Here is a 144,179-nt window from a genome sequence, read left to right on the forward strand (position 1 = left end):
AAGTCGGACAAAATTACTAACCGGAATGCACTGCTTCAAGTCAGCCGCCGATCAATCTGCGCAGCGCCGCATGAAGTCGAACACACCTATAGACGTTGTTTAGTAGACACGCCCCTTACTGCTGATTGGCTACATGTTTTAGTAGTCGGGCCGACTCACTTTTCCAAAATGTTTTTCAGAAATTGTGCACTCCACCTTTAACATGAACTAAGATTAAAAAAATGTAAAGTATAGTTCATTAATAGTTAATCTTAGCTAATTAACTAATTATTAACATATCAAAGTACAACCTAATTGTAAAGTGTTACCAATAAATGTACAATTTATCCAAAAACGGGATTCGGATGACATGAAGGTGATAAATTGATGAAATAAGCTTATTGTTTGGGTGAATATAAATATGAGCCATAGGCAAACCCTAAACAAAATTCTCTCATTTGTTGTCGTTGACCTGTCTATAGACATGCAGGAAGAGAAGAAACAAAATTAGCTTTAAAAATCAATCCCTTATGATACAGAAAAGCACAAAGCTCATAAAATTCTTGTGTCTCCAAACTCTCCATCAACAATTTTAGTATTGGCCTGTCATGGTGATCACACAGATGTATGTAGTTCATACAAATAAGTATGAATGAATACAGAAAAAGACAAAGGGATGGTCATATTATAGTCTGGAGTCCGTCCTTATGCTCTATATTCTATTAGTTGATGATGTATGCTGAACCAGGAGAATACTAAAGGAGAAAATGTTGAATTGCATTGCATTGTTATGAAGAACAACATTCCTGAGTACATATGGTGGAGTGATACAGATTTTCACGCAGTACACAATCCCAGCTGTATGCACAGGTCTAAATGATTTACATTTAGTGTCCGTACAAAACCATTTCCTCCTCTCTCTTTCCAATATACACATCACAAAATCCATACATTGTATGCATAACACATAGAAAAACATCTCTTTAAAGGGTTATGCATGCACTCTTTATTTTTCAAGTGGGGTGAAGAATTTATTCACAAAATAATTTCCCCTCTGAGATTCAGAAACAATCGGTCGATACGCCCCATAAGCAATCAAATACCAAATTAAAGAGAACCACTAAAAATCCATGAGAAAGAAAAGTGAAAACAGACTACAATGCTCAGAGCTACCTCTAGTGGCTTGATAACATAAAACAATTACAAAATGAGTGTATTGTTCCAAAAGCAACCTTTGAAAAAGATTAATGTTTATAAAACTAGGTGCTTAAGGTAATTCTCATAACCTGATCGGAGCAACTGCATTATACGACTTTCCAATTGTGATTGACGAGGTGTGGAATGCTGGGAAAAGAGATTCCAGATCATGTGACGTAAGGCTATTAACAGGTGTCAGGAATGGAGTAGAACGAGAACGACCTTCTCGTCGCACGCTCGTTCTGCACGACCGTGAACTCCTCGGTTACACCATTAAAACCTACGAGCTCCTAAAACAGTCCCGTCCTGCACACGCACGGGTGAACCCTCAGGTCCTGATTGCTTCCATGTTGCTTGAGTAAACATCTGAGACGAATTAGGCCCTTGTTATTGTTGTTTAACTTTAACCGCATGCTGCTGCTGCTCTGTAGAAATAACAGTTCCACAACGCGAGGGCTAGTACGCGACAGGCCGCGGATGACGATGGGGGACGACGTAACACTTCATTACTGCACTGCACACACAGGTTCCATTATCTACATACTTAGACCCTTCCCAGGCTCCCCTTAACACCACCAAAACACGTGCGTCTCCCACCGCAGCATGCAAGACTGCGGCTCTGTTCGTGTTGAACATGGGGCCCTTTCTTTAAATGTTGGTTTTAGATTAGCAATCTAAAACATGTTTTCAACACAAGCGGTGATACGGTTTGCGCTAATGACTTCTTTACTGCAACTGTACGACCATATTATTCCATATCAAAAGCCCATTGAGTGGAAAAATGAGGGACAGGGTCACGCTTGTTTGTAGTTAATGATTTATTCAATCTGATTATGATTTACGGCTAAATAAATTAGGCCTTGTGGAACAAAAACCAAGTACAAAAAATACAAACGTTGTGAAAAAATACAACTTGCGGAAAATCATGAAAGTAAAATCATGGACCCGGTGGTGGAAGGACCACGGCATTCTTGGTGACAAGGGCAAAACATGGAGTACATGACTAACAGCAACAGAGAAAACCTTCATCATTGTAAACTCCAGACAGCTTTCTGATTTCCACGTTTTATTGTATTGTAAGAATGGTGGGTTTAAATGCTATTGTTCCTTTAAACACAATGGTTTTTGGTTCCCACCCCAAGTCTATTAGGTTGATGAGTCCAATGTCTCTTAGCTTAACCACCTCATTCATCCCCAGCTGGCAGGTTCTCCTCGATCCTTTTGATGAACTTCATGCGAATTTCTGTCACATTGTCACCTCTCAAAGTATCCTGCGCGAATCGCACATCCACCGCCATTTGTACCTGCAACAGTCAAAAGAATGAGGTTGAACCGCGACTGAGGATCACACACTTTATCTTACAACCTCTCAAAAAATACTTCTCACCATTTCAAGAGCTCCTCTTAGCACTCCGCACAGAAGGCTGGAGTACACCAGGTTACTGTGGTTATCAGGAAGCTCTACAAAGTCCACTAGAGGGTTGCTTTCAAGAATAAGAGAAAACTCATCTCCAGCAGGACTCCAGTTGGTTACGCTTGGGGTGACACCCAGGTACATCTTGAAGGCTACCTGTTAAGACAAAAAGGTTTGTGTGAATTTGCCAACCCTTGATATCAAGGTCACATTAAGTGATTTTGCAGAGTTGGGAGGTTGTTTTTAAAAGGCTGTATTTACATCTCAGAGCAACTTTTTGACACTGAAATGAAATCAGAGCACAGTTTCAAGGCTTTCTGAAGACTTTTTAAACAGCCAAGGATTCTAATCAGGAACTAGGTGCTGTCATCTGTCATCATTTATTCACCGTCATGTCCTTCCAAATCTGTTTTACTTTATTTCTTATGTGGGACACAAATGGAGAAATTCCGTGCGGATCACCTTTCAAACAGTTTCAGTGAACTGATCTCAAAACCGAAGTTTGATAAATGAACAAATCACTTTAACTGGTTTTGTGAAAATATTTGGTTTAATCACAAATTGGACATCTGCGCTATGAAGATGCTGAGGAAAGCTATGGTGGATGTAGGACTGGCGCACATGTTATTAGTAAAGCTGGTTCAGTGATTAGTAGTAAATCCCCATCACTAACAAGCAGTGTTGGGCAAGTTACTGAAAATAAGTAATTAGTTACAGTTACTAGTTACTTCTTTTAAAAGTAATTGAGTTACTTTACCAGTTACTGTATATCAAAAGTAATTAGTTACTAGGGAAAGTAAATGTAAATATGAACAGTACTAAACAGTCAAACAATAAAATGATATGGATGGGGTATTTTACACATAAGACTCTAATATATCACATACTGTAGGAGTCTATTTTGCTTTAGATTCAGCCGTTGAATATTTTTGTTAGAAATTATCTTAATATGTAAGCTTAGTTTTATTATGTATACCATTTAGACAAATATTCTGTGTGTTTACATTGAAAATATATAGTGTGTTAAAAAATTTTATTGTCTCTTTAAGAATTTGTGTCAACCTGTCATATTTTCTAAAATAAATTATAATTTTTCTGATTCCATATTTATTTTAATAAGAAACGTCTCTGATGTGTCCTGCTGACAGGCGCGGTGTGCGCGTGCAGCAGCTGAGGCAAATTATGGGTCCTCCGAAGGTTAGACCGTTTCATTTCAGTTCTCTTCGCGAACTTCTGAGGCTTCCAGCTTGAAAGACCAAGTGCCCAATTTTTTAGGTTGCATGCTTAGCAGAGCGCGGCCATGGAATTGGAACACAGCTTGTGAACCTTGCGGCGGTAGTGCGCTCTTTGGTCATATATTGTTTGTATATGTTTTCTGTTGGATTTAAATGATACACAGGATTAAAGGAAGATATTTAATCAGGAAACGGAGTACGTGAATTGTTTTGTCCGACGGACACAGAGCGAGTGGATCGTTTTGTGGGATACGGAGCGAGTGAAACTGTGCACATTTTAACAGTTGTACAGCGCATATTTTTCTGGAAACAACAATCACGGATCGTTCTCTTCCATAAAGGCCGATGTAAACATCTAAGATATATATTAACATTTCTCAGATTTATTGCTTTTGTGGACTACACATGCAAGTTGATGTCATATTGGGATTGCTTGGCAAAGATAATTTACAAACATGAGACTGGATGGATTATGACTTGCGCACGATTTTTAAACAAAGGTATGTTGTCCCGTTTAGATTTTTCACGTTCATTCTATATGCACTGTTAGCCATGATGAAGTTTAATTCATTGCGCCGCCCACCACGGTCATGCGACGTTAAATCAGAAATGTCTTGTCTGTAAGTGTTATTTTTTTTACAATATAGAGTAACGCGAGTAACGAACTCATTTAATTTTCAGTAATTGTAATTGCGTTTCTTGATTTAAAAAAATACTTTGTTACATACTCGTTACTGATAAAAGTAGTGGAATTACAGTAACGCGTTACTTTGTAACGCATTACTCCCATCACTGCTAACAAGCTAGGCAATATCGCATTCATTATCCCAGGTGATTCGTCCATGATTATGAATGCAATATTGCCTAGCTTGTCAGTGAACTACGGTTCTGTGTACTGTAGTTTGTGTATGCGCATAACAATCTCATCCGATATCACACTGCAAAAAATGAATTTCTTACTTAGTATTTTTGTCTTGTTTTCAGTAGAAATATCTAAAAATCCTTAAATCAAGATGTAATTTCTTGATGAGCAAAATGACCTAGGAAAATAAGTCTAGTTTTAGACAAAAAATATACAATCTAAGTAAAATTGTGACTAAAAAAAGCAAAACTATCTGCCAATGGTGTGAGAAAATTGTTCTTGAATAAAAAGTTAAAGAAAAAAAATTATCTTGCCCCATTGGCAGGTAGTTTTGCTTGTTTTAACCACAATTTCACTTAAATTTTATATATTTTTGTCCAAAAACTAGATTTATGTCTGAGCCGATGGTGTAGTGGGCAGCACTCTGACATGTGGTGCTTTCGCACTTTCGGCGACCCGAGTTCGATTCCTGGCTCATGGTCATTTGCCGATCCATAACCCTCTGTCTTCCCTGTACTTTCCTGTGCTCTCCTCATTCACTGTTAATAAAGGCAAACATGGCAAAAAAAAAAAAAAAAATTCTTAGGTTATTTTTCTCATCAAGAAAATTAATCTTAATTTAATAATTTTTAAATATTTGTACTGAAAACAAGACAAAATACTAATTAAAAACGTCATTTTTTGTAGTATAAGTGGATGTTAAGATTTTCAGATAAGAACTTACATTTCACATTACGCTATGCTTACAATTACGTTATGTTACAAAAAATCTGCCAATGGGTAAGCAAAAAAATCTTGAACATTTTTCTCAAACACTTAATTCAAGAAAAATTAGCTTACCCCATTGGCAGATTTTTTTTGCTTGTTTTATGCACAAAATCACTTAAGTTTGATATTTTTTGTCTAAAAACTAGACTTATCTTGGGTCGTTTTGCTCATCAAGAAAAAGGATCTTATTTTAAGCTAGGGCTGTCAATAGATTAAAAAAATTAATCTAGATTAATCGCATGATTTCATGAGTTAACTGCGATTAATCGCAAATTAATCGCACATTTTTATCCATTCTAAATTTACCCTAATTTAACACTTTTCAGGTTTTTAATATTCTAATCATATATACATATATAGATGTTTTATGCAAATGTATGTAAACAACAGCCTGTTTACATTTTAACAGAATCACCAGCCATTGTTTTGTATATGAATTTTCCTTTCAGAAGATTTTTCTTTCTCCATTTTTGTTTGCTGCTGCATCATTTGTGACCTGTGCTGGCAAGTTGAGTCGGAATTAGCAAATTTAAAAAAAATTGTTGTTCATATTTTGACATTCTCTATTAAAACATAGAACAATGCATGATTTGTTGAAATATAACAAAATATGAATAACTACACGTGTTTGAAGTTGAAAGAGTCAAATTACCACAAACATTTCCACATCCATACAGTATATTACCACATCAATACCTTAAAATCACTGGTAAAACTAATAGATTTAGCACACACAAAGCAAAAACATCATCAATGTATGTTCAACTTTTTTTCCTTTTGTTTGATTGACATTGAGACAGACTGCTTAAAATCTAAGTGATCTAATATAATGTTACACATCAGATAGTTTTACCCAACAGTTAACCAAACATTTACTTAAAACATAACAGATTATAGAGCCTACCTGCGTGAATTCTTATCAAAACAGATATTTGTAAAACTGTAATTTTGTGTAGATGTCTATATATCCGGGTCGCGCACTCGCGCGTCTGTGTGCACGCGCTTCAGATATCAGTCAGTCAGCGTGAGGGGATCGCTTTTGAGTCTTGTCGCTCTTAATAACTCTTTAACATTAATCAGGTAACTAACTTTATCTCTCTTAATGTCTCTTTTAACATCAAGCAAGTCCTGCAGTCTATTTTCTAAGTCATGCATAAAAGCGAAACCAAAATGAATTGAGACGCATCTTTGTATTAGATTAAGCATTAGGAGGACGGTAGCGTTACACCTCTCAGACGTATAAATAAAGATCATATCAGATGTCCAACGAGCATTTAGAGCATTGGATTTGGTAGACGATTTGCTTAATGTTCTTATTTCTATGAAAACCTTTTACTCATTTAGAGAGAGTCACATTTGTCTGCGTCTCTGTTCATTCAACTATGGGCTGGACCAAGGGTCAAACAGAAATTGCGCGTTGCGTTAATCTCCGTTAATAAAATTAGTGGCGTTAAAATGAATTTGCGTTAACGCGTTATTAACGCGTTAATTTTGACAGCCCTAATTTTTAGATATTTTTATTGAAAACAAGACAAACATACTAAGAATTTTTTTCTTGAAAACCATTTTTTGCAGTGTAGCAACTGTGGAAAGACACAATTCTGTTCATCTCAATGGAAGCATGGAGACTTTCGGCATCACAAGCGACCTTTGGCGACCTAAAGTGGGCATGTCCAGCTATGTGACAAAGTTGAGAACAGTTCAACTTTATGCAAATGACGAGTGACTTTTGGGAGCGACTATCAATAAGAGTGAAGCAGTGGAGTTCACGTCATCCGTCTTTCGTCATTTACTGAGGACGGTTGCTCATTTGTTCATAGTTGTTAATAGGACAACCAGGATTAGGAATGCCTTCTAACGACCTCATTGAAAGAAACTTTTACTAGTGACACACAGCAACAAAGTTGCTGCATGCACATTAACAAGTGACATGGATCACTTGAATGGTGCTGTTGAAACCTTTTTGAAGCTTTAAAGCTCCAGTGTGAATCATTTTACATGGCATGACATCTATACATTTTTTGGCAGCATTTGTGGATTACACCCATGATCTTTGTGTTGCTACCGCAATGCTCTTCCAATTAAACTAATCATGATTGCATGATAAAGATGAATCAACATAGCCCTTTTTGTTCCCTAAAAAGAAGGCAAGTCATTTAAGTTTGAAAAGATTTAAGAATGAGTAAATGCAATCAGTTTAGTTCCTTTAACTTCAGACAATGTGACGCACATGTTGGAAAGCGAGGAATGACAGAATGAGAAAACAGAGGAACACACAGACAGAGAAAGAAAAAGAGACCATGCAGACGAGTACAGGTAACAGACAGAGAGAAAAAGGCCAATTCTGCCAATTCTGTCTGTGTGAACGCTACGCTCAGGATGAGATGCAGTGTTTCGTAAAAAGCACAGTCTGTTTCTCTACTAGACCAAAGAAAACAACCACAGATGAACACTTTGTGTCTGTGAGCCAACTGGCGTTGCGTAGCATAGCGTGCACGTTTCTAAAGCTGAGGGGCTCTGGTGGAAAGATCTCAAAATCTTAAAGCAAGTGGGCTTCTGCAGGCTAAAGATTAACATTGCGCATTAACATGCTTGCCCACTTCCCAAATTTCTTTCTTGGCCTGAGGGAGGTCTCTGCACACATTTCGATAAGTACTCATGTTACCTTTGCAATGACATCGGCTGTTTCTCGGAAATCGTGACATCTCCCCACGGTTGACCGAGCCAGGAAGTCTTCAATCAGGCGAACTCCGATATTATATCCCCTTTGAAGGACAGAAGAACACAGAAAAAAAAAACATCACTGACCAACCAATTTCTCATCAAAGTGCGAGTCTTTTCTTCACCCCTATTTCATCCATCGGCAAACCCAATAGCACTATAATCTCTTTTACTTTCAAGGTCTTAGCTTAAACTTCAAAATTCAGCTTTCATGCCGAAATTGCAAAAGAGAAACGAAGTGGACTTGTTTGGCTTGAGAGAATCAAATCTTGTTTTTTCTCGCATCATTTTTGATTCAATCTTTGAAAAGATTGTATTTCAGCAGTGTTGCCAAACCCAGTGTCAGTGAGACTACTGGATTAGTTCAAGGCATGGTTAAAATGATAAGACCACTCAGCCAAAGATTACATGCTGCACACTGATTTTCTAAACCACAAACAACCGACATATCAGTTTTCCAGCATCCACACACTGCCTTTCCTACCATGTATTGAGTATTAGAACACCTCAGTTATCGTCTTCATCTGAATCTACTATAAGAGGGCAAAAGGACTTGAGAACTGTGAAACATAATCATGTTCGTGAAAAAATAGGGGTGTAACCTACAGCTACACTGTTCATTTAGGAAAGCAGGGTGGGGAGGGAGGCCATTTATAAAAAAATACAGAATGGCACATTTTATTCTCAATACCACACAATCCAAACTCTGCAAACTGGATGACGCAGTGCAATCACCACACCTACTATACTAACAGCCCGAATATAGAAAAACTAAAGTTGGTGATTAATGGAAAACCTGGACAAAATCACCACTAGACTTTTCAAGAGAAAAACATAGCCATTGAAATAAGCTAAACAAGAATCAAAGAAATTAAAAATAGCATTTTAGTGTCGATTAGCCTATTTTACCTTGCTTTACAATATGCATTTAAAAAATAAATGCTAAACTTCCATCTGTAGGTATTTTAACCGTACTTTTCTAATGTGTTAATAATATGCTTCAATTTTTATGACCTCATATTAATTGACTACATTAAAATGGCCATTTCGTACTAAGAAAAATGAATTTGTCACAGAATGTGAGTACTTATGTGAACTTCACAAATAATTTGAGCATGAGAGGGGACTTACATTTTATCCAGTTGTTTGTTCACCTCTTCATCATTTTCATAGTCCTTACACAGTTGAGTGACCAGGGCTCCATATGTCAAAGTGAATAACTCTGAATTCTGTTTAAGAGACAGACAAGCATGACATTTGTTACATAGCAAGTTCATATGATCTGATTAACCTGATAAAGACTGATATTGAATTATTAAAAAAAAAAAAAATGTAGGTCAATAGCAATAAAAAAACTTCTGTAATCTAGGAACATGATCTTGGCAGCTACGTTACTGATAACATTTAAAAGGAAAGTTGTGTTACCTATAGATTTCTTAATTCGTAACCTTTATTTGTAAATGAAATGTTATGCATAGAAATGTAGCTTGAGAAAATAACAGTACACAGATATGTTTACATGTTCGTATAGCTGCAAAACAAACAAGACATTTGGGATGCTCAGTTTCGGCCGATAACGGCATTAAATGACTCAATCGGTACTCGCTAAGTTTGACGATCTCATGAACTGATTTTTCTGTTTACATTTGTCATCGGGTTCCTGAATGCAGCTGCAATTAGAGATTATTATTTTATTATAACACATTTTTATAACCCGTTGCTCATGTGCGACGTGCAGATTTGGATTTCTCTCTTTGCTTTTACAAAGATATGTGTATTTTCTATGAGGACGTGCTCTGGTCCTAACACCGCATTGTGCGCAACGTGTCGTCACATCCCCATCAAACAGCGTACAACACACATCTATTGTGGACAACTTCATCCTCATGCCGAAAGTTTATTATTTGCATGGTTTTCAAACTGGGGGGCCACAAGATGGTGTCAGGGGGGCCCCAGTTTTATGACATTTTATGAAATACACTAATTTAAAATGAATTCTGTGTAATTAAACCTAAAAAAAATAAGGCTACTAACAAAAGCACTACTTTTTTGTATAATTTAATGTTTTTTTTAAATAAAATGTTGAGTTTTAGAAAGTTTTTTTTGTCACAAATTTTCTTTGGGTAGGGCCGCGAAGGAATGCACCGTACACAAGGGGGGCCACACGCTGAAAAAGTTTGGGAACCACTCCGTTATAAAGTTTTGACAGTTTAAACTTTAATTTTCCTCACAGCCGCTCTTGTCTGCATACACCCGATGTGCGGGGACACAGCTGCCTGTTATCAGTGCATGTGAACAGAGCGATCTTTCTCACGTCTTAAAGCTACAGTAACCTAATTCATCTCCTAATGAAATCACTCTCTGCTCTTCACTGAAGAACTGTTGTACTTTATACGAATTAAAGACTGTGAAGTGTTTTATTTTCATTACTTTTAAAAGACTTAAGCCTTTTTAAAGGCATAGTAAATTTCTCTTTGCAGAAGAAGAAATATTTGTTGTACTAATTTAATTAATTCTCTATTAAAACAATAATATACACTGCAAAAAAAAAAAAAATGAATTCAATTTACTCAAATTTTTTAAGGTAAGTGGTTGCAATCCATTTATTTAAGCTACATTTAAAGAATTTTTTTTTGTTTTGTTTTGTATTCCTAATTTTTTGTTTAAATGTAGCTTAAATACATTGATTGCAATCACTTACCTTAATAACTTGAGTAAATTGAATGAATAATTTTTCAGTGTACCTAAATACTGCAAGAAATATAACAAAGGCAACATCTCTGGTACAACTTTATCTAGAAAAATGTTAACAATTACAGCTTGCATATCAGCTTGAAGAATCGGTATCGGCATTGGCCGATCACGAAGACAACAAATCGGTAATCGGTATCGGCTGAAAAACTCCTGATCGGAGCATCCCTACAAGACATCTGTTATTCATAAACTGTGGTAGAAAGATTCACTGTTGCTTTAAACTTCCCATTTCTTTAGACAAGTAAACAGGAACAACTGGAATCCAGCATATTTATAAATTAGCATAAACTGTGAGGTCCAAAAGTCTGAGAGCAGTGAGTACACAGGAAATCTGGGATTCAGCTAGTTTACAAAATTAAATTTAACATTGGAAACAAACAAAAAGTTTTGGAATTTTAATATGTTAGGATGTTCCCCAGCTTGGGCGGGCCGCCCAAACTGCAAAGTGCTGCAGGAAACCCTGATGTGACATTGCCTGTGTCAGTGCTATTGTAGAAAAGGTCAGAAGATGTTTTCAAACCACATTTTGAACACTCAATTTTAAAATTAATAAAAACTAGGGATGCTCCGATCGAACGGCCGCCGATCGTAATCTGCCGATAACGGCATTAAATGACGCGATCGGCACTCGCTAAATTTGCCGATCTCATGAGCCAATCTTTCTGTTTACTTTTCTTCATAGTGTTCCTGATGCGGCTGCAATTAGAGACCATTTTACACAGTGCGAGCATTTTGTAATTTGTTGCTCATGCCTTTACAGAGATATGCGTATTTTCTATGAGGACGCGCTCCGGTCCTCAGCGCGATGCGTCTTCACATCCCTATCAAACAGCGTATATAACACATATCTATCGCGGACAATTGCATCCTCATGCCGAAAGTTTATTACTTGCATTCGTTTAAAAGTTTTAAACTTCCATTTTTCTCACAGCTGCTCTTGTTTGTGGACACCCGCCGCACGCATACACAGCAGCGGGTCATCAGTGCACGTGAAGAAAATGATCTCTCCCACGTCTTAAAGCTACAGTATCCTAATTCATCTCTCAATAAAATTACTCTCTGCTCATCATGTGAAGAACTTTTGTACTTCATACGAATACGTGTATATTTAATTCATACAGTAAAGACTGTGAAGTGTTTTATTTTAATTACTTTTAACAGACATAAACCTTTTTAAAGGCATATTACATTTCTCTTTGCAAGAAGAAATATTTGTTGTGCTTATTTATTCGATTCTCTATTAAAACAATAATATACCTAATTTATAGTTAGTTTCATTTCTACAAATGGTTCAAACTCTGCTAGATTATAGATAAAAGATTCCCATTCCACTGCCATTCTGTGATCGGCACTGATCGGCGGATCATGATCTTGGTGATCGGTAATCGGCCCCAAAAATGCTGATCGGAGCATCTCTAATAAAAACCCATTTGTGTATGCATAATTTGGGAATCTAAAAATAAGTGCAGAAAGATATCATAAAAATTTTTATAATTTTTATGTTAAGTGAAAGACTATACATTTTTGTCTATGTTTTGGCACACTAGTTTATAGATAGGGTTATTCGTAGGGCTAACATACTAATACTAAAGGCTATAAAACTTTTATTTGATTTCATGTGACTGTAAAAGAAAAGGGTGCATAGCAAATTGTTCTGCTTCCTCTTAATATAGTTTGTAATTATTTTTTTTTATGATTAAATATTTATTTAAATGCTTGTTATTTATTTTTAGTTTCATTTGTGATATCAGACTTAGGATTTCCATTGTATAATATGATGTACAGCACAGTACAGTATAATCATGGGTCTGAGTGACAGCATACAGTGTACTTCAGCGTCCTCTGGCGGTACAACATCGAGTTAAAATACAGTCAAATTGAACATAAATGGTATTTAAAAAAACAACAACAATGCATCACCTAAATCAACGTTTTGTTTTGCGTTTAAATTTTACTCTCAGTACTGTATTAAGTTGATACAGTAAAGGCTAATATGCAACTTTCTAAACGCGATATAGCACTACTATAACGAAAGCCATTGCAAAATATTATAAATAATATTATGCTTGAAAAACCAATGAAGCTAAATACTGCAATTATGCACATGCTACCTAATCTACTAAAAAGAATATTTATTCAACAATTCTTTATAATTTCTCATCAACACCAGGATAATTCAATATTTGACTTGCTGTCATACAATACTTTTTTGTCCACATCATGGCCTAGATAAAAATACGAACACACAACTACGCAACACATATGCTACGCTACACTAGCTATACTATACTTAGTAAAAAAAAAGCTTGCTCAGTTGGAAAAGCACTAACAATCTACCAAATAAAAACAATAGCTTGTTAGCTAACGTTAGCTAAACAGCATTCAGTTGAGATCTACTGAAATACGACACAGTACTCACCATCTTCTTGCTGTCTGTGGTTCTGTTCGATTGCCTGGACATTTTGTCTTATATTACAACTGTGTACGGATAGATTACAGGCAATATTTTATTTATTTGCTTCGTAGAATGAGAGTCCCGTGATGCTGTTCCTGTCACAGTACTGGATTCACGTCCGGAATCACGTCAGGCATGTTCAACGTCATGTCACACTGCGCAGACAAATCGACGAATGATATCATAGTATCGCGACAGCAATCCATTAGCACTATCGATTTCCAGTTAGACTCGCTCTCGCGGAACTGAGGTGTCATAATTTCAGTCTGCGCAAAACGAACACAGGTCTGTGTACTTGCCGGAAGTTGCGTGCGAAGTGGAGTAGTGGGCTTTGTAGTTCTTAATAGTTATTCAATGCTTTTCAATCATTAAAATGCAATGTAGTTATTTACGAGAGACTGTAACCAGGATTTAGTGTGGTATGATTCTCATTTAATAAAGCCCTGACAACATAAACAAGATAAACTGTTCTACAGGCTGATTTAAATGCAAAACTGGTACATTTATTCCACTAGATGGCTGTGCAACGACGTTTATATGGTAAGAGGAAAGCTGTGTTTACAATCTATGAAGGTTGAATAGTTTATAAATGTACAGAAATGATGTTGCAGTGGAATAAGGCAGTCATGCTTGTAAATTCTTCTGAAAATGCAACACATGTTCGCTCAATTTGTAACAACTCGTAGTCAGTGATGACAAATGCCATCCCACAGGACAATTTTATATCTTTTTGCTCAGATGTTGCTCTTTAAAGGGGACATTTCATAAGACTTTTTTATGATGTCAAATAAATCTTTGGTGTCCCCAGAGTACATATGTGAAGTTCTAGCTCAAAATACCATATAGATAATTTATTATATTAAAATTGCCACTGTAGGTGTGAGCAAAAATGGGCCGTTTCTGGCTGTGTCCTTTTAAATGCAAATGAGCTGATCTCTGCACTAAATGGCAGTGTGGTGGTTGGATAGTGCAGATTAAAGGGTGATATTATCTCTTTCTGACATCACAAGGGGAGCCAAATTTCAATTACCTATTTTTCACATGCTGATAATGGTTTACTAAAACTAAGTTACTGGTTTTTTTTTACATTTTCTAGGTTGATAGAAGCCCAATTATAGCACTTGAACATGAAAAAAGTCAGATTTTCGTGATATGTCCCCTTATAGCTTAGGATATTTAATAGAGTTTAACCATCAACCTGGATGATTCTCCTGTTTTTATTATTAAGAGAAATGGATATAGATGTACTGTACAGTAAACAAGGTATTTGTTGACATATGCCTAGTTTAAGAGTAGGCTATGCAGCTGAATTTATACCAAAATATCCAATAAGCTTGACTTTTGATTTTCGAAGTACAGTAAGTATTTTGGCAAATCCAAGGCCAGTTTGCATATTTTTCTCAGGTAAAAGATCTTCCTTTTGATCCATTTAAGCTTATGACTGTCAGTGAGAAACAACTGAGATATTATTAGAGATCTCAGTTGTATTTTTCTTTCTTATGGGAAATGTTAGAACAGTGCAAGGATATTTTGGCCCTAAATTGATCAGAAAGTAGCATTAACTTTGTGATCTGGATTTCATTAATTCCATAATCTGAATTTCATAATCTGTTACATGTTTTTAGCACATTTCATCACAAAATATTATTTTGGAAAGCAATGGAGCTATCATAAATTTCTTTAGTTGTTTTTATGTCGCCAGGAAGGAGATGTGAGGTGTTTTCTTCAAAAGATTATTTGCAGAGGCACTGAAATTGAGATTTGGACAACAACATTTAATGTCACGCTGTGCTGACTTAGTTGAATTGGCCTGGGGAGAAAAATTCTGTTTCTGGCTGTTTAATAGCAGCTGTCTTATATACCCTCATGATGTTTTCTTTCTCACGCTGTTCATGCTGGAAATTATGGATAAACTATTCGGAATGGATTGAATGTAGAATAAACATACTTATACATGAGAGAAAATACTAGTAGCTACATATAGCAACATTATATTAAAACCCACTAGTGATGTTGTCTAGGTGATGTCTTCTCTATCACATCATAGACATGACATGACATCACATCACAGTGGCTGTTTCTCAATATGCGTTCTTCAGCGATCTTGCGTCCTCGTGTCCTCGCTCTACGTCATCATTAACGGTCGAAGTTCAATTCCAATTCTCAAGAACGCAAGGACAGAGGACGCATGAAAATACCCGGATGTGTTCTTAATATCGAGGATGCATCAAGTGCAGACTTGCTGAAATCGCTTTACGCCCCAGAAGTCATTGCGGCAAAACTTCCGAGTTCGTTCTTCCAAGGTCGCCTGGCAAGACCGATCTCCACGAGGACGCAAGTCCGTTCTTTGCGTTCTTGGAATTGAGAAACAGCCAGTATCTGTCTATCTATCTATCTATCTATCTATCTATCTATCTATCTATCTATCTATCTATCTATCTATCTATCTATCTATCTATCTATCTATCTATCTATCTATCTATCTATCTATCTATCTATCTATCAACAGTCAGATTGTTAGTCTTTGTGGATTATTTGTATTTGTTTAAGGAAGGAATATATTTTTAGTAGTGATTATTTACTTTGCCCTAACCTTAGTTGGTCTATCCCTCAGTTTTCCAGTGTATATCAGTGGTCTTTGGAATGTTGCTTAGCAAAGAAGCAACAAAGAACTGACTCCCGTCCAAAATTGTTCACAAAAGCCTCTGGGAAGATACTGGCTCTATTTCTCAGGATATATTACAACGATCTTTAAAAATTGCAGCTGTAAAGTAAAGCAGTGGCTATAGGCTAAAATTTGATCTGGAATAGTTTCAGGGCAGCCAGTGGCATTTGGAAAATCAATGAGCTGTCAGTTTTGTTTTTAGTTTTATAATACTCTATGAACATTTCAAAATGTAGAAATGTAATCACAAGGCAAGACATTAAATATAAAGATTTTTTTACCTGAGGGAAGGGTTCTAGCAGACCAATTACAGTGCTTGCGGTCCACGTAGATTTGATGCATTGTTATATTTTTGCGGAGCTGCATTTCAGGCTATGGTGACTATGTATTCGACACAAAAGTATAAACTGGCCTTTATAATGCTCAATAACACTGTAAAAAGTTCCACTTGTATTTTAAAGATCAAAAGTAAAGCATTAAATTTGTTTTAAAACATGTTAATGTATTGTTTAATACATACAGGACACTCAGTAGTGTTAGTTTCTCTGTCTTGACTTATTGCATTATCTACAAACTGGGTGAGCCAGAATTCTAGCTTATTCTCATGTGCTATCATTTAGCCTTTTTGGGCAGAGTAATGAATCCAGGTTTCCTATCTGCAAATGTCAGCAGAAAACTAAACAACCGGTTCTTATTCTATGCAGGAGACCTGCCCTGTCAGATAAATATATAGTATGCAAACTTACAAGGTCTTAAATTTTGTTTAAATTTATGGTTAGATCTTATAATGCTTCCAAACATCTTAAATTAAAAACATAAAATTTCAGAAATATTAATTGTGTGTATTTACGTACCTATTTTGTAAAATAAATGAATACTGATTCCAGATACTCAAAGTGGAATAGCGTAAACACTTCTGGCGTTCATACAGGTTTCTGCTGGTCTAGATTAGACCGACAGTCCATTGGCTGAACTGGATGTCTCAGATTGGTCCATTGGTAGAGAATTGCATTAGGGAGCGCAACAGTTGATCCCCAAGGAATACATACAGTATACTGATCAAATGTATAGCCTGAATGGACTGAATGTAAGTTGTTTTGATAAAAGCATCTGCCAAATGCATGAATGTAGTTTCGTGGGGGAGAAGGTAGTTTAACATCTGCACAAGGCTCTGCAAAGATTATTTGTTACAAGTTTGAGTTCAATCCTGAAGACTCTTATCTTAGAGAGCCAGATCTAAAACACACAACTCTATGCGAAGACCAGCTTCTTAAAGTTTGAATCAGAAACAATGTATTTCCTTAAAACAAGACCATCTGTTTGCAAATGGACTCTAAGACTGGTTGATTTTTGAATAACAACACATAACTAAACTGTATGTTTAGTTGCCGCCTCAACCCAAATCAATGTTCAAACCCTGTCCAAAACAAATCTATTGCTATAGCCGAAGCTCCATGACAGCCAGTGTTTTGAGTGGGAGTCCTATAAGACCTGAGTTAGGTTTTCCTAGAGATTTGGATAGAGAATGCTTTGACAGTCAGTCACTGTCTGAATCTTTTCACAGTCAATCTGTATGTTATATTGAGAGCACAGTTCATAAGGGCAGAGTGAGTATAAGTGAAGAGAGTATGAAGTTGAAAAATATGAGATTTTGAATATGAGAAATTGCTTTGTGAGAAAGTGATTTTATGTTGCAGCTGACTTCTTGCCTCTCTGTCTCATGAGGCAATGACTTCGGCGGCATCAAGGCAGCTCTGGGAAACACATTCGGACAGCCTTCATAGGCAGCATAATGGAATTCTTTTTAAACCATTTACTCCTAAAACGCCTAAAACCTATGTTATTCTAGGATAAATACCATTATCTCCTGAGGGTTTTCAGAAAAAATACTAAGAATTGTCAATGTGTACCAAAAACGCAATATCTAAGCCTCTGTAGCACTTTAGAAACATGAAATAAAAGTAACCGGCAGTATATGTAATGTTTCTTAATGCAGCATCAGGCGCAAATGGGTTAAATATAAACTGAGAGCACCTTTGTGATAACTAATCATATATTTGTAAACTGCAATACTAATTTCTTGCTAGAAATGCAATCAAAATGTAAAAAGTGAAAATATTACTTTATTTACACTAGGGATGCTCCGATCGATCGGCCGATAATGCTAAGCTATGTTTCTCAACGAATTACGGTGAAATGCCTCTACATCCAAAAGCCAGGGGGCACTCTCGTGCAGAAACTTAAAATGCGCTGTAGACGAAGAACAATACACACGCAGCTGTGATGACACGCAGCTCCATGAAATGGCTGAATGATATATTTATATTGCTGTTCTTCAAACCTTTTCATGTATTTTCATGATAATAAAGAATATGTTTAATAATTATGTTTGACGAGTGTTGCTTTTCAAATGCATGTTATAAACGACTCAAACTAACAGTGATTTTAGATCGATAAGGACTTACTAATCAAAAGCCGCAGTACATGAAATAGCTGTAATAAGATCGGCTGTCCCGATTCAGAATAGTGATCGGCCACGTATTATTAGTGGAGATCGGCACTGACCGGAGCATCCCTAATTTACACAAAATTTGTGATCCAGACGCTTTTTTGGCCGCCATTATATTTTTCCAAACTCGACCAGGCTTAACCAATCACACCCCCCACACACGCATAGAATTGTGGGACAAGACATTGGATTCGGATGTGCCTTGATGCTTTCATGCCCTGTTATGCTGCCTCCGAAGGCAGCATTTAAGAGATTTTGGACGCAGCCAAAGTCATGATGCGTACATTGTAAAAAAGATTTGTTGGTTCAACCTAAAAATCTGGTTGCCTTAAAGGCACACTACAGAACTTTTTGGCCACTAGGGGGCGCTAGACATGTATTTTTTCACGTCTAGCGCCCCTAGAGGCCACAAGCGCCGCAGCACTGTTGCAAAGGAAAAGAAGACAACTCTTTAGGTCACAAAGTCCGCGGTGTGCCTTCCAGCATGTCATATGAATATAATTTCAAGGGTTTTAAAGCCAAAAGATCGCATAGCTCACATTTACAAGCCAGTTGTAACGGTGGTTGCTTGGTTAAAGTTTACATTAAGAAAAAATATTGCCTTAAAGGGGAATCGAACCCGGGTAACCCATGTCATAGGTCCGTGACACTACCACAGTGCAAGGACAAGCAATATAACGTTACTTACTAGTCCAAAAGCATGACGGCCAAGTCAGCATCGGTCAGGAACCCCTCCTCCTCCTTTAGTTCAAGCCAGTGAGCGAACGCTGGCCCAATATTGATCCTCGTCCTTACATTTATTCTGTCACTCTCCCGTTTTTCTGGTCTCCTCCGACAAAACCTTGGGTTTCTTTTTATTAGTTGCTGCTTTGGCCATGACAAAACACCAGGAAAATAAATAGCTGCCCTCTCACGGACGAATTTGAGGAAGTAGAGGAAGTGATGTACGCCGTAAAGCAGTAGAATTTTGTAGTTCTTTTTTTGCTCGGGTTACTACCCGAATCGTTTAAAAGTACGAGTAAAACCGATACAGACCCTGTCAGGCTATGGTAGACATGCAATCTTGAAAATATATAATAAAGGTTGAAAAACTACAAAGTGACCCTTAAATTTAAAAAAATATTAGGTAACGCAAAAAAGTGCAAAAAAGTTGGATTTATTAAAAATGTTAAAGTGGACTCAGAACTCAAAAGAATTTCTTACTCTATATTTTTCTATGGATTGAGATGCTGATTTACCAAAGAAAATAAGGAGTGCAACGGATGATGGAAAGTTTATGTTTGCAAACCCGCTTGTGTGGATATTTATACCTCAATTGGAGGTCGAGTCCACTCGAGGTCACATTTATGGTCTATTGCAGTCTCATTTAAGTGATAACGTGATAACGTTCATGTGTCCGCCGTGAAATTGATAATCCCTTATAGAAACTAGACACACAGAAGATGTTATGCACATTTGCACAGAGGTAAATCAAAGTATATACAAAGTTTCAAACCGCATCCCACTGCATCAGGGCTTTGATCTAATCGAATGCAATTCTAAATGTCAGAGTCTTATGCTTTTGCCCTCTGATGTAGTTCATCTTGAACCAGCAGCCAAAGCAGACTAGCTGAAATTTAGGGTGAGAAATTGCAGAATAAACACAATGTATTCCAGAGGGAAGCTCGAAGAAAGTGTTAGACCTTGTTTGGACAACTGGATAAGTGATACAGCGCCATGACCGAAGCCTACATGATCTCTGTGATGTGGGAGTTACTGAACAAAATGTTCTTTTTAAAAAACAGTTTATCATGTATAATATGAAAAGCACAGATGCAAAATTCTCTAAGTGCATCTTACAAGTTTTCTTGTAAATCAGCATTTTTTTTTTTTTTAATAAACTCTTATTGGATTCTGCTGACATTTCCGTTTCTGGTACAGCAAGCTCAAACTAGTGGAGTTGAAGCAGAAATCACATTTGTTTATCACCTGATTCTGGTTTGAAATCTAATGTAATTTCAGAGTTTTCTTTGTAATGCATCTCTGATCAAATTGTGAGTACTTTTGTTGTGATTCGGACATCCACACGGAAAGCAACTCTCATTTTCTGTTTGCGAAACATAAAGGTGGCATTGAGCGACTTTTCTATCCAAATAAGATGGAAAATGTCTAACTTCTAAACAACTGGATCAGATTTCATCACTCAGAATCATCTCCTAATGATGAGACTCGAAAACAAAATCAGATTTGTGTGCCGTGTGAAGCCACTAATGCAACTGAATAGTTGAATAGTGCAAAATTTATTCAGCTATATTTGTTGGGTGATTGCTGAAGACAATGCTCCGTGAGCACTGCTGTCTGTGACAGCACCCCGCTGTTAAATATATTATCAGCCTGTCTTGATGCCTACCAGGTAGTCTCCAAAACATGATTACAGACTTTGACTGCACTATCAGATACATCATAAACCCAGATAAATCACTTCACAAAGGCATGCTATGCGTTTGATAAAAATCTTAGCCTATAGGTGGTGTTAAACTTTGATTACAACCTTTGATTGCAACCTACCTTGCGAATACTTTCTTTCAGTTGTCAAATCTCTATCAAAATAAAATTAAAATGATCTAACAAAACCAGAAGCAACTGTTTTGTGAAAGGTAATTCCCCGAGATTTGTTTTGAGATGTTTGACGGTTTGTACAACCCCAAACTGCTTACGACAGAGGCATATTTACCTCCAGTTGCTCTGAAATTATCAGAAAAGTTTCTACTACTAATATGGCGGCGCCACTGACCCAAGATCAAGCAGCTAACGTGAGGCCTAGTTATTTCTTTAATGTCTATGCTCTTTGCCTCAACAGTGCGATTGTGCCGTTGTGATTTATTGTACTGCATGATGTCGCTTTTTCCACCTTGTCCGATACTAAAACCAGTGTGACATACTTTGCAAAAAGCGTGGGAATTGTCGATGCTGCTTCGCGATAAAAAATTTAATTCCTTTACGCAGCTGTTGTTAAATTTGCAGCTATATTTTGTTTGTTTTTCACCGTAGCACCACCTGCCCTACTGGAAAATCCAGCTAAGCCCAGCATAAGCTGGTGAGCTGGTTTTAGCTGGTCTCCCAGCTTGGTTTTAGCTGGTATCACTGGTGTAGCAAGCTCGTCTAGCTGTGATTTGGTCACTTTTTAAGCTGATCTAGACGGACTTAGCTGGTCAGGCTGGAAGACCAGCTGCCCCACCAGCTTGACCAGCTTTGCCAGGCTAAGAGGACCAGCTTAGACCAGCTACTGCCACCTTAAACAAGCTACCAGCTTATGCTGGTCTTTGGTGGATTTTTCAGTAGGGTGAGCTTTCTGATTCTATTTTTAATAGTGATGCTTGACTCAACTTCCCCATCTACCTCCACAAATATTAACAGTGCAACCGAGTTCAAAAATAAGGTCAAAAATAAGTTTAAAATTGTGTGATGTGTCTATTGTGTATGTAGGATGCGTTTCATACAAGATCTGGCAACTTGGCAACCTTGGAATAATATATTGATGTGATTATTTATATAACGAGGTAGGGCCCATGCAAATTATGAGAGTTTCCTGGGAGAAATAACAAAACGGGAAGGGGGCGGGAGATAGTTGTGAAATACGGGAGACTCCCGGTAAAAACAGGAGTGTTTTGACGGGTATGCTTTAACCCAGTGGTCACAACCTTTTTACGCCCAAGATCCCCAACCTCGGAATTGATGAAAGATGAATGATTTTTCTATTGAATGCCGAATTTGGAAAATTTGACTTTGGTTCATAAAAGCAATAAAATGGCTAACTTGCAGCAGAGCAAATTTGTCGGCAGGCAGTTGGGAATTGTCACGGTGATCCCGATGATCCAAGCCTGGAACAGCTTATTTTTTCTCTTGCGGGATCTACAGGGGAAGTGTCAAAGATCCACCAGTCGATTGCGATTGATGTGTTGGCGACCACTGCCACAACGGCTGGGTTTGACCCTTGACCCAGTGCCAGTTTGAAAATAACCCAACTTATAGTATTGTATTTGTCCCCTTTCAACTCTCTAGATTTGAACTCTTTAGTTGAATGCACTTCCACCTAAAACTGTGTATTGGTTGTTTAATGTTCTTAGCTAGAACTTTATATTTAGATTTATTTACTTTAAGGCAAAATATGAGATCAAAATTTCCCATCCTACATCAATTGTGTCCCTGTTGGTAGGAGACAAACATCTAATCAGTTTCAGGTTTTTGACCTGTGAATCAAGTTCCTGACTAGGTAGCATAGGAAAAACAACAAAAATGTTGAGTGTGTAGTGACCTATGACCTTTATATATGTTTATGAAAGACCCTAATGAATGCCACAGGGACAAGTATTTATGTTGAATGCATAGGAACGAAAATTGGTCTTGTCACTTCTGAATTGGGTCATTAGCATTATTTTGTAGAGTATTTCAAGCTGAAACTTGACTGAAACTTACAAAGCTACAAATAATAATAATAATAATTTGAACAGATGAAGGAAATGTGAGAGTTTCAATTTGTTGACCATTTCTGATATCTGCATAACTCACATAATTTGATTTTTTGTTATACAGAAAAGATGACTATTATTGTAAAATATGTAAACTAATAAAAATAAATCATAAAAAGGCATGTCCAAATTGTCTGATAGGTAGGTTATATCTGACTATAGTTTCTATTACTGTACTTTCATAACATTTGCTTTTAAACAGAAGCAAGCATAATATTGAATTAGGTTGTCCATTATCATGCTACAGTAAACCAATAACATTTTCAATTTTGCACGCTACACGATTCATTCGATATAAAAACCCACATGTATTTTCACAGCTATCAACAACACGTCGATTAAACCAGCTGTTGAAATAAACAGACTCATTTTGAGCACATTAAAATCATGGCTTTGTCTATTTCTGCTCAGTATTCCTTCTAATGTCCTATCATAAAACATGCTCTCACATTTGGCAAGAAATACCCAAATTAATTGGCTTTAAGGTGTATGATTTTCGACGCTGTACAAGCTGATGATAATGAACAGCACTTGAATGAGTTTCTGTATTATTGGCATCCATTGTACCGCAGCTTAGCGAAAAGATATCTTTTGTTTCCTGATCCCTGGTCCACACCATTAAAACAGCAGGGCATGTTTCCTTGGGATGTGCTAACGCCCACGTATTACAATTAGAGAGATCTGCTCCTCTTTCATCATCATCAATCTGTCTAAATGATTTCTCGCTCATTTTCTCCCCCTCTCTCTTTGCCAGATAAAATCGTCCTGCGAGGTTCCACAGCCTACTTGAGGAATGGGCTTTTTGCTCCAAAAGGTACATTAAAACGATTATTCACTGGAAACATCACGTTCCCCAGAATGCACAACAGTCTAACAGATATGGTATGTGTGATTATTACATCATTGTTCTTATAATGACATAACAAAACAATCTTAGAGAGCGTAAAATGGTTAAATTGTAGTTTTAATGATTTCTAAATGGTATAACCTTTCAGTTTGAAATTATTTATGCTACAGTTTTGTAGGTATTTGTAACATTTTGAGCAGCTTGGTATAATGTATGCTACGAATGTATACTGTACATTTTTATAAGTAGCTAAGAACTTATTGACAGTATAAAGACAATTATTCTGCATGTATACAGTATATACACCAGCACTGTACATTTAACACTGGTAATTTTACTGTGTATGCAGTGGCTTTGGATTATTCCTGGCAGCTGTGTTTGGGGCTCTTTTAGTTTATTTAAAAGTGATATAAGAGCATATAATTCTTATTTTACTGCTTTCATTTTGTCTCTGAACACCTGTTTCTCCATTTTCTCAAAAAGACGCCAATGCTTAAGAGCTATTCTGCTAATTGACTGTACTAAAAAAAAAAAATAATCTAGGGGATGCAATTGATTACAATTTATAGAGTCTCTTGTGCAGTTGGAAATTTTTTATTACTTGATGCATTGGTTTTCCAAAAACACTTTTTGCACCAGGCATTTTTAACATGGTGGTCTATGGGAATTGACTCCCTTTTGGAGCCAGCCTCAAGCGGCCAGTCGATGAACTGCAGTTTAAGTCGCTTTCGTATTGGCTTCATCAGAGAGATCGGAAGGTTGCTTTAATAATATTTTTCATGGGTTAATTTCTGTCTATTCTCCAGAGCAAAAGTGGACACACTTCTCACCATGCCAGATTTTGTCCATTTTAAATTCTTGCTAAAACAAAGTATGACTAAGAAAAGTATGACTAAAACATTTTAATGGGTTTCAAAGCTTTTCTGTCTTTATTGCCATTTAAATGCCATATTAAATCATGTTCTTGTTAAGTAAGGAAAATTGGTTTGTTACCCTGAAGCAACATTGTGCAGTAGAGGGTAAAGATTTGACCATTTATGAAAGGCTTTCCATAGTCTAAATTATCAATGAATGCATGCATTATAGAGGATATTGTTGTCATATGTCATGTTCGTGTCTTATTATTCACATACCTTTACATGTATATTCAGATTTAATTAGCACATTCTAAAGAAAGGCTGCATGATTGGGATGACATGACTTTTTTAAGAATTCTGTGGGCTTTCATACACATTTTTTGTGATGCTTGTAGTGTGCTTGGAAAGATTGCGGTTCAAGCCAAGCATTGGAATTGAGCTATTACTTAGTTTACTGTACTGTACTGTGCAATAATAAGTAAAAAAAAAATGTTCCCTAGCTGTCACTGGGGCTGTACCGTTTCAAAAAATACACCTTTGCACCTAACACGTTCATACAGTATTAGTACCACTAAGGAACATATTGGTACAAAATGTATACATATCTGTAGCTACACTCACCTAAAGGATTATTAGGAACACCATACTAATACTGTGTTTGACCCTCTTTCGCCTTCAGAACTGCCTTAATTCTATGTGGCATTGATTCAACAAGGTGCTGAAAGCATTCTTTAGAAATGTTGGCCTGTATTGATAGGATAGCATCTTGCAGTTGATGGAGATTTGTGGGATGCACATCCAGGGCACGAAGCTCCCGTTCCACCACGTCCCAAAGATCACTAAGGGGCCTATAGTGTGCCAAGAAAAAAACACCACACCATTACACCACCACCAGCAGCTTGAACAGTGGTAACAAGGCATGATGGATCCATGTTCTCATTCGGTTTACGCCAAATTCTGACTCTACCATCTGAATGTGCCAACAGAAATTGAGACTCATCAGACCAGGCAACATTTTTCCAGTCTTTTACTGTCCAATTTTGGTGAGCTCGTGCAAATTGCAGCCTCTTTTTCTTATTTGTAGGGGAGATGAGTGGTACCCGGTGGGGTCTTCTGCTGTTGTAGCCCATCCGCCTCAAGGTTGTGCGTGTTGTGGCTTCACAAATGTTTGCTGCATACCTCAGTTGTAACGAGTGGTTATTTCAGTCAAAGATGCTCTTCTATCGGCTTGAATCAGTAGGCCCATTCTCCTCTTAAGCATCAACAAGGCATTTTCGCCCACAGGACTGCCGCATACTGGATGTTTTTCCCTTTTCACACCATTTTTTTAAACTCTAGAAATGGTTATGCGTGCAAATCCCAGTAACTGAGCAGATTGTGTGTTGGCCCATCTGGCACCAACAACCTTGCCATGCTCAAAATTGCTTAAATCACCTTCTGACATTCAGTTTGGAGTTCAGGAGATTGTCTTGACCAGGACCACACCCCTAAATGCATTGAAGCAACTGCCATGTGATTGGTTGATTAGATAATTGCATTAATGAGAAATTGAACAGGTGTTCATAATAATACTTTAGGTGAGTGTATATGGTACATATTAGGACCCCCACTGGGGGTACTGCCCCAGTGACAGCTAGGGAATTTTTTTTTGACCATTTATTCTGACAGCGTACTGCTTACTTGTGGTGGTTCAAACAAAATGACTACTTGAAGTCATTCTGAATGTCCTAATGTATGGCCTATTACTTATGGGATAATCTGGCAAGAAAATCTGTACACTTCATGTTTTTGACAGCATTGACTGATATCTATTTGCCACTGTCTACTGTCTACTTTGAATGTAAAGTGTTTAACAGAGCATTAGGGTTCAGTTATAATGTGCTTAATGATCATTCTTATATTTGTAGTGCAAGCCTACGTGTAATTACACACATGCAAGGTCCTTTAGTAAATAATGGAAGCTTGAAGGACAAATTGTTCCCTATCTAGAGCAGCATCTGAGCCTGTAAAGAGACCTAATACTCATACTCATTTTTAGAGCAGTCAAACAACATTTCAACACATCTAGGCTAGATATTTGGGTTTGAGAGAAAGCTCCCATGCTTTTGCACTCATGTCCAGGGCAGGTGTTACAAACTACAGCCAGCCGCTTTGCTTAGCCAGGAACTGATTAAAACGATGAGGGGTCAAAATGCCAAAAAAGTAATGAAATACTAGTACAGAATGTATTCGAAAACATTAGAAAAATGCAACTTACAACACACATGCAAAGTTGTAAACATTATTCATGAGTAACTGCTTTCCAAAAAAACCTCTGGGAAAGTTGATCCTGCAGGAATGCTATGCCTAATCCAAAACTATTTTTAGCAGCATTTCTCTATCGAGAAACTACTGAACATGAAATGTTAATACTTTTTAAAGGCAAACAGGTGATCAACAATAGCAAAAATATACAAAGTATTAAAATAATGACCCATTATAGGACATACAGTATGTACATTTTAGTCTAAAATACTCAAGTTGATGAAGTCCATATCCATCTACCCACTTGGATAACTGTAAATTTAAAGTGTAAAACCAGGAAACCAAATAAAATACCCAAAATCTTATCAAGATGTTTGGTTGTTATTGAGTCTTTTATGACTTAAACCCAGACGGATCGTTTAAGCTTGTATTTTAGAAGACATACAAAACCATTATTGATCGCACACACAAAAATCCGTTCACTTTGACACAATGGCAGGCTGGAAGACTGTGAGTGATGTAATTCATGGTGTTTTGTTTTTATATGATCAAAATAAGTGGGTAAGACTGCTGACTGATGTTTCAAGAAATGCAAAAATGATGTAAATTGTGTCTTTATTGTTTTGTAATTTAAAGCTAAAGTCAGTGTCACTTGGAAACTTAATGGGGTTTTACTTGTTTTACAACCAGTAAATGTGTGAATGTAAAGATATAAACCTTTAGCTTTAACCTCTGGTGCCACATGTATGCCATGCCCTACAGACACAAACATCAAAACGGACTGCATCTTTTGAACACACTCCAGGATGTTGTGAATGAAGGGTAAAGGCTACCAAGGTGGGGGGCTACAACTTCCTGATTCACACACGGCAAAAAGAGTAAGACAGCTGTCTCTAATAAGATCTTTATCCATAAAATCCTATGCAGTACCCAACCACCACTGAACAAACTGCATGATTTGTACAACATGTGACTCACATTACGGTTCATTACAGCTAAAACATGACACAAATGTTCAAGGCCACAGCAGGAGAAATTAATTCAAGATCAACATGCTAGATAGCTTAGCTTGACATGAATTGTGATTGTGTTTAAATGCCTACCTTCTTATGCATAACAGTAATAATCTAATCAAAATAATTTGCAGAGATTTGCAACAGCATTGACAATTTTATTTGACATTCAAAGTGATCTGACAATGTGAATGAAGAACAACAACACATCATTTACTCTGAGAGTCATTAACATTGAGATCATTCAGCCAGAACATATTAACATGCAAACATTAAACCGCATTTTGCTTATTGCTTTAATTGCTTAGGAATCAAGAGAGAGAGAGAGAGAGATTGTAAATATCTTAAAAAATGTGGATCCACTTTCAGGACAATCTGTTTTATGAATGCTTTTAAACCTATCTATTTGCCATTAGGTGATCTAATCTTCCAGAAAATTGGCACAGTTATCATTTTTATTTCACGAATTCATTGAGTTTTTGCATAACCTTACTATACTAAAGGAAATGCAGTTGTTGATAAAAATTGAAAGTTAAAGTATGTGTTTCAAGATTTTTATACCTTGTAAAGCTGTAATTTACACAATTGGTATAGAGCAGAGAAATTTAAAAAAAAAACAGAGATTTTTCTTGCTAAGACTTGTCAGAGGTAAAATTTTCTTGGCTTTGTCACATATGTTTGTTACGTCCCTTTAGAAGTAAGAGCTTGTTTGGGTAAAACTGCATTGGGGTCAAAGGTGAAAGGCATCAATGACATCACAGTGTAGGTATACTTTCTTGTTTTTTCCGAGGGGCAACCTTCCAGTCTCTCTGATGAAGCCAATACTGAAGTGACTTAAACTGCAATTCATCGTCTGGCCACTAGAGGTTGGCTCTAAAAGGGAGTCAATTTCCATAGACCCCCATGTTAAAATGTCCAAATTTACATTAAAATAATGTTTACAGCCTGGTATAAAAAGTGTTTTTGATCTATATAGCTAATTTTGCCCTTCATGACAACTGTGAGCGGGGGAATTTTTTGTAACTCATCCGTTTAATTATATTAAAGTTCTGCATAATTAAAGGCGTGGCCACTTGAGTGACGGGTGAACTGCCACTGCTGTCACTAATGTCGAGCTAGGCGGGTGTGGTTTCAGCAACCAACCACCTCAGCTACACCCATGTCCTGCCTCTTTACCCACTTTCGGTTATCCGCGAGTGATGCGCAGAGAAACGCGGCCAAGATTGCGACGGTAGACACCACCTACTTTAAGCTTTAAAGTCGCCATGAAACGGAAGTAGCGATTGCCTTATTTTCCCCGTGGTGACGTATATTCGAATGAAACGGCTTTTGAGATGAAGTAAGGCAGGGCTGGATTTGAATTTGTCCATCGATATCTGATTGGATCGTTTGAAGTTGGGTCGTGTTGCTAATTGCTAATCGCTGAAATCTTCTCCCGGACACCTGCCATACTTTTGACCGGAAGTAAAGGAGGAGGGAATAAGATTTGCATTTTTGATTAAAGATTATGAGCACACACAATTTTTTTTAAAATAATGAAGCTCACAGATAAGTTATTTGTTAATAATACCACAATATTAAAAAAAAAAATATATATATAGTTTTTCATTTCAATTTCATTGCGACTTTAAAAAAGCTCTTCACAAACCTATTGGTGACGTCACGGACACTACGTTCAAATTTTTTACATTCTATGTTTTTTCCTGTAAATTTAAAGCTGCCATCTTAAGCCGGGTACACACCAAAATATTTTTTAAATCTTATCAGATTTTCCAAATATGAGAGACCACAAACATGATAAACAAAACGTTTGTTCCTATAGTGTGTAGACTTGTGCTATGTGGTCATGACAACACACCGCGCACCATCAGATTAACTTAACAAACAACGCAAGTCTCGGTTGAGAACATAGGAAGTCTTGCGGAGAGCTCACAATGTTTCTCACGTCCAAACGTGACTTCACAGTAAACAAACATGACGAACAACGGGCATAAAGAAATGTCATTAATACAATGGACTGCTTTTTTAAATCTCTGATGTCTATCTCACTTTGGACTGTGCATGCTGCACCATGTAGTTGTTATGGTCTTATCTTTCATCTGTTCGCTTTCTGATTGTGTATCGTTTCGTTTCACGTCACAATCTACAGATCTGCGATCGGAGTGACCCCGACGTGCTTCCGAGCAGATTCAGACGCTCTTAACACACCGCGCACCACAAAAAAATCTGTTAAAGGAATATTCCATTTTCTTAAAAGAAAAATCCAGATAATTTACTCACCACCATGTCATCCAAAATGTTGATGTCTTTCTTTGTTCAGTCGAGAAGAAATTATGTTTTTTGAGGAAAACATTCCAGGATTTTTCTAATTTTAATGGACTTTAATAGAGCTCAACATTTAACACTAAACAGTTTTTTTCAACGGCGTTTCAAAGGTCTATAAACGATCCCAAACGAGGCATTAGGGTCTTATCTAGCGAAACGATTGTCATTTTTGACAAGAAAAATAAAAAATATGCTCTTTAAACCACAACTTTTCGGCTAGGTCCGGTCCAGCGCGACCTAACGTAAATGCGTAGTGACGTAGGGAGGTCACGTGTTACATATATAAAACGCACATTTGCGGACCATTGTAAACAATAAACTGACACAAAGACATTAATTAATGTCATTCGACAACCAACAACGTCGGAACGGTCCTCTTTCTCAACACTTGTAAACACTGGGGCGGAGTTTCGCGTTCATCCTCTGTGACCTCTTGACGTCATGACGTATTGCGTGGGGTCACGCTATCGCATCACGACCGGATTTAGACGAGAAGTTGTGGTTTAAAAATGGATATTTATTATTTTTCTTTTTGCTAGATAAGACCAATATGCCTCGTTTGGGATCGTTTATAGTCCTTTGAAACTCAGTTGAAAAAAAATGTTAAGTGTTGAGTTAAGTATTAAATGTTGGGCTCTATTAAAGTCCATTAAAATGAGAAAAATCATGCAATGTTTTCCTCAAAAAACATAATTTCTTCTCAACTGAACAAAGAAAGACATCAACATTTTGGATGACATGGTGGTGAGTAAATTATCTGGATTTTTCTTTTAAGAAAATGGAATATTCCTTTAAGATAATTGGTGCAACCACAAAGACGATCGGGACTCTACCTAGGATTGTCGTAAGGTGGAAAATTGGCCCAAATTCAGCCCAAATATCTTGTGGTGTGTACCCAGCCTAAGCTGATGCTAAACATGCCCTTCTTTGTCATGACATCACAAAATACTGTAATGATTTTAAAGTTGCTTACTTAGTGAGGTCAGGTCATTTGTGTTCGTTTTTATTGAGCACCACAGAACAGAACGAAATAAATAGTTGAGCAATAAATGTTTGCAGTAAATGACAGAAGATTAAACTAAAAACAGTACCAGGCATGCTTTACCTTTTAGTTGCCGGCTGGGGTAAAACATTGTACAAAAACAGGGACTAGGGCCAATAATGATTTGTTCTTGAAATGAAATGGACTGCTTTCCATCAGCTTTCAATGCTGCAAAGCCGGTTTGTTTTGCTGCTACTTTACAGAGTGACAAGTCCGGTGAAAAAGACATTATCAGGTGACTGATATAGCCCTGAAGGCAATACTCCACACTGAAATAACAAAGCTGTCCCCACTCTCTTGCATGACTGAGCCATTTTGACAGGCCCAAGAAAGAAGCCCAGCCCTTTCTGTCCTGATAGAGAGGCCAGCTTGTGTCACTCTGAGAAAAGACTAATTTGTCTGATTTAGAGCCTTTGGGGAGCTCAGTAACATATCAACTCTCTGAGGCAGGCTAAACTGAGTAAGTCTGCTAAAAACTCCCTTTTTGTGTGCTCTTTTCTTTTTTTCTTTTGCCTTATCTACTGCTGTAAGGATTACCCATTCTAAAAAAATGAAGAGAAGCACTTCATTTATATCAGGTTCAAAATGGATCTTGTTATAGGTCATAAAAACAAGAAAGAAGTGAACTTTACTCTGTCATTAGACTACTGAGAATAGGATTACATCTCCTAGCCAACCAGTTAATGGCTCAGTAGTAGATTATTTTTCAAAACTGAGAACTGAGAAGTTTGATCACTCACAGATGCTACAGTATGATATAATATTGGTTTTAAAGTGATAGATACATATTTTTGGTTTGGATAAGGTATTAGGACTTATTATTGAAGAGACCAGGTCTAGCTGTCACGTTTTTTTAATCCTGTGAAAATTTAGTTGGGTCAATTTAAATCCATGTCAGTGATAACGCCTGTTCTAGCTTAGAAAACAGACAAAGTTTGTTGAACACATGTTTGAGTTTTAGTTAGGTGTGCTGTATCAATAAAAGTAGTGCAGTAGGTTTCACAATGGAAACCTGCCATTAAACATCCTATTATAAATGCTTCAACAAAAATTTCACCAATAAAAAATATATTTTAGGTTATTTTCAACCCAGCATTGGGTCAAAAAGCCCAGGGGTTGGATTAAATTCAGAAAATGTTTATATTTGACCCAACAATGGGTTGAAACAACCCAGAATTTTGGGTTAAAATAACCCAAGTATCTGGACACGTCCTCTTTGACCCAACACTGGCTTGAAAATAAGCGTTTTTAGAGTGTACTAAATTATCAAACCATTCTTTAGGCCATCAAAGAATGTTACAATGCTCCAGGAAATATTACGTATTTGTGCTTTTTACATCTTATAACCCAGTGGTTCTCAACGTTATTCCTGGAGGCCCACTGCTCTGCACATTTTGTATGTCTTATTTAACACACCTGTTTCAAATCATCAGCTCATTAGTAGAGATCTCTATGAACTGAACTGATTGTGTCAGATGAGAGAGACATACAAAATGTGCAGAGCAGTGGGCCTCTAGGAACGGAGTTGAGATCCACTGTTATAACCCATGGTTGACAACCCAACTGTTAGGTTACTAATAACTGTTTGGCTAGGTCAGTGTTTCCCAACCCTGGTCCTCAGGCACCCCCTCCGAGAAAGTTTTAGATGTCTCCTTATTTAACACACCTGATTTAACTCATCAGCTTCTTAGTGAGACATGTTTCCCATTTTGGAAGGAGGCTGATAAGTTTTAAATAAGGAGACATCTAAAACTTTCTGGAAGGGGGTACTCGAGGACCAGGATTGGGAAACACTGGGCTAGGTTACTAATAAACCTATGCCAGCATAGGTTTATTAATAAAAATGATTTGCTGCCTTAGGGCTCAGTCACACCAAAAGCGCTTTAAACGCTTGCAAACGCAAGGCGCGACGCACTGCCTTTTTTAAAAAAGAGCAGTGCAGCGCGGCTTTTCATATTGCTAAGCAACCACCGAGTCAGCTGTCTTGTCAATCAAATATTGAAGCGTGAGCGCTCTTTTGCTGTTAACTGTCATATTAGCAGAAACTTTAAAAAGAGGGCGCTTGCTCTGACCTTGTTTGAGGATAAGAGGAGCACAAACACGCAGGAGAGAGTGAGCGAGTGGAGTCCGGTTCTTCAAAGCAACTGTAAACTTCCCTCGCCACAACGTAAGGCCCGCCTCTCCCCTCATTCGATTGGACAATGGAAGACGCGAATGACGTCAGGCGCTCCTCCGCTCTCAGCGCTCCTTCAAAAACGCGTGCGCGGCAGGCGGCAGAAAACCGCAAGGCGCTCGGCGCGCATAAACAGCGCGCAAACGCGCCCTGCCCATAGAATATCATTCAAAAAAGGCGCCTGCAACTGCCATAAACGCTTTTGGTGTGACTGAGCCCTTAAAGGGGACATTTCACAAGACTTTTTTATGATGTCAAATAAACCTTTGGTGTCCCCAGAGTATGTATGTGAAGTTTTAGCTTAAAATACCTTATAGATAATTTACAGTAGCAAGTTGTCACTTTGTAAGTGTAAGCAAAAATGAGCTGTTTTGGGGTGTGTCCTTGCTTTAACAGGGTTTCCGCGGGGTTGTAAAAGGTAGTAAAAGGTAGTAAATTAAATTATGCCAAATTAAGGCCAGTAAAAAGTAGTAAAAAGTAGTAAGCGTCATCTGTTGAGGTAGTACATTTTCGATTGCTTTTTGTAACGTTATGATGCCTGGAAATTAGTTCAAATCACCTGCATATCTGGGCAAATAATCAAAGATCTTTCGTCTCTGGGATGTGATCAAAGCCTGGAGTGGAGCCGAATCACGTTCCTCTCTCCGCTGTAAGCGTTCTGTAATCACTACGGACCGGATCCACTCCGGGTTTTCTGACTGTATCACGTCAAGCTGAGGTAAAAGTTTATTTTAGCTAGCATGGTCAAACTTATTATGCAGGAAGGCTCCGATGTTTTGAAGATCGATAAAGGTGTAAAAGACGATTGACTTGGCTTAGCGAAATGATGAAGATTGGCAAGCCTTTCAGTTCGTGGGCTAAGAAAACCAAACAGGTAATTGCGTGTCTTTGCACAGTATGACTAACGTAAAGGGTCCTGTATTTTGGGGGTAAATGATTTCTCACGTTACTGATCATCCGCGGCACGCTTTTTAATGCTATGCTGATATAGCCAGTGGCTGGTACAACGGGTTTGTTTAACTCGTGGGTAAACTTCATGTGGCGCCACAACAACCAAAAGGCAGATGACATCCAAATCCCTTGAGAGCGAATGACGAGGAATCATAAGAGGAGACTGCTTCCAAAATTATCTCGCGGGACTTTGATGTCATCCACCTGTCGGTTCTTGCAGTTGCATTTGCGTGTGGTCACAAAAACGTAACATATATTTAAGCATAGCAGTTTAAAAACAAGTGATTTTAAGCCATTCAAACACAAACAACAGTGCGTCCGCTGTTTCTGTGTCAGAGGAGCACGCTAGCCGCGCATTCGTTTCTCATTGAGCTTGTGTTGTACGTATTTTTGCCGCTTTATTGGCCTTAAATAACACATATGCCTCAAAAATCCCGTCTTTGCAAATATCCTCATATAAACACGACCATTTAGGTCTCAGAAGAAAGTAAACAGCAGAAACATTGCGCATAAACTAGCACATCAGCGCTGCCTCTATTGTAACATAATATTTTGTTGATAAATGTAACTTGCAGTCATTCAATTAACAACTGTCACTATGGTTACAGACATCCTGTGTGAATTCTACACGAGTTTGACTCGAGTTACTCGTTCAGGGTTTATATTCATACATAACGTTACTGTATTAGAGCTGTAACTGTAAGCTGTTGTGTGAACAGAACAGACCCTGGATTATTCGTTTATGTGTACTGAATAATATTATATGAAAAAGTTGTATTTGTTCACATTAGTAAATGCATTATATAACATAAACAAACAATGAAAAATATAGAGAATATAATCATTAATTAATTCTTGTTTATGTCATTACAGTAATTGACGGTGGTTCACGGTGTATTCACTAATGTTAACAGTTTCAACTTTGATTAAAAATGATTAGTAAATGCTAAAATAAATACATTTACAATTAATAAATAATTAATCAAAGATTCATTAAAGGTGGTGATATTCATGTTTTCTTTTTATACAGTATAGTGAGTTATTTAGCAGTTAGCAGTTTCGCCTTAATCTGAAATGCCCTGCAAACTACAGCTACCTATATGCCACATGAGACTTCAATATGGCAAAAAAAATCTCCCCTTAAAATGCTATTGGTCTCGCCTACATAAAGTGTTAGGTAAAGGAATATGACTTGGCCTGAAAAATATTTCAGTCAGAAGAACTTTAATTCTTTTTTGTATGTTATATATGTCAAAATCTGTGTAAATAATTGAAAGGTCGCTGATTAACTCTTGCAATTCAGTGTCGTGATGGTTTTAAAAAATATTCTGAAGGTAGTAAAAAAGGTAGTAAAAAGTAGTAAATTTAACTTAAGGATTTCTGTATAAACCCTGTTTAAATAAGTTGATTTCTGAACTTAATGGCAGTGCCATGGTTGGATAGTACAGACTAAGGGGTGGTACTATCCCCTTCTGACATCACGAGGGGAGCCAAATTTTAATGACCTATTTTTTTCACATGCTTACAGATAATGGTTACTAGGTTGATCTTTTTCACATTTTCTAAACTATTAGAAAGGATGTGTTAATTTTTTCACATCTTTGTGCGTTAAGATTTTAATGTGTAATTTTAACACATTATGTATAATTTTAACACATTATGTGTCATTTTGTGTTAATTTTGTGTTAAAATATAACACAAGTTTTGTTAAAAGTAACACAAAATGTGTTGTTTCAATAATAACACAGATGGGTGGATTCTGGGACAACGCATTAAGTGTGTTGTCCTAGAATCAACACTAATGTGTTGTTTTTAACACATTTGTTCTAAATAGGTTGATAGAAGCACTGGGGACCCAATTATAACACTTAAACATGGAAAAAGTTAGAGTTTCACGACTTTTTTTAATTTAATCAACTCAGATATACAAGTAATTTCAATTTAGTGTTATTTATCTTAGTTATAAAATTTATAACATCTCATCGCTCGTCAAGATAAATACTAGTAAGTTACAATTACTTGTAAATCTGAGTTGATTTAAATAAAAAATTAAGGCAGCAAGGATTTTTGTGGGTTTGTCCATATGTAATTAATAATTAATAGTTTGTTACATTTATATATAGCACTTTTTTTGCAGCACTCAAAGCGCTTTACATGTGACAGGTTTAATCTTCTCAACCACCACCAATATGCAGCATCCACCTGGATGATTTGATCGTAGAAAAAATAGCCTTCATTAGTTAGTTAGCCTTGCTTTAATGTATCTTAGACAGACAGACAGACAGACAGACAGACAGACAGACAGACAGATAGAAAGAAGTGAAATATCATTAGAAGAATTTACATTTATGTCATGAATTCACAAGAATTGACAAACATAGAAAAACAATGCAATGTCTGTATTGTAAGAATAAAAAGTGAAACCCATAATCTTTCTTAATAGCAATTTCTAATAAATCATTACAATCATGCAACGCACTGTTTTAATTCATCAGGCTTAATCAAATGTTTATTCTGCTGTTTGCGTTTGGAAATTAAATGACTGAGTTTTCAGGCATTTTGCACTCACAGTGTGATAATAATTTCATCTTACTCTCAGCGAAAAGCATTAACACATGGTTCACAGTGTGCAGTGTGTAAGCGAGTTCGGGAATGACAAAAACAAAATAAGTTTCACCAGTCGTAGATGTAAAATTGGTATGTTCCATTAAGGTGAACTATTGAACCTAAACAAACCATATCATATTCTGAAGTTTCTCCGCAGACATCTACTCAATTGATCATAGCTTTAACCAGAATAAATACTATAGCTATGACCTCTCCTGACCCCTCCCACCACTATACATACTTTGATCAGGTTCTCTGATGGACGCTAGGACAATAAAGTCTTTCACGGTTTCAAAACATCACCCACACACTCTTTGGAAAGCCCTGATCCATGAGGCATCACATCATTACCGGCAGACTGTTCCTATTTAACTGCTGTGGTGAAGAATTTAGCAAGACAGATGAATGTTCGTTGTTCTGTTTGTAGAGAAGTGTATGCAGATAAGGAAAGGGAGGTGGAGACAGGTTCTTGTCAAAAAAGAAACATATATAGACATTTCATTTCTGTTTGTGTTGGCAACTTAATCCCGTTATATACCTTCAGGATTTTTATAGCTACTTACCTTCCATTTTCTGTAAACCATCTATGAATAATGGGATGGAAAAGTGTAAAAGGAAACAGTTTAAGTGTGTAGGATATTTTTATGCTGTGCCTGGAAAAGCAAATGAATTGGGGAGGAAGATTTAAATTCTCAGATGTTTGTAAGAAGTTGTACTTTTCATACCAACTGGTGACACGTAGTGTAAACTAAAACAGTGAGCTCTGAAAGATATTGGGAGATGGATTACAGAGATGAAATGATGAATTTAATAAAACACTTGTAAACAACGTAGATAATGCCCAGTGGTTAAATTCCTGAGAGTTAATTCATGAACAAATCAAATTTTTATGAATACTGTAGCTTCCCAGCAAGCAATAGCTGTCATTTCACCGTTAGACTGGATATAGTTTGACTATGAGTAACCATCTTCTAACCAAAATAAACTTGAATTTGGTTACATGTCTTTGCCAAAATAACTTGCGAAATGTATGATTTTCCGTCATGTAAGTCAACAGTTATTACAAGCAGAGGCGTCATGGGGGCGGTTTTTTGAGCCAAATGGATTTTGCATGCAACCTCAAAATCAAAGAAGCGTCTATTAATCTGTTACTTGTCCTTTAATCTGTTTAATATGCAAAATATTATTAATTATGTGCTGCATCCTTGTCACTTTTCAGAGATTTTTGCCATTTTGATGCAGGTGCTGCAGTCAGCGCACTCGCAGACGTCATCAGCGTCTGAGCATGCTCACAAGCTCTTTGCTGTTGCTGCTGCATTTTGCTATCTGAGGAATTAAAACATGTAAGAAACGCTTACAACATTTCCAAACCCCAGTACGGTAATGTGCAGTTAACCTCTGTGTAGAAAATGTATGCTTTAAAATGTGAACGTCTCGACGTTATATTAGTAGAGATTTCTAGATTCATCTTAGTACAACGGCAAAGTTCGCCAGAGTTCACGGGGCGCGGAATCACACATGCTCACATGAGGTAAAATTGAATGCAAAAATCCGTTACTCTAATAATTTTATCTAAACATATTTTTTTATCATTATTGAACATTAAACTCAAACACGTGGCTATAGCTTATGCAATTTTTGTTGTTTATAGACTTTATGAATTTAAAATGTTTTAATTTTATAGGATAATGCAGTTGTTGTGCAAAATGCATTAATGACACAATTAAACAAGTCATTAAACAAAACGTAAATAAACAAAACATGCCATTTCAGATGTAAATATGATGCCAAATGTAATTATTCCGATTGAATAGTATTTAATAGGATAGTTAGTGAACACTTTTATTTTAGAGGTTTTTGCATGAAGGCAGGGGTGCTCGAATTGTTAGAAATTAGAGTTCCATGGAAAAGACTGAAAGCCCGTTTCCGTTTGATGTCTGTGTATGCACAAATTTCTGTGAGCTGTGCACACTGTGCCCCCTTGAAAAAAAAATTGGTGCATGACGCCCCTGATTACAAGGTCTTTGTTTTAATTTTTTATTTATTTTTGGGCTATGGTTAGACAGAGTAAATTTTCACTGACAGATCAAATTTTACCTTGTCTGGCCCATGTTTGGACAACAAGACGTCTTGTAAACGTAAACTTGCTTGCTGTTTTTTTTTTTTTTTAAATCTGCTTGAGTGATTTGTTCACAAATTGTTCTGTTCTTGTTCTTGTGTTCAACACAATGAACCGGACTGTTATCGATTTGTTTCTCTTTTAAAGCTAACAAGGTTTTAGATGACTTTGAATACTTTGAGCTACTTTGGTTTTACTTTGTTTGTGATTTTGGTTTTTTTAATGGTCAAAAGCTTCAGTCTCTATTGATATTATTATACAAAAAGAATTGTTTTAAAGACATTTCCTGGAAATGCTTTCTATGCAATTATAATGGGGCTAGCATTTATAAGCTTTAAAAAGTATCATACATGTAATTGGTCCATATGATGTGCTGAGTCTTCTTTAACCATATGTAGAAAGTAAATCATATGGGTTTGAAACAATAGGAAGTTCAGGTAACTAATGCCAGAATTGTAATCTTTGGAGAAATGTTTGATGGAAGTTAAGGATCTCCACTATATAATACGTTTCCTCCAACCTTACAAAATCCCATTTTGATGGCTCACATCACCATGTTTGTGTAGTTCTGCAGGTGTGGACTCATAAGCCTTTGCAGTGTGATGGGAAGATGGCAGGGGGTAGAAGAAGAGAGACCATGAAAAGAGAAAAAAGGGGGTTAATGAAAAGGGAATGTTCTCCATTTGTGTGTTTTTTTTTGTGGTGGTTGCTGTGTATTTTTGCAACTTCCACCTCAACCTCCTGTGGGAAGGGGGAGAGAAAGTGAGGGAGTTGAATAGGGAGTAAGAGAGAGAGAGTAAAGGAGGGGGTTGAGTGATTATGTGTCAAAAGAAGGGATGTTGGAATCACTCTTTAAAAAGCTCCGGCAAGATGTCCAGCAGTCCCCAAACTCAAGCTTTCTAACTTTGGACAGTTACGTGAGCGACTCGGAACAGTACATGCAGAGGGGTAAACCGAAAACTGGGGTAAATAAACACAGATGAAACTTTCAGCATGCTTCTCATTCTGATCCGTCCAGAGCTGAGCGAGGAGTAGGAAACAGTTTTTCCTCTGTAGGCTGTCGTCTGGATAGTGCTGGATTTAATCCAGCACATTTTTTTTTTTTTTGGCAAACAGCACTACAAGTGCACTGTTGTGGAAACGATCTCCCTGGAACGACCCATCAAGTTAAAGAAAACTAAAAGAAAGAAGCGAAGAGGCAGAACTTTGAACTCATTGAAAACACCACTAAAGTCTGGACAAGTGCTAATCCCATTGAAGAACTTTCATCCAACCTGCTTCCAGGAGTTTCCGCGCTATTCCATCCATTCCATTTTGGATTATATATTTGCCACCATCAGTGGTTCTCCTGGAATGGGCTGGCTGCTGTGTTACCTGGCAGCAGCTATAGCTGTGGCGATTGGCACGGAAAGATCGCAGCACCGGGTGCAACATGGCCCCTGCAGCTATACTTTTATCCTACCAGAGGTGGAGCAATGCCGGCCTGCTGGGAACTCCCAGGTGACTAATTCTCTCCAGAGGGACTCGCCCTCGCCACCAGAGTCGCCCCACGCTGAGCCCACCTGGCAGAAGAGGAAGCTGGAAAGCTTGGAGAGTGCCACAGAGAACAATACGCAGTGGCTACAGAAGGTAGTGATTTACCTTCATCTCCCTAAACTTTGTTTCTCTCTTATTTTATAGTTACGTCACTATGCAGTTACAGTAAAGTTTGACATGGCTTATAAGATTATCGAATTTAGGATACAGAAAGAGAGAGAGAGAGATCTCATCCTCTAATGACATGTAAAATCTTGAGCACTTTTAGAAAAGATTTCCTGGATGTATAGATTTCCAAGACTTGCTGACAGTTTTGTCAGTATGTCATATTGTTTTTTAGGATCATGGTGAGATCATGCTTCCCATGTGCATGTAAATCCTGTCTTGACAGGATTTGTGCGCTGCTTTGTGCCAATTGCATTCTATTTCAGAGCAAAATTTTTCTCATGCACAACAGCAGCAGCAAATGTGAATTACCTGATCTGATCTCTGAGTGACTTTTGTGGGTGCAAGTTATATTGAAACTGAACAAAAGCATAAATTAATACAAATGTAGGTGTAAGTACATTTTTTAGATTCGTGACAAACACCTTCACAGAGTGTTTTTGACATAATTCAAGGTTATCTCTGAAACTCGACGTTCGAAGGGCATGTTGTTCTTTTGAAAGATATCAACTGTTAAAACCTGCCGAATATTGTGCGGATGAGAGAGATAATGTTGTTTTTGCAGCGAAGGTCATTTGAAGTCTGATAACATTCTGGCACAGTTGTTTCCTAATTCAACTCAACTGTGTGTTTAGAGTCCGTTTATCGCTGTGCCATTTGCACAGTGTTTTCATTGAGATGGTCATTACCTGTCAAATCGCTAAATGAACTGTATTCAGAAACAACATAGTCCTAATCAGATTTTTTTCCTTTTATTTCTTGTAACACAGTGTTTACAAACCCTTTATTCTTATGTACCCCCACAGCACTATCAGGAAAGCTCAAGTACCCCTTCATTGACACTAATCCAGATATGTGTTTTCTTTTAACTCATGTTACTCTATACTGGATAGCATTTAGCGTTATCATTAGCCTTAAGTCACAGATAAACGAAAAATAATTAATTTTGTGTGTTAAAAATCTGCCAAAGCAGCCCCTGGAACCTGCCTAAGTACCCCCTGGGGGTAAATGTACCCTTGTTTAGGAATTACCGCCCAAATACATCCATCCTTCTCTGTTAAATGTAACATGGCTCTTCAAATGACTCTGTGTCTCGCTATGAGATGTTCCAGCCAAGATTTGGCCTGCTGTCTGTTTGTCACCCAGACTGCGGGTCTGTCTGGAAAGTCTGTCTGGTTATTGTGGGCCATTGGATATCTCTATAAATTTGAAGAGGGCTTAGTGCAGAGCGGCACTAGAAATACTCCAGGACTCCAAAAGAAAACAGAAACACTCACGAATGGACTCACTTTCTGCTTTATGGTCCATATAACATCTGGCACAAGATACATTTAATTTACACTGATCTAGATATAAGTAGGAGGTGAATGAAATAAACTTAATCCAGCTACTATATCTAAAAAATAGCAGAGCAGACAGAACCTCTTGACATGACTACACATGAGCTTTCACCAGCAGGCCAAATGTTGTATAAATTATTATTTTACTCCCTCTTCGGTCGTCAAGTGCAGTGTGTGGTAGGAGGAACGGCTTCCTGATCATTGGAGAGCGTTGACCCCTGGCCCTCTCCTGAGTGCATACTACTGGGTTTTCAGCACCTCAATGGTTCTGCTTTGCGTGCACATTGCTAGACTTTCCAACATGAGAAAGTCTGTTTCAGATATACGCTATGCTCTCATATCACTGTGTGACCCCCAGGGGGCCTTAAAACTGCCCCAAAGAAAAGACAAGTTAATCCTGTGTCTTTCTCAACGATATTTCACTATAACAATGGGACAAATTTTGTCAATCCGACTGAATTTTATTCGAATGCAGTTTACGAATCCGAACCGAATGTCTGCACAAGCGCACGGCCAGGGTTGCCAGATTTGCTTGGACCATCCCAATGGACATTCAAACTAGCCCAAAAAGCATCCCAATGACTATTCACAGCCCAAATAGCAATAACTAATCAACGAAATCCTTTCATTTTTAACCCGCAGAAAAAACAACAACTGGTGGAAACAAAAAAAAGCAGAGGACTTGGCAACGCCACCCTGCAGACAGCATCTCTCATCGAGTTCATGCTTTATCTCTGGATAAAAGTCAAAGCTGAGTTGGAGAAAGTTGTTCTCCAATGGCCTCAGGCCATTCAGAAATACCGGTTTATTGGCAGAATCCTTATTAAGTCCTCTAAGTACATGGAAGACGAATTGAATGAATCATTGTGTGCGGACATTGAGCTGCAAGAAGTCTTTAACCTGGTTCAAGGAGGTTTACCGAATGTATTGTTTTAGGATATTGCTGAAATTTCTGAGCTTTTTACCTTTATTTAAAAAGGACAGTAAAAGGTGACTGAAGAATTTTTGAAGTAGTAGAGGTTTTTGCATGTACTGTACTTAGAGGGTTTTGCAGAGAAAGAGAGTTATATTTGTTATAAAGCACCAGTTATCTCATGGGTTTACATTTCCTTTGGTATGTAAGTGTGTATTAATACATGTTAACAATATACAAAAGGTACAAATCCTAAAGTGAACAATGACATGAGTTATCGTCTCCAATGTAAAACTATTTTCTTGGACTGCATCAAACACATGGATTGTAGGCAACAGTTTACTTTCTGGGCCTGTTGACGTGGACAAGACCGACATTATCATAATTCCTCCCGCTTGGACTCACAGCCTGTAAATAGTCTATGTTTTCATATTTAAAAACCATGATTTAAACACAAGTTTTGAGCAGTGCAGAGTAGCGCTTGTTGTTTGTCGTTTCTGCAAACACAAATGCAGATATGGTTTTAATGTTTTTTATCCTTACCCTATCTGTTACGTCCTGCTCAAGCTGCACTGGTAAAGTTGATCGATCAGCTTGGTCATCTGCATTTTCTCGATCAGATTTGGCTCGTACTGTATTGGCAAGGTAGAAAAGCTGATATTAAAGAACGTGGTTTATGGTTCAAAAACACATTATTTTCCACATACCGTACATTTTTGATGGTCCAGATATCCTGCCTCCCTCAAACGCTCTGATTTGTTACAAAGCTTATCGATCTAAAAAGCACTGTGTCCCCGATTGGCCAGCTTACTATGTTGTGATTGGCCTGAATACCTCTGACGTCAGCCGAAAATGTGACGCTCCTTACCATGTTTTGAAGATTTGCTCACAATGCAATGCTGACAGGAGTTAAAGAGCAACTATTATTACCATCTATTATTAAAGCATCTTTTGCAGCGATTTTTGTGTGAGCATATCAGTGAACACCCCTGACCACTCGGTGAGTTTCACGTCTTTGTAAATGAAAGTTTAATGCATTTTAGGAAGGATGGTTCCTGTGCACCTATATAGCCATTATAGAGGTGGGAGGGGATACAAGAAACACCCGAAAATTCTCGGCCCAGCATCATATGTCGAAATTTCAGTCAAAACCGTTCTATTTCATCATAAACAATCTGAAAACAGGGCTTTAAGTGTAAAATACCGAACTTGTCCTTTAATAAAGATTAATGTTTCCACGGGTGAAATGCTCCTTTAAAAACCATTTCTAAAAGTAACTGGCATTTCAATTAATGATCTTTTCGTTGTTATCCAAGTAAAATTACTCAACCTAAACATGTCAGCCTGATAAAAACATTGTTTATATACAAGAAAATATGTCAGATGCACTTAAAGGGTTTTTACATGGAAATAAAAGCAAACAGATCAAGGCTAGTATTAACATGCAAAAATTTTAAATCCTCCTGGCTTAGAATGCATACCCATAACTAAAAACCATATAATTCAAAAAGTATGTCCCGAAAAGTGTATTTGTTCAGGCTCAATAATGTTTCTTAACATTGGACATGCAGTTGTTTTAACACCGTTTCTTGGCTCCTCATTGCCTTTTCTCAACACTGTGCTTTAATCCTGAATAATCTCCTTCGACAGATCTTCTGCTTGCTCATGCAGCGTCCGTCTCCACCCGTTTAAAGCCGCCAAGATGCATTGAGACGTCCCAATGATAAACAAAAAAGGAAATAAAGTGAGAGACAAAAAGAGTTGGAGGGAGAAAAAGGTAGAACGAAAATATTGAACTTATTGCTCCACCAAACAATTCTTGTTCAAGCTTTCTTGAGCGGGCCTATCTAATTGTTTCCAGTAAAGCTCCACAGGAATGATCGCATTGGGTTATTTTTATTAATAAGTCTAATTTTCCAGAGTACGGGAATGTATAAATGGACTTGGCCACTTTGTAAATCTGTTTCATTTTTATGACTGCTTATTAAACGAAGACACTTTGAATGTTCATTAATAAATGTGGTGAAATTGAAAGATTAGAGGTGCTTTAATTAATGTTACAAACTAAGCTCACCTACTTATGGGCCGGCAAAATTCAACCTTGGAAAAATGTTAAAATAAAGAACTTGGACATTCCCAGCAATACACAGTACAGTGGGGAAATTTCCTTTCTATTTGTCAGAGTATGAAATGGCCACATCAATCTGAAATCTGTTTATTACCCACAGATGCTCAGTGTCTCGGTTTTATGACTCTCATAAATGCTAATGATCTTTAGTTATTTATATCTGGCTCCCATCATATCACAACCAACAATAAATTCAGCTGGACAAACATGCAGTTTATACAGGCATGTTGGTAGCTGTGGCTAAAAGATGATGTGTACATGGCATGAAGTCACAGCTTTTGCGTGCAGATGTTTTTTGGCTGTGGGCTGTGGCACTAAAGATTGATGTGAGGATATTTCTGTTTCCGATCATGTCTCATTTTCTTTTATGCTGTTTTGGCCCCTTTGGCAAACTTCTCAGATAATGATATTATGAAATTCAAGATTATGAAACAGAAAGACGTTATGTATGGGCTCTTAAAAACATAAGTCATGCATTCTGACTTATTAACACTGTTAAAGAGTTGGATTCCTCATGCTAAACATAGGCAAAGTGTCAAAAAAACAGTTGGAGATCTGATAGTATTTCTGTGCACTTCGCCCGGGTTCGTTCAAGTTTGATGAGTGATCCATACGTAACAATCTTGCTATATTTATTTTATGGGCTGTTTCACTGCAGGAAGTACAGTGGAAGTCCTTATATGGGCACTTTACACAGAATATCGCACGCACACACCAACCAAGAGCTGAGACAAAATCAACGTCACCAGTGAAGTGTGTTTTTGTTTGTGAGGCATATTTAAGCTTGTTCATCTTCCCAATGAACACAGCATTATGGAAACAATGAATATAGTTTGTTTATCCGGGGTAGCAGCGGAGTTGTACGTGTGTGTTTGTTTTAGTGATAGACCGATATTTCGGCCAGCCGATATTTGCGGGTTTTATGTGTATCGGCATCGGCCGATATGTGGCTGCTGTGTTCGCCGATTTTTTTTCCGGCATTATTTACAGACAGAGTGCTGGAAGCCGCAAGCGATTGCAGGTCATGTGACTAAAAACAACCAACCTTTCCATGACAACATCAAAAGCTCGGCCTAACAGCTGATCATAGCTGCGCAAAGCGGGTTTTTTTATTTCTCATCTCTATATATATGTGTGTAGTAGTAAAGTGCTAGAAATCAGTATCCTTTGCTGATAGTTCCTCGTCATTGTGGAGAGTGCAGTTCATGGTTCCATAGCATACTCACCTGTTTTTACTATTTTTTAAATATAGTTTTTTTTTAAGTTCAATAAATGTTACTTTTTTAAATTGAGACATTTGCCGTCATCGTGCCATTTTTATGATGTAAATTGAGTGAGCAAAAAGCAGTATCGGCTCCAAATATCAGCTCAAGAAAATCGGCAGCCTGTATTGGTCATCGGCTAAGGCTGATGAATCAAAAATCCGTATCGGCATCGGCATTAAAAAAATCCATATCGGTCGTTCCCTAGTTTGTTTAAAGCTCCCGTTCTGTCTGTGATTTTAAAGCTTTGATTGTGTTTATAGTGGGCAATATAACATGTGTTCATGTTTCACGTGTAAAAAAACACGGTATTTGTCACACAATTTACTTATCTGTATAGCGCTGTTTTCACTGTTCTCAAAACAGGCTGATGTCTTCCTTGTTATGTGAAGTCCCTACTTCAGAAATACGTATCAAGTTCTGATTGTGTGGTTTGTTTAGTGTGCTGTGATTCGATAGCAGCTTAGCTTAGCAGAGCCGTTTGAGCCAAAGCTGGTGACTGACGTATTCCTGTGGGCGGAGTTTAGTCAACGAACTGTTTTACTGACGTCATTAAAGCAGGAAATAGAGGGCTGTAGTCCAAACCGGCCTTTCGTTCTAGGCTTTTAAAGAGGAATTCTATTGAAGAAAATATATCGCCTGGCAGTGAACTTTGAGCTTTATCATTTTACAGGTATTATTTATGCTATTATAGCAACATTACACACTAACTAGGGTTTAAAAAATGGTATCAGGAAGAACGTGACCTTCAAAGCTGGATTTTGTTTAAATGGGGCAGTTTCAACCAGGTCATGAGTTGCAGGCGGTAAGTAAAACTGCATCAAATGTCTGTGTTTTGTTGGCAATTGTCGCGTAAGTGCATATAATGTAAACAACATCAACATGCAGTGAAGTTATCCAGAGATAGTGGGATAATGATTTGTGTGTTTTGCTTGCTCGGGATTCCGCCCGCTTCGCCCGCGGTACACCTCTAAACTAAATACTATTTGCATATATGAAGGAAGCAATACTGAACCACTGTCTTATGTCACCTTTAAGAAAAGTAGCTAAACAATGATTGTCTGTGTTTGTTTTAAGGGAAATTTTATTCAAAACTGTAATAAATTTGTCCTTATGTACTCACCCATGTTGTTCCAAACAAGCAGTGATGGAGATGTTGAATATTTGTTTCTGTCATGTTTACAGCTGGAGAACTACATTCAGAAAAATGTGCGATCGGAGATGGAACGAAACGTCATTCACACCCAGACGGCCACCATGCTGGAGATAGGAACCAACCTTCTCAGCCAATCAGCAGAGACTACACGCAAACTGACAGATGTGGAGACACAGGTGAGGTTGATCAAATGAGACAGGCAACGTCTAAAGAAATAAATAACATCAACATATTAACTGCAGGGAAGTTCTGCAGAGATACTGTATGCCTTCTCTCATATCATCAAATCCATGTTTCAAATACATGAAAGTGGAAGACCTCACCGCATATTATTTGTCCAGAGTCATTGTTTTGTAATTTACTGTTTTTTTTTTTTTTTACATAAAATCATCATACATAATGTAAATACAACCTTGATATATTTAATATTGACAGAGTAAAGCCATGCCAACGATTCAAATTAAAATGAAATCAATGAGTAAATTTAAACTTTGATGATCCTATTTTAATAATTAGATTATGAGACTAAAACCTGGATTATACACTGGGTCACATACAGTATATACCCCATTAAAAGGTTTGGTATAACTGGGCATCAGTATGTTGTGTTTAGGTGTTCCTAGCTCAAAAGGCCAATAACAACAGACCATGAGTCTAAAGGTATACAGGGTACCTGGGAGGTGAAGGTATACCTGGAATTATTTATTAATAATAAAAATTAACATGAAACAGGTCTTTCTTACAGGGTAATATTTGTGCAATAAAGGTTATAGAGAACGTTATGCCTCAATGTATCCCATTTGACACTCAAAGCACTGGGCTGTTCTGAATAATGTGTGTGCTTTTTTCCTCATCTTAATTCATAATTTAGTGCAGTCGTAGCCAACAGAAGCAAGGTTAAGTGGCCATGCTGTGCGGTGTTGCAGGAGAATCAGAGAGGCGGTGAAAATGGCCCAGCTAAAACAGACACTGTGCTATATTCTCATAGAGCCATTCTTTCACAATGCTTTCATTTCATCTTTTAATCTCTTTATCAGTAGTTTTTGGACCATCATAGTACAGCCTGAAAAAATATTGAGCTGCCTTGATCAGGTTACACGTTTGTTGTTTTAGGCTCACTTGAGAAAACATGCCACTGAACCGTCTGCATTAAACAAACAGGCATAATGAGATAATCACTTACTCGTGATCAGTGTTTGACTTTTAAGAGACGTGATTATAGTTTTAAAAACTTAACCCCCATTACAGTTGATTAACACTGCAAAAATGATACTGCAGGCAATGTGCTTGGGTATAAAACCAACATGGGCAGACATTACAACATCTGGTAAACTTCAACACTATACTCTTGATATAAAACATCCTGTACATCTGCATATATGTAAACATGAAAAACATACTAGCTGGACAAGGGCATAATCATAATTCTGTCATTTCTTTACAGACATTTTATAAGTAATCCATGTGTCTGGGATTTTTTGCAGGTATTGAACAAGACCAGTCGTCTGGAGATACAGCTGCTTGAATACTCACTCAGCACCAACCGCCTGGAGAAGCAGCTCCTGGAGCAAATTCAGGAGGTGTCCCGTCTCAATGAGAGAAACAGGTGAGCAATGTCTCATTCATACCCTTATGTACCGTAGGTGAGCCACAACGTTATTAAAAAGTACATTGTATGCACATTGACATGTTTATCCAAAATTAAGAAAGATATGAGGGCTAGAAACCACACTTTACATATAAATGCATATGAATACTAAATAAATAACATTCCTTTTCCAGGCTTTAGCTTTGTTTGCAAAAAACTTTGCCAAAGGTAATTCATATTGAAATTGGGAGTTTGCTGAATAATAAAATAAAGAACGCCAGTTTACACTACAAATGCACATATGCCCACTTGATCACGCATGATGGAAGTTAACTCATTCCCTGCCATTGACGAGTTATCTCATCAATTAAGAGAAAACATTTGCATGAAAAACGTGTTCCTGATGAGTTTTTATGGTAATCTATATTACCGTGATTATCCACTAGATGCTGCTTTTACCCAATTTATAAAAAACTGAAGCAAATATTTATTCATTAATTTTACACTCCGTGTATGTTTTGATAAACGTTCTGAATCTGATCTTTAAAGTGGCCATATTATGAAAAACTCACTGTTTCTGGGTTTTGTGGTGTTCTTTTGTGTCTCTGGTGCTTCCACACGCATTCAACCCTGGAAAAAAATCCATCCATGCTGTTTTGAGTGAGATACAGGTTTCTGAATGTCCTCTGCCTTGAGTCTCAGATTGCACGGTTTCAAAATCAGCTCCGTTGTGACGTAACAAGCCTTGTCGTCACATTCCATTTGAAATTTCCCGCCAACCACACTGAAATAACAGCGCTATTTGGATATTATGGATTATAATCCCGCCTACTTTTAAAAACAAAGTTTTAACGCGTGTTTATGTGTTTACTGGAACCTAAAGTGTAATCTCATATACAGTCTGTTACGACGTAAATAGTCCTCAGATTGTAGGCGATATTATATTCTTTTTTAAGACGTTCATGCGAAATCTAATGTAAACAAGAGACTATATATCTATATTTCACGGATTATACGCATTTGTGGACAAAAATGGTAATTTGATGTATTTTATTGGACTTTCATGGATTATTCACACATCTGAAACAGACTGGATTCGATCCGCGATCGTTATATCAACACAAAAGGTAAGAAGTCACGTTTATATTCTGCATGTTGTCATCTGGACTTCTGTCACAAAATACTACATTTATGATGCTAGAGCATCTGTATCTCAAAACAGAGATCATACATTGATGCTTAACCCGTAAGTTGTACCTTTTAAACGATGTATAGTAGTGTTAATATTATTAATGTTTGTACACTCTAAAAATGGTTGGGTTAAAAACAACCCAATTGGCAACCCAGCGCTGGGTAAATATTGGACAGAACACATGCTGGGTTAAAGTAACCCAACACGTTGGGTAACACATTTTAACCCAGCAGGTTGGGTTGTTGAGAAAACCCAACATGTAGTCATTTTAACCATTTATGGGATTAATATTCTGGGTTTTGGGTTATTCTTGCTGGGTTATTTTTATCATGTGCTTTATTGTAAATCAAGACCATTGTTAACAGCAAATAAATGTTTATTTGATTGCAAAATAACTACAAACTCTTACATTTTTACAGTTGTAAGTTGCAAAATCATTTAAAGGACTGCTTACTGACCCAAGTATAAATATATTTATAAAATATCATTAATTATGCACATTGAAGTAACAATGTAACAGGTTGAATCAATTCGTTTGAATTTAAGACAGAATTTGTAATTTTACAGTATATATATGAAACACTGAAATGTACATAAACAAAACTACAGCAGTGTAAAAAAGAAACAATGTAATTGTTAAATTAAAAGTAAAATCATTCATAGATGTGTAAAGTTTTTTTAAAGAACAAATGTTTTAAATTTCACGGAATGGAATGTATTTGACTAAAAATACTTCATTTATTAAAGTTACTCGTCGCGAACAAAGATGTACAAAGGAAACGAACAGGAGAGGATTTATCCATTTAAAAAATTACAGACTACAGGAATTCCCAATAGAAGCACATTGCCTGGGGTATTTATTTTTTTAAGCACTTAAAATGCCTTTAAACCAGAGACTGTAAAAAATATGCAAGTAGTGTCCGTGACGTCACCTATTGGTTTGTGAAGAGCATTTTTGAAGCTTAAAGTAGGCGGTGCGTGCCGTCGCCATCTTGGCCGAATTGCAGTTTAAGTCACTTCCGTATTCAGAGAGACTGATTGAGAAAAAAGATTGAGAGGTCTGCTGCATGTTTCCCATGGCCAGGACGAAAGGAAAGGGTTTCGAGGATTCTGTCCAGAGAAGAAATTCCACCACATTTGTTGCAATCTACAAAAGAGGAAAAAACTTTTAGTGGTCTGAACTGAATTATCAGATTGAAGTATTCAGAAAACCATGTGGGCCAAGTGAATTATATATTTTATAAAAATTATAAGGGTTTCATTTGCATCCCTGGCTGCATTACCACCACGTGTGAGATTTTTTTTCCAAAAATGCAATGGCCTGTTGTCAGTTTGCATAAGACTTTGGTGTTACACTCCTTTAACTGTTGTGCCAACAACAAAGGCTGCAAACCACACAGACTGACAAATAGGATGATCTGATCTGACTATAAAGAATAAAGTACTGCAGAACTAAAATTTAGCAGATAATTAAGACATTCTAAATATATTTTAAATAGGAATTATTAAATTATATACTTACTGGCTGAAGTTGTATGAAGGTCTTGCTAGCCTCATCAATGGATGGACGTTAAAACTCTGCACACTCTAAAAAAAGAATTGGAAAACAACATCACATCTGATCTCTGCTAAAAACATAACATCTCTGATACAGTATCAGCCACAGATCAGAGGGTTGGTCAATATACATTTGAAATCACAGGAGACAACCCAAAAATATTATGAAATTAATATAAAATAGTAACTAAATACGACTCAATAACACATCTAAATTCATATAACAGTACACATATACATGTTTGTTAACAGATAACGTTAGTCACTTCCACGAAGCCTCCGTCTTGGTGACAAATACGTTTATGTTTTCAAGTTCATATTCAAACACTTAAATTATTGTTTCATTTTAAAAGAGAGGAACAAGCATACATACAAGACACCAGTTCTTGGAAATGCTGTTTCGTTTTAATTTATCGACGCGTTACCTGCCGTACCGACTGTGAAGTGAATGTGGGTTCTTGTCTTTGCCTCAGTGACAGCGTAGACGACGGCTCCGTGATCCTCCGCCGCGGCGCCGTCGGTAAAGTTAACATGTGCTTCTGCTCGCGCCTCGCCCTTTGCGGTCTGTCTTTACATATCGAATGACAAGAAAGCAATTCGTTTGTCGCTAAATTTAATTTAACAGCGTCGCTATCGCTTGTTAAGCTGGGAAAGGGAAAACTATGCGCGTGTGTGACACAAAAAGCCGAAGTGGGTTGCGGAGGTCCACTCTGTACCGGTTTTGACTCGCTTTGTTAAAGGCTTACAGAAATTGTCATGAGTTAACGTAATCAACCGTGTGATGTGGATTTTATAACATGTTTTATTAATTTTATATGCCATATCAAACATCTTAGAACGATTATTCAAGTCAATTTGTGTAAATGGCGATCTGAGGTAACAGTCGTCATTCCTCCAAATTACACCCGTTGTCTTAGTCAGTATAAATTAACACGTTGCTGTCTCGCAAAATGTTATAATCTTGTTTATATTCATGAAATGTTCACAAAAGCATATAAACTTACCTTGAAACAACTGCTTCAGTGACTCTGTCCTTTCACGACGACCATTGCTGAGCACATTCAAACATCAAGGGCGCGAAGCACGTGAGCCTCTTCAAACAACCCAACATAATAGCCCAGCAGTTTTAACCCAACACCTAGAAAACTGAAACTACCCAAAAAGTGTTTAAAATGTAAAAAAATAACCCAGCAAAACAACCCAACAGACTCAACCCAGCATTTTGTGTTAAAAAATAACCCAGCCATTTTTAGAGTGTAGACAGTAGGCTATATAGATATTGTTAGCAGCGTAAACTGACATCATCCCTCCCACGAATTGGTGCACGTCGAGGGTGTGAACTTGTGTGTGTGTGTGTGTGTGTTTTAGCAGTCCTTTGCCATTGAGAACAACGAGGTGGCTAACCGCTATGCTAGTTAGTTTGCAGCGTGGTTTCTCCTGGAATGTACTTATTAGTGATACGTTTTGTCTGTTGGCAATACATAAACCGTTAATAATAATAATAATAATAATAATATATATATATATATATATATATATATATATATATATATATATATATATATATATATATATATATATATATATATATATATATATATATAAAATAATACAGTCTGTACTGCTCGCGACAGGGCCGGCCCTGGGCATAGGTGGAATAGGCAAATGCTAAGGGCGCCGCCGACCCCTTGGGGCGTCCGTGCGCCCAAATTATTATATTTTTTTAATATTTGTATATAAACATTTAACTATAAATATTTAATTTTGCACAAGAAAACAGCATTTATTAATGAATTATTAGTAGCATAGTATCTCGGAAGATCGTGCTTGTTAAATAGCTCTGTCTGTGACTATACTGCACTGAAGCGGCAGTTTAAAATATAAACCCAGAATTCAGCGAACGTCAAGAACAAGAAAACGGAAGCAACAATCAGACAGAGACGCGGAATTTACATAATTTTACACAGACCATGTTTAAATTTCAATGTTTCTGCACAGAAATACCAACTTGTTCACTTTGTTTGGGATTAATAAGCTGCGCATTGGAGTGCTGGCCGCGGTGCTAAAGACGCGCTCGGACCAACATGAACTCACAAAGTTCCGTGGGATAGTCTAGGAATTTTGTGCTAATTTTTCCGTGGCATTCTCACGGATCTCCGCATTTTTCCGTTGCCCTGCTACGGACTGTCTTTTTCCGTGGCATTCTCACGGATTGGTTACTCAACTGCTTTTTCCTATTTTCAAACCATTTTCGCTTCGGTTTAGGGTTAGATTTGGTGTTTGCGTTAGTATGTCACTTTAAATATTGGTTTATATTATTTTTTCTGATTTATTCTTTTATATTTTCTAAACTTTAAACAATTGTTGCCTGGCGTTGGGGTTAGAGTTGGGTTTGGGTAGGGATGTCATTTCATGTAAATCTAACCCTAAACCGAAGCAAAAATGGTAAGAAAATAGGACAAAACAGTTGAGTAACCAATCCGTGAGAATTCGTTATTTTACTTTATTATTTCCACTTAAGAAGAGTTCTGCACTTTTTATTTCAATATTTCTCTTTAAATAAATACTATTTTGTACTTGAATCTATAATTTCATTATTTTACTAACCCAACTAACTCATCTGCGCTTTCCGATAGGTTGCACGTAAGGGGAAAAGTATAGCTTTCTTCCCCTTGAGAAGAGTTGTGCACTTTTAAACTTTTTTTTTTTTTAAATATCTCTTTAAAAAAACTTTTTTCTTTATTTTACTAACCCAACTAATGACTTCTCCGCTTTCCAATAGATTGCACGTAAATATGTGTGTATATGTGCCATCAGTAGGCTACTCTGTCAGAACGCGTCTTCAGCACCGCGGGGAGCAGCCAGCACTCCAATGTGCAGCTTATTACAGACAAAGTGGTATTTCTGTCCAGAAACATTGAAATTTAAACACGGTCCGCGATAACGTTATGTAAATCCCGTGTCTCGGTCTGATTGTTTCTGTTTTCTTGTTCTTGACGTTCGCTGAATTCTGGGTTTATATTTTAAACTGCCACTTCAGTGCAGTATAGCCACGAAGCTATTTAACAATGAGCGCAATCTCCCGAGACATTACAACATGCTACTAATAATTCATTAATAAGAGCTGTTTTCTTGTACAAAATTAAATATTTTAAGTTAAATGTACAGTGTTAAAACGTAAAAAAGACAAGATTTTAACAATATCAAGATCAAATGCCTGAGGGTATTGTGTGTTTGTGTGTGTTTCCAAAATATTTTCAAAATAAAGAAAAACAAGACAAAGCTGTGCAGTTTGTTTCTGTGTAAGTTTATGAACAAAATGATTGGAACACGATTGTGATTCTGTGATTCTAAAGGGCACCAGGTGAAATCTTGCCTAGGGCAGCAAATTGGCCAGGGCCGGCCCTGGCTCGCGATACCATTGCGCATGCGCACATGACATTAGTAGTGGGGCGTGGCCAAAGGAGCAGCAGCTCATAAATATGTAATGACCACCTCAAAACGGCACAATCTGAAATGCAATGAAACAGAGGCTACTAGAGATGAGTAACAATCTTTTCCTACAAGCTATTTCGAGCAAACAACTTTTGAAACATGCTTTATGGAACTCATACACCTATTCAACTTGTGGAAAAGCAGTCATAAGATGGGCACTTTAACAAAATTCTTTCACAAAAATGCAATTATTTCAGCTTTTTGCTAAAAATTTTGTATTCTTGAAGAGAAATACCCATATTTAAGATTTTATGAACAGAGAAAAAAAATAAAAATAGGATGAAACGTTTTGTTTGTTTGTTTGAAAGCAGATGGTCTGTTCTTTCATTTGATATATTTGTATGTTTATATATGTTTAAAAGAAAATTTTCCTGGAAGGCATTTTGTGAAACTTGGCGGGCAACTTTAAAAAAAAAGGCTGGCGGGAATGAGTTAATACTTAATATTAACAGGGCCAAATGCAGCTGATCCCAGGTGTTTATCATTTCAGATACTAAAGAGAAGTTAGAAAACAAGGGGTCACCAGCTGTTTACATCTGCTTTTTATGACATCCTAATAATGCACAAATAAACAAAGCTGAAGAGATTGAGAGAAAAACGTGCAGTTTGGTACTACATGTCAAACCTAAGTGCTAAAAGAAATACATTTCTTCTTATTAAGCTGGTTTTGGTGGATCTATGGTTAAGTAATTGTGCATATTTCTGTCAAATAATAGCTACATACTTAATTTTTTTTTTTTTTTAATGTAACTTTTAAGGTAAGTTATTCTCATTCACTCATTCACATGAAAATATTGCATACGAAGCCTCTGTGTCTTTGTTCAGCTATCTGGAACATCGGTTTGCTGCTATGGATGCCAGGCATAGCAGAGAGCTTCAGGCCATCCAGCAGGAGAAGCAGCATCTGCTGGATCAACTGGACAGGCAGAGTCACCTGGTCACCCTCCTGGAGGGAGAACTGGCCAGCTCCACCCGTAACAGCACCCTGCTCCAGCGCCAGCAGGCCACACTTACAGAAACAGTACAGCAACTACTGACTATGGTCACTCACTGTAACGGTTAGTGCATCACTTTACTATGTGCTTAAAATATGTACAAATTGCAGTGAGAATTAAATTTCATAAACTGTAACAAGATTATTGCTGTAAAACAAAGGGACGATTACATTTGCATGCTGCTTTAGCTTAAATAAACACAGTTTTTTTCAAACAGTGATGCCTCCCTCTATATAGGCATTGTTTATGCAAATTCATATTTTGGAGAAGACTCTTTTTATTATTTTTTTATTTATGACATATATGTGTTGTGAATGGCAATTTTGTTGAATTTAAAGTGCAAGAAGAGTTTTTAAAACATGTTTTTGTTATAATAACACAATACTGTATATGCATTATGTGCATTAGCATACTTTAAAAAGACTTTTATTTTTGTTTTGTAAACTTATAATTGTTCTGTTTACTTGCAGATATTTCCGCTCCTGTTGAGGAGACTGTGAAGTTCAGAGACTGTGCAGAGATATTTAAATCTGGAGTCACAGAGAGTGGAATATATTACATTCATCTTACCAACTCCACTCAGAAAACTAAGGTCAGTGGATCTTCATCACACTTGCAAAATGCATTTGTGTGGGATCTGGAAAATTTAAAACAAGCAAACAAGACAATTATCTGAAACTGAAGTGGTTTTGTTCAAGTTAACATGACAATTGGTTGCACCATTAAAAGTAATTGGTTTTACATTTACATTTTGTGATTTAGCAGAGGCTTTAATCCAAAAAAAAAAACAGCAATGCGGTTTGTCTAAGGAAATCAATAACATCAGAAGTGCCATACAAAGTCATTTTCAGCTTAAGAAGTTTCACCTGTTTGTGGAGGGATGTAAGATTTGTTTTTTAGGGTCAGAACCGGTATAAAGTTACAGCTGCAAAAAAGTGTTGATGTAAAAACGCAATGTTTAAGTTACTTGTAGATCTTAAGCAAGTAAACCCCACCCACTGATTAACTTAGAATTTAAATACAAGTTGACTTTGAAAATGAAAACAATAACAATCAAATAATAAGCAACATAAAATAAAAAGTGAACTTTGCATTTTAATTAGATTTTCATCTATTGGGTAAGCATTAATAAAAACCTTATTTGAAGTTTTTTCCACGTTTGCCTTTTAATTTTAATATTGGCAGTTTTGCTTTGAGATTGTAGTGAAAATTAAATGTCAAATCATCAATGGCATTTTATTATGCATTATCCCCTTAAAACATAATTTAATTTTGGCACATATTTGGTGTACAATTTGATAAATCTGTTTTTTATTTTTTATCATTAATTTATTTATTTAAAGTTGGCAGAAAAACTTCCCATATACCAGAATACTAAACTTTAAAGTGTAATATGTCACAGTGTTGCTTTTAGAAACAATATTATAATTCGTATAAACAGAATGTTTCAGTAAAATGCAATAGAGATAAAAATGCCATGTGAATTAAAAACTAATTCTAGAAGTCAACAACATTTCCTTCAGGCCAGTTCATTTCAGTGCATGATGATGCTCACTTTGAATACTCTATGTGCCTGTATTTAGAGAATGTTACCCTACTGTACCAGATCGCACCCCTATGCCTTTGACACATTATGCCTTTGACTTCCACAATCAGATTTAATTTCTAGCAGACTTGGGGCTGATGATCAATATAAAATGTGGCTAAAATGGTTATTCATTATTTTCTCGTGCACCCTACATTTTCTTTAAACGCAGACACCAGGTGTTTGGCAAAGAGTCTACAGCTTGGTGCCAATTCAGGGTTTAATGCCGTGAAAAGAGAGATAGAGCTGGTATACCGTATGTTGTATTATCCCTCTTTATACTGTGGCACACCTCAGAGTATCGAAATGGGTGGTTTCTTTTATTTTGTGGTTTTCCACTTTAATTTTGTTTGCATAATGATACCAACGCTCATATGTTTATGAGATATTGATGGAAAAGTCTTCTGTACTGTTCAAGGTGATTTTATCGTCTCTGTTAGACAATGATTTACCACCACCCTGAATTCTGGCTCTATATTCTGTGCTTATGCAGTAAATGTCTAACTCTCCTGAGAGTGCTTAATGTACAGCTGGAAAATATTTGGGGCCGTTGAGGAGTTTTTAAAACAATGAGGTGGACAGCTTATATCAGAAAACAAAGAACGTTTCACTTTTGTTATGCAAAAAACAAAAAGTATGTGTTGCAGTGAATAAAAAATGAAATCACATCATATCCCCCTAAAGCAACATCTCTTATGTCTGCATTGTGTCTTTCAAATCCGATTGGCAGTTTTACGTTTCACTATGGAGGGATTTTTTTTATAAAACCAGCATCATGTGCTGCTAAATGAGCTGGTCCTGCCAGTTTATGGAAATGTATATTATTCAACTACGTGATTTTGCCAAGAAGAATAGATTGCTGTGCACCCTATCCTAAATTTTTATATATAATATTATATGACAATACTTAGTTACTTGGGTTGTTTTCAGTTGACACACACAGGCTTGATATATTTAATATTTTAGAGGAAAATCTGTTATGAGTTTGGCTTTAATTATATTTGATGGGTTTGGATGAGTTTGGGTTTCCGAGTATCCTTATTCTTATATTTTAGTGCTAATGGATAACTGGTGTTTACCTTGAGACAAATCAATGGCACTGGGATATTTTAATATTGTCAGTGCAAGTTAATTCAGTTAAGACAGCTCAAACATGTGTTTTAGTCTAGGACTATTAAGCCTTATCTGTGAAATCAGGGGATAATGCTCAGATTTTCTCTTTTAAGTAGCCATTCAGTTAATTTTGTTAATGCATGCAACTTATAAAGCTAAGGATGGTCTCTGAGACATCTTTATTTAAAGCATCATGAGTTAAAAATTGATACAGTATGTGGAGTGCTAGCTACATATTAAATTTATATTTATGCATTTGGCAGATGTTTCATCCAAAGCGACTTGCATACTGATACAGTTACATAGACCTTGAGCAATCGAAGCCATTGAACTCAACATTTGGAATACTGATGTAATGCTGTTTTAACTGAGCTACAGGAACTGTACGCTATGCTATGTGCTAGGGATGGGCATAATTAATCGACGATCGATAATTGATTGTTAAGAATTTCGTCGATAACGTTAATTTGTTATCAATTAATCGAATGCATTTTTTTTATCTAACTCCTGTTTCACAAATACTCTGTATGCAGTGCGTTTGCGTCTGTGTGCGGCGAATCCGTCAAGCACCCGTTGCAGTGCGCTGCTGACCGCTTATTCTGCATATAAAACGTTCATGTGATTGACACTTTCTGTGAACACTTTTCCGCATAAACAATAGAATAAAGCATCATTTTTTTTCACAAAACAATATATTTTAGATATTATTTGACAGACTAGTAAGTGTGGATTAAGGATGTTTAAAATCTCTAGCCTGGTGGTCAGGATCTGAATGGATCAAATCAGCAGTTTTGCAATGCTTTATTTATCTCCACTGACTCCACATATATCATAAATAAAAATAAGCAGAGTAACTTTGCAAGTCTACCCTTCCACATTATATATTTCCTACTATGTATGTATATGATTTCCAAATAATAAACGAGAGTATTCAACGACAAAAGCGTCTCATATGGAAATAAATCCTCACAATATTATTATTTCTCAAAACTTTGACAAAAATAAGCAACTGTATTCCTACAGTTATTCAAAGATGCAGACATTATTCCGCATATAATTTGAATATTATACAAAAGTATTCATATAACGGCACGTTTCATATGGCAAATAAATATCCTCACATTAACTAACAGCATAATGAAATTAATAAACAGACAATAAAACACGATTGAAATATAAATTGTATTATTATTACCGGAAAAAAGCAATATTGCTAAAATAATCTCTGAGGTAAATGCGTCAAAAACGCTGTTACCCGCACAATAAGTCTAAATGAGCAATAACAGTGAAAAAAGCATTATTAGGCCATGTCTCAAAACTTTATATGACAAAATATATTTAAAAGAAATGTAAACTTACAGTTATTCAAAGATGCACACATTATTCCATATTACACCCGTTTATGAGCACGTTTGTCTCTGGCCTCGCTCTGTTATGTAATAGATTGACAGGTGCGCATCTCCGTCTTTCAAACATATATAATTTTGTAATTACTACCTTAGGAAAATTAGCCATGATTTTATCATTGTGAAATTGTTTTTTTTTTTGCAGATAAAAAACGATTTGTATTTCCGCAATTTTACTACAAATAACATGGTTATGGTAGGCTATATTGTGGAGTTGGAGACCATAGTAAATTTGTATCTACTGTTGTTTTACAACAAATAAAAACTAAAAGACTATGTTATAATTAAACAATGGTGAAAGGGGCTCACAAAACGCATGCTGTTTCACACATACTCTGTATGCGGAATAAGCCAAGTTAGCGCTGAGGTACCTGTGCATCCCGGTCAGTCTCCTCGGAGCGGCTGTTTTCGGCGGCAGCTGGACTGACGGTCACCATGGGTTGCGGTCGCGTCTGACCCCAAAACATGCTTTTATTTCTCAAAAAAAAAAAAATCAGTAGACTGGTGCAGAAGTTTTATGCGAGTTACTAAAGTTTAATGCCTAATTTGTTATAGCCTAATGTTAGGAAGGCTAATATCTTGCACTTTCTTCTGGCTTGAATAATTTTGAGTTACATTTTGACAAAACCTTTCAGATCTAAGTATTATGTTTTTTGTTTAATTTAATGTTAAACATTAATCTGTTTTTTTGTTTTATTTTGGAACTAATGAGGTCTCTGTTTAAGAACGCTGGCTCGCAGCTGCAGGTTCCGCTGCTTTAGAGCACCGCACATGCATGCACATTTATGTTTGAAACATAGTTTAACTGTCTGCCAGAAGTTGATCTTGTAATAAAGGTCTCATCGAGGAAAAACACGCTGTATATTTGTATTCATTGCATTTTTAAGTATAAAAGTTAAATAACAAATTTTATTATAAAAATATTAATGATTAATCGATAGTCGATCGTTAATTCTCCCGACGATCGACAAAGAAAACTTAATCGAATGCCCATCCCTACTATGTGCAGTGTCCTGGAAAATCAGTCTGTCCACAAAGAGTCAAATCTGTGAACTGCATCTTACAGTGCGTTCTGAATTATATATATGAAACTAAAAACAGCTGACTGATGTAACTTTTCTTTGTTGTTTAATAAAATATAACGCCACTTTTATATGCACTTTGCAAAGGGCTTCCGGTCTTATCATTATTTTTATCATGTCATCAATTATAGAAATTGTTAGATGTGCGCTTATTCAGTGGTGGCTCGTGACTGCTCATCCGAGGGGTGCAAATTCAAAATATGTGTTTGGAGTGTCGTGTGTGCTGCTTGCGTTTTCAAAATATGTGTTTGTTGCGTCATGTTAACCATGTGCATCACATGTTTTGACAAAATAAGTGCCTGCTGCACACAGTTTATGATAAAAGCGATGCTCACGTTCACAAAATACACGCAAGACACTCCCTTAACTACGCATGAGAATATGTGAGTATCTGGCAAACGCAAGCGTCTCTTTTATCATAAACTCTTTAGATGCGTCTGCAGCAGGCACTTATTTTGACATGACACGTGATGCACAAAGGATCGTTCGACGCGCAGAACACATATTTTGAATTACAAACCACACACATGATGGGCTACATACATGTTGTGATGAACTTCGCATCGAGCGCCCTCGAAAAAAGAAGTCACCGGCCGCAACTGCGCTTATTCCCCAATATGTTTATCAACTCACATAAGTGTTTCTGAAGTCAGAAATAATAAATGCTCACAGCGGGGTTCATAGATTTGATAAAATTTGAAATTTGAAACTGATTTGTTTTAAAATCTCCTTTGTGCAAATTATTTAAGTTGTTTGCTTCCATTGAAGATCAGATTATGTTTTTGGATAATTCTCAAAATCATGCTGAGCTTACATAGATCACCAGGTTTTGGAGTGAACTTTTGGAGTTCTCAAAGCCCCCCTAACCTAGAAAATTTTACAAATCCATCTATTTTTCTTTGTGTAATCTCCTTTAAACCGCAACAGTCACACAAAAAGGCTGTTGGAGATCCCCTATCAATGTGATGTCACATTAATTACGCCCCAACCATAACTGCTCACAGACTCCGTCTTAGGAGCGAGTAGTTCAACCTTCTGCCACGGATAAATGTTTTGATGTAATCCTAAGTACATGTGTAAGCGCTCCACCCCCTACTTTGCATACGGGGAGGGAAACAGAAGCTTTCTTTGCATTTAAAGAAACACACACAAAAACAGTGCGCTTTTTGGTGCAGCCTCAAATGGCCATGTTCAACATAATGAAAGATCTGGGATGTATTTTGAGCTGAAAGTTTACAGACACATTCTGGTTATACCAGAGACTATTTGTATATTGTTGAAAACACCTAGCTTACTGCCCCTTTAATGGCATACTGTCATTTAAACAAAAAATGGCACATTCAAAATACTGAAACTTTTTTACACTCAAAAACATTGTGGGTTGCTTTAACCCATAGGTAGGTACATTTTGTACAGAACCAACCTAAACCTATCCATGTGTTGGAACACCCCAGCATTTGCGCTGAACCATGGGTAAAAGCAACCCAACTTTTTTTAAAGTGTACTTTTTGATATTGTATAAGGGATACTGATACTATAAAATACAAGCTTTTTCACAAGCAGTCTTAGACTTTTGGTCCCCAATGTATTTGTATATTTATGTAGTCTGACTTTATCCAGGTATTCTGCGACATGAAGACCAGAGGGGGAGGCTGGACCGTCTTTCAGCACCGCTATGATGGATCAGTAGATTTCCACCGTGGCTGGAAAGATTACAGACTGGTAAGACCAGTTGAGAATTGAATTGAGTTTTTATCTTCATGCACCTAATATTTGAAAATCATTATAAATCAAGCATATTGAAAAATCATATATTGCCATGTTTTGATGCATACTATTTAAAGGAAACACCACCGTTTTTCAATATTTTACTATGTTCCTCCACTTAGACAAATTAATACATCTCTATCTTTTTTCAATGCATGCATTTTTAATCTTTGCACAGCACCTTGTGAATGTGTGAACATTTAGCCTAGCCCCATTCATTCATATGGCTCCAAACAGGGATGAATTTAGAAGCCACCAAACACTTCCATGTTTTCCCTATTTAAAGACTATTACATGAGTAGTTACACAGGTAAGTATGGTGGCACAAAATAAAACGTTTGTTTGGATCCTAAGGAATGAATGGGGCTAGGCTAAATGCTAACACATTCAAGAAGCGCTGTGCAAAGATTAAAAGTGCAAGCATTGAATAAAGATAGGTATGTATTAAATCATCTAAGTTGAGGTAAAAACATAGTAAATATTGAAAAACATAGGTTGTGTTTTCCTTTAAAACTATCCACGTCCATTGCAACATGATGTATTTTAAAGCACATCTAGTGTGATTTATAGACCCTGTTGCTGAAAATAGATAGTATTCAAATCCTGTTTATAGAAAAGATTTTTCTTAATTTGTGCTAAAAATGAGATAACATAGCTCTTTAAATGAAGATAAAACTGGTATAATTTACAGGTATATGTATGTCTATATATTATTATTAAGACTACTTGATTTATGCAGACACTGCCTCTTCTAAACGCCTCATTCATCTGAGTTTCCTAACATTTACAAACACATATTTAACCTCCGCTGGATGCAGTTTAACTAACTCACACATGACATTTGACATTCGTTGGCATGGAATACTGATGGGCTGTTGATCCCCGTTGACCTTTTCTTGAAGAAGAGCATTCTGATTGCACGCCTCTGCGTTCCCACGTTTCCCTGAGTTGTTACACCTGCATTCCCTCCTTATCTGAAAAACGATTATGTAGTTGTCCCGACTCGGGGTCATTTTAAATAAGAAGTGGAAGAGACATAAGTAGACACTTTGAATTCAAGTAGGACATTATTATTCATACTTTGCTTCCATTGTTTAAAAATAAGTTACAGAATGCAAAAGTAGGAGAGCACACTTCAAAAGGCCATTGTTAGCAAGCAAACCTCATCTGCATAACTCATTTCGAAGAGGTTTCTTTGAAACCTCTGCCTTCTGAATGCCGAAATACAATAACTCCCCGAAGTGCTAACCTGCTCTGAAATATACTGTTATTGAGCTTTAAATGGAAAAACAGTTGTTATTTGTGTCACCTGGGCTACTTCAACAGATATATCGCTGAGTCTTCTCCGGGAATGCCTTGCCACTTGCAGAGCGTGAAACTGCAAGTTTTGTTTTCTTTTTCTTCTTGTTTTCCAAGAAATTTTTTTAACGAATAAATGATAAATATGGAGATGCAGTGTGGGAGCAGGAAGCCCCTGTAGACTAATAGTGTAACATGTGCAGTAAAGCATTTAAGTGCCCACCCACTACCATCATACCTTGTTCACGCTGTCAGTCCAAATCCGATTTCGGTGCATATCCGATTGGAATCCAATCACATTTACAAAGTGTGAACGGCCAAAAACCACATGAAATCCGTTTTTTTTTCTAATCCATTTCAGGATACATCCTGAGGTGGTTTGAAATCCATTTCAAATCGCATTTCCAGAAACCTATTTCAGTCTGACCGCTCTAATCGCATTTCTGTAGCTTTTTGGTTACGTCATGCTGTCATGTCGCATAAACGCAACCCCAGTGGAACTTTGGAACAGTCCATTTCAGACAAAATGATAGGGGTGTTTGAAAAAGTCCCATGTATTGGGGAATAGTTTCTACAACATCAGAGGTCTTCGGTTTGAGCCTTGGTTTGGTCAAGAGGCTTTTTTGTGTTGGTTTACTCCTAGATATATACACTAGATGTCGCCTTGGGGCTCTGAGCATGCGTCAAAACCGCCACCATCTTGGAACAGGGGTCTTGTCATAGGAAGTATCTAGGTAAAGCTGCTATGTCCGCCTGTACTTTGAATTCATGGACGATGCCGGACTTTTGTGCTGCGCATGGATGAAAGGGCTACTAGCACTATGCATTACAGTTAGAAAAAGTAAATTTTCATAAAATCAAAACTTTTATTTTTTCCTGTACTAAATGCTAAATACGTGTCTGACTGTTGAAACGAATCAAAAGAAAACGAAGAAAATCGCGTTCATGACGATTTATGGGGATTTTATTTCTGCAGATTATTTTTTGTATATCTTAACCAGTCCTTGCCATGAATATAGCCATAGATGTGGGAATGGCATTGATAAATAAACAAACAAACTCTATATGCTCATGCTATTATAAGGTCCACAAGCTTCTCTTTCCTTTTTTACATGCAATGTAGGGATTTGGAGATCCATCAGGAGAACACTGGTTGGGAAATGACGTTCTCCACCTGCTTACCACATCCAAAGTCTACACTCTCCAAATTCATCTTAAAGATGCAGAAGGACATCAAGCTTATTCTCAATATGACCACTTTTACATCGATGGAGAGGAAAAGAAGTACAGGTACAAATGGCTCCACATTCTTGACTTGTTTCTGCAGATGTCCATGATATGAGGTCAGTCGGGAGACATTCGAGCGTAAATGTGCAGGGGATTTTACAATCAAATAATGAAACAATAATGGCAGGGTGAAGACCATATTTCCAGTTCATGAATTAATCACTACAGCCCGGTTTATTCTGTGTTTCAAGTCAATAAAGACTGAACTGCACGTGTGGGAGAATGTTTTTACGTTTATTGTGTCATTTAAGTGGAATTTGTTTTGTGTCTAATGGACCAGAGTTCTTAAACATGTCATAATGTGTTTCTGGAGACGAACGGTGATTTGGACTGAGATGTGCGATGTATTGAGAGCTAAATTACTTGGGCAGACTTTAAAACCATTATTTTGACAGTTCGTTTATGTTTTGGCTCCTCTTATGCCAGTTTCTGGGATAAGGAATACAAAGACTGTTGTTATTAAGTGCATCAGTCAAAGTTATGAGCTAAGTGTAAAAAAATGACAATTCTCTTTTAGCTTCTGGTCAGTCAGTTCGAGTTGCTAACCAGAGAGAAATCAGACAAACACTTCTGAGTCAAACCAACCTCACACCTATCTTAAAGTCCCCTTGTGATGAAAAGTTTTTTATTGTTTTTTTTTGTCTATAGGGTGTTTTTAATATGCTTTAAGACAAACCATGTTAAAATTCATCATTCAACACCATTTTTCCATAAAATTTGAGTTTTCCAAAGACAGTCTCATTTTTAGGAGTTATGTGTCTAAAAACTGCAGAATGTAGCTTCTATTTACATATGAAGAGTTTGGTTCCAAAACACGATAAACGCCATTTTTGGAAAAAATGAGTTACTGCCAAAATCAGTATTATATCAGGTCAGTATTTAAAAGTAAATTCTCAATTTTACGCAAAATCCAATATCCGCCGTGTTATTCTGTCATCTTTTCTCCCTTTTTTTCCAAAACGCGATAAAGGCCACTCCCCCTTTTCTACAGAATGCAATAAATCCGCTCCACAAATTACAGCGCACCATTCCACGCAATGTAAGCAAGCAATGGCGGCGCGTTGAGTACACGGAGTCCTAGTTTTCCTCATCTACTTTGTGCGTCGTGATCAACAAACAAACAAAAACAAAATAATACTTTAATGGCATTGATAAAAAAACTGTCATGGATTTATTGCATTTTGTGGAAAAAATAATTCGTTTTTATAATAAATCTTTAAAAATCAAGTTATGGATTTGAATTTTTTATAACCTAAAGATGCTATGTGAAAGTTTGTAACAGAAAATAGTGGTTTTCACTTTCTTGGTATAGAAACACGTTTTTACCGAAATTTGTCAAAATGGATTTATATATATATATATATATATATATATATATATATATATATATATATATATATATATGGTCCAAGGTGTTGCCAAAAGGTTAAGGCGGGGACTAATTTGCATATTCATAGTTCTGCGTAGGGCTTGGCAATATGGCCAAAAAAATTATCAAGAACATTTTTTCATATCAGTTGCGTCACGTTGGTGTGGGAGCGCACACTGAAACAGTATATTCACTGCAGTGGTGGATCTGCTGTTTTTACTTAGTTTCCTGAATTTGTGAATGTCCTGTAAATATACTTTTAAAGCTGTGCGGATGTGTGCGCGCGCAAGGCGGATGCTGAAAGAAAGTACAATATACTGTATCTATTTTGTCTGCTGTGTTCCGGGGCTTTGAACCCTGTTTGCGCATCCAACATAACACAAAAGGAAAAGTTTACGTGCATTTTTAATCCGTGATTTTGTCCACATATCCGCATCGCGAAAATCATAGGGCTCTACCAATAAATGAATAACTTGCCTCATCTTACTCCACTCCTTCAAGTCTAATTGACACTGTGATTGTAAACCAAGAGCACGTGCCGTATCCGGAATTGCTTGCGCAACATTACGCACAGTGCGTAAACATTATCGATCACTTATCGAACTGTTGTTATTGTTTTATTGGGAAAATTTATATCAGTAAAATTATCGTTATTGAGTTATCGCCCAGCACTACTTCTATGTATAATAAATGCGGCAAGAGTGTATTACATTCAAGCTGTTTTAAAGCAAATACTGTCACAGGAATTTTAAGTGATAAAACTATTGACTAAAACAAGTTTTTGTGTGTGTTGTTGGAAAGCAAAGAAACAGGTAAGAAACAGGCTAAAGAAGCATTTGCCAAATCCCACCATGTTTGCTTCCTTGTTTACCTAATATGGTAAACGTGCATTTTATTAGTGTGCTGTAAATGCTGGCATTTATCTTAGGGATGTTGGGCACATTTGGGAAGAACCAGCCAAGCAACTTATGGTGCATGAATGTTTTCCAGCCGAAACTATCTTGTAGCTGTGTGGTCTTTTTTATCTGGCAATGTGTGTACTGAACGCTCACAATCCTTTCTGGTGAGACAGAATCAACAATGTATGTTGTATAATGAAGGTTGAATATTTTGGAATGCACGTTAGAGTCTTTTTGAATAAAAAAAGGAAATATCTCTAAGCACATCTGATACAGACTCACAGCTGGTCCAATTACACTGGATATAAGAGATGTAGACAGCTTAATCTGATTATGCAAAAAACAACAATGTAAATGATGGTGTTTCTTTATGGTATTAAAGTAAATTTATCTAAAATGGGATATATGTCTGAACGGATTAAAAACCCTGGATGCACACACAATGAGATAACAAAATGAGATCATGAGAAGCACTGGACCATTTGATCCAGGCTATGCCTGGTTGATAGGAACATTGATAAGAAGTTTTATTGTTTTACATATAGTGCTTTATCTTGTACTATATGTCAGCATACAGTATTAATAGTGTTTACTGTATATTGCATTCCTATCTGTATCTGTTTAATAAAATATTCAGTGTGTTCCTGTTACTCAACTGGAGGAGCTTTGTGTTAGCAATACAATAGTTAGGGGTTCGAGCCCCACATACCAACTATCTTGCATTATTTTCCTATTGCTTTTCAGTATCCATGTGATGGGATTCAGTGGTACAGCAGGACGCACCAGCAGTCTCACTCGCTCTGGCACGATGTTCAGCACTAAGGATCAAGACAATGACCAGTGCAGCTGCAAGTGTGCTCAGATGGCCACTGGAGGTATCATCTTATTTGTTTATCACTATATATTATTCAATTATATTTTTTAATTCTCTGCCAGCATCAAAAACTATTTTCCATGTGCCTTTATTACCAAATATAGTTTCCATAACAACTGAGAAACAAACTAGTGGGGGCCCATCAAATGAAAAAGCAGCTCAAGGTTACTTGGTCTTAGGAAAAGGCAGTGATTTAAACAAGATATGCCTACAATCATAAATTGTACATGTTTTTTAGTATCTTACTTTGAGAGTTTTTGTCAAGTTTTAAAATGGGTCATTAAACATATTATCTAAGGTCCATTTACAATATCATAATAGTTATATATTTTTAAGGACCAAAATTATTCTTCATTTTGTGTCCCATGAATTTATCATTGAATATTTGTTCGCTACTGCACCTTTAATGTCATTGTAAGACTGGCTAATCTTTAGTTAAAAGAAAACTGAGTGTTGAAAAGGAATACTTAGAAAATATTTAGGCATTACAATGTTATACGCTTAAATAAATGAATAGGACTTGAAAAAATATGTGAAATCATTCCACTCACATGACATGAAGATGTCAGACATATTTGTAGCTGTATAAAATGTGATTTATTTTATATAAAGCTGGGATTTGTATGGGAGCAAGCATTGTAAGGATTACCTGACCAGCAAGAATTTCACCCTGACTAGACTTTGCAAATGTGGGTTGTTAAGTGCTGATGTACTTAACTTAATTGTTGTGACATCACAAGAGTGAAGTCGTTTTTATTAAATCAGTTCCTTTTAATTATATGGACATTGATATATTATCGCCTTTGGTTGGAAACCTTGTATTTTTATATTTCATGACTTTTTGTCACCTCTGTAGGTTTTGCCAATTTTTGACCAGTAAAATGCATTAAAAAGAGAATGTGACTAAACCTCGTAACTCATTTGAATCCTTAAACTGCCTGTAAAACCTCATAACTCGTCTTATCTCAATCACATAAAGTGCTGCACACATTTTGGACCACTTTTGCTTTCTTGTAATGTTTTAGCTAAAATGCAAGATTTAGATAAAATGCTACTAATAACATGACACATGTAAGCGTCTGACCTTACATACTGTAAACACACAATATTAACTTTGACAAACAGTGTTTAACTATTAAAAAAGATACAACGTATTTTCCATTTCTTGAAAAGTTTTGGACATACAAGGTTTCCGCCAAACAGTGACAATATACACTCACCTAAAGGATTATTAGTAACAGCTGTTAAATTTCTCATTAATGCAATTATCTAATCAACCAATCACATAGCAGTTGCTTCAATGCATTTAGGAGTGTGGTCCTGGTCAAGACAATCTCCTCCAAACTGAATGTCAGAATGGGAAAGAAAGGTGATTTAAGCAATTTTGAGCGTGGCATGGTTGTTGGTGCCAGACGAGCCAGTCTGAGTATTTCACAATCTGCTCAGTTACTGGGATTTTCACGCACAACCATTTCTAGGGTTTACAAAGAATGGTGTGAAAAGGGAAAAACGTCCAGTATGTGGCAGTCCTGTGGGCAGAAATGCCATGTTGATGCTAGAGGTCAGAGGAGAATGGCCCGACTGATTCAAGTTGATAGAAGAGCAACTTTGACTGAAATAGCCACTTGTTACAAACGAGGTATGCAGCAAAGCATTTGTGAAGCCACAACATGCACAACCTTGAGGCGGATGGGATACAACAGCAGAAGACCCTACCGGGTACCACTCATCTCCACTAGAAATGGGGAAAAAGAGGCTACAAATTTGCACGAGCTCACCAAAATTGGACAAGACTGGAAAAATGTTGCCTGGTCTGATGAGTCTCGAGTTCTATTGAGACATTCAGATGGTAGAGCCAGAATATGGCATAAACAGAATGAGAACATGGATCCATCATGCCTTGTTACCACTGTGCAGGCTGCTGGTGGTGGTGTAATGGTGTGGGGGATGTTTTCTTGGCACACTTTAGGCCCCTTAGTGCTGATTGTGCATCGTTTAAATGCCACGGCCTACCTGAGCATTGTTTCTGACCATGTCCATCCCTTTATGACCACCATGTACCCAACCTCTGACAGCTACTTCCAGCAGGATAATGTACCATGTCACAAAGCACAAATCATTTCAAATTGGTTTCTTGAACATGACAATGAGTTCACTGTACTAAAATGGCCCCCACAGTCACCAGATCTCAACCCAATAGAGCATCTTTGGGATGTGGTGGAACGGGAGCTTCATGTCCTGGATGTGCATCCCACAAATCTCTATCAACTGCAAGATGCTATCCTATCAATATGGGCCAACATTTCTAAGAATGCTTTCAGCACCTTGTTGAATCAATGCCATATTTTTAAGGCAGTTCTGAAGGCGAAAGGGGGTCAAACACAGTATTAGTATGGTGTTCCTAATAATCCTTTAGGTGAGTGTAGTACATTAGCTTTTTTATTTTAAAATACTGAATTTTAAATGATATGGGCCCTTTAATTTTAATAATCTAGTCAAGAATAAACTTAAAGGGGACATTCACAAGACTTTTTTAAGATGTCAAATAAATCTTTGGTGTCTCCAGAGTACATATGTGAATTTTTAGCTCAAAATATCATATAGATAATTTATTATAGCATGTTAAAATTGCCACTTTGTATGTGTGAGCAAATGTGGTGTTTTTGAGTGTCCTATTAAATGCAAAAGAGCTGATCTCTGCACTAAATGGCAGTGCCATGGTTTGATGCAGATTAAGTGGAAGTATTATCCCCTTCTGACATCACAAGGGGAGACAAATTTAATTGAGCTATTTTTTCACATGCTTACAGAGAATGGTTTACCAAAACTAAGTTACTGGGTTGATCTTTTTCACATTTTCTAGATTGATAGAAGCACCGGGGATCCAATTATAGCACTTAAACATGGAAAAAGTCAGATTTTCATGATATGTCCCCTTTAAATAACTTACCCTTTGTCACTGGAGGGTGGTGGTTTGAAGCTTGTGGTCCATCCAATCTCAATGGGATTTACTATTCTGGAAACTTCAATGTTGTGCGTTATAATAGTATAAAGTGGTACTACTGGAAAGGGCCGAGCTGGATGGCAACCACGACAACTATGATGGTGCGGCCTGTGGACTTCTGAAAGCAGGAAGAGACTGTCATAAATGGGTCAGTTGACTTTACAGATTGTGCAAACATGTTTATGGCACCTGTGAAAATTATGGACAACTTGAGCATTGGACAACTTGCAATCGTGCCATTGTAGACGTTCAATCTGTCTCCATTTTGCTTGTTTAGTCGGGCGAAACTGGCACAAATTGCACCATAAAGGTTTTATCTCCCTGTATAGCAAAGCTTTTGCCATGTAAAATGCAATGAACTGCAATAGCCGATCAGTGTCCACATTTGTACTTAATGGCGAGTTCAAGCCTGATTTTGATGCAGAAAAAATTGTCCTTTCCAAACTCAAGAAGACATGTCTTCTTTTTCTTATAAAGTGCTTGAAAGGATCTGAATAAAATGTGCACAGGACACTTACAGTACATGCATATCTTTTATTATAAAATATATATTTTTAATAAAAGAACAAACATTATCTGCGTGAGATCTAGTTATTACCAAGAAATTCAAAAACGATGACTTCCTGCAATTATAAAATTTGTGAAACAGCAGGTTTGGTTTAAAGCTGTGCTGTGGAAGACTGACCATCCACATGGTTTGCTGAGAGCGTCTATATTAGTCCTTCTTCCATGCCAATCACTTGATGAATCATTCAATAAAAGCGATTCCTGCTGTTACTATAAAATACTCTTCAGAGCCTGCTCCTGCCTGGCTGACCTGTATTCACATTCAGCACTTAGCCATCTTACTGCAGTCTTGATTTAATGCTCTGGTCTGCAACCCCACTCATCCATGGCAAGTGAGCGAGAAGAGTTTTGCATCGTATGCGGAAGCAACGCATATGCATTTCATTGCATTTATTTCAATGCTCACATTAACTGGTGCATAAACTGAAGTGAGGCTGCAAGCAAAGCTACTTGTTTTGTATTAATAAACATCCATATTTATTTTTTCGGCCTTTTTACAAAGACACAAAAAGAAATATGAAATACAGTATGTACCCAAAATGTAAAATAACCCGAAAATTGCTTTTTAGGCAAAAATTCAGTATTTAGTGTGCCACCCTTGGCACCAAGCACAATCTTGAACTCTTTTGAGAAGTCCTGCAATTAGAAATTAGAAATGAGGGTTTTATTTCATTCAGGTTTAAGATAGTCTGTATGTTTCTGCTATTCTTGTTAGGGGAGGTCATTAAAAACTTCACATTTTAGCTTATAAAAGCATTTTTAATTAATTTTTTTGTAATTTTCTGATTGCTTTCCAAAGAGACAAAATGTTAATGTGGCTTTTGCACAGTAAACCAACATAAAATACTGGCACAAACTATACCTGCCTTACTATACTTGTACTCTTCCATATACTGTGTACAGTATGATTTTACTGCCAAAAATGCAGCTGAAATCAATATGCCACCCCATGACACAAAGCAGGAAATATGCACAGGTTGTGGCAGCCATTTGCCAGAAATATACTGCGACCGAGCCAGTGCAAAGATGAAGACGTTCCCGACGCGCCGTAACAACCGGCACGGCTTTATTACGGGTCCGGCAGCTGCTGTGATAGATTACTGCTGGTGATATGGGGGTTATGGTTGCGGGGGTTCCATTATATTCAGGTTTAAGAGGTGCACTGGACAGCTGGCTCCGCCCCTGCCGTGAAGCATGTATTATTTGTTGATGCCATCATAATACCGACCTGGTTCAGTGTGCAGAACAGATGCCCTACACTGACGGGGGTTCTGCACCAGCAGAGCCTTTCAGCACTTCTGAGAATGTATTATCTCCTTGAGCAGGACAATAAAGAAGAAAGAAAGCTCGATAGGGACGGTCTGTAGTTTCCACACATGAATCTTTGTTCTCCCTCATTTTCACACGGTGAATTGGATGGAAACAGGGAGACGGGTGAAGTCAGGGACGTGTTTTAATGAATCCAGGAGATTGAGGAACGGTTTATTGCCCACAGGTTGCTTCTTTATAGCTTAGTAGGCTTAATGACGTTCTTAGTTTTGCTTTATTGAAATATAAACATTGTCTTGGATGTAAAAATGTTAAGATTTTAAATGAATAGCTTTAAAATCAGATGTAATGAGTTGATGCTGAGTTTTTTGTCTTCGGATTACAGGAATCAGGAAATGGAGCATAGTTAGAGCCATTGACTACCAGTGTTGGGGATAGTTATTTTAAAAGTAATGGATTACAATATTAAGTTACTCCCCAAAAAAGTAACTAATTGCGTTAGTTACTTTTTTATGGAAAGTAATGCTTACGTTACTTTTGGTTACTTTTTCTTAATTGGCTGAGGCTTGATCTCTTTCAGGTCTTGCAGGTGTTTTTTATGATCACAAATATGCCTGCCATCTCTGTTTCTTACTGAAACTGTTCCCGCTCAGGCGCACAGAGTGCGTAATTATATGTTAAGTTTATTTCAGTACATTATTTTATTTTTAAATTGAATTAGTTAAACTGAAAAGTAACTTGCATTACGTTTTAAAAAATGTAACTCAAATATAAATGTGTATATTTATAAAGTAATGCGTTACTTTACTTGTTACTTTATATTATTACGTAATGCAGGTTACTAATGCGGTACCCCCAACACTGTTGACTATGTTTACATGTACACAAATAATGCGATTTTTCCAGTAATCAGAGTAAGGACTTATAGCGGTAAGATGTTTACATGACTGGAGCTAACCTCTTCACTACTGTTTACATGCAGTTTTTATTTTCGGATTATTTAGAAAATAGCGTAGTGCAGGGCACAAAACTCACATATGACTTACTGTCCACTGTTTTAATTTACTTGCATTAAATGTTCTTATAAATAATGTTCTTATGTATTTCGTTATAAAGACAGAACTATTATGACAGTGCCTGTAACGGTTTTATACGCTGCTGTCACATTATTTGAGCTGTTTTTGGATGAAGGCAAACAACTGACAGTGAGTCATGTTGATAGAGTTCAAGGAAACTTCCTAATATCAAGTTTAAAACGAATTTGCGCTTAAGGTTTGTGACGAAAACACACACGCACTTCCGTTAGTGCGATTTAAGTTTTTACATGGTCGCATACTGCGATTAAAAACGGCATACGCCACCTGTTTTCATACGATTATCTTTGATGCGATTATGAGCAGTATTGTGTTTACATGAGGTGAAGTATAATCGCAATATTGACGAAATCCCATTAGGAGGGTGCATCTAAACGTGGTCATTGCTAAAATCACTTTTAAAACTTGTATTTGTCATAGACATGCCTTAGGCATAGTCCACACGTACACAGGTGTTTTTATTTTCTCCTTCATTAAAATCTGCATTCACATGAATGTAAAAACAAAGTATGAAGCGCTGTCAATTCATGAATATCAGCTGACGTCACTCACATCTCAAACTTGTCTTCCGCCATTTTGAGTACCTGAAGTGGTAGCAAAAGAACTAGAAGCTATGCCTTCAATATGTTGTGAGCATCAAAATCGCTATTTTTACAACACTAAGAAGGCTCGACACAACATGATACTTTGCTCGAAAGTATCACCTGCGTCTCTACACATGAACTCGAGCATTGAGGACATTTTTTGTGTACACAGAGTTGACTAAAAAGAAGGTTTTGAACAACTGACTTTGGCTGTTTTGGTGTCCACTCGCTGCCATCTTGCCAGTCAAGATGTATCGATCTCCGTATGCGACGTAAGGAGGGAGGAGAGTAAAGATGGATAGCTCCTAAAGCATAGTCCCACATAAATGCACGGATAATTTGTTGTTTTGTCGCAAGTGAAAAACAATATTGACCTTCTAGTTGAAAAAGGAGCCTCATTCATTCATTTGCATTCGGAAATCGATTCTTTATGCCTGGCAAAGATAGCGAGTGGACACCATGGCTGTTTCTCAATATGCGTTCTACAGCGATCTTGCGTCCTCGTGTCCTCGCTCTACGTCATCATTAACGGTCGAAGTTCATTCCAATTCTCAAGAACGCAAGGACAGAGGACGTATGAAAATACCCGGATGTGTTCTTGATATCGAGGATGCATCGAGTGCAGACTTGCTGAAATCGCTTTACGCCCCAGAAGTCATTGCGGCAAAACTTCAGAGTTCGTTCTTCCAAGGTCGCCTGGCAAGACCGATCTCCACCAGGACGCAAGTCCGTTCTTTGCGTTCTTGGAATTGAGAAACAGCTCAAAACAGCCAAAGTCAGTTGTTCAAAACCTTTCTTTTTAGTAAACTCTGTGTACACAAACAATGTTCTCAATGCTCTCGTTCATGTGTAAAGATCCAGGTGATACTTCGAGCAAAGTTTAATGTTGTATCGAGCCTTTTTAGTGTTGTAAAAATAGTGGTAGCGGACAGCGACTTGAAGAGCACATCAGGGATCTAGTAGGCATTACACCCTAACCAAGATACATTTTTTTTAAAGTAGCATTTCATTTCATGACAGTCGAGGTGCGAAATGTTGTCTTTCGTAGCCATTTCCTGTATCCGTAAAAATCATAGACAGTAAAAGATAAGAAATCCGTAAATCGTAGCAAGCTAGCCAATAGTTGTCAGTAGCCTACTGGTGCTCGGTAGGTACTCAAGATGGCAGCAGTTAACTGGAATGACGTAAAAGGTCACACGACTGATATTCATCAATAGAATGCCAAACCAACAGATGGCGATATATCCCTAACCGTAAAGCCATGTTGGTCAATCAAAAGCCATTGCAGTGTGTTCTCTAAGCATGGCACAGGCCAAAAACTGCAACCGGAGTTTCTAAAAATCTTAAGTTTTTATAAAAGTTCGGTTTCAGTCACCTGATACTACGTTTGCTTGTGGATGAATGGCCATAATAGAAAAATGTACGGTTTTAAAAATACCCGTGTACTTGTGGTCAGGGCCTTAGTTTGTTGTAGTTTTCTTCTTATGTTTCTATTTATTAGTTTAAAGTTTCATCATCTTCACCTGTCCCTCATTACTTTAATTATCGTCATCACCTATGTCTTATTTAGTAACCATCAGTTCTGTGTATTTATATCACTTGCATTTGTTCAGTCTTTGTCTAATCCGTTAATGATACGTGTGCCATCCTGTTTATGTTGTTTATCGTTATATGATTATTAAAGTTTATTCTCGTTTTAGTTCACTCCTCGTCTCTTAACGTGACAGCACAAAGACATACGATTGCATTTGAGAAGAAACAACTGAGAAGCAGGAATAAAGGTCCAATTTCCTTTTCATGTATTCCCATTGCTGTCTAGGGAGACATCTTAATCCATTCCTAATGGCTTCGCAAAGCATAACCGTTCCTCAGAGGATGACTTGATGTAATGTACATAAGAAACGTACTGTATTACCTGATTGGCTGTTTGATATCTTTTGCTTGTTTTCATGTAACACGTTTCTCATACAATAAAGCCACTAATCATGTTTTTTTTGTTAAACAGTAGGGGGCACTCTAGGCACAGCGACAGCTCACTGTGTCTTCTGGCAATGTGATGCGTTCCCTGCTGTGATTATACAACTAAATAGACGCTGCGTATTTGGATTACAGGAGAGATAGTGACTTTGTCTCTACTCAGCTTTCCCTTTTCAAGCTTTTTTCTACTGAAACTTCTTACGCGCTTACATCAATCATATCTGCAACTATTGTGAGACAGCCATGCTGTTGTCCTTAACAGATGGCCAAATGAAGGGCACGATAAACAAGGATGAAGAAAGAATCGTGTAATACTTGCTTAGTGCTCATAAGGCACCTCAAATCCGTTAATGATGTGCTAACAAGCACGAGTCAAAAATACTGGTAGGCCAACAGGCTTGTTCATTCCTACCAAACACAGAGAAGACATTGTTGCCAAAACTCCTCTGCATTTGTGAACCCAGTCATCTGTCGAGGCTACAGCGTTGACTGGGTAATGATCTGTTCAAGTAGCAGTTTTAATGGCGCATATGCACAAAAATAATGCATTTGTTTGAGTTGTTTTTCATTTCGACTTAGATGCTGATGTTAATTCACTAAGCCATGCAAAGCTAAATGTAATGATTGCACATTGCGGTAAAACTTCAACTTAATTTGTTAGTTTACAAAACGTCTGTCTAACAATGCTTTTTTATATTATCACAAAAACTGTTCCTATTCTTAAGTATTATACTATAGATGACTTAAATAGTGTTTAGATAAAGCTACATTTGGGGAACCCCCGGAGAACCTCTAGGCACCTTTTTTATTCTCCGAATCACTGCGGTTCCTCTACAGACTCAACAGTTCTTATCTCAAATGTCATATAAACGTCCATATTTATGGTATTACTCATGTCCTGTCATCGTGAAACCCAAAATAATGTCTTAAATGTCTTTTAATTTTTACACCATGTATATATGTGTATGTGTGTGTGTGTGTGTGTGTGTGTGTGTGTGTATGTAAAAATATGATATGATGTCGATATTGAGAGAGGACAATACAATTCCCAACATCTGTTAAAACTCAAAAATATTTGTTTTTACTGGTGTATAAAAGTGGGAAACTGCTTTAGACATTTACCGATTCCCTACTTTTTTTTAGGAAAATAAGTTCTTCCACACATATGTTTGGATGGATGTTCCCTGCAGGAAACATGCAAATATGACAAGGATGAAGAGTAAATATGACAGCACTGTAAAGTAAAGATTTGTTTTTATGTTGCATCTCTGCTTCTTGTCTTTCGGAGTACCGAAAGGCTTTGCAAGACCTATTTTCTTCCAAAAATTGGCCCCACCGGAAGCTCAGTCTTGCATAATTGGACCACTGCCAGCACCTCAGCTCTGTCATCCGAGGCGTCGTCTCCTTTCACCTCATGTCTCAAAGAGAACTTGAGGTAAAGCATAAAAAAAATCGCGACAGATTCTATTAAAGCTAGGCACAGTCGTGACCCAGGGCACAAAATAAATATTTGATTCTGATGGGTAAAGCAGGGCATGAGTTAATAGCTTTAATTATTTATTAAGCTCCTCTCGCATTTCTTTTTTTAAAACTCCCCTTTTTAGATGGCATATGTATAAGCACATTTAAAGAGTAAATACAATTGCTGGTATAACCGCTGGCTACTTGTTGACGGGCTTCATCCCAAGAAGATAAAGATGGGCAGAGGAAATGGTGTTATGGAAGTTGTTTTCCTACTGTCGTGCTGCTACTGTCCTCATTGCTGACAGACAGGATAAAAAACTCAGTTGAATGAATAGTGCATTGGGCTTGTCGGCTTCAAATTCACACTTTGCAAGTACTATTAGAGAAATAGGAAGGAAGGGGGGTTCTGCAGACCACACTAATTGAAATGCACAGTACAGTATGTCCCACAGCAGATGTTGTGCTCACAATGCCTCACGTCGGAGCTGCCATTTCTAATTTCAGTGGAGAAAACCAATGATCACAATTCATTTAGAAATGAATTTTAATAACCATTATTTCATTAAGTACTGCAAATAGCTCCGTCCGTACCCCCATCTCCCCATGACGCACATCATGAATTCATCAACAAGGCTCAATTAGGACTAATTGCTGCTTTGACATTTATAAGTTTTAATTTCCTAATCGCAATGCATTCCAAGGAAAGGAAAAGTTAAATATATGCCAACAAGGGAAATTAAGGAATTTCACTCTTCCTCAAGAAAGTTTCAATGGTGCCCACTGAATAAATGATCGAAAAGCTTTATGTGTTTGTAAAAATTGCACATTCGTGCATTTTAAACTGTAATTAAATGTAAACTGAAATGAAAAATAGGTGGAAACATGCATCTAATAAGTTTAAAGGGTTAGTTTACGGGTCAATGACGTGACGTTAATTATTTTGTGTCCGTATGGTTCAATTAAATGTAAAAGAATTACAATTTCAAAATAAATTAGCAGATTATTTGAATACATTTTTTAGCACTAAAAAAAGATTCTTTTAATTTACTCAATTTTTTAAGGTAAGTGGTTGCAATCAATTTATTTGAGCCACATTTAAACAACAACAAAAAATTTAAAAGGCAAAACAAAACAAAAAACTTTTGTTGAAATGTAGCTTAAATAAATTGATTGCTACCACTTACCTTAAAAAATTTGAGTAAAATTAATGAATCATTTTTTTTTAAGTGAGGACCAAGTCTTACATTTCTGTTTTTATTTCATTTTGAAAGAATATTTGGGGAATAATTGCAAAAACTATTTTTTTTACAATAAAATGTAATATATTAATAAAAATGTAGAATAAAATGTAATCATCTAGTTTAGTGTAGTTAGATTTAGATTAGATTATTTATAAAACAGATCTGATTTCAGCATATGTCTGGACAAAATTACTACAAAGACTATTAAATATTTATGATTAAATTTACATTTAAAAATAACAATTAAAATGTATTTTTTATGATTATGCTTACATGGCATCAAGATGGATAAAATATTTAATATTTCTCATTCTTTGGCACAATTGGCGGTTACACGATTTGACATTTTCAGGTCGATTCAGTCTTAACTTTCATAAAAATGGTGCAAATGTAATTTTTAATTGCATAAAATCAACATAAATACACTATGTGCATTGAAATATACATGATGCATGCTTTTAAAACAAGTAAAAAAAATTTATTTGCCAAACCGTTTTTGTCACTGACCCCCCCCCCACATTTTTTTTTATATATTGTCATCATTTACTCACTCTTATGTTGTTCTCAACCTGTATAGATGGTTTCAGCAGTAACAACATAAACAAGCGGCTGCACATAACTTCCGGTAAACTCCGCTAAGAATAAATAATAACAAAGTTCTTTAAACATAGTTTATTTATACACATAGATTACTTAGGAAATCAAAACATTTGTTATTTTCGACGAGGCATTTGTTCAAGAGATCAGTTTAGCAACTAGTCAGACCATTAAAAAAATGAAACCGGAAGTAAAGTTTGGATCCAGACGTGTATCGCATCAGCACACCTGCATCCGATGAAACCGTCTATAAGTTTCTATCTTCAATGGAACCACAAAAGTAGATATTTTGATAAATGAGATGCTAAGCACATAGTTGACGGTACCCATTGACTTTCACAGAATGAAAACAAATACTATGATAGTCATTGGTGTCCTCAAAATACCTTCTTTTGTGTTTAAGAGAATAAAGAAACCTAGAAAAAATGGTCAATACAAAGTCGAAAGTCGTTCTGTTCAGATATCCATTGCTCGCCCAGCACACAAAAGCTCACTTGCTGTAGCTAGAAATAAAAATGACGATGGAGCGTCGATGATTTGCCTCGGGATTCTCATCTGACAGATCTTTCTGCACCACACACATATTTTGGTTAGCAACGTGCCATTGTTCTCATTAATGAGAATGCTTCATTTTAAGCAGAGCAAGCATCAGAGACATGTCTCGTACATTTCTAAAGGGAGGGCACAATACCAGCTGAGTTCCATATGACACACAATGCAATGTATTTAAGAGGATCGGAGAAGAATAAAGCATCATTTCTCATCTTCGTTACAGAAATTCATATCTCTGGAATAACTGGAACAATATCCCAAGAATTCAAGAGAAAATGGGACAGAAAATTATCGCCTGCACTGACCTGAGCTACTGTGACATGTTGATTGAAAACTGCCTTATGTTAAAGTATTCCAGTGGGCTTCTTACAAAGCGGAAAAGGAAAAGAAATGAACTAATTTGGGGAAAAAATTATATATGGTTGAGACAGAGGCTGTCATGTGAGGTTGTAACAAGAGCTCTATCTTAGTAACTCGACGATTGCAGGAAATCCAATTAGAGAAATGCCTGATTTTTTAGCACTGGTTTGGTCATGTGAATGCGATTCAAAGTGGTTCAATTACAATATCATTATATTTCTGTAATAGTTGTCTGTGCAATAAAACCACACGAGGATATATATTCATGCAAGAGTTAGCTATGTAATGCAGACACTGTAGATTTGAACCGAAAGGCTATTTTTAACACATTTTATGGCGTATTTGATGAGGTGGAAAATTTGTATGAATTCATACGATCACATTCATACGTTTTTGTACGATTTGCTTTCGCTCCTGTGATGTTGGGAATAAGGCACGAATTAGCCAACTCGTAAAATGCTTACGAATTTCCATGAGATCAGGCAAAGCAATTTTTTTCTGTTGGTGAAAACAATTGCATGATATTTTTGTGTTTATATTTAGAATGCTGTTTAGTGGACACTCTCATTGTTCCTCACATAAAGCGATGACATGCCCAGCATTTGTCACAAAAGTTCAAGGTGTATTCAGTGAACTTTATTTTTCTGGACAATAGCTGTGAACATTGATAAAATTGATTTTGTGTACTTACGACTGCAAGCTTGTTAACCAAACAGACAAAGTACTCTGACAAATATTCACTGGAGTATAAAGTGCTAGCACAAGTCTCCCCTATATTTATGTAAAAGTTTCTTATTGTTCAAACCAGGGTTCCCACACCTTAGTTAACTTCAAAAGGACCTTTCAAGGACTTTCCAGGTCCAATTCCCAAAAATTCAAGGACTAATTGTGGGGCACATTTCAAGTGAGAGCGAGGTTACATCATGTTACCTTTTAAGATACATTGTTACAGTTCCTTTTCAAGGGAACTCGCGCTGCGTCACTGCGGTGACACTTTAGGGACGCCTCCAAGGGTAAGTGTGTCTGAATGTGTATATCAAATTCAACCAATGGTGAGGGTTAACGACAAAGACAGGGTGACGCGGGAGCCAGGAAGTATATCGCTATCTGAAATATTGCCAAAGACTGTATTACAAGGATGCAGGAAGTATGGCAAGGGAGACGCAGCATCTCGTTCCCTTCTCAGGGAACAACAGTTACATACGTAACCAGAGATGTTTTCATGTTTCAAACGCAACTATGCAAAAAAGCATTTTGGTATGAATCAACATTCGCATACAGAAGATACAAGCATTTAGCATGTGTGCTTAAAAGTCTCGAAATTTTATGATATTATCCTACACTACACCGGGAATAATATGGATTTATTTCTTGCATAAAATAGATTCAGGCACTTTCAATGACCTGTATCTATTTATGTAATTTTCAAAACTTCCCAAGGCCTTGAATTTTTTTCCCACAGATTCACAAACTTTCAAGGATTTCAAGGACCCGTGGGTACCGTGTCAAAGGTTGGAAATGGGTGGCACAGTCGCTCAGCCCTGTTGCCTCACAGCAAGAAGGTCCCGGCTATATCAGGTGACCTTTCTATGTGGAGTGTGCATGTTTTCCCCGTGTCAATGTGGGTTTACTATTCAGGTTAGGTAAATTGGAGATGCCAAATTGCCCTCCCCAGCGTGTTTATGGATTAACTTATGTATGGATTAACCAGTTCTTGCCATGAATATAGCCATAGATGTTGGAATGGTGGGCATAATAAGCCTGCTTTACAACCTCCATGCTATTATGTGAAGACTTATCACCTAGCCTCCAAACAGATGCCATCTGATGTGTCCATTACAGTGCTGGCTGTATACAGAAGGGCTTGGCGATGGTCAGTGATTAGCAGAGAGCTCACGCTGTGCACATGCTCAGTTGCTTTAGACTAGAGATGGCTAATGAGGTTTGGCTGTGCTGGCCATGTTGTCCATCATCAGTCATCATTACTGAGAACATTTATATTTGAGACACGCTCATGTACCCATTACCAACCAGATGCATGTCATGATGAACTTCAATTTCGAAAAAATATAAGAACGTACCGAGCATTTCAGATTTATGAACTGTATAAGGGACAGAGTTTGGCAGGGGTCAAGTGGATAGTTGCTTCAGAAAGTAAAATGGCACTTCGGGATGGCTATTAAAGTACCATTGGAGGATGAGGTGGATGTGAAATGACACCTTCTTGACTGTTAATGTGGATAGAGGTCAGTGCGTGGAGATGGCCCACAGGTGTGAACGCTGCGCTGAAGATGAACCCGAGCAGGCTGGCCAATGTTTTATTCAAACACCTTCAGGCCTGACATTTAGAAAGGTGAGCAGGTATCAGACATACAGATGCATGGATGCATCAACGGACTGTGACACGATCACCGAACGCTTCCCGACTCTCATTTGCTCCCCGTCCGGCTCTCGCACGTGTATTCCTGACTGATGCAACCCTTGGGGGCTCAAGCACGGATCTCAATGACCTTGAGAGTTTAATGAGGAGAGATGGAGGTAGAGATATCCTTCTATTTCTGGCCCCCACTCAGAAGTTTTGCCGTGGCCTTTTAAACTTCTCTTAAATGGACCGAAACAGTTTTACTCGAACGCAAAAGGCACATTGTCCTCAGGGTCACATGCTGTTCTGGTCTGGTGACCTTTGTGCAGTATTGGCGTTCACCTTGCTGTTGTTGCCTCCGCTGAGAATCCAGAAATTTCAGAGACAAATAAAGGTGATAAGACCATTCACATCTGGGCTGGGCTGCTGAATGGGGTGCTTTCCCAAAATAAATTTGGAACAGCTCCTTTAGGGCGCATTGCCGTCAAATGCCTCCCTTTTGACAGGCTGTTACTTCAAGAGTAAGAAAGCAACAGTAATAAATTCTGGGCCATAACCACCAAAGACATAGAGGGGAACACTGTCTCCTGTATATTCAGTTTACACTTTTACATTTGGTTCCCCATTTTGTTGAGTATTTACACAAATTAAGCCTGAAATTAATTTAGCTCAACTGATTCTTTATGGCATTTTCTGATACCTTGCCACACATTGCTGTCGACCCTCCTATATCTCCCTTTTCAATTTACCACAACCCTTCAAGAGGAACATGCACAGTGAGAGAATAAAGTGCTGATAAACCTGGCACAAACAGTATTAATTCCCCGAGCCTACTTTTTTTTAAGCAATCTCTGAGATGTGTGTGAAATTCAATGGTCCATTTAATAAACTACTCTGGCAAAAGAACACTAATGCTTTTTAGGTTTATGTGCCGTTTCACTCATCTGAATGTCATAGTTAACAGTCACACAGCCCATCAGAGGTGCCCTCTCAACAAGAACTTTTGAAAGCAATGGGTGAGATTTTATTTTTGAACTCGTCTACCATATAAAAGTTACTGCGCAGGGTTCCAGAGCGAGTTGTGCATGAGCTGATTTGCAAGTTATGCAGAATTTTGGCATTCGTCTCAAATCAGTGGTCTTATGAGTGGCAATTCCCTGCCGTCATATCACCTGTTCTTAAGTTTTTCATTTCAAAAGTTCACAGAGAAATTATTTCCAAAAGTCCCAGCCTATGCCATTTATCCAAAACCAGCATAGCCGGTTCAGTACTATACGGTATATATTGCTTGCAGTAAATTTCCACAAGGATTCTTTATCATAAAATGTTTTATTTCAAGATAGAGGGCTATAGCAGAAGAATGTGTTTATTGTAGCTCTAAATGTGATTCTTCCTGAGCAGATGGTCAGGAGAGGCAATTTCGAAAACATAGTTTTGTAAAAGAAAGACGGGAACATTTCAGGGACTGTGTAATGAAACAGAACTCGTTCAAAGACCCAAAAGACCAATCGAGTGGTAATGAATGACCTTGCTAAAACAGTGTTTTTATAATATAAAGTAATATAAAGTGTTAACTAAAAACACAAAGATTTTCGTGTCATTTTATGTATTGTTTTCTCATTGTTTTTTTCCTATTTTCTTATCATTGTCGCTTGGGGTTGGGGTTAAAATAACTTTCTGTTACATTTTTAGACATCCAAACCCTAGTCTCGCGTAGCCGGACCTTCAATACTGAAGGTCTGGTGTTTTTCGCTGCTTTTTCTGGACAAAGCCCATCCACGAGCTGTTTAATCGACATGTCAAACAACCAATCACAGTTTGTTTCGTCTAGCGCCATGTTTCGGACTCCCCACAATAACAAGCCGGCTGTCAACAAGTCAGTTATAGAAATAACCAGCCGCAACCAAATAGCATTTAAATAAACAACATTACTCACCATAGAACAACGTTGTGCACTTCATCAACAGCCACACCAATGAGACGCTCCCGTTAAACATCTGTTTGAAGCATATCTCTCCAATTTTTAACACATACAAGCAATTCAGGAGAACCAAACTTTTTGACTCCACTAACTGCCTCAAGCAAAACTCTTGGACGTCTTTTAGAGAGTCTATGCTGCGAACTTTGTATATTTTTGAGAATTCAATGTTTAGCTGATCATGATAATTGGTCATTATTATCTACGTGAACACGACTGATTCTCTTCCTCAATGGAACGTCAGAGCTTTGTTTTCCAGGGACCGAAACTAATCGCGACACTCACGTCTCGAGGAAATCCGGTTTATTTCAACCAATCAAAGATGACTTTGACATTCTCACAGGGTTTCCAGAAAAGTGTACGAAAAACATCAGACGTTTAGCCAACAGTCTGTGGGCGTGACGTCTGAGGCTGAGACTATCCAAACCCCAACTCTAAGCTCAACTCCAGGCGAGAATAGTTTTAAAAGCGGAAGAAAAACATGTAGAAGCCAATACATTAAAGTACATCCAAACCCCAAATCTAACCCCAACCCCAAGTGACATTGATTTAAAAATAGGAAAAATGAGAAAACAATACATGATATCACACGAAAAAGAAAGTCGTGCCACGACCACGAAAAACTATTTTTAGAAATGTGTGCGTTTCGTGTCGAGTGACACGAAAAAGTCATTCGTGCTTAAGGCACGTAAAAAAGCTGAATTTTGTGCCATGGAAACAAATTAATTAATCTCATTTTTTGTGACTATAACACAACTTTCCGTGAGATCATGTTGCATTTTACACAGTTACGTTAGCTCAGCGTAGTTTTTAACTCTTTCCCCACCAATTATGAGAAAACGAGAATGTCCGGCTTTCCGCAATACCGCTATTATCCACCAGCAACTTATACAACCTGGAAGTAGCGCCTCACGTGAAAGAGAAAGAACTCTGTGTATGTTTTAAAGAGCGCTCTGCATCTGATCTCTAACAAAAGTCCATCACAAATATGGAATTATCTCAGCTTGTTGCTCAAAATTGGGTGTTTTTGAAGAAACCTACCCATATTTGATAGGTGATAAAAAACTAATGAAGGTAGGATGAAATGTTTTTTTGTTGTTATTTGAAAGCAGATGGTCTGTTCTTTCATTTGATATATTGTTTATTGTTTATATATTTAAAGAGGAACATTTTCTGGAAGGCATTAAACGTTTGCTGGCGCTGGCAACTTTTTTTTAAAAACGCTGGGGGGGATAGAGTTAATACGCTTTAGCTATAATTTGAACTTTAATAATCTACTTCTTGTTTAACTTGCTTGTTATCAGAAATAAACTACCGTATTTTCCGGACTATAAGTCACACTTTTTTCATAGTTTGGTGGGTCATGGAACTTAGTCAGGTGCGACTTATACGTCAAAATTATTTCATATGAACCAAGAGAAACCATTACCGTCTACAGTCGCGAGAGTCCGCTCTATGCTGCTCCTGTATTTATGTAATTCAATGGATTCAGTGATGCAGAATGACTTTGGGACCTTTTTGAACTTGATTTGGATTGCCGTGTTATTTAGGCAATTCAGCCTCCCAGGTATGTTCTGTATGCTATTGTGTATCATGTAATTAACTGTTTATGTTACTTTAACATGTATGGACACCTATTCAGCCTGCTGTTTTGTGTGCTATTGTTTAGTTGCATAACTTGCCTTTCCAGATTAAATGTCTGTTCTTCAGCTTGGATTTTGTGAAATCATTTCCTAAATAAACGCGACATATATTCCAGTTATATATATATTTTTCCTCTTCAAAACACATTTTTGACTGATGCGACTTATACTCCATAGCGACTTACAGTCCGGAAAATACGGTACACTAAAATGACTCTATTGTTATTGATTCTTTGCGGAAGTTACGTTTGTTCTACGAAAGCCATTGTTTGTTTTGTTACTGCTGAAACCGTCTAAAGATGGTTTCATCGGACACACGATTTGTGGCTAAACTGATCTTTAAAGCGTATACCTCGTCAAAAATAAAATGTTTTGGTTTGCTAAAGATGAGGGAAGACGATGATCATGGATCACAAAGGTGCGGTGAGGTTTGGCAACCAGGCAAGGACCTGTAGCTAACACTGTATACATTAATTTTACACATTAACGTTAGCTCAGTGTAATAGTTAATACGCGTTAAATATGATATATGAACAAAGTTAACTTACTTGTCATTTATTTTCCTTGTTATCAGAAATAAACTACTGTAAAATGACTTACTATTGATTCTATGTGGAAATCTACCAGAAGTTGCATTTAGCCGTTCTTTTATGTTGCGGCTGGTGAAACCATCTATACACTGTCAGAAAAAATGCTCCTAAGCTATCACTTTTGAAAACATCCTAATATGTACCATTTTGGTACTGATATCTATATATTTGGTACAAATATGTACCTGTAAGGTATCAACATGTATCTTTGAGGCACTAATATGAACTATTTAGCATTTACATTATAAGCATTTAGATTATAGGCTGGAAAGTTGTCAAATATTTCCGCTACAGCTGTCTCCGTGACTGCTGCCATGTCTGTAGTTGGCTCAGGGGCAAGATCCCTCACATGACCGCCTCTCTCTTCACGGAGGAAACGGAAATGTGTGCGTAAACGCCCCTGGCGTGGATCACCTGTTCTTAGACACTCGAGAGTCCAAAGCATCCACAAAGGCTGAAAAAAGGGGAAAGATAAAAAGCAAATGAAACAGAGTCAGAGTTTATGAAGCAGGTGGGCGACACATCTGCTCTGCAGGACCCGGTAGCTATGCTTAAGGTCTCTCAGGGCCTTGAAGGTTGCAAGGCAACCAAAGAGTAAGGTGAAAAAGTTATCCATGGTCAGGAGAGACTTGACTTATAATACGCCGATGACAGGAACTGTGTTTGACCCCGGCTAACTTTGCGTAAGGAGCTGCATGATAGAATATGCCTATCAGCATTTGTGCTGCCGTACAGCAGCTGTGCAGAGACAGCAAGCAAATGACTATTTTCTCTAGAATCCACTGAGCCATATCACATCTGCAAAACTTCTCGTTTGAGAAAACCAGTATAAATGGACCTTATGAGTGAGTTCCTTAGTGCATGATATGAAGTGCTCGCTAGGCTGCAGGCAATGCAATCACATTAAAGTAAAAATATCAATAAGCACCGCGTCACTGCCATAGCTTTTTGAATATGGTACCATTGCACTATAGCTTTTAAACATGCTCCATTATAGTATGGTTGTATTTTTTGTATCAAGGTAGGAGAAGGTATGCATGTTTTTATTTTCATGTGCAAATAGTAACTTTTTGGATCCTACATACCTGAAAAATTCAGTTTTTAACATTTCCCCTGGAGAACACAATCTGACCTGTATCTATAGACTGTTGTGTTGAGATGTAATTCAGTTCTTTTCGGTTGTTTTATTAAAGTTGTAATAAATGGTCTGCCAGACTGGTGACTATTGAACCCTAAGGATTTAAGACACAGAGCCACACCATTTATATTGTGAGATTGAAAACTACTTACATTTTGGGTGTTTAGATATGACACTGCTACATTCTCCTTGGCCTTTTTCTCTGTTTCACCTGCTATGTAAGTATGTAATTTACCTAAGAAGTGTTTACTATGAGGTTGTTTCTTCTGATTTGATTTACATAAAGAAATCACATTTTGTGTTCAATGGAAGGAAGACAGTAGGTTTCGTACAACAACAACATTTTTGGTGAACTGTTACAAGAGTGTACACCAATGTTTTTAGTAAGTCCAAGGGAATATCTGGACCACTGGCACACGGTGACTTCTTAATCAAGGGTGTACGATGCAAAGCTTGTCACAAATATGTATTTAACCTGTCATGTGTGTGCATGGCTTGTTATGTCAAAATATTAGCCTGGATGCCAGCCGATCTTAGCCCCGCCCACAAGATTTTGAGAACGGGAAGATCGGTCTGGGGTTTCTCCGTTGAGGAGCTTCTATGCTAGACCCAAAGCTGGTTGAACCAAACAAATTGTCAGGGCGGGCTTTATATGATGATGAACAGATGATCAACAGTAACGTAATCAACCACGTCACCAAAGAGCGCCTGTGTTGAATCTGATTACAACGAAATGGCTGCCGCTGTAGAATTCAGATGTGTGGATTCTGACATTGTGTCTGTTCTAAAAGATATCGACAGAGCATTGATTTTAAAAGAGGAACAGAGAAACGCAAGCAAGACATTTGTTTATGTTTTTGCCGTCCTTCCTACGGGATTCGGCAAAAGTTGGTCGCAACTGAAACTGGTATCAAGACGATGCAACTCGGCGTGCATGATGAGATGGATATAATTAGGAATCGTGGTTGCTGAATAAGTGGAGGGACATGCTAGGCTCCAATATTTTCAAGCCAACGTAATGGATATCGTCGTGGATGAATTTCACCTAACGTACAAATGGTAAGAGATAGTCTTACTGTATGACTTAGTAAATACTTAATGTTGTGATATAAACGAAATGTTGTAAACATAGTAGGTGTTGATGTACGTTCTCTAAGACTTAGTATAATCACAATCTTAGTGTCATTGTAGCGAAATAACTAGCAGTTCGGTCAGGCTGCAAAAGACGTAACGTACGTCACACACTCCGTTGCTCTGATTGGTCGTAGGTCTAACCAATTGAGTGCAGATGCATTTTTCAGTTGAGACACGCCTCATAAATATAGCTCAATGGAGCGGTATCAGACTCAAATTCTGACTAGAATTGAGTATGACAACGTCAGGCTATCAAAATATGTGTTTTTCGTCATGTGAAACATGTGCATCATGGGTCTTGTCCAAATAAGTGCCTGCTGCACATGTGTCTAAGGGGTCCCCAACCTTTTTTACACCACGGATCAGTATCAGCTTTGCGGACCGGGGGGTGAGGTGGGGAGTTTCTCAGAGTCACAAACTAAGTGCTGAAAATCCTCATTTGCGAAATGTATAACATTTTAAATAGAAGTTAAGATCAAATATGCAATAGGATAATAATAATTGCTTTATTTATAGTATATTTTCTATAGACATGTAAAACCATATTTTGGCCGATAGTTTTTTTTACTTTCATTGTTTCACTAGTTTGCCTGCCCATTTAGTCTTACTAATTAATGGGAAACGAACTTGGCTTGCTGTTCTTAAAGGCAGCTCGAATCTTGGTCAGGCTCGAGGCCCAAGTTCAAATAACAGAACAAAAGAAAAATGCAGTGAAAGAGGAGATGAGGAGGAGAGGTGCCAGAAGAATTGCGGCTGGGCGCGGAGGCACGGAAGCTCCCATTTACCATATGCTTTTAATGATGATTGACACAGGACGGTTTAGGTTCCTTTTAAACCTACATTAAAAGTATACCCGTTAAAATATTATTACTGCAGTAAAAGAGTTTTTTTTGATGCCATCATGGTGCCACGATTGCTGTATAATTCTGAAGTTGTTTTACAGAAGAAGAAAATAATTACTTAATAATAATTAATTTAATAATAATTATAATTATTTGGGATATCACAGAGTTGAACGTATTTACACATACAGTATACATGATTTGCGAGGTACATTTGCAAATGATTCATAAAGTCATATACCTCTGCAAGTCTTTGATCGATTGTGTTTTAAAAGTACTGTATGCTCAAACTCTAATGACAGCAATGTGATCGCCGATGTGCTGGTAGAGATATTTAGAAAGAGAGAGCAAAAAAAAGAGAGTGCGAAAGTGGAAATGATTAATGTTATTTAAAGTCAGCTCTTAAAGGACAAAATATCTATTTAAACTATTACGTAGCTATAGTGATAGACCGATATATCGGCCGGCCGATATATCGGGCCGATATTTGCGAGTTTTATGTGTATCGGCATCAGCCGATACGTGGCTGCCGTGTTTGCCGATTTTTCCGGCATAATTTACAGACAGAGTGCTGGAACCCGCAAGCGATTGCAGGTCATGTGACTAAAAGCAACCAACCTTTTCACGACAACATTGAAAGCTCGGCTTAACAGCTGATCATAGCTGAACAAAGTGGGGTTTTTTTAATCTCTATTGGGCGGTTTACTGGACAGGGATTAGACTAGTCCTAGACTACAATAAATGTAAGAACTGTGCAAACTAATAACATCTCTTTTTAACAACATGCCATTTTTTACATAATTTTTATGATGTAAATTGAGTGAGCAAAACCAGTATCGGCTCCAAATATCGGCTCAAGAAAATCGGCAGCCTGTATCGGTCATCGGCTAAGGCTGATGAAACAAAAATCGGTATCGGCATCGGCACTGAAAAATCCATATCGGTCGATCCCTATATCATACACATTTTTTTCAGAACATTCTTGCGACCCGGTGGCAACTTGCCAAAGCCTGGTGGTTGGGGACGTCTGGTCTAAAGGGTTTATGATAAAAGTGACGCTAGATACTTGCTTAATCTCATGTGCAATAAGAGTCTTGCGAGTATTTTGTGAACTCTTTTATCATAAATCCTTTCTATGCATTTGCAGCCAGCACATATTTTGACAAGATGCATGATGCACATCCTTCACATGACGCAACAAACGCATATTTTGAAATGGCGAGCAACACACGGCACTCCAAACACTGATCTGTACTTACATCCACTTTAAAAGTTTAGGCTGTATAGCTCACTTAGTAGAGTTTTTTGCATTTCAAAGGTCATGGGTTTGAAGGAAACACATATACTGATTAATCAATGTATAATGTAAATGTACAGTACCGTCAGTCGCTTTGGATAAAAGCGGGGCAGTTGTGTTTTTCGCAATGTTTTAGAGATGAAATGTGAACCGCCCCTTAGAGGGTTTTGCATCAATTATATATTTGTAGTTGTAAAATGCTTACTGGGATTTGGCCTTTAAATTATAGCTAAATGTCCGCCAACAAATGTCAGGACTGTGATACAACCGAACCCTATTTTTTAAATGGAGTCAATTAGTGGCTTAATGCTTTATTCTTGATCTCAGGGGAAACAGCGAGTAGCATCATTTGTTTTTTTCTTCCTACCAAGGTCGTAATGCAAATAATACATCAGAAAATATAGTCAATATTAAACACATGATTTTGACACATTAAAATTGCAGGGTGTAAGGTGTAAATTTAAATGGGTAGTTTGGCCAAAAATTAATTCTGTCATCATTACTCATCCTAATGTTGTTCTAAACCTGTAAGAGTTTCTTCAACATCATTGATGGTACTCATTGACATCCATAGTACTCATTTTTCCTATATGGAGGTCAATTAACTGTGTGGTTACTGTCATTTATCAAAATATTGTCTTTTGTGCTCAACAGAATAAAGAAACTCATACAGGTTTAGAACAACACGAAAACAGTGATTTTTTTATTCTCTATATTACACTTTATTATGGCATTGTGTTATTTTATGAGTTATAAAGCAGGATGTTAAAATTATGGAGGAATGTTAAGATTATGTTAAGAAACCCCCCACCTCTCTCATGTTAACCTCAGCAAATGTTCATAATGGCATACTTATCCACAGTTAGCAAATGTAAATGTACAGATTTTACTTATTCTTACTCGCCAGCTGTTATCACGAATTTCCACGCTTTTTCTTGATCGTATAACGAATTCCTGTTTTTTTGTGTGATTATCGCGTTTTGGTTACTCAACTGCTTTTTCCTATTTTAAAATCATTGTCAGTGCGGTTTAGGGTTAGATTTAGTGCTAACATTAGAATGTCAATTTATATATTTTGGTTTATACTATTTTTTCAGATTTATTTTTTATATGTCGCTTGGCGTTAGGGTTAGAGTTGGGTTTGGGTAGGGATGTCATTTTATGTAAATCTAACCCTAAACCGAAGCGACAATGGTTTAAAAATAGGAAAAATCAGTAGAGTAACTAATACGTGATAATTACAAGAAAAAAGGGAATTCGTTATACGATCATGAAAAAATGAGGAAATTCATGATAATATCACGAAAAAAGAATAAAGAAATTACGTGACTATAACAAAACTTCGTGAGACTGGGCTGCTTTTCTTGCACCAAAGTTCAGAAGAAATAGAGAGATGTTTATGGGCATTTGGGGCAACCACTTCTAAAGAAGGGTTGATGTTTCATACATGGTGGAAGGAGAAGAAATGCTTGTTATCATGTAATGACAAACATAAGAGTTCACCAGCAGGGTGCAACCCATTCATTTATTAATTCATTCACTGTGACGGTAATTGTGATTAGTGCAGAGCTCATTAGCTTGAGATGAGAATAACCAGCCATAGCAGCAATATGTTCAAGGACATTAGCTGCTACCCCCCAATATATAATGTTTACCCCCCACCCGAATATGCTACGCATTCTTTTACATGCTTTCTACAGGGATAGGCCATACCCCTTCAGCATTTGAGCTTCCACTGAGATTTCCAAAATGGGTATGGAAAAGCAAGTGTGCACCTGATGACATTGATTAAAAACTTTGTTTTCACTGCACCCCGTGGTGGTTTCGACTTGCCCTAAAGCGGAGGCACACGTGCAGAAGAATTCTCCAGCAAACAGTGAGAACCTCAGGGAGCTTTTCCTGTTGGATGAAAACTTTTCATACAGACACACCTCAGGTTCTGCCAAAACACAAAGTGAATGCTTATTGCCAGTAAAACATTGAATGAACAGAGAAATGCCAGCTTACACTAAATTAGTGGGCTCAGTTTTTACCAAGATGTTTCCAATCAAAAGTTTTAAAAGTTATCGGCAGGCCCACACAGAATTTGCACCTGCACGTCCCCTGCTGCGTGTTTTGGCAGCGTTCATGTTTAAATCCATTCAACAGAATTCTCAGCATCAGTTCAGAACACGCGAATAAAGTTTAGTCATCGGCTAAGAGACCCAAGCACTCTCCATCTCATTTACTGCTTATTGCTGCATGCAAATGTAGTAATTATTCAAAATACCCCAATGGACCATGAGACGTTTAATAAAAATCAGTAAACAAATAAATTCAAATCAATGTGGGTGTAGTTCTCTGCCTTTTGTATTTAATAGATCTGAAAAACATTTAACAAAATGCAATAATCATGTTTTTTCATGTCAGTCTTCACTTATTTTGTTATAGATCTCACACCTTTATTCATTTTGGTTTGCATGGGTGATAGTCAAACAACAGTTTTAACTTGACATTCTCACATTTTACGGTTTGCAAGCAGTGACTAGCTGAAGTGCTTTTACAGTACATCACTACAAGCTATTTTAAGCTGCAGGTTTACTTCTTTTCATTAATAATAAATATACATATTCAACTTTAAACCAGCCCAGCCAAGTAGAGCAAAAAACACTCTTCATTTGCTGCTACACTTTATGTACATTCATTATATTTACAACAATTTAAAGGGCATCCAAAATCCACAAGGTGTTTGGACATATTATGTGTTGGCAGTGTGTAAACACAACCATCCTACGGTGAAAAAAATCCACCTGCTCCTTGTTTTTTAATTCCCATTAAACCAAAGCAGTTTCATTTGACATGCCGTTTTGATTCTCTTATCAATGTGAGGTCACATTGTAAAGGCCCGCCCACTATCAGTCCTGCATTACCATAGTTTCTACCCTCAGCGAGTTGTACTCTGTACACTAGATACTATTGTCTTAGACTGTATTAATCAGATTTTTTTAACTAAAAGCGCTCACTGTCTGTTTGTAAGGAAGCATGGAGCTGTAGCTAATTTGCATTAAAGGTTCAGACTTTAAAACAGCACATTTTTGCTCTCAACCAAATAGGGTCATTTTGGACACGTTATAATAAATGATCTGTGGGGTATTTTGAGCTGAAACTTCACAGACACATTCTGGGGGCACACCTGAGATTTATATTACATCTTGTATAAAGGACAGAATAGGTGCCCTTTAAGACTAGTTGTTGTTGAACTTATATGGAGGTCCATCAATGCCACTTGCACAAATACTAGTTAAATATTAGAGTAACAAGGGTTTGCTTGCCAATATTTTGATAACCAAAGAGTACATCTGCGGTGTTTCTGATACTAAAAAAAATTACAGGTATACCACCAAAAGCTTTCTATCACACTGTAGTACTAAATGCATTCATACACTCCACTATTTTTGTTCAGATTGCCCAAGCGCATCTCTGTGACTTTCAGAAAAGTGAAATAAATTGAGTTGCATATGATATATTTGAAATTTAGAGATCCGGTTGGTTTCGTGTTGCTATTACATTTGCTCTCGTGATTGTTGTGAATGTCAAGAAGGATAAGAATATTGATTTCCTAATATGCTCTATAAAAATGAGGACAGATTTCCACACGCATCTAAGCGGGACAGAGCCATGAAAGCTTATTTGCTCATTGGCTGAAGCAATCGAAAAACTGTTTTAAACATTAAATGCTGGTCTCTTATCTTGGATATCCATTTTAAACCCACATTTGTAGAATAGCTTTTAAAATTCGTTACTGTCTTGTACCTTCAAATCTCTTCAGTCATGATTTCATGGGAATTAATATTAATATGACAGTAATGAATTTTAGTCTGGTTTCATCTCATGACAATACGTACTGTATCTATTGAATGAGGTGGCTAATTTGAATAAATTTGTACAATGTAATTTAGATGTTTTGGTATTTATCTACTTTTGCTCTATGACGTTGGAGTTAAGGGTGAAGTTTTACTGTGAGATCAGGTTACCTGTGTTTACACTGCATACATGTTTACTAGGGATGCACCGATACCACTTTTTTTGGAATACGAGTACGAGTACTTGCCGATACCGAGTACTTAATAAAAAAAAACATGATTTAAATTAAAGGTTACAGCTTTAGTCATAAAATTTAACAGAAAAACAAGGGACTAGTTTTCCAGTTTGTTGTAAACTCTGCCTCTTTGGACAACAAAACAGTCCCTCCAGAAAAACGCGATTGTGCGATTGCGCGATATATTGCATAATCAGCCAAAGTCCGCATATTTATGCGGGGCTGCATTTTTTCCAAATACGACGCACTTTCGCTGCATTAATTACATATTTCCGCGCACAAAATATGCGGGGCTTGCATGGTTTCATAATCTCCACATTTTCGTAGCAAAAAGTCACATATTAGCAGAAAGTTGAAAAATGTTGCATTTACTTCCCAAAAGCGCAGCCGTGTCCTTTATTGCCATGGGAATGTTATGAAGTGACGTGATTATGTGACGTGAACATCATTGCAGCTTTTGCAAGTTTCCGCAGTTTTGCAAATTCCGCAATTTTCGCAAATTCCCGCAATATCGCATAAATTGCATAAATATCCCGCATATTCCATTACATTTTTTAAGAAAATGTGCCGCAAAATCGAGGATTTTTGCCCGCAACAATCACAAAAAACTCTGCGTTTTTCTGGAAGGACTGAAAAGAGGCATTAGCCCCTTACACGCCGCTCAAACATAGACAATTCTCAGACAGTGGTATCGATCCCCGGTATCGTGGGACTTTTAACGAGTACGAGTACTTTCGAAAATGTGGTATCAAGGCATATACCCGATACCAGTATCGGTGCATCCCTTATGTTTACTTCAGAACCAGTATTTACATATTATGCAAAATCTGTTTGTACATAAATGTGTGTTGGCAATGTGTGAACACAACCATCCTAAAGTATAAAAATTCACCCTCTCTTTCTTTATTAACCCCCATTAAACCAAATCAGTTTCATTAGACATGCCGTTTTGATTCTCTTGTTAATGTGACATCACACAAACAAAGTCCTGCCCACGGCCACTAACAGACTGGTTAATTTTACCCAAAAGCTTTTCTAAATGTGTTTGTTAGCACAATGTAGCATTAACACAGCTTGTCTCAGACTGAAAACAGAAAACAGATAGCTCATTTGCATTTAAAGGTACACTCATTTTAATAAGCACTTTTTTTGCTCCCACCCAAATAGGAGCATTTTTGACATGATATGTGCAGATATTTCACAGACACATTTTAGGCACACCTGAGACTTATATTACATCTTATAAAAATGTTCATAATATGTGCACTTCAACTGGTTGCAACATTTACATCACAACATCATGAAGTTAAGCAAGTAGCAGAGCAGAAACGTGGCAGCATGCAGAGTTACTGTAGATGCTTACATATGGCAAACTTACAGAAAAGCACTATATTACATGGTACATTTTCCCAGTGATATGCTTTAGGTAGCTTAATGGAGACCCCCCAAGTTAAAGCACCACTGAATATTTCATTCTTACATTCAAAAGCTCATGGCTGGTATCACATCATTCAGTAACCATTTCATAATTACTGTTACATTGGAGGGCCTTGCAATGCAGATGAGATGAGAGGTGCTGTGTGATACTCATTTTCACACCGGTGCTGAAACTGTCATAACTCACTTATATATTTTTCAGAGCAGAGCAGACCTCCAGAGGCCTCTTAAAAAAGAAAGTAATGCTTTAAGGGTCCAGTCACTCTGCATTGCTTGACACCAGACTGATGTATTCCCAGCTGCTCAGACTGTCTGTCAGCAACAGTTAATGGAATCAACATGGGTGACGGATATACCGAAGAAAATAAGTTGTCAGAGTGAGCCGAGCCTTTCATCAATAAGTCTATGTTTGATGATGTCATGACCCTCCTAAAGTTTCAGAGAAGGTTTATCATCCGTAGGCCGAAATTACGGTTCAGGTGGTTTGACAAAAGCAATAGGGTGAGGTTGTCTGTGAAGGTCAGCGAGATGGATGCCGGGAGAAGCCCTCCCATGTTCTCACGACATAACATGGTCATTGGACATTGAGGTGGAAAACCTTGTGAAATTAATCTTTACATTAACTGCATAATAAAAACTGGTGAAATATTGACTCGCTTTAATATAAAGAAAACTTTACTTTAAAGAAAATAAGAAGTTATAATCTGCTTATCTGACATTACCGTTTCCTATACATTCTTAAAACTGCTGACAGGTTGATTTGACTGCCTGAATCATCCCACACATTGAGTAACATTGAGTATGCCAGGAAAGAAAATTATGGACTGGCTTCTATTAGTGGCTCTACCGAAGTTAAAGTGCATTCTGGGCAATACTTTCTCTCGGAGGAAAGCAGTTTAAAAAGTCAAAAGAGTGTTGTTGCCAAAGAAGGGCCATGGTGCGCTTAGAAAGGAGAAAGGTTGAATTGTAAACTGAGGTATTGGGTCCTTGAGGAAATTAATAGACTGAGATTGCACGGGGGAGTTGTTTTGGTTGGAGCCAAGGTTATTATATTTAACTGAAACTAAAACTAAAAAGATATTCTCAAAACTCACTGGAATGATTTTCACGGACAATTTTACAAAAAACTGAAACAATCATTGCTTTATGCAATCTAAATGAAACGAAAAGTGGAAATTAAAATATTTAAAATAGTTATAGTTGCACTTTATTACCTTTAACAGGACCACCACATTATTTAAATAAAAATTTAAATGTACAGACTAAAATGCTGAATAAATGTGTACCTGATAATGCAATGTAAGTCACTTTGGATAGAAGAGTCTGCCAAATGTGTAAATGCATATAATAATTTGCATTTGAAAATGAAAACTAAATTAACCCCCCTCCAAATAATAACCTTTAAAGATCACCTATTGTCCGATTCATGTTTTTCCTTTTCCTTTGGTGTGTAAGTGTGTATTAGTACAAGTTAACCATATCTTTAGCCTCATAGCATAATTGCCTAAGTCATTTTTTGGCCAAATTGCGATATCTGCCTACTTTTACTGTCCTTCCACTTCTGCATCATCCTGCCTTTCCGCCTTATGTCCTTAGCCAAGCACAACACTTATTAAAATCCAAAAACACTATCTGCCTTACCACAACAATGTGATTTCTAATTCTAAATATTGTGTTTTTTCGTGTTTTCCAAAAACATTGAAATATGACTAAAGGCAATTATGCTATGAGGCTAATGATATGCAAAAGGTACAAACCCCAAAGTAAATGATGACACGAGTTATCATTTTCAACGTAAATCTCTTCTTTTGGACTACAACAAACACACGGACTGTAGGCAACAGTTTACTTCCTGGGATTGGTGATGTAGACAAGACCGACATGATCTTAAATCCTCTCGCTTCTGACTCACACCCTGTAAGTTAACTCCTGTCAGCATTGCATTGTGAGCAAATCTTTCAAACATGGTAAGGAGCGTCACATTTCCTGCTGACGTCAGAGGTATTCAGACCAATCACAACGTACAGATTTGCCGGCCAATCAGGGACACAGAGTTTTTCAAATCCGTACCTTTCAGGAAGAGAGTGAAATCTGGAGCTACAAAAATGTACGGTATGTGGAAAAATAATCTGTTTTTTAACCATAAACCACTCAAACACATTGTATTATACCAAATACACAAAATAATGTTGTTTTTAGCAATGAAATGGGTGCTCTTTAATAACCCAGGTTAAAGGAAAACAACAACGTTTTTTAAATATTTTACAATGTTCTTACCTCAACTTAGACAAATATATACATACCTATGTTTTTTCAATGGGTACACTTAATCTTTGTACAGCTGGTTGTGAATGTGTTAGCATTTAGCCTAGCCCCATTCATTCCTTAGGATCCAAACAGGGATGGATTTAGAAGCCACCAAACACTTCCATGTTTTCCCTATTTAAAGACTGTTACATGAGTAGTTACACGAGTAAGTATGGTGACACAAAATAAAACGTGATTTTGAAGTGGATAAAAAATGAGAACTATATTGTATGGCGAAAGAGCACTTATTTTGTAGCACTTTGACCTCAGGTGCAGTAATATTGACGGAAGTTTGTGTGAGAGGGGGAGTGGTCAGGATTGATGAAGTTACTGTGCACCGAGGTCAAAGTGCTGCAAACTAAGTGCTCTTCCGCCATACAATATAGTTCAAATTTTTATCCGCTTAAAAAATCACCATGTTTTATTTTGTGCCACCATACTTATTCGTGTAACTACTTTTAACAGGCTTTAAATAGGGAAAACATGGAAGTGTTTGGTGGCTTCTAAATTCATCCCTGTTTGGAATGAATGGGGCTAGGCTAAACGCTAACACATTCACAACCAGCTGTACAAAGATTAAGTGCACGCATTGAATAAAGATACAGTAGGTATGCATTAGGTAAGAACATAGTAAAATATTGAAAAACGTTGTTGTTTCCTTTAAGGCAGGCTCAAATTTCCTTTAACAAAGGGTGTAAAAGTCTATTTTGCACCCAATAGTGACATGGTTGGAAAAGCAAGAACTTTATCTTACAATGAAATTGCTGCATTGTTGAGAGAGTTTGTTTACCATGCTTTGAAAAAGACAAAAAGTAAAGACATAGAAAATGGTAAAAGTAGAACACTTTTAAACTTAAAGATAAAGATCTCCCACTCGGGGTGCTGGGAATTTTTGTTTTCTCTTGATCTTCAGATTTGAGGTTTTCTGTATTTGCTTGCTATTGCTATATTTCTTTACCTTTTCATGTTTACTAATTTCAAAGGCAGGGGAAATTCGACCTGCATTTCACTGTCAGTGTGTCAGGTTTTACTGTTTGAAAGATTAAACAGTCACCTAAAAATAGCAACTCAATAGATGAGCCTGCAATGGTTTAATGACATTTGGGATGACAGAACCAATCTTAGGTTTCGATAAACAACCAGCGAGTGCATTATTATTATTATTATATCATACATACTGGATTAATAGAGCGGACAGTAAGATTTAATATTGAATCCCAAAATGATAACTATAAAACTGAGATCACACAAAATGTTTTTTGCAACAGTCCTGCTCTAAACAGACAAAATTGCAGTTTGTGAACTGAATACAGTAAGATCTAACAACCCCCTCTTGACTGTCAATGGTACATCTGACTCTTTCATGGATAAATTTGTTTTTTCACTCTAGTCCTCTACTCTGTAATTTTCTCTTCTCTGCGCCGATCTATTTGCATTAGTTCTGCACGCAGTTCTTTGAGATTAGTAAGAAACACACAGAGGCGTTAAGTAGGTCAAGGATTGCGTTCCCCCTGCGCTGTTCCCTGCCTCACCCATCCATCAGGGGTCACTGTAGATCCACAGATCTGCAGTTGCCATCCAATTTATAATTGTACATACATTTCAAAACACTGCTGTAAAACCAGCAGCTGTTCAGTATAACCTCTCTGACAAGATTAAAACTGCACACAAATAAACAATCTACATTTTATTGCGGCTGATCGGTCATGTGCAGCGCTCCCATGTTTCTGGCAGGAGACGCGGATGGGAACATCTCATCCCAGCCAATGCAGATAAGAGTATATACCCGTGAGATAAACTAAAGTGTTCAAAGTCCATCTTTTTCAAGGATTTTATTTTAGACAGTGTTTTTGTACTGCCCACATGGCAGTGGGTAACCCCGAATTGAAAATAAGCAGATGTGTGCAAAGTAAGAAACGGCCTTTGTTTCTGGTTGGCTTTTCAACATTTACTAGGAATTGGAGAAGTAAAGTCTCCAATATTGTGTACATGCTGCGTAAGGAATTGCTGATATATTCACCTGTAGGGCTGCTCCTCAGGCAAAAGAAACCAGGCAACAGGAGTTTTTGAATTAGTTTTCTGGTTACAGTAAACCAGAAAACTATTGTTCAATGCATGACAGCTTGACCTGACAATCTGTGGGATCCTGGATCACATTTTGAATAATTCTGGGAAACTTGGAAAAGATAGCATGCTATATCCCTGCTGAAAAAACAGCATACTAGCAAGACCAGCATAGGTTGTGTTTTGGTGCTGGTTTGCTAGTGAACACCAGCTAAACCAGCACCAAACCAGCATCAGCACCAGCATTAGCACCAGCACCAAACCAGCATTAGCACCAGCATCCCATGCTGGTCATACCAGCAAGACCAGCATATGTTGTGTTTTGGTGCTGGTATGCTGGTGATCACCAGCTAAACCAGCATAGACCAGCATAATTCCCATGCTGGTTTGATGCTGTTTTTTCAGCAGGGATAGTATTTTTCTGTTTTTTGCTTCAGATTTTGTTTCCCAGAATGTTTTGCTTGATGCTGTTTTTTAGTTTTACTCTGTAAAAACAAAGACTTGTAAATGTTTAATGTTCATTTAACTTTGAACAAAATGTTGCCAGTAAATAACATACATTTAAATCTACGGTAAGTTACCGGCAACCCAGCTGCAATTTCTACGGATTTTTTTACAGTGTAAAAACTTTTATGTTTTGACACAATGACATTGAGGCCAGAAAATGCACTCACTCTAAATAGTTATTTTTAACCCAGTACTGTCAAAAATAAACAAATCCAATCCATTTGGGTTTAATTTAACCTAAGCTGGGTTGTTTTACCCCAAAGTGCTGGGTTGTTTAAAACCATTGATGGGTCAAATATAAATACTTTTTAACCCAATGGCTGGATTTATCTAGTTTTAACATAAACGCTGGGTTGAAAATAACCCCGCAAATGTTTGTATTTTTTTTCTCTATATAAACTACAAAAATGCGAATTTCTATAAACAGTGACATCATTTGCATGCATATTCTTTGGCTGTTTCTCAATATGCGTTCTTCAGCGATCTTGCGTCTTCGTGTTCTCGCTCTACGTCATCATTAGTCGTCGAAGTTCATTCCAATTCACAAGAACGAAAGTACAGAGGACGCATGAAAATACCCGGATGTGTTCTTAATATCGAGGATGCATCGAGTGCGGACTTGCGCGCTGAAATTGCGTTACACCCCAGAAGTAAATGCGGCAAAACAATGACATAGGTCAGGTGACCAACAGGAAGATCGCACACATCTCAATTCTCACAAGTGCGTTCTGTGTTCTCGCGACCTTTTTCTTCTTCCGAGGTCGCCTGGCAAGACCGATCTCCACGAGAACGCAAGTTTTTTTGCGTTTTGGAATTGAGAAACAGCCTTTATCTTTACAAAGTGGCTTCGCCATCTACTGGTCTGACATGCCTAATACAGTGCTTTTAGTTGTTTTCGCAGATACATGCAGACAATGTTGCCATCTCTATGCAAAACTTTTAAATATTTTCAAAGTTTGAATTATCTTCTTGTTAATGTATCTTTATATTTAGTAACATTTTGGTGCTTCTAGTTCTGTAATTCTCCACAGATTTGTACGTGGTCCATATATTGATATCAATTAAATAAAAACAAAACAGCAGTATGCATATGTATAACGCATAGTTGGTTAGGTGTAAAAGTCAGGTTATTTTAAATATTTATTATAAACTTTTAGAAGGATCTATTGACAGAAATACAATATAATATACATAATTATATTATCAGTGGTGTATAAAGGCCTTACATGATGAAATGTATTGTTTTTATTACCTTAGAATGAGCCATTTTTATACACCACAAAAAAACAATAAAACCATTACAGAAAATTCTAATGGTTTCCATTGCAATACCAATAGGAACCATTAGCTTGTACCATTAAAACCACTACACTGTAGTGTGTTTTGGGCCATATTACATTAGAACCAATACATAGAACCAATACATACGATTAAAGACCAACAAAGACCAATACACTGTAGTGTGTTTTGGGCCATATTCCATTAGAACAAATAAAATTCCCAGTAAAACCAATAAAACCAATAGAATTTCTGTGATGGTGTCTATTGTTTTTTTAGCAGGGGGTCACCTTACATGGAAGTCGCCATCATGTTTCTACAGTAGCCCTGAAAACAGACAAATTGCTCTACGGAGCGCGTTTCGTCCCTACGTTGTGTCAGACAACGACATGTTTGTCATGTGGCGTCTACCATATATGTGTTTTAAAATTAAGGGGTTAGCTGTTGGTTGCAATATCACAACCTCACCACTAGATTTCACTAAAATTTACACACATCACCTTTAAGTAGAGGCATAAAGTGTAAAAAGTTCTGGTACTGTAATCTGTACAGTAATGAAAACTGTATGCTATTGTTTTGAGGCGTAGTCTGTAGTTTCTTTCTATTTGCATTTACATTTAGCAGACTTGCTAAATGCCTATATTTTGTCTATAGATATTAACAAAACTTTTAACTTGAAAAGTTTCAAGCTCATTCCCTCCTATTTTCATATTTTGGTTCTCTTCTGTAATTCACTTCAGGAGTCCTCCTGTCTTGAGGTGATGGTGACAGGTGGCATGTTCCAGCGGCTGCCTTGACGTCTGTCCAGCCTTGGGCGGCCTTTAGCTTTGCCTCAGTGACTGAGGACAGCAGAGGGGTGATCTGGCTGACTGCTGACCTTCTCCGGCGCTGTCAGCTGAAAATTTAAGCAGCCACATTATATCAGAAAACAAGTCCATCAGCTGTCCTGTTAACATGTCAAAACAAACAAACACGACAGAAATCCAAAGGCAAACACAATCTGCCTTTAACGAACTGCCTTGGCAAACAGCTGAGCTTTTGAAATCTGTCATCTAATATTTTCATTTCTTCAACATTCGGTCTATAGTCAACCTGTACATATCGTATCTGCTATAAAAGTCTGCCATAATCTATTATGTGTAACCGAACTATTTTTTTTTGTGCATGTACGTGGGCCCAAGCATTCCCAGACCTCTGTAAGGTTGTTCTTATCTCAAAATAGAGTTTTCCCTATAGGACAGCCCAAATGAAACAACAGAAATAGGCGCTGCCAGCCACCCACGTTTAGCCCTGTCAGCCACCTAAACTTAATTCTGCCAACCAGCCAAACTTAGTCTTCTTACAAGTAGTTTTCAGAACAATATATGACATGCCAAAAGGTTTTATCCGCTGTCAGTACTGGAGGAATGAGTCATCAGCCAGTCTGGTTTAATGTGGAAACTATATTGAAACAATGTTTTTTATTTTCAAGTCACCCAAAAGCAATCTGATGAATGTCCTAGAAAATGTCACCTGTTAAGGGTGTTTGCTGATCCAAACGTCTCGCTGTGACATATTTACAAGGTTGTGATGAAAGTGAGACTGAAAGCAATGGTGAAATTGAGTCTTTTGTCTCTATAGCTGATTTTTAATTACCAGTCTTTCAGTCTTGTGGCCAGCATCAGTTTAACGCTTTGAGGAATTGCATGCCCTCAATCAGCCTCCTCTTCTGCAGGGACCCGAGTTAAGCATTCTCAGTCATATGTAATTGACTTTTCATGTTTGAGAGCCAGTACAGTTTATGACTATTAAACAAAACATCAAGCGAGCTGTCTTTTACCAACTAATAATGAGGGACGTCACATTGTTAAATGATAATGAATTGCTTACTCTGGGACGTCTAATTACCGATTGTTGGTGGTATTAGCTTATTAACAGCGCGGTTTGACAGCTTTGAATGCATGTCATTCGCTATGGAGTGGTCTCTTTATGAACAGGGTTCCCTTCTGTATTGGTATAGGTAAAATAATTGAGTTTAATGTGACTGTCAGACTCCTCTCTTCACTACTAATGATGTGTTTAATGCTTGACATGTGACATTAAGGAACCTCGGCTGGCTGTGTAGCATATACGGTCTATTTATAGGGCAGGTGCTAAAACCATTAGGGCAATTCCCCATGCTGGGACAGGTAATGTAACTGTGCGTTCACCCCAGATGCGGAAGAGGCGGCAAAAACACACTATTTGCGAGTAGTTGGACGCTTGAACATTTTGGGCCCTATTTTAACGATTTAAGCGCATTGTCTAAAACGGTTGTTCATATTCTCCTAATGATTAATGGGTGTGTTTTGGGCGTAACGTGCAATAAACCAATGAGAGTCTCAGCTCTTTAAAAGCCAGTTGTCTAATCCCTATTTAGATGACAAACTTTGTAAACTGAAAAACTAAGCGGAGGAAGAAGACCACCAGTTTAAGAATAATGTAAAAAAATTGTTGTTTTCATTTTAATTTTTTTTTTTTTTAAATTAAAACCATTAAAAGCCATTTACTTTTAGTCATAGAAGTGCAAATAGCAGGCTTTTAATTGCTGTAAATGTATTTATATCCTAAATAATCATTGTAATCTCATAAAATAATTTGCAAATATGCAAGAAAAGGTTTGTACTCTAAAAATAAAAACAAGAGATAAAGAATTTACAAACGTGCGTAGAGCCGAAGCGTTTCAGCACTCGAACAGTGCCATGGGATTTTAAAAGCGTTTTTGTGCTGCTGCGCATTCATGCAACCCGCGTTGTCGTCCCGTTTATAGGCGCATATTTCTAACGTGCTCACTAAATAACAAAAACAGTTGGTCAACGGCGTAGCCAACAATGGACCTCATTTTCAGACCAGAACGCCCATGGGCGCAAAATTGGGCGCAAATGCATTTGCTATTTATACAACGTGGCGCTAAACGTGAAAATGGTAATTGTGCCGAGTTGAAACTAGCAAAAGATGCTTGCGTCGCGCATTGCGCTGCATTGCGCCGGGTGTATGTTAGAGCCCTTTGAGTTTACTCGCTTCATCCGTGTGTGAAGGTAGCACGTGAAATTCTAGTCATTTGAGACATTCACAAGTAAATTTGCATCATGGGAGGGGCTTATATAGCTCAAATTAAGTAAACGTACCAGATTGTTTCGACCTCCTCACTCACTTTCTTCCAAACAAGATCTTTTTAATTCCTGTAAAAGTATGCAGATTGCCTCGTGTAGCGATGATGATTGTCCTCCATTGTTGTTTTGTTTTTCTGCCTTCGCTCGCTTCCTGTAATCACGTCACTGCTAGAGCAAGCTACTGATTGGTTAACATGGCACGAAAATCCGATAAAGTTCAGATGTTTCTACTCGGATCACGCGGCAATGCTCAATTCACGCGTCATTGCATTGACTTAACATGTAAATGACACGTGTTTGCCGCCTCTTCCGCGTCTGGTGTGAACGCACCATAATATCATACCCTCACCTAAAGGATTATTAGGAACACCTGTTCAATTTCTCATTAATGCAATGGTGTAATGGTGTGGGGGATGTTTTCTTGGCACACTTTAGGCCTCTTTGTGCCAATGGGGCATTGTTTAAATGCCACGGCCTACCTGAGCATTGTTTCTGACCATGTCCATCCCTTTATGACCACCATGTACCCATCCTCTGATGGCTACTTCCTGCAAGATAATGTACCATGTCACAAAGCTCAAATAATTTCAAACTGGTTTCTTGAACATGACAATGTGTTCACTGTACTAAAATGGCCCCCAGAGTCACCAGATCTCAACCCAATAGAGCATCTTTGGGATGTGGTGGAATGGGAGCTTCATGCCCTGGATGTGCATCCCACAAATCTCCGTCAGCTGCAAGATGCTATCCTATCAATATGGACCAACATTTCTAAAGAATGCTTTCAGCACCTTGTTGAATCAATGCCACGTAGAATTAAGGCAGTTCTGAAGGTGAAAAGGGGTCAAACACAGTATTAGTATGGTGTTCCTAATAATCCTTTAGGTGAGTGTACAGTTGAATGTTGTGGGGAATTATTGTTTTAAGTTTAACAGCATGTTTTTTTGGCCACGTAAAACAACAAATCTGTATTTTTCCACTTATTTCTATTACACGTTATTTGTATGCTGAAATAAAATTAGGAATCCCTGAGTTAGAGGAACATTGTATCTGATAGCCAGCATTCATAATGCGTATTGTTACATAAATGATGACACCATTTTTAAATGAAAGCAAATGCCTGGATTGATGCATTTTGAATATATGAAACTCTGTTTTATGCCTCAGTATTAGACAAACACTTGACCTCTATTTTAATTGTAAAAAACACTAGTTCTGGCTCATAAAATATGATGTGACAGTATGTGCCTCTTTAGTTTCAATGGGCATAATGGAATCAGAATGTCCTTGTCTTAAGCACATAATCACAATTGTGGACCATTATGGGGCGGTTTCCCGGACAGGGTTTAGATTAACCCAGGACTTAGTTATTTTAGGACATTTAAGTAGTTTTTATAAACAAACCTTACAAAAAACAACACTGGCATGCATCTTGAGACAAAACAATGGCACTGATATATGTTAAGATTTGTCCAAACCAACATGATCTCAAAGAAAGTCGTGTTATAGTCACAAACATTTTGATTAATTTCTTCATGTATATTGCACGAAATTCGTGCCTTGAGCACGAATGTCTTTTCGTGTCACTCGCACAAATTTCTATAAATATTTTTTGTGTCCGTGGCACGACTTTCTTCTTTGTGTCATTTTATGTATTGTTTTCTCTTATTTTTAAATCATTGTCGCTTGGGGTTAGGTTTGGGGTTTGGGTTAGGATGTAATTTTATTTATTTTTTTCTACATGTTTTTCTTCCGCTTTTAAAACTATTCTCGCCTGGAGTTGGGGTTTAGGTTAGGATGTCTAAAAATGTAACAGAAAGTGATTTTAACCCCAACCCCAAGCAACAATGGTAAGAAAATAGGAAAAAACAACGAGAAAACAATACATAAAATAAAACGAAAAAGAAAGTCGTGCCACGGGCACAAGAAAGTATTTATAGAAATTCATGCCAGTGACACGACAAAGACATTTGTGCTCAAGGCACGAAAAAAAGCTGCATTTTGTGCCATGGACCAACATGGCAACCAAATTTTTGGTGACTATAACACGACTTTTCGTGAGATCCGTCTGGTCAAAACAAGGTGTTTTCAAATTAAGGCAGCTCAAACATGCATTTTAGTCTGCGACTAGTAAGCCCTTTCCGGTGAACCTCCCCAATATGTCTAATTCATAAATCCATAGCCATTAATCTCCTAGAATATCATATACCAGATTTCCCATCAGGTCCAGCAAAGATGGTTGCAGAAATCTGGAGTGCTTGGATCATGTGGATGAGGACGCAGGTTTCGACAGGTTGAAAATCTGGTAATTATGTGAGAGGTGTAAACAGTATGAAGCAGGATTGATATATCTAATGTACTTTGAAGTGTCCTGCATTCCTCGGACCGGGTCTGTGGCTGGGGACTTCAGCCGGAGAGCTCCGTAAAGAGCCAGACCATCTTTCACGGTTGGAAAGTGGGTGCTCGACTGCATCTGCCATCTGCTTGGATCTTCAGGGTTTGAACGTTGCATTGTAACCTGACGTGAGCTGTCTCCCGTTTTCTCCTACCACAACATATGCTGCCATCCACTGCTGGAACTTCAGTGGGCTCCTCAGATCGTGGAAAGCGGGCATCCTGGTCACTGAAGGCACAAGTGAATGTCAGGGTTACTGATAAATTCATACGGTAAGACAGTTCCATATTTGGCCCAGTGAAGAAATCTGGGCCCGTATTTACAATTCATTTGATCTTACCACTAAGAGTTGTCCTAAATAGCAGTAAAAGTTAATAGTTTAGGGTTTCCTCCTAAAACCTATTCACAATGCTGCTGAGAGTATTTTTTCATAATGAATGGATAGAAAATTAAGCTATTTTATATGTATAAAATTAACCACGTTACTATGGATGATGTCATAAATATTACTAGCAATGGCCACAGGGATTATTGATTATTCATTTGATATCAACTAAACTGTGCAGTGGGCACCATTATCAGCATGACCCACTGAATAACCAATACAAATCTATTTTTGAACTCAGATTTACAAGTTATTTCAACTTACTATTATTTATCATGACAAGAGATGAGTTGCTACAACTTATAAAATGAAGTTAACATATTTCAACTATATTTTATATAGTTTAGCTCCCTGATCTCTGCTTCATTCCAGTTTGCAGACATTTCTCATTGGGAATGTTAATGTGGATTTAAAACCTCCATTTTAAAGAGCTGAACAATATATCTTGTTGCGATGACGCACGTGCATTTTTGTTTATTGTAAGCTATGAGGGGATGATGCACTATTTTGTTATGCTGCTGAATGATCTCAGCTTCCCTCTCACCCTGATATCTGCTTCAGTCCAGTTTGCCGACATTTCTTGTTGTGAATGTTAATCTGCATGTAAATCCCTCATTTAAACTCTTTCCCCAGCAGCATTTTTAAAGTTAAACAGCGCCAGCATTTTTCAGGAAATGTTCTTTTTAAAATATATAAACATACAATATATCAAATGAAAGAACAGACTCTCTGCTTTCAAACAAAAAATCAGTTTCATCCTGCTTCATTAGTTCCCTTTTTATCACCTCTCAAATATGGGTCGGTTTCTTCAAAAACATCAAATTTTGAGCAAAAACCTGAGATAATTCCATTTTTGTAAAGGACTTTTGATAGAGATCAGATGCAGAGAGATCATCAAAACTTACACGCACATACAGCTGTTTGCCCTAGGACAATACTTTCGGGTTTTATAAGTTGCGGAAAAGCGCCACCTGGTGGATAATAGCAGAAAGCCAGAAAAAAATCATCATTGGCAGGGAAGCGTTTTCTCTTAATTGACGAGTTAACTCGTCAATGGCGGGGAAAGAGTTAAAGAGCTTAACCATAGCTACATGTTGCAATGACACGCGCATCCTCACTACAACACGGCATTGTTTCTGCCTCTTGTTCACACTCAATGCTTTCCATGAATGTTACAGCAATGTTACTAGGTCTTCTTTCCGGGAGTGATCCCAGAACATTTACGGGACGTGTTTGTGTTTACACAGAAGCCTGTCTGCCAATTTTACTGATATTTTTGCGGACCAAATTGCTGTGTGAATGAGATCTTTTTTTACGAGTTGGTTGATTGTGATACTACAGTATTTGTGGATTCCATCTAAAGTCAATTTTTTTCTACATAAAACCATCTTATATAATGTAAAGAACATACTGTGAAAATATGAAGAGCTCAGATGCAAAAGCTGCTAAATGTCAAAAATAAGTTAATGAACTGAATGCTCTTGGCACGTATTATACCGTAATTCCTCAAATAAAGACCGGGGCCTTTATTTACCTACACTGCCGAAGGTAACAGGCTTTTATTTGAAGCAGGCTTTTATTAGAGACAGGCCTTTATTTCAAATTTCATTTGTTTGATAAATAATTGTTTTAAATTAGCCGTTAAATTAAAAGCAATAGCGTTCTAGTGGATAGAGATCATTCATTTTTAACCGTAATTTTTTTTCAAGGTTGTTGAAAAGTCCGTCACTAGCATTAAAGGGGACAGAGAATGAAAAACCATTTTACCTTGTCTTTGTTGAATAACGGTAGTCTACCCACATTCACAAACATACAAAAAGTGCTAAACATCTTAGTCTCATAGAAATTCCTCTTTTAGAAATGTCAGCCAGAAAACAGCCCAATCTGAAAAACTGATGCTTATGACATCACAGGCATCTAACTGCCCTACCACTTTAAAATAATTGGCTACATTTTGTGCGTGGCAGTAAAGTCAGCCAATCAGTAATGAGATTGCAAGTTAAGCCAGTAGGGGGAGCCAAATAGGTGCAAAACCACTTGTTTAAAATCCCCCACCCTAATAGAGCTATCTGAGAGAGGTTTTTAGGAAGCTTCTAAGGCATTACAGACCCAAACAAAAAATTTTTTGTCTACATGTCACATCACAGAACAAGGATAAATACTCCGTTCAATCATTCTATGTCACTTTTAAATGAGACCCATCCAATCTAGCTACTGCCATCTATTGGCAGCTGTGCATTATGATGAACTTGAATGCATTTAGGAGATAACATTGCGCTCACATTATCCAAATCATGCTCCAGCGCGATCGTCCCCCCTCCCTACTCCATGCACGCACTCACACTGTACTTTATCAATCTGAGCTCGGGCACGCTTTTGTCATTAGAATGCATTTGTTTTGAGCAAAGCAGGAGGTAAAGCACTCTCTTAACACTGGAACCCATCGTAATGTTAAGTCTGTGTTTTTTTATTCAGAGTCGTATGAAGCCCTCTCACATGCCTATGTTGCTTAGTTGATCTGTCGCGTGTGCACCGTAGATATTCACTAGCCCTGCTTTGCGCATTAAAAGGTTTTAACGAAGGCAGATGAAGGTGAGTGCTCGCGCAGTTGACGTCTCCTTTTGATTGCGCCTACACTGCACCTAAAAAGCTTTGAAGTATAAACTGAAGCTTTGTTTATACTCGCGCTTTGGTCTGCAACGCAAGCCTTAGCGGATCGCGCGCGCGTATCACCAAACGGACAAGGCATTTACAGTGCATTCACACATGGCGTAAGTAAGCTAAGTAAGCTCTCACTCATTTCCCCCGGCACTCATCTTTCCCTGGCCTTAATTTGAGACCAGCCTTTATTTGTCCGCGATGATCACGCCCCCGGCCACTATCAGAGACCTGGCGTTTATTTGAATACCGGCTTTTATTTGAAGAATTACGGTATGTTCATCAAGTACTTTTTTTTATCAAAGCCCTTGATTCTTTATTTTCACCTTTTCAGTTGTGATTTTAATAATTTGCAATGTTTCTAGTTGCAGATATTCTAAAACTGTTTACTATGTCTTGCCAATGAAATGACATTTGTGAAAAAAATGCATTTCAATTACTGACTAATAACCTTTTCATGGCCATTAAATTGAGATTACTGAACCTAAACATAAGAGCATGATAAAAATGCTCATTTGCTTTTGTCATATGCAGTGAATTTCTTGCATTTTTTTTTATAAAAATATTTTACCACATTCATACGAATTTGTCATAGAACTTCATTTTTCCCATGAGATCGGGTTTCATACATTTTGCATAATAAGATAGAAACTTGAATTTATCCTTAAAATTCTTTCATCAGGTAGTTCTTCATTCAACTCTTTTCTATTCTATCACTTTTAAAGGTTCCACTAGTGGGACAAAACCTTATAACCTTGTTCGATGGTGCTGCTGTCTCCAGTGATGCATATTTTTTTTAAGATGTGAAATTGAACAGAGCTCCGTGTTAATTCACTCACCAACTGCCATTACCCATCATGACTCTGTGACAAATTTAGACATATCACACTCCTGTGGCCTAAATTAGATCAAAATCGATGGGCCATGAAAAACATTTTGTCCCTGAGGCAAGAAAACTTTATAAAATTAAATGCGACACAATTACAACCAAGAAAATGTCAAAAAGTCAGGTTAATTACACCGGTATGGATTTATGACATACAAATATGCACACATCATGTGAATAGTAAATTTTGACGCAGTGTTAAACAGGTCTTAGGGCACGCACTGATATGATTATTGTGGTACACTTGCAGATTTCATGTATGTCAGGGCATTTAATATGTGGGGGTGGATTGGAGGGGCTTCTCTGTTTCTCCTTCACTCACGAGAAGCTCCCTGAATGCTGATTTAAAGCTACGCTCTCTCATCTGTGAACTGTGAGCTAAAAATCATTCATAATTCAATATCTTTCCACCTCTCATTTCCTCATATAGTCTGACAGGGAGAGGCAGAGCACCAAAGCCCTTCTACCCCTCCAGAAGTGCATTCTTCACGCCCCCTCAGGATGGGGTGGGAGCAGGGGACCGTCTCTATTCCAGGTTGTACCTGCTGAATCATTCATGAAAAGAAAGGGAACATACTGTCTGTCTCCCCCAAGAAGTCTGTCTCCTCTCAATGTTTTTTCAAGAAAAACAGATTTGAGCCATCTTAGTTTCAAGTGTAGACTGAAAGCGTGTTGTAGAGAAACCAGTGTGGTGGTAAGATCTTGGTCAGTGTTTTTCACAAAGTTTTTCCTCTCACACACTCGAATGTAATGTTTGGTCATTCTTTTGCTCTGTGAATATTCCAGATTGTTACATTTAACAACATAATCTGCCAAAAGAATCTCTACTCATTCTTTTGCTCAGTGTACAGGCTACTTTGCAAAAGTCTTAGGCCACCATGCCACAATTAGATTTGTTGTTTTTGTAATGTTATGGTGATCATATATAATTGTTTCTCAGTCTCTTTAATATAATACATCCAGAAAATACAGGAAATGTGTATATAGTATTAAAAACTGTATAAAAATGTAAGTTTTTAGGGTAAACTCCCCTTCCACGTGAGCAATAGCAGGAGCTGCAGGATCTCTTAAAATTTTTAATTGTAAAGAAATCAGTCTTTTTACTTCATTCTGCTAAAAAATGCTCAAGATGTGTTTGGTGCCAAAAGAGGTCACACTAAACATTGACGATGCCACATTTACGTAGTCCTGGAAAATTATATTTTTTGGTGTATTTCTGTTTGTATCTTAATAAAAATAGATTGAAATATAAATATGGATGGACATTAAAACTTCTAAAACAAGTCTGGTGGTGGTGGCATAAGAGTTTTGCACAGTACTGTATATGATAACTATAATGTCCAACTGAGAATAAGACCAATTTTATACAGAAAATATCAATATAGCCACATTCATGCACCACCAAACTGTTAACAAACTGTAGTGCAGGGGTCTCAAACTCAAACTGGCTTGGGGCCATTTCTACATCGGGGGGCCGCAGAGCTATTTTAACGTTCAAAAAAAGACAATATTTCTGTAAATGTCATGTTTAATTTCTATTAATTAATGTATAATAATATATAAGCAGTGGTTTTATCTTTTTAATATATTATAAAAGTAGCCTAAGTAAATCTTTTCTTAACCTTGTCTTAAATAACTCAGACCTATTAAATCCTTGCACTAAACTAACAAATTTAATTTCTGTAGACATTTATAAACTATCATAAAAAATTACCACCAGTAAGTGTTTCTGTTTTATTGATTTATTTTGGATTGTTTTCAGTCATAGTATTGACTTCATTATGTTCTTTGTTATTTTTCTTTGTTTTAATCAATTTTCTATTTTATGTGGGAAAATATTAATAAGTGAAAGTGGTGAACTAACCCCACCGCTGCTCGATCTTCTCTGAGAAACAGTATCCACCCGGAAGTAACAAATCTTCTCTGGACAAACGCTACAAAGTCCCGACCAGATTAACTGATCGCATGGTGACAATGGAACAGTATGATTGATGCGAGGTTCAGTTGAGGAATTAAAATTCGATCACGGATTCCGTTATCCTCGACATCACAAAGCGTGCGGTTCATGGCTGCGTAGCAACGGGTTACGCGACCCACGACACGGAGCGCTCCCGAGCACTTTGGAAAGTAATGCTTTGCCTCGTTTTAACGCGTTGTTAGACGCGACATGTGAACGAACACTTGAACTTTTAAATCAAAAATCAAATGAATATAAAACAAAGTGAATAAAAATCTTTCTGTGGGCCAGATTATGTTATATTTTTAAAAGATGACGCGAGCCGCAGAGAGGGGGAGGACGGGCCGTAAATGGTCCGCGGGCCGGGAGTATGAGACCACTGCTGTAGTGTAAGTGGAAGAGTTGGAAGATGCCTTAATAATGAAATGACTTAGTAAGATTTATATTTATGCATTTGACAGACACTTTTATCCAAAGCAACTTACAGTGCATTACAAGGTATACAATTTCTGCCAAGTGTGTTCGTTTGGCCTGTACCCACAGTGTTTTGCGCTGGAAACACAATGCTCTACCATTTGTTCAATAGAGATCTTCAATAGAGATTTACTCATCATTTATAATCCATTTACAGCATACACACTGAAAAATGACCTTTTGATTTAAATTTTTCAATGTCATTGTTTATGTTTAATGTTAAGTTGATCTCAAATAAGATTTGGGAAGAGGAACTGAAACGAATTCAAACCTGCTCTATTAACCTGCCAGATTACAACATATACAGTTTAAGTATTGCATAGGTTACATTATACTAAACTTAATAAAATTTACCCCTCAGTTTCCCCATTATGTGATAGATATAGAGCTCAGATGGCATGCATACTCACACTTTTTAGTTTTTCCCTTGATTTCTGAGTTTTGGAAGAATATTTTTTGGTGGTATTCAAATGTTTTTGGAGAAAATATCAGTCCAGACTCTGAATTAGCTTTGCTTTGGTGTTCTGACCAGACACTATCATTAACACATTCTCAGCAATTGTCTCCTATGTTCAGTATGGTGGCAGCTAAAATGTGATTTTGATGGAGTGGAGGTCCACTTTTTCGCAAAATTTTTTATAAATGGTTGGCGGAGATGGTTGCCATACTTAAGGTCGAAAAGATTTGCTTTTCCAGGATCGATGCTTCTAAAAAATGTGATAAAATCTGGGGCCCCTTCCTTAAGTTTTTTTTAAGAGTCGAAATTGCATTCATGTAAGTATATAACTTCACATATGTATTTTTTTCACTCCATGTTTTATTTGTTTGATTATTTATGTTTAAGGTGTTTATTTTTCATTTTATCTGGTGCCTATTCCTTGGGGTTGGGAGTGATTCTTCTCCTTTTTTCCTTTTTTGTGTATAGTATATCTTTGTATACAATGAAACTTTTATCTGTTTTATGTTTATATAAAAAAAGGGTTATAAAAAGTTGAAAAAGTATTTATTTTTTTCAAATATGCATCGATATACACATACTGTGATATTTCAGATCCGCACATAATTTAGCTCAGTTAGAAAGATTCAGCAAACTTTACAAAACTGACGATGAAAATTAACTCTAACATTTTTTTTAACAATTTAAAAAGAATAATGTTGACTAGTTTCAGGAGTAAACAAAGTTTGGTTGAAAGGAATATTAATACTCATAACTTTAAATAACACAAATGAACACAAACAGCATAGTTAACAGTTAACTAAAACACATTTTAATCACAAAAACTGTTTACAGTCTTGAGCCTCCCGAAAAGCTTTTTCTTTCTGACTGATTTAATTTCATTTGAGTTTAATATAATTTAGCAAAAACAACTGAGATGAATTAAAAAAGAACACATTAACACGTTCAGTGTGTGTTGTCATTATTACATTTATTTTATAATACGGCAGGCAAACATCTACTGGCTAACAAACAGCAAGGTGAGGGCACAGACCTGACATCTCATACGGTAGATATTTTAGGTTACAACAGCTATAAACAGAGGCAGGGGAACAAGCAGATGTTCAGTACCTGTGCCAAATCCTCTCTGGGTGCTTGATCATGGCTATAATCATGAAGATGTTGTAGTTGATCGGCTTGATGTTGCAATTTTTATATGTCTTATTCCCACAGGCTGCATTAATGTACAGGGATTTCGAGTGGTTTTTAATTAAGGCAGCTTTTAAAGTTTTCAATAATTAAAGCATACATTGAACATGAGTCATCTACTAAATCCTGGTTATTGTTTTCCTAAAATTATGTAGAAATAATTTTTTCTATAATCATTACCCTGCACTCCACTCTTTTGGCTCCAGTCACTATGTAGACACTGAAAATACAGAGAAAGACTTTCATTCAACTGTGTGTATCCTTGATAAATACAGACCCTGTTATCAATATGGGCCTTTAGTGGGATTGATGCTCTGTCGCTTACAGAGGAGTGTGTACCGATGAGGAAAATCAGCTTCAATAAGAGCAGATTTAAATGACTGCTGTGGACTGTGATGGGCTCGGCAGATGACACTTTAGCACGGCCAATCAGCCGTTGACCTTGGCTATGAATCTTCATCACTCTTTTCCACAGAGCAACATCGCTCTCTGTAAACCCTGAATGGACCACAGAGTTTAGGGGTGTGTTTTTATCTGCACATGTAGGTGCTTGCCGTGTGCCTTGTTTTAAGTTAGAAAGACATAATAGTATTGATTACATTTTTTAAAGGTGCAGTTTTTTAATTTTTTGTGGCATCTAGTGGTGAGGTTGCGCATTGCAACATTGCAACAGCTTAGTCCACTGCTCACCCCTCACTTGAAACGCATAGAAAAGCTACGTTAGCCGCCATGGGACAAACATGTCATCGTCAGGGACAACTTAGTAAAAAAAGTTTGTCCGTTAAGGGCTTCTGTAGAAACATGGGGCACAAAATGGCGACCTCCATGTAAGGGGACCCTTGGTGTATGTAGATAAAAACAGCTCATTCTAATGTAATAAAAACATAACCGTTCATTATAAAAGGTCTTTATCAACCCCTGATAATTTAGTTTTGTATATTATTTTGCATTTCTGTCAAGAGATCCTTCTAAAAATGACACACTGCACCTTTAAGAAACTTTTGAGGTCATTCCTCTAGGTAGGCTGTTTGTCTCATTTTAATGTTGATAATTAGCAAACCTATCATTGAAAACAGAAATTATTTATACACAAGAATGCAACCAGTTGCCACCTGTTACCTTTATGCTAATTGTAAATGGTTCATTAAAAACCCTATTGCCGTCCAATAAGATACCATCTTTGGATACATGAATTATTTTGGAGCTGATTCAAGATAATATTGGCATATAACTAAATGAACTAAAAAGCTTATGGTGCTTGGATGCCAATATCAAAGACCATATCTGAATCATTTAGTTTTATTTTCTAAGTGGTTTGATCACTTTACCTTGAAGGATCTTGGCTGATATAGTTGCTGGCTCTGCTTGAACATCCTCCTTAAAACGTAAATTATTTTCAAAAACAAAGTTACGGGATCTTTAAATGAGCTTCCTGCCTTTTCTCGTTGGCTTTTTAATGCGTATAGCTACCTTGGTATTTTGTGCCAGTAACAGCATGAAAACAAAGTGCTTTTAAAGCTAGTCCCACCACATCAAACTGCGATCAAATCACAGCTTTTAAGGTCGACAGGCTCAGTAATGTGCCCAGTAATCTAATGAACTCTTGGCACGAGGTCTGCCCACCTTGTTGCTGTGCCAGTCTGTGCAGTAGCTACACTCTCATGCTGGCTCCCCTTAATTACAGTACAGCACTTTGAATTCAGTACTCAGCGAAATAACAGAAAGGCTCTTTTAGGAGGATTGCTGACTCTCTTTTACAGAAAAGTGTGATGAGAAACTGCAGGGAAGTGGATGAATTAAGAAAAGACAATGAAAAATAGCTTCAATGCTGTGTGAGAGAAAAATCATATATTTGAGAAAAAAATCAATCTGTTTTTAATAAAAGTATCATCCCTTACAGACAAAAAGTTACATTTATGCTTTTACTGTAAATGTTACTGACATAAAAGCATAGAGCTTGGCAATAACTGATAAAATATACACTCTAAAATATGCTGGATTATTTTCAACACAGCATTGGGTCAAAAAGGGACAAGACCAGCCGTTGGGTTAAATTAACATGTTATAATATTATATTTAATAATGGAATAAAACAACGCATAGGTTAAATTACAGCCCAAAGGGCTGAGCTCATCCATTTTTGACCCAACACTAAAAAAATATTAAAGTGTAAATCTCAAATCCTTTCTTGGTTGTTATGAAATGAAAAGAGACTCTTTGCTAAATGCATAAATATTATAATATATACAGTATAAATGTGCTGCTATATAATGTACTGCTTATAAACAGATATTAAATTTTATTCAGCAGGTTTTATCATACAAAATTTAACTGAAGATGAACAAGTTACACATATGGTGCTTTTCCATTGCATGGTACCTTAGGGTTTGGTTTGGGTCGGGTCAGCTTACTTTTGGGGGCTTTTCCATTGCTTTCGTTACGTAGTACCCAATACTCTTTTAGTACCACCTCGGTTGGGGTTCCAAGTGAGCGAGCTGATGCCAAATGTGACACGAAAACACTGTACATCACTGATTGGTCTGAGATAATCGTCACTACCAGCGTCATCGCTATAATGTAAAAGATTAGCTTTAGCTTAGTGCTAGCTTGCGCTGTCTCGAGTAAACCTGTTGTCATCTGTGCTTCACTGTAAGTTCCCAAACTCCCTTTTAGCAATGAAAAACATCCACAGGTTGAGAATCAGGAACACCATAACAGGTTTTTTCCGGACTTGCAGTTTGTGGTGCACTCTTAAGAAAAATGGTTCTTCAAAGGTTCTGAAACGACGGTAAAGGTTCTATATAGAACCATAGCTTACTGAAGAACCCTTTTTGCCTGAAATGGTTCTTTGTCTTGCAAAAGGTTCTTTATTTCCCTCCTTTTTTGATTTTAAATTTAGTCAGTTATTTTCAAGCTGCCTCCTGATTATTTTCACCTGTAAAAGCCCTGAATCATCAGTCCTGCTGAACAGCCTGCAGATTAACATCACAAGCAGGTAAGAGAGTAAAATAATCATCATTTACTGTTAAAAACATTTAGAAAATTGAATTTTTGTATGTTCTTATTGTAATTTATTTATTTTATAGCAGGTAAACTTTATACTGTAAGCTTCATTCCCTTTATAGCAGGTAAGCTTCATACTGTTTTAAATGATATATGTAGGGGACTCTGCTTTAACAATGATATAGGATAATAATTTGTTAGTGTGTTAAAAAGCATATACATGTATATTAAGTTTATTAAACTAATTATCAGAAGAATGTGGTACAACATGTGTTTGTTTGTTTTTTATTGATATTTCAGAGTTTTCGTATGTGATGTAATCTTGCTGGGAGTGAAGGCAGTGCGATATGAGAGACACTTCCTGTTTTTAAAGGTGATGTATGTGTGTTTCTTTCAATGCTGACATTAAAATAATAGTTAGTTACTGTTTAAACATTATGTAATTTGAAGTTTTGTGTGTTTTTATTGTACTTTATATCGTTTATAACAGGTAAACTTTAAGCTTCATTTCCTTTAAAGCAGGTAAGCTTCATACTGTTTTAAATGATATATTTAAATACTCTGCTTTAACAATGATTTAGGATAATAATTTGTTAAAGTGTTAAAAAGCATATACCTGTATATTGTACATTAAGTTTATTAAACTTAATTATGAAAATAATGTGGTACAACATGTGTTTAGTTTTTTATTGATATTTCAGAGTTTTCGTGAGGTAATCTTTCTTATGCTGGGAATAAAGGAAGTGCGTATGATCACTTAATATGAAAGACACGTTTTTAAAGGTGATGTATGCATGTTTCTTTCAATTCTGGCATTAAAAAAATTGTTATTTACCATTTAAACATTTTGGAGATTGTGTGTGTGATCTTGTGGCACATTTACATGTAATAGCAGAATTACTTATTATTTTTGTCTATCTGTTGTAGGTGGATCATGAGTGAAGCTCTGCAGGTCGGCCATTGACTTGATAACAGTTGTTTATGTTTATTCAATTTATGAATAAATCTCTCGCCAACCATTCACCTATTTACTGACAAAACAGGTAGCTTGAGCAGAATCATATTAAAACTTCTGTCAAATCATGTTTTACATACAGTATGTAAGAAACTCCATGCTAATATTAAGTTGTTTTATCTTTATGTCTTATCCTTTCTCCCATCTCCAACAGATCCAAATCTTGTATGATGATGACTACTGCAAGGTGATGGGAATCTGTGGTAATCATAACCTGTGTCTCAAGATCAACATGACAATAGCAGACCATCTCTTATCTTACTCTTATCTGACTAAATGTTCAACTTCATTGCCACAAAACAAAGAACATTGGATGGAGTATGTACTGTACAATGATCCAGCAAACAAAATAATATGGACTTTTTTGGCGAGATTCTACAAACATTGACACAATCCTATTGACTTTTATATTTACATTAATCTGTATTATGCCATTTATCTGTTTGTGCTAAAGTGCTTACATCTGAATGTAATGTCATAATATGTTAATATTCAGTATTTATTATCATTTGCATATTTTGATGTCGCATATGTCATGATTTTATAGATTTCATGTTATTGTTGTCTATTTAGAATGATTGTCTATGCCAAATTTTATTGTTCATTTATTTAATTTTGAAGCTATCATTTAACATCCGTATCTTATTTGAGAAATGATTTGTTATATTTGCATAAAAATTCATATATTTATTTTGATTCTGATTGATTTTAATGCACATATTTATTATTGTATGATATCTTATGTAATGAAAAAGTGAAAATAAAAGTATTTTTCTGATGTCTTGCAGTTCTGTTTACTGTTAAACTGTGTAAAGTGCTATAAATAAAAAAACTAAACAAAAATATAAACAAAAATAATCCTCCTGACTGCTGATAAATAAAAGGGTTCTTTATAGCACCACTGAGGTTCTATGTAGCACTTTTCAAGGCAAGGTTCTATATAGAACCATCTAAAAAAGGGTTCTAAATAGTACCAAAAAGGGTGCTGCTATTGTTACGAGCTGAAGAACCCTTATTTGGTACTATATAGAACCATTTTTCTTAAGAGTGTGGTACATTCGCGACGCGCACGTCTGCATATGTATGCGTAAATGCAACTTAAATGAGGTTCGGCGGAGCGCATCGACTGACGCCAAAAGGGGTTTGTACAGAAACTGTCATGTGAGACAGAGGAAGTGATAAAAGCAATGTGCAAACATCTATTTGTGGTGGTCAATTTTAATTTTGTGGCAGACTGAGAAATACAGGAATGTATGGAAATGTACAACAACGCTCTCATTTGTACGATGTCACAGCAGTAGACAGCACAAATATAACGACACGCCTATAATCCCTCCCACTAAACTTGATGGAAAAGCTAACCAAGCCAAAGTGAGGTGAGCTGACCTGACCCAAACCAAACCGTGGGGTACTATGCAATGGAAAAGTACCAATACAGTAAACAGAAAGTCAGAATAACATATCTGAAAACACCCGAGATACAGTTAAAGGAATATTCAATTTTCTTAAAAGAAACATCCAGATAATTTACTCACCACCATGTCATCCAAAATGTTGATGTCTTTCTTTGTTCAGTCGAGAAGAAATTATGTTTTTTGAGGAAAACATTGCAGGATTTTTCTCATTTTAATGGACTTTAATAGAGCCCAACATTTAATACTTAACTCAACACTTAACAGTTTTTTTCAACGGAGTTTCAAAGGTCTATAAACGATCCCAGACGAGGCCTGGGGGTCTTTTCTAGCGTAACGATTGTCATATTTGACAAGAAAGTTAAAAGTGTGCTCTTTTAAACCACAACTTTTCGTCTAGGTCCGGTCCAGCGCGACCTAACGTAAATGCGTAGTGACATAGGGAGGTCACGTGTTACATATATAAAACGCAAATTTGCGGACCATTGTAAACCATAAACTGACACAAAGACATTAATTAGTATCATTTGACATACAACAATGTAGGAACGGTCCTCTTCCAACACACTTGTAAACACTGGGGCAGAGTTTCGCGTTCGTCCTCTGTGACCTCTTGACGTCATGGCGTATTGTGTGTGGTCACGCTGCCGCATCACGACCGGATCTAGCCGAGAAGTAGTGCTTTAAAAGTGTATATTTGTCATATTTATTGTCAAAAATGACAATTGTTTCGCTTGATAAGACCCTTATGCCTCGTTTGGGATCGTCTTTGAAACTTGAAAAAAAACTGTTAAGTGTTGAGTTAAGTATTAAATGTTGGGCTCTATTAAAGTCCATTAAAATGAGAAAAATCCTGCAATGTTTTCCTCAAAAAACATAATTTCTTCTCGACTGAACAAAGAAAGACATCAACATTTTGGATGACATGGTGGTGAGTAAATTATCTGGATTTTTCTTTTAAGAAAATGGAATATTCCTTTAAGCCTACTTTCAAACTGTCCAACTTGTCTGAAACAAAACCAACATGTATAAGACTTCACTGTTTTTTCATTTGATTTATGATTTTTTTTATATAATCATATTATATTACAATTCAAAGATATTGGCATTCTGATGTAAAGATTGGAAATCCTGCCAAAGAAAATCATATCCAGAAATGAATTCTGAACAGTAGACGTTATTTGGAATTGATGGATACAGTTCTATAAATGTACTCACAAGAGACAAACACCTGGTTACCAGAGAGAAAATTGCACATTTACAGTGATTGTGAGGACATTTGACAGACAATATCTGAATGGTTTCCATCACCATGGCAGCTCTATGTAAATGGAATACAAAGAGATGTTTTGCAGATGCTTTGCGCATTAAGCCATCGAGCTGATCATGATGCGAGGTAGCTCAGTTATTACAATTGTCTGTATTATTTGGCATGAATAGATTTCGGATTTTCGGAGGGCAAGAGACACAAGTTCCACATGGAATGAGAAGTCACATCAGCCGGACCATGACTGACACAAAAGACCATAACAAAAATCTTCATGGAAAGCAGTGGCTTTTATAAAGAATGGCACAAGAGCTGAGTGAGGCGACGGCACAGTCTTGCAGAATATGAATGAAGGAAATCTGTGTGCTGCAGTGACAGCATGTCATTTACTGACACAGTGAAGGGAGCAAATTTTTATTATTAATGCGTGCAGCTGTAAACAGGTCCACCTTTCACCCTCTCACTCTCTCTTCAGGCTATGAGTGGAGGCTGAAACTGATATGGATGGGCACATTCCTAAATTACACCCCATGCTCACTTACTGACTTAATTAATGATGACTGAACCTCATCAGTCCAGAAAAGGTTTAAGCAGGGTGCAGTGTGCACAATGAGCGAGTGTAAACAAGACTTAATGGAGGACAGAAGAGATACAAGCTTGTGAAGACTTGGTTCAAAACTGGTCAGGTTCAAGCTCCATTACACCCTAACAAAAGAAAAATATTTAGCACTTTAAGTGTTGACAAATGAAGTTAATATATTTCAGTGAGAATTAATAAAGTTTCATTGCATTTAGCACCTGGTTAAACAGGACTGTGGGTGACAAGTGCATAAGACAACAAATGCACAAATACTACAGTAAAAGTGGTACAATTGTGTATTGAATTTGCCTGAAGAGCCTTCTTACACATATTTAATCAACCTGCTCCCAGACAAGATTTTAATTAATGATAGTGACATTTAGGGTGGCCATTTGTGCCAGTTCCGCCGGACACGTCCCGAACATGTTTTCGGAAGTCGCGTTGGTCGACCGCATACGTCATCAAGGTTTAATATTTCGGGTTTATATTCAGAAAAGCAACCATTACATTTCAAGGTAAGAATGAAACTACAATGACTGTATGTCTTAAAAGAAATAAATCTTAATTTTCTTATGTATTTTAACTGAAATGTAATGACGTATGCGGTCGAGCAACGCGACTTCCGGAGAACGAACCCGAAAACATGTTCGGGACATGTCCGGCGGAACTGGCACGAATGGCCACCCTAGTGACATTTGTTGTGACTTGGATGCTATATGCCTGGTCAAATTTCTCACCATGCTGCTATTCTGGTTTTAAGGTACGTCTTACATGTCAGATAAAGTTACTGGATTTCATAAACCGAGCTTCTTGTCCTTAAGCTTGATGTCATATGCTGCTGGTTTGAAATAATGAGAACATTTCTTTTTCTGCAAACCGCTTTGATATGCCAAAGCAGGCCTGATCTCTTAGTTCTGTGAAAAAAACACACTGCTCCCCTGGGAGCCTTAAATATAAGCCCTGGAGAGAGATGGAGAACATGAAAAATATACTTTATTTTAAATGTATACATGTATTTCTTGTTTTTATTCATTTTTTGTTCCAGAAAAAATAACATGCAGCAATTAACACTAATGAGTTTAAGGTTAATGAGCAGATGTTAGAAAATTATAGTGTCTATGGTCTTTAAAGACCATGCAACATGACTTAAAACTTTCAAAGGGTTTATTTTTTTTTCTCTTGCACTTTGTCATTGCCTTTTTTGTCATTGCATGCATATTCAATTAAAATGACAGAAAACGGCAACAGATTACTGTGGTTATCCTGACTATTCGGGGCCGACACGATATTCATCCAAACTCTAAATATAGCATTACAATTGAGGAGCTCAGATATAAAAGCTGCTAAACCAACGCTATCCAATGGCAATTTGTACGTATACTAGATGGCTAATTCCTCTGAATTCATAAGACCACATTCATACATTTTTGTACGATTTGCTTGTGACATTGGGGTTAGGGATGGGGGTTCGTTTTCATACGTTTTGGCACCATTAACTTTGCACAAATATGAATTAGCCAATTTGTAAAATATGCATGAATTCTCGTGAGGTCAGGCTGGTTAAATGCCACCTCGGTCAAAAATGAGATAATGATATTAACCAAATGCTCTCGGCATGTGCTTTTTAAATACCTTCACTGGAAATCTGCTTAAAGGGGAGGTGCATAATCTCTGAAATCAGTGTTGACATTTGAAATCACCTAAACAAACACGCCCCTACCCCAATAGAATCTGGACCTTCTTTTGATAGACCCGCCCCACACATACGCAATCCAGGTAATTGTCAGGGTCCCGAATGTTATTAAGTGTATTTTGTCTTGTTTCTGGTGCCGGGATCCTGACACCCCCGTATACGTGGTCTGTGTGGAGAGTCATGTGGTCTGTGTTTATGTTTGGTGTACCGCATGCTCTCCTGTCTTTAGTCTTAACCTTACCCTCCTGTTTCCTTGTTAAGTCTTGATTAGTTAATTCCCTTCACCTGTTTGTCATTGTTCCCTAGTTTAGTTTTCCCTATTTAAAGCCCTTGTGTTTGCTGTCCTGTGCCGGTTCATTGTGTATCGTATGATACTGCTTGCGTGTGCTTTGTCTGTCCTGTTAAGTTTAAGATTATTTTCTAGTCATTGTCATTGTTTGCCCCCTCGAGGGTATTTATGTTTAATAAACATCTTTCAGTTAAGAGCTGTCTGCGCTTGGGTTCTATCCACCACCACACCCTGACAGTAATGATGTCGGTTAGTAGACACGCCCCTTACTGCTGATTGGCTACAAGTGTGTTTTGGTACTCGGCCCAACTTCTTTTTCCAAAATGTTTTTCAAAAATCATGCACCCCGCCTTTAAATCACAGCCTCAGGCCATGCTGGTTTGTTAGCAGAATAAACACCAGAGTCCTCTAAGTGTACAGAAGATGAATTGGATGAATGATGGCATGAGAAATTACAGTATTTCACATTAAAACTTGGGTCCCTTGTGGGTACTTGGATCTGAATACAACCGAATGTAGCACTGACATGGATCACAGCGCCCCCTAATGTGTGGTTCAGTTTCTTTATTTATACATTCTGACTTTCATCATTTCAAAAGGTTCTAGTTGCATCTTTAGTGATTTTGCAACTGTTGTCTTGTCCCAAAGAAGTGGATTTTTTTTCCAAAAAGCTGGCATCCACTAAAGTGACATTACATGTTGTGAAAAATAAGGCATTTCATTTACTGACTAATAACCGTTTTTTATTGTCATTAAAGTGAAATTACTAAACCTAAACATATTGCTCATTTAAAAAAAAAAAGTCAGATACACTGGGTTTACATCTGAGCTCTGCATATTGCTATTGAAACAGAATTGGAAAAGTACACTCTGATCATTTGATTTATAAAAAGCTGACAAGAACCCCGATTTCATTTTAAAATCTCAAAACTAGACCAGCTTAACTGCCTTTAAGTTAAATGCAACGAAGAAATAAAAGAGCTATAAATTACAATAATATCTTTCCTTACTATGCCTTTATTGCTCATCCCTTAGTTAATTATTAGTTAATAAAACATTTATGTTATCCTTAGTTGATCATATTGATTTTTTAGCATACGTCTTATTTAAAACCTAAAGCCCGGAATACACTGCAGGATTTTTACCTTGTCACACTGTGCGACATGGATCGTTGAAACTCGGGTACGACAGGCATGTAGATTGTACGATGATGACACGGAAGCTTCGCCGACTGCGTCACACCTTATATAGCGCAACATCACCAACATGAGCTCGTGGTAAACAAATACCAGTATGCAGGTTGTAGCAGCAAACACACTGTGCGGTGATCATGCTGAATTTCTGACACTGTCAGAAAACTATCGTAGGCTATCTTTGGACGCAAGACCAGGAAACAGCTGTCTTTGAACCTCTCTCACTGTACAACATAGGACCACCGATGAAGAGCCACGATCACAGAAATCGCGACGATTGTTTCACGATGGCAATCTTTCATCTGGGACAGCCAATTATTGTGCAGTGTATCACGGGCTTTAGGCAAAGTCTTAGAAGTGTATATAAACTACAACTAAAATGTTTTGACATTATAATTGTAATAGTCAGTGCATTGAAATGGAGGTCAAAATTATCATGAGGTGAAATTCAATTCAAACCTGCATACAGGACATACTATTACAGCATTCATCAGGGCCTGGGCAGCACACCGCCCATCTCACTTGTCACCTGAGGTAAACCTAGAATAATAGACAGGCCATAAGCACAATCACTCAATTACCCCTGTTGTTGTTTTACCAGGAATATCATGAGTAGATGTTTCAATGTCTCACCAAACCCCAAGTACCCACTCTTATAATGGCATCCAGTGAAGAAGGCTATATCGGTTGAGCATGCAATACGATGAATTACACTCTCTGTCAAGGCTAAAACAAAATGTATTTGTTTTTGGACCATGTTATTAGATTCCATGAGAAATGGTTGATTATTCCTACCATTGAAAAGGAATTTCCTCCCCTGAGCTGATAAACCTCCAAATTCTCATATTGAAGTGGACATGGTATCATTCATTTCTGCTCAATTTAAATCTTCGGCTTCCTCAGATTCCTCCTGGTGGGTTTTTACAGCATTTGAGCAAGAATTTGAGACATTTTATGGATTTGTGAAATGTTAAAAGTACAGACAGTAATGACAGTTTCATTTTAATATCAGTGTGTCAGGTGTTGTTGTCATCTTAATAAGACAGCAAACTATGAATGATCTTGACTGAGTATGCAAAGCAGGTTTTTACCATATAATTTCCACTGTGTCAGTATTTTGAAGCTCCTGGATTCTGGCATATCAAATGAATAAATGTAAATATGCATATTTTATTTTGCAAACATGCGAACAGTCGTAACATAGCTAAAACCTTCAGTGTAGTTTGTATAATGCCTGACTGAGCATGCTGGTTACGTCTACAGTCTGCACACATTCAACCAGTCACTGCCCATTCGAGGGGCGCAAATTCAAAATATGTTGTCATGTGTGTTGCTTGTTTTTTCAAAATATGTATTTGTTGCGTCATGTGAACCATGTGCATCACGTGTTTTGTCAAAATAAGTGCCTGCTGCACACGCGTCAGTTTATGATAAAAGAGACGCTCACGTTCACAAAATACATGCAAGAAACTCTGATTACGCATGAAATTATACGAGTATCTGGCAAACGTGAGCGTATCTTTTATCATTAACCCTTTAGACGCGTCTGCAGCAGGCACTTATTTTGAAAAGACACGTGATGCACATAGATTCGCTCGAAGGGCAGAACACATATTTTGAAATTATGAACCACACGCATAACGGGCTACATACATGTTGTGACGAACTTCGCATCGTGCGCCCACATGCACGCACACACACACACACACACACACACACACGCACGCACGCGCGCACGCGCGCACGCGCGCACACACGCACATGCACACACAAACAGTGTATATTTTTGAAATTCACTCCCAAGGGACTTGCCAGTTTTTCAGCACTCAGTGCTGAGCGTCAACAGTTGAAAAATATTTAACTTTGGGTGAAAAGCTCAGCTCGTCAATGTCAGTTTTCACACAGCAACCAAAGCGCTCAGCTGAAGAAAGCAGACAGTTGGCTGAAATAAATCTCCCAGGGGCTTTCAGACGCGTTAAAAAGCTTTGGTGTGCACGCCCCCTTATTGTGAATGATTCATTTATGTTATTCCAAAGTATGTTTTAAATGTATTCATTTGCTCCGGCTGATGTCATTAAACCCTTGTTTTAAGCCCTTCCAGTCAGTTTATGGTGGATAAAAGTTTGCTGTACATTTTACTCTTGTGTTCCTGCTTTTGAATACTGAATACTGAATTATGATTCATATTATGCTGCGTTCAGACCAGCCACAGTAGAGGCGTCAAGCCTGAGTGATTTCAATTTTAAGTCAATGTGAAGACGCGTTGGCGCGTGCTGGAGGTCTCGCGGCGTGAATGAGGCTCGTCTAGTTTGCGCGAATGGCGCGAATTATGTGTTGCCGCGGCAAACACGCAAGTTGAAAATTTGTGCCGCGTTAACCAATCAGGAGCTTGCTCTAGTAGTGACGTGATTACAGAAAGCGAGCGGAGTCGCAGAAGCCCCTCCCATGACGCAAATTTACGCATGAATGTCTCGAAGACTAGAATTTCACGCGCGAAATAAGCGAGTAAACTAAAAATGTTCAAGTGGCAAACTAGACGCGGTAGACGCGATTTTGACGCCTCAAACGCGGCTGGTGTGAACCCACGGTTAGAAATCAAACTGTTTTGGAATGATGTTTAATGTTGACTTTAAAGGGTTTTCTTGGTCCGCTGCTTTTATTCAGTGTACTGTATGTTCTGTATAAGAGCCTTTTAGCACGGACTGATCGATGTATCCAAGAGAAATTGCCAGTATCATATATGAATTCAGTCTTTTATTATTTCATAATCTTTTATGTTCTCAGACCACATTTTCCTTCACTGATAGACTATCCTGGGAATAAATTTGTTCTGATATATATGGCTGAAATGATTTTGATCTTGCTAAAAGTATGACCCAATTCATTTGCGATGGTATTTAAGATTAGTAGTTTTCCGTAATGTACTACTGTGGACATTTTTAAGCAGGGAAAATCCCAATCCATTTTGATTATCTTGTACTGCCGCATCACTCTATGTTATGGGAACTGCTCAGACAGAAAACCCCTGCGGGTGTTGGAAATGCCCAGTAACAGTCGTCTTGTTATCGGGAATGTCTTTATAAGAAGTGTATAAAGGGAGATACTTCTACCCCTCTGAATGTTCTGTTCACACTTTCTACCATCTGGAAAAGGGCTAAGGAGCCTTCAGGACAATATATCCAGATTAAGGAGCAGTTTCTTTTCAAAGCTGTCAAAGGACTCTGCAATCTTGCCTGAGGTGTTTCATCTTGTGTGAATTCAGAACCTCTGTGAACTCCTGCTGGTCAAACGTCCGAAGTTTAGGTTTAGCTATTTATTAGCACTCCTGGAGAGCTTCTCGTTCAATCAGAGTTTAAACTCATTATTGTATTATGTATAAGTCCATATTAGACACATGTCATTTCAGAGCAAATTCGGTGTCTCATTTAAGCACTACATACAGTAGTCACCCTCCTCCATACTAAAAGAAAAAACAGAGAGTGTTGACTGGACTGCCGAGAGTTTTTTTTACTGTGCTAATGATTTGCAGTCATATGGTCTCCGACAGCCTGCGGTATCAGTGAAAGGCCAGTTTTATAAGGTTAGGAGCAGGAGGGAGGAGATGTGCACCACAGTATGAGGCCAGAGGAGAGGAGAGAGGCAGGGGGTCTATGTTATCATTCTCAGTCAGTCTCACTAAAGGAACAAGTGACAAAATAAACATTTTATTATTTACCACCCTGCTGGGCCCTTTTATGGTAGACAACAAACAATATCACTCCATGATATTTAGAAAGATATAAGATACAATAATAATAAACTAAATGAATAAACCATCTCTCAGCGGTCTATTAACATCAATATTAAAAGTGAGATTATTCTGAAACTGGTACTTTGTTGATATTGTGAAATAAATATTTTTTAATGTCAAATATGACAGCAATCTCAAGTCACATGCTTCTTATAATCTATCCACAACTAACCCTGATAAGAAAATGGGTCTCCTAAACTTAAGAAAATTTTATGAGGGTTCTTTGCAGCGATGCCACAGAAAAAACATTTTGGTTCTTCAAAGAAACTTTTCAGGTCAAAGCTTGTTTTTTCACTACTAAAAACCTCTTTTGCTGGTGTGGTTAGCTTGTTTAAAAAGGTTTTGATCACTACAGCTACAGTTTGAATTTTTTCATACAACTATCTATGTATAAACCTCATCATCATTTTTGTAAATTCATCATCAAAGGCCTTACAGTATATAAGGGAGAGCAGGGCACAACGCTTTTTGGTTTTGGCTCAATCATGAAAAAAATATTTGATTAATGATATTTTTACACAAGCAACACACACATCTCTGCTGAGCTGAACATTTGAAATTAGTTTTTATTACTTATCATTCTTGGACAATTACACCAAACATGACAGAAGTGCAAACTTTACAATTTACCCCATAGGTGGGGTTCATTGTAACAGGCATGGGGGTAAGTTGTAACACTTGCTGAAAGTTAAGTTTGCAGGCAAATATTTTAATACAAAAGTCTATATACTTGAAGTGAATATTGTTTTATGTATTTGTCTATAATAGACAGGTATTTATACTATTCATCCCTCATCTTACCATAGTCCAATTATACATTAATACAAATGTGCCTAATATGACAAAAAAAGCAGCACAACTATGACAAAAAAAATTATACTGTATGTGATCCGGTCTCAAGTCTCAAAATCAAATTCTGAGATAATGAAAATCAAAGTCTGATTTAGACATTAATTTCATTATGATTTTGATCTTTGACATGACCTTATTCAATCAATATTAAAGATATCAAATTTTTTTTGATTAAACAGGCACATTTATTTTGTTGGCAGCCAACAATCAATAGTAAACTATTAAAAAAAAAAAAATGGCAAGAATTACGCTAACATTAGCTGTTTTCATATCGTAAGTGCTGAGTAATGTCAGGATCCTGCCAGAACCTTGTCTAATTTTGTATATCAGTTTAGTATGGCAGGGTTCTGACAATACAATGTCTTGTGTGTGGAATGCGTGGCCTGTATTGTGTATGCAAACCACATATTTCCCGTGTCTTGTCACTTTTTACCCGATCTCTTACTTGTTATGATTTTCACCTGTTCACCTCATTTGTTCTCCTATTTAAAGTCGTGGTGTTTGGTGTTCTTCACTGGTTTGTTTTGCCTGTTGATGTGAGTACGCTGTCATTTTGTTTAGTGAAGTCATAGTCCAGTTTGTTTTTGTCTTGTAGTCTAATTATTATAGCCCTAAGTTCACCCAGTCTTCTGTTCAGTTTTTGTTTGTTGTTTACCCCATCGTGGGTTTTTTGTTTTCTGTTTTCGAATAAAAGTGTTTATGATTACAACTACGTCTGCGCTTGGGTTCGTTCCCTGTCCAACCTTAAAAAAGTAAAGCCTGGGTGAAAATATTTTCAAGCCCACCAAAAAAGTTGCTAAGAGCTGCAGACATTTTTCAAAATAATGCTATGTTTTAATCAACAAGACACTGATTAATATGACATAACGTTGGTTTTGGTATCTTACTCACCCAGTTCAGAAACCGAAAAAAAAAAAACATATGGTGAGAAAAATTACTTGCATGCCACCAAAACACTTTTTCATCAATAACTCTATAAAAAAACATTATACCTTTCCATAAATTTGCGAGAGACCGTTTTTGGCAGCGTGAAAACAATACGAAAAAAAAACGTATCGTTCGACCCTGTGCAACAATGTAAACAGTCCGTGTAACCCTGTGTTAGTTTTTGCCCCGCGGACCCCTACACTAGACTTTAGCAATATCATCAATTATCAATTATAATATTCAGGATTGTGAAGACTCATAATTGAAAAATTAAACACTGAAAAATTAAAAACCATCGTTTGGATGAAGTCTAATTGTTATTAATTCTTGTAGTCCAGCAACAGATTAAGAAAAGATTTATTTTTAGAGTGCTAATGATTTAGTTTTTGTGGAATTTCAATATTTGTAGCCGTAATAGTCTTTTTACAGAATTGCCATCGACACAATGCTTAATCTATAAATATTATGTTTACTGCTGTGGGAGAAAGCTGCATGTTTATGTGTATTCACACGTTCACACAGCATGCTTTTCTTAACTAAAGGAATGTGATTCTTCAAACCCAATTTTTGTAAATATACCTTACTTGTTTGTTGTATATTACAGCTATACTGTAACAAATGTGTTTAATACAATCTCAAATCCAGTGTATATGCCAAAGAAAGAAGTGTGCCTTTATATATCAGTTGTGTGACCAGACCTGTTTGCAAAACCGTGTATTTACACAATATTTTTGTTTTTCTGCATGCTTGGTCTCTGGAGCTGCTGTGAGATTTGAATGCACGGTTGTATGGTACACAGCACTCAGAATCACCATGCATACGCTAGCACAATTTACCGTGAAATAGGCAAACAGCATGCAGGCGGCTCTGTTCCACTTTTGGCTTTGTTTGAAAGTACTGTATATGTGTGATACAAAGACAGTTTTCGTCACCTGTACCCATGAAGAGTTCTCAGGCTGGTGCAGAGTTTATATTTACACAGTAGAAACCAATCATAATGGCTTTTACTGTGGTACAATGTTTTTTGAGTGGGAAAAAATTATGAAGGTTAACTTATTTGGGTTAAAAATTTGCGGAGGTCAAGTGCAATTGTAAATACGAAGAATAGGTTACTGTGATCTCAAGCTTATTAAAAAATGAATAGGTAGGTCATACAGTAGTGCTTTTATACAAAACAGAGACTAAGCCTCAGGCCAGTGAATTGTAACTGCCAGCTTTCATTACACCTCTCTGGCCAGCATGGTTCAATCTGATGGTCTTAATTTCCATCATTTCAGCCCCTGCGGAAGAAAAGAGTCAGCTACATTTTCATTTTAAGACGTGCTTTATTGTAGTGCTTAAACCTGGATTTAGCATCTCTCTATGATTAATTACGTACAAATTTTAATGTTCAGCTAGTCCTAAAACCGAATGAAATGGCAATAAATGGAGAATTTCATAAATATGAGCAATTTCATTGGGGGCCAAGGTGTGTCCATGATTAAATGACAGACGGCCAGGCTCATCTAAGTGCAACTGGGCCAGATGTATTCAGAAGATTTAATTATAATGGGCACTTTAGATGGAACTGCAATAACTACTGAGACCATAAATCTTGTCTAGTTGGCATGAATACAAATTTTAAATAAAAAAGACACTGTTTTGATCACGACTGTGGTCTATACTAAGACATATTAATAAATCTAGAAGGGCTAAGTGTAGCTAAGTTGCAGATGTTAATAAATTCACTCAATTCACTCATAATATTACATCTTAAGCTATTTCCCCAATAAAGCAATTTTCTCTAATATCGTATCCACATTCCTTTAAAGCAACACCAAAGATTTTTTTGTACCTTAAAATAACATTTCCAAAAAAGTTCAGTCGTTCATTCACTCGAAACAGGGTGAACAGCACTTTCACATTTGCTTTGCAGCACTCTATCGGCCAAAACCGCACTAAAAAAGTTTCCAACCGTCGAGTCGCAGTCCTGTAGTTCCAGTGAAAACTACAAAAACTTGCTTTACGGCAGACCTACAATCCAATCAGAGCCAGCCATGCTGCAGTAGGCTAAATTATTTACGACAGTGGTAATGGACAATTCCGCTTCTAACCTGTAGGGAGAGCAAAGAGCAAAAACTCTTTAGTGTTGCTTTAATAACCAAAGCTGCACTAGTATCACATTTTTCCTTTTTTAATGTACATTTAAATTACATTTATACATGCTTTTTTCAAAATGACAGTACAGTGCATTTAGTCTATAAATTTTTTGGGTATTGAAAAAAAATCTGTAAAAATGGGCACAATGTTTCATTAATACTCTCTCAGAAATAAAGGTAGCTGTCAGTGGGATTCTACCTTTTAAAAAGGTCATAATATGTACAATTTTGGTACATATATGTACCTTTGAGGTACCAGCATGCACCTTTTAGGTACATTCTTGTAAATTTTTATGTGAGTGCATGAACAAATTTTCCTTTATTTTGATTTTTGCACTTCATTGCATTGTGTGTACAATTTAGGGTTAACGGAAAGGCCGGGTTAACATATTGCCAGTACCATTTAATTTTTTTTACAACTTATGTTCTGTGTGCGTTCACTACTCACTGGAATGCAAAGGTCACATTTTGAGTATGGGCTACCATACTTCACAATCACATCACTTTCACTTTCAATCTATCTTTATATTCCGTCTCTTTGTATTACGCACTTCATTTGTCATACTTTGTGCTGCGAAACGAAGTGAATCAACTTGTCAGATGCTATTCTGGAATTTGCCGGTCGCTGGTACGGAGGTGAATTGTCAAAACACATCTCAAAACATTTGCTACGTATGTAAAAAAATGGTAAATTTAACCCAATTTTTTAATGACCAACGAAGGTTCCAAAGGCAGTGTGTAAACATGATTGACAAGACGCGCAAAGAATTCAGATGATAATTTTGGAGAAAAGTTCTTTAATGTAAAGGTAATTTTCAGCAGTTTTACCTACATTTTGTTATTACAAGGAGCTGAAGATGGGCTTGACAGATTTTTGAAAGCACATCAAACTTTAAGATGATCTTCTTCGGTCTTTAATCAACAGCTTCCATTTCAATACTCTGTGCTTCAAGATACTTGAGCGAAACAGCTTTTTTGCTAAAAGGTCCCAAGCTTATAGAAAGGTAAACCATTGTTTGGGGGGCAATGATACATATAATTTCCTGGAAGACTTGGTGCCATGCTACGGTTCCTCTCTGATTCCTCATGAGCTAGACAAGCCCTTGTTTTCCACCTCCATGCAAAGGATTTACTTGCAGAGAAGCGCTTACACCCCTGTGTTAATCTGTATTGAACCAGCCTCATGGTTTGATAACCAGGCGTTTCTCTAAGCACCCCAGACAGCCTTTATCCCTCAGCTTAATGTCCCTGCACCTGAATGTAATGTGAGGAGATGGATGGGCCACAACCCTCTCCCCACACCATGCTGGGCTGTGAGATTGCATGCCTGATACCATCCTCCATCTCAGCGGCTGTGGCATTGTTCTGATCAATAAGGTTCCTCGATACGTCGTCCGTCAAGTCAGCAAGTTGAGCAATATGTCCGAAAAGCACGGGGACAGGCAGGGATGGGGCGAGGGAGCTCTCATCCAACAACCAACAAGCCTCTCTTAATCTATCAGCCGCTTTAAAAGAAGGAACTCTGTTTTCTTGTGTCCTTCCTCCACCCTTTCCTAAACTGGCCCCACTTGCCTGACAGTTTGTGATCTACTGGGGGCTTTCAGAGTTCAAGCTGTGACCTGGACACCGTGAGTGCACCTCTCCATCACAGCCTCCATCATCTCTCTTGCAGTCCGTGGAAAGTGCTGCTTCTACATTTCCTCTCATCTCCAAATCGGTTGCTCTTACAAAGCACCTCCTCACAGTGTTCGAAAGAGCCTAGAGGGGACAGAAAGAGTACAGCGATTTTTCGCTGCTGGCAATCTTCACATTCAAATTCAGAATATGTGCACGGTTGTAAATGAGCCTTTTTGACTCACTTGAATGGTCCCCAAGCAAAATGACTGTTCCTTTCACCTTAAGGGTAACAGTCCTGTTCGTGTAGCAATACAGCAACGTGGATAAATCAAGCATGGGATAATGTGACAGGAGAAAAATGAAGCTTTCTCCCAATTCAGATGAGCGACACCATCAGACAAACGTGTCAAATGCGGAATTAAAAGCCCACCTTCCCCCACACTCTGCCCTTTTTGCAAGAGAAACGGCTCTGATGGTGTCTACCTGATCTCGAAGACTTAAAGCGCAATACACAAATTGCTGGTGAGTTAGTCCATCTGCTTCACCCAAGGCAATACATTATGCAAAAGCACAATTTGGGTGATTTATACAAGGCACAATTGGATCTTTAAGTCTACATCCGCTGTGCGGTAATTCCAAGTTCATGCCCTGCTTCTAATGTAAGTGTTCCTTAAGGAAATATCCTTGACTTTATGGCAAGCACATTGACTAAAATAGACAAGTTTTCTTTTGTACATTTCTGCTGTTTAACATTTCTATAGAGAAATTCATTTGAACATATTGAGTGAAAATGATGTAGTGGTAACCCATACTTGGAAAGTCAGTTCTGCATTTAACCAATCATAGTTTTTATACTGTACAAACTGTATATTCTATTCCCTTCCCCTAACCCAGGGGTGGGGAACCCTGGTCATGGAGGGCCACTCTCCTGCAGGGTTTAGTTCCAACTCTAATTAAATACACCTGAAAAATCAAATGAAAGTCTTCAGGATTACTTGGAAATGAAATTCAGGTGTGTTTAATTAGGGTTGGAACTAAACTCTGCAGGACAGTGGCCCTCCAGGACCCAGGGTTCCCCACTCCTGCCCTAACCCAAACCCTAAACCCAACCATCACAGAAAACTTTCTGCTACTTGAGATTTTCAATAAAAATCATTCTGTTTGATTTATAAGCTTGTTTCCTCAAAGGGACTCTCAAAATGTCCCCACGAGGACACAAATTTACTGGTACTCCTATCTTTGTGGGGACAATTGGTTCCCACAACGGGATAATTACCAGGTACACACACATACACACACACACACACGTGCGCGCGTGCACACGCACCATTAGGCCGCATGCCTTCATAACAAAAAACAAACAAACAAAAAAACTGATATTGCCCAAAACACATCAGGTAAACTTACAACCACAACCGAACTGTCTTTAATCTTTTAAACAATATTTACTTCATATACAATTGCCATTGACTCAAACATAAACTAATAACTGCTACATTGCTATTTATGACTATACTTGTATAAAGTGACTTTGCTTGAGTTTGCTATTGGGCTGAGCGTACACTAGTGGGTATTTAGTGGATATCTCATCACATATGGTTTCAGAAATTACTGTTCGTTTTAGGCCTCTAGGTGTGCTATATAAAAGGGAAAAAAGCTCAGGGGGGCGACGCTTGGAATGTCAAGCACAAAGCGTGTTGTGAAAAAGAGATATTTCTTGTAAATCTCCAGCAGATGGGGGCCGATAAAAATCACAAACACAATCACCGGCAGCTTTATTACAGCCTACACATCTGTTCCTACCTCTGCATTTCCACAGCTCACGACGGAGCAGTGTAATATTTCACTTATTGTCTTTTAATGCGGCTGGATGGATCCGCTAGGATTCCCGGGGCTGTGAAAATTTATCCAATCTGGATTATAATTGAGGTACAATGGCACTGTATCTGCTTTGGACGCAGCGTGATCATGCCACCCATTACACTAGTAATGCTGTGGTGTGATATCTTAACTCGAGTTTTTAGTATGCATGTACAGTTTTGGACAACATGTACCTTTTTTAAGATCCAACGTAAGCTGAGGATGGGCTATGAATGTAATGATTTTCATTTCCTGTGACCCTGTGCGAGAAGCAACAGCTTAGGCAGGGCAATGCGTCACGGGTAAAGCGATGAGTGAAGGACGCGGTAAGAGCAGACGACTTCAAACCACTACAGACAAATGGCAGTCGGCTGACGATGAAGGTAAAGCCCGAGCCATCTGCAGACCTCTGATGAGCTGACAGCAATTTCTCACCTCACTGATGCACGACCCTTCGTCTTTCTCACTTACCCACTCGCTCATGTTCTGTAGTCTCCCTTTTTCATCTCTTTTTATGTCTGCTACCCTTTCCAACAGCCGCAACTGTACACTATTTGCTGCTGACATACACAAATTCTGCTTTAATCAAAGTATCTTGTTCCTACCCACAGATGCTCTGCTCTGTTAATAGAAGGACATGGTACAAATGCGGGAACATGTGTATGGCCGCCCGGATAGGTCAAAGTCAAATGCTGGCAAGCTGTAATGACCTGCCTGGGGAAAATGTACTGTATGACCAATCTCCATTACATAGAATAGGAGTATGACGTTGAGCCAAAGCGAATGACCCGGTCTTAGAGTTGTTGCTTGACAAAGTCTGATAAACATCCACCGAGGCAGAGGGAGATTTTATCAGGAAAATAAAACTGTCCAGGGAGTGATACGACTTTCTTCCACATTGCTCTATTTACCACAGGCATCTCTCTCAGCCCGTACCTGAGCTGAAACGTCTTTCTTTCTCCTTAACTCAATTTCATTCACAGTGAAGATGGGAGCACTCCACGCGTATGTTTACCTCCATCTGACCAATATGAATAATGACCGCTGGCTGTAAAGGAATTGTGGTCCATATGGTCATTTTTTGCAATGAAGCTTCCTACAGTAGATAATGATCGAACTAAATCTTCCATAAAATCTCCCCTTACGCTTTCGAGCTTCAGGAAAGCGGTCAAATCAAGGGTGAGGTGATTTGCTCTTCATACTGAGTTGAATGCGTTTTCAGAGCTATCCATGAACCTTAACCGCTTTTTATAAAGTGGCTTTGTTTGTTTTTCGTGCTGTGCAATTGCGTACTTCATAAAGTGAGAGGATGGTTATTTCAAGGCTTTATTGGTCAACATCAGGCCATACAAACATCATCGACTGTTTACTCTTCAACAGCTTGTGTGGAGAATTGAACGATTTTAAGAACAGTAATGTATTGTTTCAATGGTTGCCACGATGATGCTTAACAAAAATGGCTTTGGTGCCAAGTTGTAATCTAACCTGACATTATCAAATTCGCTGTGTGGAGTGGCATCTGAAGAGGTAAATACAAATTTGTAAAGCCTTACTGCAATATTGGCAAAGTGCTAAAAATGCCAGACGTCCAGGATGGTGCCTCTGAAACCCCTAAATCTTCACTCTTCCAAATAAGCAGAAATTAATGTATTTAGTTTTTATAAAGGGACATATTTTGAAAATATGCTCATTTCACAGCTCCCCTGAAGTGTAAGGTTTTGTTATGTGTTCTGGTTGTGTTTTGTTATTTTGATATCCTGTTCTGTTCCCGCTTTTATTTTGATATTCATCTTGCCATGTCTCACTTTCCACTTCCTGTCTGTTTTGTATATAACCACTTCCTGTACACCAGTTGATTGCTGATTATTAGTTAGCCTTAATCTGCCTGTTTAACCTGTTTATCTGGATCCTGTTTTGTATCTGCCTGTTTTGTGGATTTTGACTGTTTTGCTGCCTGCCCTGAACATTTGCCTGTTATTGGATTATGAGTTGGATTGCCCTTATTGGATATGTTTGCTGACCCTTTTTGGGATTTTCACAATAAACCTTTTGCACATGGATTCTACTCACGTTCGCTTTCTTTAAAGCACACCCCGTTACATGAAGTTAAACATTTGATTTTTACCGTTTTGGAATACATTCTGATCTCTGGGTCTGGCGCTAACACTTTTAGCATAGCTTAGCACAATCCATAGAATCTGATTAGCCCATTAGCATCACGCCTAAAAAACTATATTCTTATTGTGGCGTAATAATCAAGGTCTTTGCTGCCATTGCATGGTTGCAAGAGGTGCAATAATATTACGCAGCAGCCAAAAATAGTCCCCTTAGTAACTTACAATGACAGGGGACCATTTTCGGGCAGTGCGCAATATCATTGCGCCTCTTGCAGTCATGCCACATCAGCAAAGTCTTTGATTATTACACCAGAATGATAGTATAGTTCCTAGCCATATTTGCCTAGAAAATCGCAACTTTTTATTTTCTGCCGGCCTTAGTACACGATGTAAGTAGAGAAGAGTCAAGTTTTAAATTGGAAAAATATCGAAACTCTTTGGTTATTGTTTTAGGTGCAATGCTAATAGATTAATCAGATTCAATGGATTGTGCTAAGCTATGCTAAAAGTGCTAGCACCAGACCCGGAGATCAGCTAAATGGACTCCAAAACGGCAAGAACCAAATGTTTTACTCTAGGGGAGCATATTTTCAAAAAAGTGTAGTGTCCCTTTAAGTAAATAAGAGCTTAACATGATCATTTTCCCTTGCAAGTGCTTGATAATTAAAACATTACTGTGGTAAGCTTTTAATAAAAATTGAAGAACTAATTGAACCAATACAAGAAACAGTCTGACCAAACATAACATGTTTGTCTAAACCTCTTCCAGATGCTTCCACTCCATGTGATAATAATATTACTAACACAGAGCGTAATGCAACAGCTGTAGTGGAATGATTCACAGATAGCTAAAGTCGAATGAAAGCAGGGCCACTAACCCTACTTGAAGGGGGTGAAAAGGAAACACAGTGAGACGCAGAGTGGGTGAGCAAATACACATCTGTCATCAGAGCCGCCGAGGTGAAACACAGATCCAGATGCAATTACATCCAGAAAAAGAAGCCGTTTCTTGCTTTTCTTTCTTTTTGTTCTTTGAACTCTGTTTTCAAACAATGTTTTCTCGTTCGGGGGATTTCGTGAAGACGCTTCTTTATCTGCCAATTAGAGAGCTGGAACCCTATGAGTCACTCCGTCAAGCCGGTGTTCATTAGTAGGAATGATGTGTTCAACGGTCTGGAAAAAAAATTAGGTGAACAAATAGCAGCATGATACAGTTTTACAATATTTAAATATAAATAATGTGAACTGCTAGGACATATCAAACAAGCTAATATTTAATACATAAAGCAAATCTCAATCTTAAACAATGCTATCATGAAAAATAAGGTATTTTGCCATAACCTTTAATGTTAAAGGTCCTGTTCTTTCTGTGTTTTTGAAGCTTTGTTTGCGTTTACAGTGCGCAATATACCATGTGTTCATGTTTCACGTGTAAAAAAGCAGTATTTTTCACACAGTTTACTTATCTGTATAGCGCTGTTTTCACTGTTTTCAAAACAGGCTGATGTCTTCCTTGTTCTTTGAAGTCCCTCCTTCAGAAATTTGTATTGAGTTCTGATTGTGTAGTTTGTTTAGTGTGTTGTGATTCGATAGCAGCTTAGCTTACCGTTAGCTTAGCTGGTGACTAATGTATTTCTGTGGGCGGAGTTTAGTCAAAAAACTGTTCTTGTTACGTCATTAAAGCAGGAAGTAGAGGCCTGTAGTCCAAACCGGTCGTTCGCTGTAGACTTTGAAAGGCGAATTCTGTTAAAAGAGATATATATCGCCTGACAGTGAACTTTGAGCTTTATCATTTTACAGGTATTATTTATGCTATTATAGCAACATTACACACTAATGAGGGTTTAAGATAATGTGACCTTTAAATGACAGTTGTTGCTTTTTATGTTGTGTAGCCATTAAAAGATAGACTTAATAAGCTATTCAAGGCTATTTTAGACTAGAATTGATTATTAACCCTCTGGGGTCGGACCCTTTTTGGACACAGTCAGAGGTTCTGAGATGCTCTCACATTTGGTCTTTTTTCAGTTGCTTTAAAACACATTAATGGCTAATATCACATAACACTGTATTCAGCACAAACTGTGCTATAATAATATGTAAGATAAATGTATGTACATGTTTGTATTTTTAAGTAAATGATGTTTATGCGTGGTTAGTAAAAAAAAGAAAACAAAAAGTTGCTGAAATAAGGCCAAGGAACACATCCTAAACATTTGTTAACAAGCAAAAAAGTTATCTACTCTTGTAGAGTAGAGAATTTGCTACAAAAAGATGT

General features: G+C 37.3%; 2 protein-coding genes and 1 long non-coding RNA gene across 5 annotated transcripts; 2 read left to right on the forward strand and 1 right to left on the reverse strand.

Moving 5' to 3' along the window:
- Positions 1-664: 664 nt before the first annotated feature.
- trappc3 (trafficking protein particle complex subunit 3) lies at positions 665-13,515 on the reverse strand. The gene is made up of 5 exons (XM_055219831.2): positions 13,350-13,515; positions 9,308-9,405; positions 8,121-8,220; positions 2,564-2,746; positions 665-2,480 (listed from the first exon to the last, which is right to left on the reverse strand). The coding sequence occupies exons 1-5, from the start codon at positions 13,389-13,391 to the stop codon at positions 2,361-2,363; spliced, it is 543 nt and encodes a 180-aa protein (XP_055075806.1). The 5' UTR covers positions 13,392-13,515; the 3' UTR covers positions 665-2,360.
- Positions 13,516-13,723: 208 nt separating this feature from the next.
- On the forward strand, positions 13,724-72,832 carry angpt2b (angiopoietin 2b). Of its 3 annotated transcripts, none has more exons than XM_055219828.2 (10): positions 13,724-13,925; positions 23,822-23,949; positions 47,775-47,921; positions 49,230-49,351; positions 56,403-56,635; positions 57,043-57,164; positions 63,379-63,480; positions 65,948-66,114; positions 69,124-69,254; positions 72,219-72,832. In XM_055219828.2, exons 1-10 carry the CDS (start codon positions 13,901-13,903, stop codon positions 72,377-72,379), a joined length of 1,338 nt encoding a protein of 445 aa, XP_055075803.2. In that variant the 5' UTR covers positions 13,724-13,900; the 3' UTR covers positions 72,380-72,832. The 3 variants fall into 3 exon arrangements, with proteins under 3 accessions (XP_055075803.2, XP_055075804.2, XP_055075802.2); XM_055219829.2 differs by having other exon boundaries at positions 13,728-13,925; positions 23,822-23,881; XM_055219827.2 differs by lacking the exons at positions 13,724-13,925; positions 23,822-23,949 and adding an exon at positions 40,073-40,874.
- A 48,928-nt stretch (positions 72,833-121,760) lies between these two features.
- LOC141351330 (uncharacterized) lies at positions 121,761-122,771 on the forward strand. The gene is made up of 3 exons (XR_012359551.1): positions 121,761-121,934; positions 122,079-122,194; positions 122,321-122,771. It is a non-coding gene; the product is annotated as an uncharacterized lncRNA (long non-coding RNA).
- Positions 122,772-144,179: the final 21,408 nt, after the last annotated feature.

The sequence above is a fragment of the Misgurnus anguillicaudatus genome, chromosome 20, assembly GCF_027580225.2.
Source record: "Misgurnus anguillicaudatus chromosome 20, ASM2758022v2, whole genome shotgun sequence".
NCBI lineage: Eukaryota > Metazoa > Chordata > Actinopteri > Cypriniformes > Cobitidae > Misgurnus > Misgurnus anguillicaudatus.

Excerpts from the sequence above, each read along its gene's own strand:
- trappc3 (XM_055219831.2), bottom strand. The coding sequence starts at position 13,391 with ATGTCCAGGCAATCGAACAGAACCACAGACAGCAAGAAGATG. Across the intron at positions 2,747-8,120 it reads CAGCCGATGTCATTGCAAAG|GTAGCCTTCAAGATGTACCT; the intron begins GTAACATGAGTA and ends TTGTCTTAACAG. Across the intron at positions 2,481-2,563 it reads TAAGAGGAGCTCTTGAAATG|GTACAAATGGCGGTGGATGT; the intron begins GTGAGAAGTATT and ends TGACTGTTGCAG.
- angpt2b (XM_055219827.2), top strand. The coding sequence starts at position 40,599 with ATGGGCTGGCTGCTGTGTTACCTGGCAGCAGCTATAGCTGTGGCGATT. Across the intron at positions 49,352-56,402 it reads CGTCTCAATGAGAGAAACAG|CTATCTGGAACATCGGTTTG; the intron begins GTGAGCAATGTC and ends GTCTTTGTTCAG. Across the intron at positions 56,636-57,042 it reads TATGGTCACTCACTGTAACG|ATATTTCCGCTCCTGTTGAG; the intron begins GTTAGTGCATCA and ends GTTTACTTGCAG.